Source organism: Lynx rufus, unplaced genomic scaffold (genome assembly GCF_022079265.1).
Source record: "Lynx rufus isolate CCGP_SWC_20201006 ecotype Redwood Valley unplaced genomic scaffold, mLynRuf1.p SCAF_17, whole genome shotgun sequence".
NCBI lineage: Eukaryota > Metazoa > Chordata > Mammalia > Carnivora > Felidae > Lynx > Lynx rufus.
The window spans coordinates 5,257,452-5,398,666 of NW_025814831.1; the positions used below are offsets into that span (position 1 = coordinate 5,257,452).

Below are 141,215 nucleotides of genomic sequence, written 5' to 3' on the forward strand. Positions count from 1 at the left end.
GCCAGAGGGTCCCGGGCCGCTCGAAGGAAATGCTACCCACCTTGGGTGACCCCCCACACTTCAAGTATGGCTTTCCCAAGGCCGAGGAGCGCCCACCAGCTGCATAAACAGCCAAACCGAGGAATGTGGGCCCACAACTCACCAGGGTACTAAATATTTGGATAGGTGACCTGTGGAGCCATGGGATGGGGGGCGCTGGCGGGAGGAGGGACAGGGCAAAGGGTATGTATAGAGAGGACTGACAAGAACAGGAAGGGCAGGGGCCCAGAGTCGCAGGGAAGCAGCAAGTGACCCCAGGGGCGCAGGGGATTGGACGAGTAGCCCTTTTAGAAGTCTGAACTCTGGCCCGGGGGGGGCTCCCCAGAGAACCCCACGGAGGGGGCCCATCAGAAAATGAGGCCAGAATCCCTGCGGTACCCGGGGACAGTGGAGGGGAGGGGCCAGCTGAGGAAAGAGAAGCCACGGCAGGGACACATGTGCCCAGGCCTGCCCTTGTCCCCTCTGGGCAGCTGCCAGCAGCCCCTGCTGGCGGGGGTCACCAGCTCCTGCTGTCCCCGGGAACATCTGCCGGGGACAGGGTCAGGCCCCTGCCAAGCTGGCAGGACTGTCTTTTATTTTATCCTGCTGATCTGAGGGAAAAGAAAATACAACAAGTCAGCCCCAAAGAGACCAGTGAAGATCAAGGGCCTGGAGGACAGAGGGAAGGGGGGCTGGGACCCGAGTCCAAGGGAGAGCTATCCATTCCTTCCCCACGACAGGCAAAATGGGAACGGCAGAGCGCCCTGCCATCATCCTTCTCCCGTGGTTACAGATGGGGACACTGAGGCTGGGCAGCGTTGGCTCCAACTCGAGTCTCAGATGTAGGGAAGAGGGAAACGTCACCCTTCCTGAAGGTCCTCGGTGGCTGCTGAGGCCCAGAGAACACGGGGGGGGGGGGTGCTGGCAGAAGGGGAGCGGGCAGCGCCCACAGGTTTGGGGGCGCGGAGGAGGCCAGCCACTCTGAAGCCCAACTCCAGTGGCAGCTCCCGTGGCTCCCTGCTGGGTCTGCCTGCCAGGCCTCGTGCGGCACGCCCGCCGGGCACAGCCCGCAGCAAGATTTCTGCAGGATAAACGAATGAAACTCACTTCCCTCTCACAGATGAGGAGCCCAAAGCCTGGAAGGTTCTGGTGACTTTGAGGCACACACTGCTCTTTCGTGGCAAAAAAAAAAAAAAAAAAAAAGATGCAAAGTCAAAAGAGAATGAGAGACCACGAATCTCCCTGTCCAAGGGACCAGTCCAGGGCCTGGGTTCGCTCACAGCTCAGCAGGGACGGCGGGACAGCCAGTCCCAAGGGCTCAAACACTGCGGACTGCTCTCTGGGGCTATGTGTTCCTCCGCCCCCCAAGGTCCATCCTGCCACACCTGTGACCCTGGGGCACCAGCCTCAGCCACCACTCCGGGAGGCGGGAGCCCACTCAGGAGAAGCCTGGGAGGAGTCCTAAACACGGAGTCACGCACGGCTGCCCTCCCCAGGCCTCAGTTTCCTTGTCGCCACAATGAGGAATCAGTGTCACCCGTCTCTGGATGAAACAGGGAAACATTCGGCCGTGCCTGGTGACGACAGGCATAATGCAATGTTATTACTCTTTCTCCCCAGGCTCCGGGGGCACCCCCAAGGGGAAGGGCGAGCCCTAAGCTGGGCCCGCCCTTAAGCATGCAGCCCCAGCTAGTGCTACACGCTTGTCCTATCCATGTCGGGATGAAGTCAGACTCCACGCTGGCTCCGGGAGGGTCTGAGGCCTCCGCACAGAGCTTGGAGGAAGGCTGATGGGGGTGATCGAGCTCACTCCAGTTTCACAGACAAGCAAAACCGAACCACAGAATTCTGCCTTGCAAAACCATCAGCCTGCTCAGTGACAGCTGAAGGTTTGTTTTCAATCTCTGCTTCCCTTCTTTGCGAGGAGGCCCCAGTGACCCCCGCCAACCAGACTCAGCTCTGGCCAGTGGCCACAGGGTTTCAAATTTTGAAACGGGTCTTTTGCAAAATGTTCAGTTTCAAGCCCTGGTCTGATTGCCCACATCCTGTCCAAACTTCCTGGGGGAGTGAGATTTATTTAAGAAGGAATAAAATCCCCATGTTCATGTCCTTGAGTGAAAACACGCTCCGTCCCAGGCAATTTCAAGGATTAAGGTTACATATCTCCTAATGAGTCGCAGGCGAAAAGGAAAATGGAATTGGCTGGAGGAGGGGTACAGGCCTCAGTCATGAGGAGGTGTTACTCCCCAATGCCAAGGACCCCGGTTCTCTTCCGGGGATAGGATCTGCCCCCCAGAATGACCTCCCAGTCATTCTTTTGTGTGTTCATTCAGTGTCTCATTCAACCAGCTTTCTGACGGATGGACCCACCACTCTGCACAGGTTCTATGGGGGTGGGGGGTGGTCCGAGACACCCCAGACCGAGCACAGCCGGGCTGGAAAGCCAGACACCTAAATCAAGCACAGGAGACGTTTCTGAATGGAGGTCAAGTTCATGGTCATGCAACAGTTCCAAATGTGGGGTGACTCAACCCACCAGGGGGAGGCAGGCTGTCCAGCTATTGAGCAGTGAGGACAGGGTCAGAACAGGAGCATGTGTAAAGGCACAGAGACGCAGACACAGAGTCTGGGAGGGTCTGCCGGGTGACACATAGGGCCAGGCCAAGGTGGGAGCCAGGGCAAGAGGCCAAGTCACAAAGACCGTGAGTGAGAAGCAAGGAGCTTGGGCTTCCCCCTGGAGCTTCCGAAACTCACAAAAGGGCTTTAGGGAGCATGGGACTCTTTCTCATGCATTCTAGAAAAATCTAGAAAGATTGTATTGACTGCAGCACGGAGAACAAACTGAAGGAAGGGCAAAAAGACCAATCCAGAGGCTGATCCAGGCCAACATGAGGGAAGTCTGGACTTTCGTGGTGCCGGGCACAAGAGAGGTAGCCTCCTGGGTTCTCTGGAGACAGAGGAAGGGGCAGGACCAAAGCTGGAGGCCGAGGGAGAGTGGCATCGGTGAAGGTGACCGGAACAAGGCGTGTGGACTGCAAGGTTCGCTGCAGAACATCACAGTGATGCTCCCCCCACGGTGGTTTCTTGGGCAGCCGTTTGAAGACACTCAGAATGGAATGCGGTGGAGGGAGACAAGGTCAACACATGTTCCAGTGTATCCCCAGTTTGTCATCTGGCAGTACATCGAGAAGAACCACCTGGAAGTTGACGGGGTGGCTCAAACCCTGAGCCTCCGCGGAGCCTTCCTTAACAAGCACGCGGCCCGAGTGACTGCAATGTTTGGCTGGTCGCCTCTGCCCAGGTAATAACCAAAGGGCCGCTGCACAAACCCCAAAGTCCACCCATCCCTCTTTCCTCCAACGATGTCCGAGGACCTGCCCGCAGGGACCCACAGCCATCTGCCAGCTCTGACCGTGGCCATGGCCTTGTCCTTCCAGAGTGTCCCCCGCAAAGCAGAGGGAGCTTGTCATAAGGGCCAGACCAGCCCAGGTGGCAGGTCAGCAAAGCCCACGGCACCCGGGCTTCATAGAGCTCGTCGCGAGGGTGATTAAGTAATTCCACAGTGAAAATTTGTTCGAAATCTATCTCCCACTCAAGACTTGAAGCTCCATGAGGGCAGAGATAGGATATGGCCTGCCTCTTGCTGCTTATACCCAACCTCTGGTGCCACAGAAAGAGCCCAATCTTTTTCTGAATAAATGAAAGAATGGACGAGTAGTTCACCAAACATTTACTGAAGCCTCGACCTTCTGGTGGGTTACCTGACACCAAGGAGTTCATTCCCTTTGGGAGAAACCAGTAGGTCATAACGAACACCATAACAAGGGCTCTGTCGGGGGTGTGGAGGACGGATACGTGAGCACGACAGGACGAATCTGGACCACGGGAGGTGAGGAGCCAGGAAGGAAGACAAGGGGCTATGTGAGTGCAAGGCAGGTGACAGGTGTGTTGGGCATGGCACAAAGCTGAGCAACCACGGAAAGCACAGATTAGAATCAACTAGAAGCTGTTGAACGCTATGAGGTCCAAGCACCTCGTTTACCCAACAATCCTGGGGAATGTGAGAACCTAAGTCCCACGTCCTGCGTCCATACACACTTTCCAGTCACACATTAGATTCTAGACGAAGGCCACTGATGCTCATCCTGCCGCCCGCCCTCAGCATTCAGGGGGCCCGGAGGGGCTGGAGGTTGCCCAGATGGAAGACAGCCAACCCAGAAGACTCAAAATTAGGGTCCCAGATGTCCACTATTAAGAAGGAGACGGGGGTCTACCTGATTCAGTCCGAAGTAGAAAGGCCAATGATTTGAGCTGAAATCCAGTCTTCAGGAAGGAGAAGGCTATATTCCAAGCCAAATGACCGTTACATCGCCAAGTCCAAAGGAAGGACACGAAACCAGGAGTGAGAGATGGAATCCAGGGTCAGGAACAGGCAAGACAGGAGAGGAGGGGGAGTGGTCAGTGTCAGCCATAGAGTGGGTATAAAATTATAACACATAATTGCAGGAGGGAGGAATGATGCAATACAGGGAGGGGGCAGTGGAGGGGGGGCGGTCTTGGGCAAATACCCACAGAGGGCAAAGATGTTGCCAACTTACTTTTCTCGTCATCTGTCCCTGGCAGAACGGCATGTTATGCTGTCTTAAAGGTGCATAGCCTGGACCCATCCCATCCAAACTGGCATTGTTCTAGAACTTCGTCGAACTCGCCATTCTTCTTGGACAGGGGAATCTGCGTATTACGTGGGTGTCATTTGGGAACTTTCTAAAGAAGTGCAATTGAAACCATCAATTACAGCTACTTCGGGTAAGTTTCGAAGCATTTATTCCCTCCCAGGTCCCACAGTATGGGCCTTCTAACATGTTCTTGCTAGACAAGGTTAATTCCCATAACAATTGTTATCTTCGTGGAAGACATGGAGCTGAGGCTCGAGGTCCAGAGGCCCTTCACGTCTAACCCACAACAACCACAAGAGGAACTCGGTTTCCTTGCAAAGGCAAAGAGCAGGCCCACTTGCTGGAGGCATAAAAACAAGACCAGGTTATTTTTGACCTCCTGTCTTGGCAGAGGCAAGGGCAACTTTCGGGAAGACCCAGGGCTCCCACTCCACCATGCCAAGCCAACGTTGCCCAAGGATGGGCCAGTGTCCAGGGCAGTCAGAACTGCCAGTATCCTGTCTGTCTGGCACCGAACACTAGAAGCTGGCCTCAAGGGAGAATCTGGACCTGCGTCGGAGAACGCCGCGGGCCATCTGACACAGCACACCTCCCCGCGGGACGGTTCCCAGACCGTTCTGAGAAGGGCCAGCCTGGTTCCACAAAAGCACATGTATTTTTAGTTATTCATTAATTCGTTCGGCAATAATTGACTGGGCGCCTCCCAGGCTCGGGGCTGGGCAGGCGCTGGGATGCAGAGTGGAATCTGACCCGGTTCCTGGCTCTCGCAGGGCACATGGGCTTAGCGATAACATGTAAACAAATACCCATGATAGAGTAGAATGGGTGCTCCGGTGGAGCATTTACAAAGTGGCGTGAGGTTGGGGTGTGGCTAGCTCTCTCCTGAGTGGTCAGGGAAGGGATCCCAGTGTGACTTCATTCACTCATTGCCTCACACACGGATCACTGACTCACTCACCCATTTACTGACCCATTTGTTTATTCGCTCATTCATTCAGAGCAGTTAAGCTGTTCTTGGACTGCACTCCCATTCATTGACTCGTTTACTCACTCACTAATTCGTTATTTTATTCACTCACTCTACTATATGCATCCCTCCATCCACTGGCTTATTCGTCTGCTCATTAACTTGTCTCATTCATGGACTTATTTATCTATTAATTTGTTAAATTCTCCCACTTTTTCCTTCTTTCATCAATTTGTTCATTTCTTCACTCACTCAGTTTTTGGCTTACTAATCAATTAATGCATTTGGCTCCTCATTCACTCAGTGACTCGCTGGTTCATTCATTCCCTCATCACTAATTAACTCTCAATTCTCTTTGAAACTCAATTCGCAAACTCATTCAGGGACTCACTTACCTATTCTTTCGTCTATTTGTGCACCCATCTTTCACTTGTTGACTCCTTGAGCTACTAGTCTTTCATTCATTCACCCACTGACTTATTTATTCATCACTCATTCTCCTTTTGACATTCTTCCTTACACATCATCTCATCCACTCATTGATTCGATAATTACTTCATCATACATGTACGCACGTATGCATTTGGTTAAGTGGACGTGTCAACTCATTGTCAATTTGTTAACACGTGTGCATACTCAACATTTGCATCAATATGTCTTCCTTTGTTTACTCAAAGACTCCTTCATTCACTAACTCACTGCTTCATCCAGTCATTCACCATTTATGCAATTTGTCATTCCACAAAGGTCTATTACTCGTGCTCTGTGAGCTAGGCATAATGGGCAGTGCAGAGGACAAGGGGGTTACGACCCCTAACTTCACGGAGCTTACAGCCTAGCGAGATTTTCATTGGCCCAAGCGTCATCTCCTTTGTAAAGCATCTGATACTTCAGATTGAGCCAAGGGCCCACCTTCTGTGCTTCTGGAAAGTCCTTGCCCATTATATTGAATTGTTGCATTTATAGGTTGGTCTCTACCTAGTCCCAAAGAGCTACGTGACAGCTGGAACTAGACTGGATTCAGATACAAATGCCACGACCAGCACACAGACTCACATGGATTTGGGTCAAGGTTGAGCTGAAATTAATACCTCACAAGTTATTTTAGCACTGTCTTAGACACTAAGTCCCAAAACATTTTAGAATAGGGAATTCTTGGGGCACCTGGGTGGCTCAGTCGGTTAGGTGTCCGACTTCGGCTCAGGTCATGATCTCACGGTTTGTGGGTTCGGACCCCGAGTCAGGCTCTGTGCTGACAGCTCTGAGCCTGGAGCCTGCTTTGGATTCCGTGTCTCCCTCTCTCTCTGCCCCTCCCCACCTCGTTCTCTGTCTCTCTCTCAAAAATAAACAAGTGTTAAAAAAATTTTTTTTTTTTTTAATTTTTTTTTTCCAACATTTATTTATTTTTGGGACAGAGAGAGACAGAGCATGAACGGGGGAGGGGCAGAGAGAGAGGGAGACACAGAATCGGAAGCAGGCTCCAGGCTCTGAGCCATCAGCCCAGAGCCCGACGCGGGGCTCGAACTCCCGGACCGCGAGATCGTAACCTGGCTGAAGTCGGACGCTTAACCGACTGCGCCACCCAGGCGCCCCTAAAAAAATTTTTTTAATAGGATAGAAATTCCCGCCACCACCTCCACATATATGAGGTGATAAGTATTTGCGAGATAGAGAAAAGAAATAATCTAGGGAAGTAGAAAAAATATCTCAATTATTTCAGTACAACAGGCAGAGTTAGTACCACCTACTACATGCTACTAAAACAAAGATAAAAAAGGTAAATGCTTTAGTTCATAAATGTCAGTGGTGCAAAACTGCAATGACCTTAATCCTTCTTCCAAATCACATTTTCATCACTGGTCCAGGATTCTGCCTCCTTCAATTCAGATTTTCAAACACCAATTTACGAAACAACTACAGCAGCCACAACAGTAACACTAACATCCAGGGACCCAACAAAGTACAAGAATGAAAATAATGAATATTTTAACAACTGTATCTGTCCTCATTATACACAGAGGGGAAGAGTAAATCTTTGCCATTACATAGGTCTCAGAGAAGCAAAATGGGGTTGATCCTAATTCTTGTTTCATAACATTCTAGCATTGGGACACGCTTTGCCACTCTAATTGTCTTTTCATATGGATTTTTCCTTGTTTATTAATTTAGTCAGTTACTCCTTTTCAAAGGAAAAGTCAACAGCACAGAATTTATTTCCAACCAAGAGGGGGGATTTTTTACAAGCAAGTTTCTCTATGGGCTCCTAAAGCAGAGTGCTGAAATAACCGACCCAAGTGAAACAAATCTTTGTGTTGGGAATCCTCACATCATTCGTCAAGAGTGACCGTTGTAATTTCACTAGCATATTTACATTTAATTTGCTTAATTATGGGTTATTTTAATACAATACAATACAATACAATACAATACAATACAGTACAATAAATAAAATGAAATAAAATAAAATAAAATAAATGAAATGAAATGAAATAAAATGAAATAAAATAAAATAAATAAAATGAAATGAAATGAAATAAAAATAAAATAAAATATAAAATAAAATAAAATAAAATAAACAAGGAAAACACAACCAATCCAAGGACAAGACCTTTGACTATGACTAGAATGTGTCTATAATCTTCTTAAGCTGAGAGGGAGCAATCTATTTTTTGAATGGAAATCTGTTTTTGTTTTTGTTTTTTTATTTTTGCAAAATGAATAAAGCACGACCTTGTCAGGACAAATTCTTATCATCAGTCCATACAAGGTCTTCTTTGATTTCATGTTATGGTTGCATGAAGCCATTTATTCTTTTTGAAAATAATATGTCATCATCCATGAACAAAATGACCAAGCCAAGAATAAAAACTTAATCTGCTACTTACCCTAATCTATGCTTTCTTTGGCCACATCAGTAACAGTCAGGATCCTCACCATTAAGTGTAATGACAAAAGCAGCCAATGTGTGGCCATTCTCGGCACAAAGCAGATGTAATAAAGAATAAAATATAGTCATCATTGGTTCATTCTTGGCACTCACTCATTCAGTTAGCCATTTCTTTCATTTCAACTTTTTTTTCCTTCACGAAACAAACACATAGAAACCCACTGCAAATAGACAGCAGAACATCGACAGCAGAACATCCCTCTACCTAGCGGCTTCTTACACAAAGTGGTAACAACCTTAATCTATGGTTTTTTTTTTTTCTTACTTGACAAAAGTATTTCAGAACTGAATACAGAATATTTCCCGTTTTATAACATATCCTCTAAATTGGTCCATGTTTTGACCTAATTTTCTTTACCTTTGAGTATATTTGCTTATTGATACATTCATTTATTCACTAATAATATAAAGTCAAATCCATGAACCTTTCTCAACTAGATTCTTGACCTTTCCTGAGACCACTCCCCAAAAGTCCTACACTAGTTCGCTTTGTGAGTGCTGGACCTCCGTGGTTCAAAAAATGATTGGTCATAATTTTTATTCAGAGGCATTCCATTCACATCATTGGTGCAGGTGCAATCCTTCGGCATTTAACTTTTAGAGATTACACTGAACCATTGTCAGGTGTTACAGAGGCCAACCATGAACCCACCATCCTGCTCAACAACTAGAATATCGACTCTCGAAATGAGTATCCGCCTAGATCTTTATCAAGAGGGAAATGTTTAAATCATCAGTGGGACTAAATAAATTAAAAAAAAATCAGTGGAACAAACATAAAATGAGACTTTGAGTTTTGAAATGAATGAAAAAAGCAAAGTTCTTTACTTGTCCTTCATTTGCGCTAATTTGGATTGATTATCCAAACTGTGGTTCATAACATATTCACATTACTGGCCTATGCACGACTTTCTGGAAGTTATTTACATTTATTTTGGGCCGCCTGGGTGGCTCAGTTGGTTAAGCGTCCGACTCTTGATATTCTGCTCAGGTCATGATCTCACGGTTTGTGAGTTCAAACCCCATGTCCTGTCAGTGCAGAGCCTGTTCGGGATTCTGTCTCTCTGACTCTCTCTCTCTCTCTCTCTCTCTCTCTCTCTCTCTCTCTCTCTCTCTCAAAATAAATAAGTAAACTAAAAAAAGAAAAGGAACTAGGAGTGGCAGGCAGTTTACTCTGGGTCCCATACCTTCAGAGCTAAAAGATTAGAACTCCTTTTTAAAAAGGATGTGTTGTGCTAAATCAGATATATCATGAACCTTGGTTTGTGACACAATCTCATCGCTGGTCCTCATGTGGCTTTCTTTGATTATATTCCATACTATTTATTTATTTATTTATTTATTTATTTATTTACATCCATGTTAGTTAGCGTATAGGGCAATAATGATTTCAGGAGTAAATTCCAACGATCATCCCCTACATATAACACCCAGGGCTCATCCCCACAAGTTATATTCCATACTTTTCAATCATGCAGACAACTCTGAATACCCTATATAGACAACCCCCGTTGTTTGTATAGACAAAAACAAGAATTTGGAGTATTACTCACATTGAAGCATCAAGGTCCTGATCGTTACAGAATGATTATCGGCTTAAGTGTATCCATTCCGTAAAGTAGAAAGTAGATGGAAAAAAAAGGGGGAAATGAATATGAACTATTTTATTTTTTAAGTTTTTATTTCAATTCCGATTAATTAACATACAGTGTAATATTAGTTTCAGGTGTACAATGTATTGATTCAACACCTTCCATACAGGGGTCCAGACATGTATCATTCGTCATCCTTGACTCTTACACCACCAGGCACCATCAATGGCCCAAGCTTGTGAATTATTTTCCTTTATATTTTGTCTATTGACTTATTCATTAATTCACTACTTACTCATGAAGAAATATACATGAATCCAAAAAACCCAGAATAAGAGCCTCGATATCCCTAATAGCTATCTATGGAATCGTTTCCCACAGACGTTAGATCTGTTTCTGAAATCGGTCTCTGTGTTTCACGTATGGACATCTCAACATAATGTTTTGTACCAGTCCCGTGTTTATTACTGGGTCATGTTTGGCCTCTGATTCTATTTCCTACTTCTTAAAAATGCCTTGACCACTCTTAAAAATTGCCCAAACCAAGACAAAAAGTTCGACTGCTACTCACACACAAGGGTCTCCGTTCTCCAAAGACACCACTGAGTTCGGGGCCATGACAGAATGCCAAAATTGGCATGGCCGTGCCCATTCTGAGGAGTATAAGAACAAGTGGAAAATCAAGTTTGAGATCTTCTATCCATTGGTCCTTTGTATTCTGCTTTCATTCCCCCAGGCATTTCATATTTACTCATTTACGGTGTTTTTGCTTACTTGTCTCTTTATTATCCACTCCAGACTATATTAATAGTATTGCTTTCCTTACTACGTCTTCTCATACTTTGGAATACACCTCACTCTTTCATGGTTAATCATTTAAACATCTTGATTGAGCCCTCCATCGATTCTTTTATATTGATACAATCATAATCCATGAGCCATAAAATTAGAAGCAAAAGATTCTTACGTATCTCTCACATAGTATAGAATAGTATAAACTAGATTTCTGTTGTATTAGTGTTGGACCTCAGAGTTCCAGACATGGAATAGTCATCATCCATGACTCATACCGCCACCAGTAGTCATCATTGATCCAGACTTGGCCCTCATTGTAATTTGGGTCTACATGAATTTTATTAATTCATCAAGCCACTAATAATAATAAATACCTGAAGTCATAAAATATGACAGTACGATCCTTAAATATCTGTCTATAGAATTATTACTCACGGAAATACATCTCCTTCATTGGTTTATTTCAGTGTTGCATATAAGGATTAATCAAAACAATGCTTCATATCAACCCCCTATTTATAACGGGGTCATGGTTAATCTTCCAAAATTATACTTCGCATTTTTAAAATGATACAGTGAATGCCTGAATGCCTTAAAAAAAAAGACTGAAACCAAGACAACAACCTTGACTACGACTTACATTGATCTCCATGCTCCTAATGCAGAGATGTAACTATGGAGTTCATGGCCGTGGAAGATGCTTACATCAGCTTGAGGGTATTCATTCTAAGGAGTGCAGAGCAGGGGCGGTAATAAAATAGGTTGAGACATTATCTGCATTGGTTCTTGAATTTTTATTTAGTCAATCATTTGGGCAGTTATTTGGGATAACATTTTACCTTCACGTAAGTAAACAATATCAGTCTTGTCACTGACACAGAACACTGACTATCAGTAACACCACCCGTACCATCCTTAAAATGTAACACCCTTATGCCATTTATTTCCTAGTGAATATCAGTGTTTTGAATATATATCAACAATATTTCTTGCCTTACCATACATTTTTTATAATTGGATAATGCTTAACCTTATTCATCTGTATACATTTTTTATGTGTTTTCTTTTGGTCCAGTTATAATAATAGTTTGAAAATGCATGAACACAAAGATCAAGACAAAATCCTTGCATACTCCTGACATCTGTTTATAGAATTATTTCAAAAAGAGAAAATGGACCATATTTCTTTTGTGTTGGACCTCAGAGTTCCAGACACGTAATATTCATGGTATATGACTCATATGCCACTGGTCGTCATCATTGATCCAAGATTAGCCCACGTCCTCTTCTTTCATTTCTACAATAATTATTAATTCATTAACTCACTAATTGTACTTTTAAACACCATGACTCACAAAACACTGAGAAAGAGCTCTAGTATCCTTAATCTGTATATAGAGTCATTTTCATATATCAGTATATGTCTTTCATTAATATCTTCAGTTTTTCATATATGCCTCCATCGATACAATGCTTCCCATCTATCCTGGGTTTATCACTAGGCTACAGGTGGCCTTGTCTGACTTTATTTCCAACTTTGTTACACAGTGAACACTCTTAAACAAACAAACAAACAAACAAAAAACCCAAACCAAGACAAGAACTTTATTACTCACACTGGTCTCTATGCTCCTAATAAATAGATGCAACCAGGAGCTCAGGACCATGGAAGATGCTTACATCAGTTCAAGCGAGTCCATTCTGAGGAGTACAGATCAGAACAGGTGATACAAAAATTATACCTTCTCTCCATTGTTGCTTGCTTTTCATCTTTAGTTCAGACGGTCATTTATGCGATCATTAATTCAAAGTATATTTCTTTCATTTTCTCTTAAGAAACCACTTTTGAGCTCGCCACAGACCCAGAACATAAACATTGTCTATAACTTATACTGTCTATATTATCCCTAACCCAAGAGGTAACAGTCATAGGCACCTCATGTCTCATTGGACTTCAGGGTTTTCAAGATATATTAATAAGCATTTCTTGTTTGATCACGTATTTTTATAATTAGACACTGCTTCACTTCATTTATCTTTCTTTACTTCTTTCTTTCTTTCTCTCTTTTTTTTTTCAACTCACTTATCCAATTAAAATAATGGAATGGGGGCGCCTGGGTGGCTCAGTCGGTTAAGCATCCGACTTCAGCCCGGGTCACGATCTTGCGGTCCATGAGTTCGAGCCCCGCGTCGGGCTCTGGGCTGATGATGGCTCAGAGCCTGGAGCCTGCTTCCAATTCTGTGTCTCCCTCTCTCTCTGCCCCTCCCCCGTTCATTCTCTGTCCCTCTCTGTCCCAAAAATAAATAAACGTTAAAAAAAAAAAAACTTAAAAAAAAAAAAACTTTAAAATAATGGAATGAAAAACCATGAGCACAGAGACCCCCCCCGCCAAAAAAAAAAAAAAATCTTTGTGTACTCCTGACATCTGCGTGTAGAATCCTTTTCAACAAAAGGAACGGACTAGATTTCTCTTCTATTGGACCTCAGAGTTCCAGACACGTATTCATCACATATGACTCATACGCCACCAGTGGTCATCATCGATCCGTTATTGCCCTTCTTTTTCTTCATTTATTTCTATTTATTCACTAGTCATTACTTCACTAATAATAGTTTCTAATCATTACGATTCACAAAAACCCAAGAAGAGTTTTTATGTCCCAACTCTGTATAGAAAATCATTCTTACATCAATCTCTTTCAGTAATTAACCTCAGTTTTATGTACGTGCAATAATCAATATAAGGCACGACCTCAATATCACACTTATGACTACTCTACAGTCCACTATACAGTTTTCTTAATAATATGGTGACTACTCTTAAACAGACCACCCAAACCAAGAAACTTTGACTATTACTCACACTGGTCTCCATGCTCCTAACACACATATGCAACCATAGAGCTCATGACCATGAAAGATGTTAAATCAGCTCAGGTGTGTCCATTCTAAGGAGTACAGAGCAGAACAGGTGATTAGTTAACAACAAAAGAACAAAAAACAAAACAGATCTTATCTCTACTGACCCTTGAGTTCTGCATTTCAGTTACTCATTGATACATTTATTAATTTTTCATAAATATGTTTTTTCTCTTAACAAGAGGAATCATCTCTACCTTGGATATGATCGAGAACAAGAAAATTGACTCCTACTAAACAGTGTCTACATGATCTTTTTTTTTAATTATTTTTTATGTTTATTTATTTCCGAGACAGAGAGAGACAAAGCATGAGTGGGGGAGGGGCAGAGAAAGAGGGAGATACAGAATCCGAAGCAGGCTCCAGGCTCTGAGCTGTCAGCACAGGGCCCGACGCGGGGCTCGAACTCACAAACCGTGAGATCATGACTGAGCCGAAGTCGGTTGCTCAACCGACTGAGCCACCCAGGCGCCCCAACATGATCTTAAATGAGAGACAACGTTCTTAATCCATCTATTTCTTTATGAACATCAGTGTTTTCAATTTTTATTAATAATATTTTTTGCCTCATTACATATGTTTATAATGGAAAATCACTTCATCCTCTTCTTTACTTATATATTTATATTTGTTTAATGGTTCTATCATGGATTCATTAGTAATAGTAAATCGAAATTTGTGAATCTAAAATAAGAACCTGGTATCTGTATATTCTTGACATCTGTCCAATGGATCATTTCAAACAGGAAACAGACTAGGTACACCACCAGTCATCATTACTGGGCCATTCTAGATCCTCGCTCGCTTCATTTGTTTCACATTTGTCCTCAATTAAATCATTAATTCAGAGACATTATTCAAGAAAACATGAGCACGAGATCCTTGAATATCCTTAATGCTGTTCTATAGAATCCTTTCCCATATACACCATATTTTTTCCATCTCTTTGATTAATCAACAGGAAGAATGTTTCCTATTACATCTATTATTGTGCCTTGGATAACTTTTTTATGATGTTTAATGCTTTTTAACAATGCCGGAAACACTCTTAAACAAATGATTAAAACCAAGCTAAGATCTTTGACTATTACTCACTTTGTTCTCTCTCCTGACAGAGACAACACAATTTTAAGCACGGCAGAAGCTGAAATCAGATCAGTGCGTCCATTCTGAAGAGTACCAAGAAGACACAATGATTTTTACAAAATGAGACACTGTCCCCACCGACCCACAATTTTCATCTTTCATGTCCTTAGTCATTTAAGCGTTTATTAATTTGTGGTAATATTTATTTTCCTCTCAATACAACAAACCTCAAGCTCACAACTGACTCAGGGTGATGCCGACTACTACCTATCACCATGCATGTCACAATTACTCAAATATGTAATACACTTGGCCCATTTATTATCCATTCCAGTGAATATTAATATTCATTTCCCTGACTGTATATTTTAGTAATGAACAATGCTTCATCCTCTTCACCTTTATTCATTTATACATTTGCTAATTTATGCTGCCATTGATTCTTTGGTACAGTTTTATAATTCATGAACACAAAGACCAAGAAAAAGATTATAGCCCTGCCTCTAGACCTCTGCCTATAGTATGACTGGAAATATGGGGAATAGACTAGGTTCCTTTCGGGTTGGCCCTCAGTGTTCCACACTCATTATTCATCATCCATGAGTCATACACCAGCAGTCATCATCACTGGTCCATGATTGGCTGTCTTTCTGTCCACTCTCATCTGCGCTTCTTTATTGACTAATTCATTAATAAAGAAATATGCATACATCACACCAAAAAAGAAGATCCTTCAATATCCCTAACATTTATCAATAATATCATATATAAATAGACTAAATCCTTTTGATTAACTGAACTTAGTGTTTGTTTCTTTAGGGATTGATCATTTTAATGTTTCATATCAATCCAATACTGCACATTGGCATGGTTGGCCTTCTCTGTACCGCTTAAACCAAGAGAAGAATTTTGACTCTTACTCACATTGATCTCCATGCTCCTAACAGGGAGATGCCAACATAAACATGATGACTGTGGGTTAATCCTTAAATCAGCTCAAGGGTGTCCATTCTGAGAGCAAAGAGCAGAGCAGATGACAAAAAATCAAGATGTTTATCCATTGATTCATAGATTATACCATTCATTTATGTAGTCGTTCAGGCATTTACTATGTTAATATATTTCTTCTTAATAAATCAAATGTCAAATGTGAAAGTGACTCACACAACAACTGACTGTAACTTATAATGTTCTATTACCACCTTTGCATCAGAGACAAAACACACTTGACAAAATGGTCCATTTGCTGTCAATTCCAAATCATAATGATGCGATTTTTCTTTGCACATTCCTGATGTCCAGTTTGAAGGGTCGATTCAAATAGAGGTACTGAACTAGATTTCTTTCATATGGGACCTCAGAGTTCCAGACACGTATTCATCATATATGACTCATACGCCATCACTGGTCATCATCGATCCAATATTGTCCCTTATTTTCTTCATTCATTTCTATGGGTTTATTGATTATAGAATTATTTCACTAATAACAATTTTAAATGCTATCATTCATAAAAACACAAGAAGAGTCTTTGGGTCCGTAGTCTATATATAGAACTATTCTCACATCCATATTTCTCATTACCTGTTTTTCTTATATACATCAATCAAAATAATGTTAACTATATCCCATATTTATTACTGTAACTGTATCCCATACTTACACAATTGTATACTTATGTTCTTTAAAAATTCTTTGCACTTTTATACAAATAACCTTAAAGTAGTATACTGAAACCAAGAAAATAACCTCAACCGTTACTCACATTAATTTCCGTCCTATTATAGAGAGGCAACCATAGAACTCTTGACCATGGAAGATGCTAACTCAGCTCAAGTGCATCGTTCTGAGGAATACAGAACAGAGTAATGGTAAAAAAAAAAAAAAAATGAGACCTAATCACCATTGATCCTTGCTTTCTGAGTTTTATTAATTAGGTATTTATTACTTCTTTTTAATGTGTATTTTTACCTTTACAAAGGAAAAACTCAATCTAAATATTGACCCAGAAAAACAAAATTCAGTCTTCCTCATCAGTGTCTATATGATCTTTAGCCATTTGGTCCATTAATTTCTTAATGATTATCAATGGTTTTAAAATTATTAATGATACCTTTTGTCTCACCACATATATTTATAACTGGACCGGGCTTTACTTTCTCCACTTACATTTCTTTAATAGTTCTATCATTATTCCATTAATAATAACGAATCTAAGTCTATGAAATCAGTACAAGAATACAATCTTTGTGTATTCCTGACATCTCTTCATAGAGCCAGTTTCAGCAGAAGAAGGAGAGTGATTATGTCCCACATGAGACCTCAGGGTTCCAGACACATATTTTCATCATCCTTGACTCCTATGCTTCCAGCCATCCTCACTGATCCCTGCCTGAGTCTATTCTTCTTTGTTCATGTCTACATTTGTATCAATTAAATTATGAATTTGTTTATGATAATAAAAATAATACATGTCATCAAAACACAAGAACAGATTCTTGAATATCCCTACCATCAGTTTACAGAATCATTTCCCACAGACTATACTTCTTTCATTAATAGACCTCATTCCTGTACGTTATAAATCAACATAATGTTTTATATCTTATTTATCATAGGTCATCATAAACCTTTAAATTAATTTAATAATTGTCAATAATACCATAAAGACCCTTAAACCAATGACCAAATCCAAGATGACAACGTTGGCCATTACTCACTTTGGTCTCTTTCCTTACACAGAGGCACCATGACTGTTTTGATGACTGCAGATGCTGAAATCGCTTCCAGCACCCAGTCCAAGCAGATTAAAATGTCGAGACTTTCTCTCCATTGATTCACAGGTTCCACTATTTGTTTGCATAGTCACTTGGGCATGTACTAATTTGTGGTAATATTTATTTTTCTCTTAATAAATTCAATCTCAAAGTTCTAACTGACTCTATTAACACTGTCTTGCCATTCTCGCTCAAAACATATACATATTTGATCATTTTATTTTCCATTCCAATTATATTTCCTTATTATATATCTTAACCGTAAATCGTATTCAACCCTCTTTATATTTGCTCATTTACATTTTTATTTATCCTACTATCGATTTTTTTTTCTACTGAAGTACAGATGACACGCAATGTTACTTTAGTTTCAGGTATACAACATAGTGTTTCGATAACTCTCTACAACTCTATATATGTAACACTGTGCTCACCACAATGGGAGATACCACCAGTCACCATCCAATGCCATTACAATACTGTGTACGTTGCCTGTGTTCCCTACACTGTACCTCCTGGGACTTATTCATTCCATAACTGGAAGCCTGTACCTCCCTCTCCCCTTTCCCCTCAACCCCTTCCCTCAGCCCCCTCCCCTCTGGCAACCACCAGTTTGGTCTCTACATTTCCACCATTTATTTTTTATAATAATACTTTTATTTTTTTTTAATTTTTTTTTAACATTTATTTATTTTTGAGACAGAGAGAGAGACAGAGCATGAACAGGGGAGGGGCAGAGAGAGAGGGAGACACAGAATCTGAAACAGGCTCCAGGCTCTGAGCCGTCAGCACAGAGCCCGACGCGGGGCTCGAACTCACGGACCGTGAGATCATGACCTGAGCCGAAGTCGGACACTTAACCGACCAAGCCACCCAGGCGCCCCTATAATAATCCCTCAAAATTTCCGAGTTAATATACTGCTTCCTATTAATATCATTTTTCTTTTTAACATGTTTGGAAATTACTGATCATATTTCACACTTTTTAATAATGCGAAGACATTTTTTTTTAAACCACAAAACCAAGAAAAGAATTCTGACGATTGCTCACGTTTTGTTCTGTGCTCTTCACACACAGATGCATCCATAGGGCTCGTGACTATGGAGGAATGTCTAAATCAGCCGAGTGGGACCATTCTAAGGTGGACAAGACAAAGCAGATGATGATAAAAGATGGAGACCTTGTGTTCATTCATCCCTGTGTCCATCTTTCATTCAGTCATGGAGGCAGGTAGTGATTTGGGATAATGTATGTTTTATATTTTTTCTGAAGTGAATGAACAATATTGATCTTGCCCCTGACAGGAAACTCTTACTTACAAATATCTAATTGTCACAAAATAGATGTGTATGTACCTTTCATAATAGATCTTTGTTTTCAATATGTAGTAATAGCATTTCTTGCCAAGCCACACATTTTATTAATTGGACAAAGTTCCATTACCTTCATCTTTATTTATACATATGCTTATTGATGATTTAATTGAACTAATTATAAAAATAGAAGTGCATGAATGTAAAGGCCAAAAGAACTTGCTTGTGTATTCCTGACATGTGTCTATAGGATCCCTCGAAACAGGGGCAATGGACCAGAATCCATCCGTGTTGGACATCAGAGTTCCAGACACATATTCATCATGGATGACTCATATGCCATCAGTGGTCATCATTGATCCAGTGTTGTCCCTATTCGTTCATTTCTACAGTGTTTCTTGGCTAATTCATTAATTCACTAATTATTTTGAAACCCAGTTATCACCAAAGACAGCCCTGAAGTCCCTATTCTGTACATAGAAATTTTTCCATGTCTATATATCGCTTTCTTTAAATATCCTATGTTTTTACATTTCACATCATTTCAACATTTATACGCAGGGCTACAGCTGACCATCTTTATTCAATATGGCACTTTTCAAAAACACAGTGAACACCCTGCAAAAAAAAAAAAACTCACTGAAAGCCAGACAAGAACTCCGACTCTTACGCACATCGGTCCCTCTGCCACCGGGTCGTGCTACTTGAATCAGGTCAAGTGTGTCCATTCTGAGAAGAACAAAGCATAACTGATTTAAAAAAAAAGTTACATTTTTATTCCCATTGATCCTATATTTCCACATTTTTTTACCCACTCACTTAGGAATTTATAATGATTCCTTGTGTAAATACTTTCATCTTAACAAAATAAACAGCAGCAAACTTAAAATAGATCCACAACAAAAAACTGACTCTTAACTACCTGTGCTAACATGATCCTTGGTCAAACAGGTGACACTCCTAATCCATCTATATTCCTTAATGAGTTTCAGTGTTTTCAATTGTGTTAATAATATCTCATGCCTGCCCACATATGTTCATAGTTGAACAATGCTTCACCCTTTCTTATTTATTATTTGTATTTCTTTCATAGTCCTACAATTTGTCCATTAACAATAATAAATCAAAGGCTATCAGCCAAGTTCCTATATTGGACATAAACCTAACATCTGTCGATAGAATTAAATAAACAGAATACACTACATATTATACTGGACCTCGGAATCCAGACACGTAGTATTCATTGTCCAATGAATGTGTGGCTCATCCACCACCATTCACCATCACTGTTCATGATTAGGCCTCTTTCTTGTTACTCTCATAAACATTTGCTTATGGCTTCACAAAATTCATAAATACACAGAATTGAAAACACATAAATACAAGATCCCTTAACAGCCTTTATCTCTCCAAACTTTTCCAGAGACTAACTCTTTGTTTCAAAAGCTGACCTCAAGATTTACATTAATGGATTCATCAACTTAATGTGCCGTATCAATCTGGTATTTAACACTGGTGTATTTTGCCTTCTTTGACTGTATTTAATATTTGGAATAACACAGGGAATACCCTTAAAGAAACCACCGAAGCTCAAGCATTGACATTACTCACCCTGGTCTCCAACGTTCCTAACAACATAGATGCAACTGGAGACCGCATGCCTCGGAAGAGGCTTACATCGGCTCAAGTGGGTCCATTCTGAGGAGTACAGATCAGAGCAGATAACAATAAAGTGAGGAACTCTTTGCATGGAAAAAACTCACATTTCTTTTCTGTTGGACCTCGGGGTTCCACACACACATCCTTCATCACGCATGACTCCTACCCTGGCAGTTACCATCACTGATCCAAGGAGCACCACTGTCTCTCCATTTAGTTCTATATTGTTTATTGATTAATTCAGTAATTCACTAATTATAATTTTGAAACTGTAGTATTAAAAACAAGGCCTTGCTATCCCTCCTATGTGACTAGAATCATTCTCACAACAAAAGATCTCTGTCATTAACTATCATCAGCTTCTCACGTATGTATTAATCAAAGTAATACTTCATACTAATCCCGTAATCGTTACCAGGATACAGTTCACATGCTTTGATTATATTTCATACCTTTTACCAATACAGTGAATATCCTCAAACAAAACCGAGGAACAAAGATAAGAACTTTGATGATGACTCACGTTGGTCTCCAGACTCCTGTAACAGAGCTGCAACCCTAGATAGAGCTCGTGATCAGGGAAGAATCCTTAAATCTGGCGCCATGTGTCTGTTCTGAGGAGTACGGGGCAGGGCAGATGATAAAAACGTGTGAGACATTCTCTCCAGTGATTGTTGCTTTTCACTTTTCATTTAGTAAAGCACTTAGGCCAGCATTAATTTGGTATAAATACTTTTTTCTCTTCAGAAAACAAACAAGTGTGATTTTACCACTGACCCAGAATCTGAACATTGTCTATGACTTCTACTATCTATGGCATCATTAGTCATTCCGGGAAAGGTCATGTACCATTTACTTCAAATGAGCCCCAGGGTTTTCACAGTGCATTAATAGTATTTCTTGCATAATCACATATTTTTATAATTGGACAATGCATCACTCCATTCATATTAATTGATAGATTTATTTATAGATTCTCTCATTTATCCAATTATAATAATAGCATGAAAATGCATGAACTATAAGACCAAAAATGAGATCCTTGTATATTCCTGACATGTGTCTAGAGGACCCCTTCAAAATACGGGAATGGACTAAATTTCTTCTGTTGGACCTCAGAGTTCCAGACACGCATTTATCATGAACGACTCATATGCCACCAGTGGTCATCATCGATCCAATATTCTCCCTCTTTGCCTTCAATCATTTCTATTTGTCTAATGATTAAATTATTCATTCACTACTAACAATTTCTAAACACTGTGATTCACCAAACCCCAAAGAGAATTATTATATTCTTAATCTGTACATAGATTATTCCCATATCAGTGTATCTCTTTCATTAATTATCCTCAGTTTTCCACAGGTGGGTTAATTAATATAATTTTCATATAGCCCATACTTATCACTGAAATACACTGCCTTCTTTAATTATATTTTGTCCTTTTAAACAGGACAGTGAATTACCGTTGAAAAAAAAACCCACGTAACCAAGAAAAGAACTTCAACTGTAACTCACATGACTCTGCATCCCCCAACTATACAGAGGCAACCACAGAGCTTGTGCCCATGAAGATATGAAATTAGCCCAAATGCACCCATTCTGAGAACAGAGCAGAGCAAGTGATGAAAAAAATTGAGATTGAACTGCCATTGATACTTGCTATTAATTTCCTAGACTCAGGATTTAGATATTTAATTTTTATCATTATATATAAAATATATATTTTAGGGGCTCCTGGGTGGCTCAATTGGTTAAGCATCCAACTTCAGATCAGGTCATGATCTCACAGTTCGTGAGTTCAAGCGCCATGTCGGGCTCTGTGCTGACAGCTCAGAGCTTGGAGCCTGCGTTGGATTCTGTGTCTCCCTCTCTCCCTGCCCTTCCTCCGCTTGTGTGGTGTGTGTGTGTGTGTGTGTGTGTGTGTGTGCACGTGTGTGCCCACACACACATGCGCATCCACACAAGTGTGCTCTCTCTCTCAAAAATCAACATTTAAAAATAAATAAGTAAATGAATAAAATATCTATTTTCAATGTAAATAAGGGGTGCCTGGGTGGCTCAGTCGGTTAAGCCGCCGACTTCGGCTCAGGTCATGATCTCGTGGTCCGTGAGTTCGAGCCCCACGTCAGGCTCTGTGCTGACAGCTCAGAGCCTGGAGCCTGTTTCAGATTCTGTGTCTCTCTCTCTCTGACCCTCCCCCGTTCATGCTCTGTCTCTCTCTGTCTCAAAAATAAACGTTAAAAAAAAAAATTTTTTTTAAATGTAAATAAAATTTTCTATAGTATACATAAATATATACTAAGATGTATATAAATAATAACATACATAACTATATAAATATATAGAATGCATAAATTGTTAAATATTTTCAAATATGGTTAAAAATATTTTCAATATGGTTATATATGTTACATATATAAAGTATAAAATATATAAATACATAAAATAAAATATATGAAAAAATAAAATATATTTTTGCATATTTTGTGTTTTATGTATTTATATATTTATAAAAACTAAATACATTTTATTTTTATGTATAAGATCTATATTTTATTATATATTATATATCACATATCATATATTATATATCTGTCCTAACGTAATGAAAAACTTAACCTTGAGACTGACAATACATTTTGTTGTTTTATATATAAGATCTATATTTTATTATGTACCATATATCCTATATCATATATTATATATCTGTCCTAACATAATGAAAACTTAACCTTGAGACTGACAATGTATTTTATTGTTTTATATATAAGATCTATATTTTATTATGTATCATATATCTATCCCAACATAATGAAAACTTAACCTTAAGACTGACCCAGAACAACACAACTGACTCTTACAAATCAATGCCTGTACGATTCTTAAACAAAGAGGTGATACACCGTGATCTACTTATTCTTCATGGGCATCAATGTTTGCGGGTTTATTAATATTTTTTACCTGACCACATATGTCCAGTTAGGCAAGGTTTCACCCTATTTTTCTTTAATTTTTATTTATACTTACTTAATACTTCTATCATTATTCCATTAATAACATATCTACATCTATGAAATCAATTCCGAAGTAGGATCTTTGTAATGATTTGTATTGACCTTGGTCTCCTTCTATAGAAACCATTTGTCTATAAAATCAATAGCATTTCTTGCCTAAACCCGTATTTTTTAAAATTGGACAATATTTCACCCTCTTTAGATTTACTTTCATATTTATTATTTCATTGATCCAATTATAAAAATAGAAACAAAAACGCATGCACATGAAAACAAAACCAAGATCCTTGTACATTCCTGACACCTGTCTACAGGATCATTTCCCACAGGGGCAATGAAGCAAGTCCTCTTTCTGCTGGACCTTCAGAGTTGCAGACACGCATTCACCATGTAGGACTCACGCGCCACCAGTAGTCATCAGGGATCCAATGCTGTACCTCCCCCCTTCTTTCTTTATTTCTCCATTGTTTATTGACTAATGAATTCATTCACTATAATTTTAAAACTGTGATTCACAAAACCCCAAGAAGGCATTGATATCCCGAATATGTATCTAGAGTCATTTTCACATCAATATGCCTGTTTCATTAATAATCCTAAATTAAATTTATGCATTAGTCAATGTAATCTTATATATAGATATAAAACATTACGTTTTATATATATATATATATAATTAGGTTGATATGAAGCGTTATGTTGACCAATCTATAAATGTAACACTAAGGTCAGCTAGTAAAACAGATTAGTCTCTGTGGAAATATGTGTGTGTGTGTGTGTGTGTGTGTGTGTGTGTGTATGTGTGTATATATGTGTATATATATATATATTCTACAGAGACTAATATACATATATATATAACCTAATTATATATATATACATATATATATATATACACACACACACACACACACACACGTGTGTGTGTGTGTGTGTGTGTGTATATATATATATATAAAACATTGGCATATTTTATCTTCTTTGATAAATTTTTCAATAACACTTTTGGATATTTTGAAGAATACAGTAAATAACCTTAAACGAGCCACTCAAACCCAAGACAAGAACTCTATTACTCACGTGGTCTCCACGCTCCTACAACATAGATGCAACCTGAGGGCTCACGACCTTGGAGGAATGTTACGATCAGCTTGAGTGCATCCATTCTGAGGAGTACGGAACAGAGCAGATGATGAAAAATGAGACATTCTTCCATTTACCCTTGATTTACATCTTTCATTTAGGCAGGCATTTAGGCAATCATTATTTGGAGTCTATTTCATTTTCCTCTTAAGAAAACGAACTATTTTGAACTTCCCACTGACCCAGAACATAAACATTGTTATAATTTGTTCTCCAAAGAGCTTACATTCATGTACCATTTATTTCTCTTTGGACCTCAGTGTTTCAAAATATATTAATAGTATTTCTTGCCTCCCACATATTTTTTAAATTGAACAAGCCTTCTACAATTCAGCGTTTTGAAATATGTATTTCCACATTGATGTTTCGATCATCCAATTGTAATCGTAATTGCATTTCGATCATCCAATGCAAACAATGAAAATGCATGAAGAGAAGGACCACATCTCTTGTGTTGGACCTCAGAGTTCCTCCAGACAGGTATTCATCGCATAAGGCTCATACGCCACCAGTGGTCATCATCGATCCAATGTTGTCCCTCTTTTTCTTCATCCATTTCTGTTTATTGATTGATCAAAACATGACCTCATTAGTAGTTTCTAAATGCTATGATAACCGATACGATAGGAGAGGCTCTGTATCCCCTAACCCACATCAATGTATCTCTTTTATTGATTACCCTCAGTTTTCTACACATGGATTAATCAATGTTTCATATATTCCATATTTATCACTGAGATACGGCTGCCGTTTTAAATTGTCTTTCATACATCTTAACAATAAAGTGAATTACCTTTACAAAAACACCGGGAAATGAGAAAAGAATTTTAACTATTACTCACGTTAGAGGCAACCAGGAGATCGTGGCCATGGAAGATGCTTTAATCAGCTCGGGGATATCCATTCTGAGGACCACAAAGCAGAGCAAGTGACAGAAAAAATTGAGACCTAACTGCCATTGATCCTTGTGCTCCACATTTCATATATTCAGCATTTGTTTTTTTCATTATGTATATATTCTTATCTTACACAAGGAAACACTCAATTTCACTACCAAAAAGAATAAAATTCACCCTTCCTTAACAGAGTATATGTGGCCTCAAAGAGGTGGGACCTTTGTCTATGTATCTCTTAACGGGCATCGCTGTTTTCAGTGGTGACTACTAACATCTCCTGCCTCACCACAAACTTTAATAGGTAGACAAGGCTTCACCCTCTTCTTGGTCCTTACATAGTTGCTTTTCAATAGTCCCGCCATTATTCCGTTACTAATGACAAATCTATGCCCACAAAATAACTATATGAGAATATGATCTTTGTACATTCCAGACATTCCTTCACCGAAGGAATTCCAAAAGGAAAAACAGACTAATTAATTTTCACGTTCGCCCCAGGGTTCCAGGCTCATACATGAGCAGGCATCATCACTGCCTCATGCTTGGTCCTCATCATCGCGGTCGACATGTTTTTATTGATTAATTCATCAAATTATATATCTTTTTTTATATATCTTTTATTATATATCTTGTTAACTAATAACAAGAAAATGAACGCTTAGAGACCACAAAACCTTGAAACAAGATCCTTAAATATCTCTAACTTTTGCCTTTAGAATTATTTCCTACTGACGATATCTTTCACTAATTAACCAAAATGTGTCCTTTATAGACTAATTAATATAAGGCTTCACATAAGCCTCAAATTTACTATCTGACTACGGTTGTGAGCATTGACTTTATATCACACATCTAATCATGCAATGAAAACCTTTTTTAAAAGACCACAAAACCAAGCAAAGAATTTTGACTATTCCATTGTTCTCTGTGCTCGTAACACATAGATGCAACCACAGAGCTCATGACTATGGTGGAATGGCTAAACCAGTCAAGTGGGACCATTCTAAGGAGTACAAGACAGAGCAGACGATAAAAAGATTGAGAATTTATGATCACTGGTCCCCCTGCGTTCCACATTTCATTCACCCAGTCTTTAATAAGCATTAAGTTGGGATAATGTAGATTTTATTTTTCTTAGGAAAATAAACCATATCAATCTTGTAGCTGATAGCATGAACACTGACTGCTACTCAAAGAATAACACCATTATGCCGTATATTCCCTAATAGGCATTTGTTTTCAAAATATATTGATAGCCTTTCTTATTTAACCACATATTTTTGTAATTAGATGATATTTCACCCATTTCTTATTTATTTATTTGTTTGTTTATTCATTTATTTATTTATTATGTCATTGGCCCAATTAAAAAATAGAATGTATGAACATAAAAGACCAAAAACAGGATTATAGATGAGATTTACTTACAAATCATTTATCCAAATATAGTAGTAGTATAAAAATGCGTGAACACAACTAAAAACAAGATCCTCATATATTTCTGACATCTGTGTATAAGATCCCATCAAACAATGGGAACAGACTACATTTCTATTGTGTTGGACGTCAGAGTTCCAGATACGTATTCATCGCAAACGACTCATAACATACGCCACCAGTGGCCATCATCGATCCAACATTGTCCCTTTTTTCCTTCATTCAGCTCTACATTGTTCATGGACCAACTCACAAATTCATTAACAATAATTTAAAATCCTATTAGTCAGAAAACTCAAGAGTGACAATACTCCTCATTTGTATATAGAATCATTCTCTCTTAATTACCTTAAATTTCCTGCATGTAATCATTAACATAATGCTTCATATGAATTCAATATTATCACTAGGCTATGGTTCGCTACTTTTGACTCTACATGGCATACTGACCAGCCTTTAAAAAAAAAAAAAACATAGCTGAAACTGAGACAAGAACTTGACTCACATTGGTCTCTGTGCTTCTAACACACAGACGCCATCAAGAGCTCGCCACCACGAAACAATGCTTAGTCAGCTCAGGTGTGTCCATTCTGAGAAGTACAAAGCACAGTTAATGGTTAAAAAAAAGAAACTTAAGACCTTGTCTCTCCATTGACCCTCGTGTCTCGCATCCCATTTACTCATTTAGGTCTTTATAAATATTTCATGTCATGAATAGATTTTTCTCTTAATAAAAGGAACAACCTCAAACTTGACACTGGCTCAGAAAGACTAGACCCTTACTTGTCTACGAAACTCTGAGCTAAGGAGATAACACCGTTTTTCCACTTACTTCTTAATGAGCATATGTATTTCCAATTTTATGAATACTTCTTGCCTCACCATATATACATAGTTCATAGTTGAATAATCCTTCTCTCTCTCTCTCTCCTTTACCTATTATGTATATTTCTTTAATGGCTCTATCATGAATCTACTAATAATGACAAACCCAAATCTACAAACTCAAAATAAGAACACGATCTTCGTATGTTCCTCACATCTACCTACAGGATCCAACAGAACAGAAGGAGTAGATGATTTCTTACGTTGGCCCTCAGATATCCAGATACATACTTCTCATCACCCATCACTCATCCACTGCCAGTCGCCATCACTGGCCCATCAGAGGCCCACTTTTGCTTCCTTCCTTTCTACACTGGCAGTGATTAAATCATTAATTCTTTGAAAATATTAAAATGGGTATAATTTGCAAAAACCGAAGCATAAGATGCTGGAACACCCTTAACTCCTAATATGGGATTGTTGCCAACATAGGTTCTATTTCTTTCATTAATCAATCTCAATGCTCCGTATTAAATTAATGAACACCATGTTTTATATCGTATTTATCAGTTAGCCATGGCGAGCCTTTTTATTATATTTATCACGTTTGAATAATACCACAAACACAAACAAATGACCCAAACCAAAACGAAATTTTTGACCATTACTCTCCTTGTTCCTAACACAAAAGCAACGTCACGTGATAATCTTGACCGCAGTGGACAATGAATCAGCTCAAGCATCTATTCTGAAGACAACCAGAGAAGATGATGAAAAGGCTTAGACTTTCTCTCCACTGACCCCAACACTCACTCACATAATCATTTAAGTATTTATTAACTTACGGAAATATTTACTTATTTTTCCCTTAAAAATAAACTTCAAATCTGGAACTAATTCAGACAATAACTGACTACTGCATTTTATTGTTTCTATCAACCGTAGTCGAAGACATAATACACTTGGTCCTTTTGTATGTATTCTAATGTATATTAATACTTTTCCCTATATTAATGTTTATTTATTTTTGAAAGCGACAGTGTGAGCAGGGTAGGGACAGAGAGAGAGAGAAAGAGAGGGAGACACAGAATCCAAAGCAGGCTCCAGGCTCTGAGCTGTCAGCACAGAGCCTGATGCAGGGCTCGAACCCATGAACTATGAGATCATGACCTGAGTTGAAGTTGGACACTTAACTGACTGAGCCACCCAGGTGCCCCTCCCTTGCTATATATCTACCAAAGAACAATACTTCAACCTCTTCACCTTTATCCATTTATTCATTTGTTTATTCTACCATTAATAACTTTATTAATTATTAAAATTCATGAACACAAAGACTGACAACAAATCCTTATATATTCCTGACATCTGTATATAGGATCCTTATACGCGTGAGAAACAGACTAGATTACTTTTCTATCAGATCTGAGTTCCAAACACAGAGCAGTCATCAGATATGACTCATATGCCACCAGCTGTCATCGTTGATCTAAGGCTGGCCCTCTTTCTTTCCATTCTCATAAACATTTATTCATTATGCCATTAAGCAAAAAATGCACATGAATTAAAAATATAAGAATATATTCCTTCAACATTCCTAACATCTATCTCTACAGTATTAAAGAGACTAACTCTCATTAACTGACCTCAGTGTTTCATTTACGGATTAGGAAACAAAATGCTTCTTATCAATCTGATACTAACTTCATTAATTAATAAATAAATTCCTGGGGCACCTGAGTGTCTCAGTTGGTCAAGCATTTGACTTCCGCTCGGGTCATGATCTCACAGTTCATGGGTTCGAGCCCCGCCCGCGTCAGACTCTGCTGACAGCTCAGAGCCTAGAGCCTGCTTCAGATTCTGTGTCTCCCTCTCTCTCTGCCTCTACACCCCCCTTGTGCCTTTCTCTCTCAAAAATAAATAAACGTTAACATTAAGTAAGCAATTAATTGTTATATTTGCCTTCTTTGATTATATTTAATACTTATAAATAATATACTGAATAGCCTTAAGCAAACCAAGATAAAAGCTTTGAGTCTTATTCACATTGGTCTGTACGCTTCTACAACATAGACACAACCTAAGGGCTCGTGACCTTGGAAGAACATTACAATCAGCCTGAGTGTGTCCATTCTCAGGCGGGGGGGGGGGGGTACAGAGCAGAGCAGACGATAAAAAAAGAGACATTCTTCCACTGCTCTTTGCTCTACATCTCTCACTTAGGCATTTAGGAAATCATTGGAGTGTATTTATTTCATTGTCTTTTATAAAAATGAACTGCCTCAAACTTCCCACTGACCCAGAATATAAAAACTGTCTATGGGCACCTGGGTGGCTCAGTTAGTTGAGCGTCTGACTTCAGCTTGATCATGATCCTGTGGTGTGTGGGTTCGAGGCCCGCATCCGGCTCTGTGCTGACAGCTCAGAGCCTGGAGCCTGCTTCTGATTCTGTGTCTCCGTCTCTCTCTGCCCCTCCCCTGCTCATGCTCTGTCTCTCTCTCTCTCTCAAAAATAAATAAACATTAAAAAATTTAAAAAAACAACTGTCTATAATTTGTTCTGTCTATATCATCCTATCCAAAGAGGTGACAGTCATATACAATTCATTTCTGTTTAAACTTCAGTGCCTTCAAATTACATTAATGGTATTTCCTGTCTCCTCACATATTTTTAAAATTGGACAATGTTTCTACAATTCACTTTATTCTTTATATATTTCCTCATTGATATTTCATTGACCTAATTATAATAAAGAATGGAAATTCATGAAGAGAGAGACCACATCTCTTTTGTGTTGGACCTCAGAGTTCCAGACACGTATCATTTATCACCCGTGACTCATACACTGGCAGTTATCATCACTGATCCAGAGAAGACTACTTTCTCTTCATTCATTTCTACATTGTCTATTGATTAATTCATTAATTCACTAATTACCATTTAAAACTATATGATTCACAAAACTCCAAGATGGAACTCTTATGCACGATAGGCATAGAATCATGCACACATCAATATCCCTCTCATCAAGTGTCTTGTTTTTCATAAACACTTTAATCAATGTATTGCTTCATTTTAATCCTATAGTTGTCACTGAGACACAGTTGGCTTTCTTTGATGATATTTCGTACTTTGTATTAATACAATGATTACCCTTAAACAAAATACCAGAAACAAGATGATAACTCTGAGTATTACTCACATTGGTCTCCTGTCTCCCCAGTACAGAAATGCAACCCAAGGGCTGTTGATCAGGTGAGAATCCTTAAAGCAGGTCCAGTGGTCTGTCCTGAGGCATATAAAGCAGAGCATATGATAAAACGAGTCAAGACATTCTCTCCCTCTTGCTTTTAATCTCTTATTTAACCAGTTAGTGCTCAGTTATTAATTTGCTCTAAATATTTTTTCTCATAAGAAAATGAACAACTTTGATTTTACCACTGAGCCAGAAGCTGAACATTTGTCTATGACTTGTACTGTCCATGACATCCTTAGCCATACATGTAAGAAGAATCACGTACCACTTACTTCTAATTGAACTTCAGAGTATGTTAATAGTATTTCTTGTATAATCACAGATTTTTAAATTGGACAATGCTTCATCACTTTCATCTTTATTTATGTTTGTTTATTGATTATTTCATTGGTCCAATTATAAAAATTGAAAGGAAATGAATGAAGACCAAGACCAAAAACAAGATCCTTATATATTCCTGACATCTGTCCACACGGGATCTCTGCAAACAATGGGAATAAACTAGGTTTTCTCTTCTGTTGGACCTCAGAGTTCCAGACACGTATTCATCGTGAACGACTCATACGCCACCAGTGGTCATCATCGATCCAATATTGTTCCTCTTTTCCTTCATTCAGTTCTAATTTTTTTATGGCGTAAACCATTAATTCACTAATAATTTTAAATTCTATAATTCACAAAAACTGAGAAAGAACGTATACCTCCCTGAGCTCTACTTTGATAATTCTCACATCAATATCTCTTTAACTGGTTATCCTCAGTCTTCTACGCATGGATTAATCATTATAACAGCTTGCATACCCCACATTTATCACTGAGATACAGTGCCTCCTTTCATTATATCTTAGAGTTTTCAATAATACAATGAATCACCTTAAAAGAAAAACAACACATATGCCGAGAAAATAATTTCAACTGTTACTCACATTAATCCCCATCCTCCCATTATATAGAGGCAACCATAGAGCTCCATAATCGTGGAAGACGTTAAATCAGCTCAAGTGTGTCCATTCTGAAAAGTACTGAGCAGAACAAGAGATAAAAAGGAAGGAGATACTATGTTCATCGGTCCTCGTATTCCATCTTGAATTTAGTCGATTACTAAGCAGTGAATTTTATTGTCTTATAAGCCAATGAACAATATTGATCTAGCTACTAATAAAGAATATGAACATGGGCTATGACTTATCAATAACTGTAGCGTCCTCCAATAACAACTCTTACACCATATATTCCCTTATAGACATCAGCATTTTAAATATACATGAATACCATTCCTTACCTAACCACATATTTTTATAATTGGACAAGATTTCACTGCTTTCATCTTTATTTATTTATGTGTTTGTTTATAGATTATTTCATTGATCCAATTATTAAAATTGAAACAACATGCACGAACATGAGAACCCAAAACAAGACCCTTGTATGTTCTTAATATCTATCTATTCCATCAACTCCAACAGGACAATGGGCCAGATTCCATTTCTGTTGGACCTCAGAGTTCCAGACACGTATTCATCGTAAACGACTCATACGCCACCAGTGGTCATCATCGATCCAGTAGTGTCCCTCTTTCCTTTCATTCAGTTCTATATTGTTTATCGGCTAATTCATTAATTCACTACTAATAACTTTAAAACCCTCATTCACAGGGGCGCCTGGGTGGCGCAGTCGGTTAAGTGTCCGACTTCAGCCAGGTCACGATCTCGCGGTCCGTGAGTTCGAGCCCCGCATCGGGCTCTGGGCTGACGGCTCAGAGCCTGGAGCCTGTTTCCGATTCTGTGTCTCCCTCTCTCTCTGACCCTCCCCAATTCATGCTCTGTCTCTCTCTGTCTCAAAAATAAACATTAAAAAAAATTTTTTTTAAATAAAAAATAAAAATAAAAATCAAATCAGGGCGCCTGGGTGGCGCAGTCGGTTAAGCGTCCGACTTCAGCCAGGTCACGATCTCGCGGTCCGTGAGTTCGAGCCCCGCATCGGGCTCTGGGCTGACGGCTCAGAGCCTGGAGCCTGTTTCCGATTCTGTGTCTCCCTCTCTCTCTGACCCTCCCCAATTCATGCTCTGTCTCTCTCTGTCTCAAAAATAAACATTAAAAAAAAATTTTTTTTAAATAAAAAATAAAAATCAAAATCAAATCAGGGCGCCTGGGTGGCGCAGTCGGTTAAGCGTCCGACTTCAGCCAGGTCACGATCTCGCGGTCCGCGAGTTCGAGCCCCGCGTCGGGCTCTGGGCTGATGGCTCAGAGCCTGGAGCCTGCTTCCGATTCTGTGTCTCCCTCTCCCTCTGCCCCTCCCCCGTTCATGCTCTGTCTCTCTCTGTCCCCAAAAAAATAAACGTTGAAAAAAAAAAAATTAAAACCCTCATTCACAAAAGCCCAAGAAAATCATGATATCCTTAATCTGTAAATAGAATCATCCTCACATCAATATGTATCTTTTTAAAATTAGGCTGTTAGTCATTCATGCATTAATCAATATAATGTTTTCATAAAATTCAGTATTTGTCACTGAGCTATAGTTGGCTTTCTGTGATTCTACTACATAGAACTTTCAAATAATGCACTGAATACACTGGGAAAAAATCACTGAAACTAAGACACGAAATCTGATATTACTCACATGGTTCTCTGTGCTTCTAACACAGAGATGCAACCACAGAGCTCACTGCCATGGAATATTGCTGAAATCAGCTCGCGGTGTGTCCATTTTGAGAAATGAAAAGCAGAGTTGGTGATAAAAAATAAAATAAAACAAAACATTTATTTACATTGGTGCTTGCTTTCCACATTTCATTTACTCAGTCATTCAGATATTTATGAATATTTCATAACATTGTTTTTTTTTTCTTTTAACAACAACAGCACCAAAAATCCTCAAACTTGAGATGGATCAAGAACAATAAAATGGACTCTAAATTGCTCATGTCTAAATGACCCTTGGCCAAAGAAGTGACACTCTCGATCCATTTAATTCTTAATGGGTGTCAGTGTTCACAATTTTTATTAATATTTCTTGCCTAAAAACAGGTCTTCAAAGTTGGACAATGCCTCACGTTTTTGTATTTATCTGCTGTTTCTTTATCTTCAATGGTTCTATTACTGATCTATTTCTAATAATACATCTAAATCTATGAACCCAGTAAAAACATTCTTTGTACTATCCAAGAATCTGTCCTTAGGATCAAATAAACAGAGAGAAAGACTACATATTGACCTGGACCTCATTCAGCGTCCCTAACTCATCTGCCACCAATCATTATCACAGGTACATAAAAGACCCACTTTTTCTTCATTCATTTCAACATTTATACCAGTTACATCATTAACTCATCGATTATAGTAAAATACATCATTAACAAAAACTGAAGAATCAGCAGGTTGAATTCCCTAACTTCTATCTATAGAATAAATGCCAACATAGATTATCTCTCTCTCATCAGTCAATCTCCATGTTACGTATTATCACTTAATCGGTATGTTTCCTATCTGTGTTTACCATTGGGCAACACCTTACTTTTTGATGGTATTTATGAATTTTTAATAACACTGTGAATACCCTAAGGGAAATGACCCAAACCAAGACAAAATCTCTTGCTACTCACCTTGACTTACCCTCCTAAGACCCAGGCCACACAACAATCTTTCTTCATCAGGGCAGAAGCTGAAATCAGCTAGAGCATCCGTTCTGAAGAGTACTGAACAGAGAACATGATAAAAAATGAGACATTCTTCCACTGATCCTTGCTCTACAATCTTCATTTAGTCGGCCACTTGTGAAATCATTCTTGGAGCATATTTATTTCGTTATCTTTCATAAAAGCAAACCACTTCGAACTTCCCACTGACCTACCATGTAAACGTTGCCTATTGTTTGTCCTGTCTGTATCATCCTAGCCAAAAAGGTGACAGTCACATACTGTTTATTTCTCTTTGGACTTCAGCGTTTTCAAATTATACCAATAGTAATTCTTGCCTCCCCACGTATTTTTAAAATAGGGCAAGGTTACTACAACTTATGTTATTTTCTATATATTTCCTCATTGATATTTCATCGATCCCATAATAATAGTGAAAATTCATGAAGAGAAAGACCACATCCCTTGGACCTCAGAGTTCCAGACACGTATCCTTCATCATCCACGACTCATACGCTGGCAGTTATCATCACTGATCCAGAAAAGACCACTTTCTCTTCATTCATTTCTATATTGCTTATTGATCAAGTCATTAATTATCATTTTAAAACTGTTTGATTCACCAAAACTCCAAACAGTCTTTTCCCTATTATTGCCATAATAATGTATCTGGAACCATTCCCACATTATTATATCTGTCATATTTATTATCAGTTTTTCATAAATGCTTTAAATCAGTATAATACTTCATTTTAACCCCATATTTGTCACCAGAACACAGTTCATGCTCTTTGAGTATGTTTCATATTTTTTCATTGCTCCCGTGAATACCCTTAGACGCACCACCCAAACGAGACAAGAATTTTGATTCTACTCACACTGATCTTCCTACTCCTTCCAGAGCAATCCTAGAGCTCCTGATCAGGGAAGGATCCTTACATCAGGTGCAGCATGTCTGTTTCTGAGGAGTTCAAGGCAGAGCAAATCATAAGAAAGGTTGAGACATTATTTCCATTGGTCTTGGCCTTTCCCTCACACGTAGTCAGACATTTGGGCAATCATTAATTTGGTGTATATATATTTTTTCCTTTAAGAAAACAAACCCACTGACCCAGACTATGAGCATTGTCTGTAACGCCTCCTGTCTGCATCACCCTTAGCTCTACAGGTAACAGTCTTGTACAACTTGCTTCTAATCGAACTTCAGGGTTTTCAGAGTCTGATGATAGTATTTCTTGCCTAACCACATATTTTTATTTTTAATCACACATTTTTATAATTAGACAATGCTTCACTTCATTCATCATTTTTATTTAGATATTTCTAGAATATTTATAGAATCTATGTATCGAATTATAGCAATACATATAAACGCACAAACACCAAGACCAAAAACAAGATCTTAGTATATTCCTGACACCTGTCTATTGGATGCCTTCAAATAACGGGGATGTACTAGATTAATTTTCTCTTGGACCTCAGAGTTCCACGTATTCATCGTATACGACTCATACGCCACCAGTGGTCATCATCGATCCAATATTGTCCCTCTTCTCTTTGTGATACTCTCTTTGTATTTTGATTAAATCATTGGTTTGCTAATAACTTAAAATCCTATTATTCACAAAAACTGAAATGAGCCTTTGTGTCCTTAAACTGAACACAGACTTAGTCTCACTTTTCTTTCATCATCAGTTTTCCATACATGCATTAATCAATATATTGTTTTCTAAAATTCAGTATTTATCACAGAGCCACAATTGGCCTTCTGTGATTCTATATGGAATTTTCAAATAATACACTGAACGTGCTGAAAAAGAAATCACTGAAACAAAGACAAGAAATTTGCCCATTACTCACATCCATCTCTGTGCTTCTGACACACAGATGCTGTCACCAAGCTCACCAACCAGGGAGGAATGCCTGATTAGCTTGAATGTGTCCATTCTGAGAAGTACAAACCACAGTGATGACAGAAAAAAAATGACGAAATTTTTATTCCCACTGATTCTTGCTTTCCACATTGAAATTACTCATTTAGGAATTTATAAATCTTTCATAATGTAGATTTTTTTCTCTTAACAAAAAGGAAACCTTCAAACTTGACACTGATCCAGAATAATAAAACTGACTCTTAATTATTCATATCTATATAATCCTTGGCAAAAGAAGAGACACCCTGGAAACATCTATTTCATAATGGGCATCAGTGTTTGCAAATTTTGTTAGTATTTCTTGCTTCACCATGTTACGTTCCTAATGAGACAATAATTTGCCTTTTCTTCTTACTCTATTATTTATATTTCCTTTAGTGGTTCTATCATTGGTCCATTCATAACAACACATCTAAACGTATTCATCCAAAATAAGAACATGATCTTTATACTTCCTAACATCTACCCATACGACCAAGTAAATAGAGAAAACAGAATATTTATTGTATTGAACCTCAGGGTTCCAGACACCTACTATCCAACGTCCATGACCCGTCATCACCACTGGTTCCCTTAGAGGCCACTTTTAGTTTATTCATTTTTATATCTGTATCAATTAAGTCATACCTCCACTGGGAATAATAAAATACACCCACGATTAATAAAAACCAAAGAACATGATACTTGAACATCCCTAACTTCTCCCGATAGAATTATTGCCAAAATAGATACCTCTTTCATTAATAAGTAGCAATGTTACATGTTATCGATTAATCAACGTAATGTCTCAAATCATATTTATCATTGAGCCATGGTTAATTTTTCACTGTATTTATTATGTTTGAGTAACACCACGAAAGCCCTTAAACACATGACCCACACCAAGAAAAGAACTTTGACTATTACTCGCCTTGGGCTCTCTCCTAGAGAAGGGAAACATGGTGACCTTGATCACAAGAGAGGCTGAAATCACCTTGAGCTTCTATTCTGAAAAGTACCGAACAGAAGTGATAAAAAAAAAATTGAGACTTTCTCTCAATTGATCCATATATTTGTTTATTGCTTCTTTCATGGTTCAATTATAATAAGAAGTGAAAATGAATGAAGAGAAAGACCACATTGTTCTTGTATTGGACCACACGTATTACTCGTCACCTGGGACTCAGATACCGGCAGTTACCATCATTGATCCAGAAAAGACCACTTTCTCTTCATTTATTTCTATCCTGTTTATTAATTTATTAATTCTCTAATTATAATTTTTAACCTCTATTATTGACAAACGCCGAAAAGGCTTTGATATCCCTAATATGCTTCTAGAGCCATTTTCACATCATTACATCTCAGTCACGTATCAGTTTTTCATACATGCATTAATCTAGATCATATTTCCCATAAATCTCTTATTTATCAGTAAGGATCAAGATGGCCTTCTCTGATTATATTTCAACGATTTCATGACTAGAATAAATACCCTTAGACAAACAACCCAAATCAACACAGAGAAATTTGTTTACGCTTACACTGGTCTCCAGTCTCTTAAAACAGGTGATGCAACCCTGCAGTTCGAGATCAAGGAAGAATCTTTAAATCAGGTTCCGTGTGTCTCTTCTAAGGACTACAAAGCAAAGCAGGTGATAAAATGGTTGAGACATTCTCTCCATGGAGCTCTGCTTCAACATTCACATAGTTATTTAGGCAATCATCAATTTAGTGTATATATTTAGTCTGCTAAGAAAACAAACAACTTGGATCTTACCACTAGGACAGAATACGAACACTGTCTATATAACTTACACTGTCTACATCATCCTTACCCTAAGAGGCAACAGTCAAATGCCATTTATTTCTAATGAAACTTCAAGGTTTCCATAAAATATTAATAGTATTCCTTGCCTCACCACATATTTTTATAATTGGACAATGCTTCACGCTATTCATTTGTTTATTTATGTATTTATTGATTCTCACATTTATCCAATTATAATAATAAAACAAAAATACGTGAATACCAAGACCAAAAATAAACCCTTTATTTATTCCTGAAATCTGTCCATAGGATGCCTTCAAACAATAGAAATGGCCTACACCAATTTTCTGTTGGACCTCAGAGTTCCAGACACGTATTCATCGCGAACGACTCGTACGCCACCAGTGGTCATCATTGATCCAGTATCGTCCCTTTTTTCCTACATAGATTCGGATTTGTTTATTGATCAAATAATTCACTAACTCACTAATTAGTGAATTCATGAATTCACCAATAATTTTTAGGCAGTACAATTTTAAAAAAGAGACTTGAAGTCTCAAATCTAAATATAGAATTAATCTCACCTCGATACAGCTCTCTCATTAATATCCTCAGCTTTTCCTATGTGCACTAATCAATGTGTTTCGGACATCCCATATTTAACACTGAGATACAGCTGCCTTCCTTAATTATGTTTTACACTTTTTAATAATACAGTGAATAACCCTGAACCCACTTTAGCTGAGAAAAAAACTTCAACTATTACTTACATTACTCTCCATCCTCCCTATTACACAGAGGCGAACGTATGCCCACGGAGCATCACCCCTAGGGAGTTCATTCTGAGGCGTGCAGAACAGAGCAGATGATAAGGAAAACTGGAACATAATCTGGATTGATCCTTGCTTTCTATATTTCATTTACCCAGTATTTAAGTATTTATTATTTTTTCTTTCTATATATTTTCATCTTACAAAAACTCAATCTTTGGTCTGAGGAAGAAGTAAAGCAACTGTCACTTAGGCATGTCTATATAACCGTGCTCAAAGAGATGACCTTTTTATCTATTTATTTAATGGGCATCAGTGTTTTCAACTTTTAGTAATAATATCATCTGCCTCGCCACATGGATTTGTCTTTGGACAATTCTTCACCCTACTCTTCCTTATATGTTTATTTATATCTGCTTGATGGTTTCTATCATTGATCCATTACTAATAACAAATCTGTAGCTATGAAAAATTACAGGAATATGATTTTACTCCTGACATCTCTCTGTGGAGAACAATTTCAACAGAAGGAACAGACCAAATCATTATGTTCTGTGTTGGACCTCAGAGTTTCAGACATATAGTTTCATTGTCCATGACTCCTACGCCACTGGCCATCATTGGTCCACGACTGAGTCGCTTCTTACTTCATTTCTACTTTTTATAAATTAAATAATTACTTCATTGATAATTGTAAAAATAATACATGGTTCACAAAAAGCCAAAAATAAGATCCTTGAATATCCCTAACATCAGTTTACAGAATCATTATCCAAATGGACTGTTAACTCTTGTCTCAATCAACCTCCATCCTGTACATTTTTTATTGATTAACACGGTGTTTCCTACCACATTTATCATGAGGCCATGGATAATTTTTTATTAATTTTGTACTCTTCCATGATACCCTGATTACCCTTAAACAAATGTCCCATTCCAAGATAGCCACTTTGACCATGTTGGCCTTCACCTCTTTCCATACTCAAAGGAAGCATGACAACCTTGATCACAGCAGAAGCTGAAATCAGTTCAAGCATCTGTTCTGAAGAGTGACAAGCAGACAAGATGACAAAAATATCGAGATATTCTCTCCATTGATTCATATATCCCCAACTCCTTGCTCGTACCATTTCGGCATTGAGGACACTGTTGTGATTTTTCCCTTAATAAATCAACTGTTGAAGCCATAACTGACTCAGTAACTATTCCTTTCCATTATCCACATCCTTCTTACTCAGACATAGACACATGAATCTTTTATTTTCCATTCTGACTTACATTAACATTTTACCTATTATATATTTTGGCAATGGACAATGCTTCGCCCTCTTCATATTTATTCGTTTATATGTTATTAATCCTATTTATTTTTTATAATGGTACATTTAAACGTTCATGTACACAAAGGCCAAGAACATGAACTCACTTATGCCTGACATCTCTCTAAAGGATCACTGCAAATGAGGCGGGGGGCGGGGGAGGGAAGGACTGGATTTCTTCTGTACTGGACCTCAGAGTTCCAGACCTGTAGGGTTCATCATCAAAGACTCATATGTCAACACCTGCTGTCATTTATCCAGGTATGTCCCTGATTATCTTCAATCATGTACATAGTTTATTGATTATTTCATCAGTTCACTAATAATAATCAAACAATACGTAGGGAGGGGTCGCAAAAACTCGATATAGGTCCCTTGAATATCTCAAATATTGTCTACAGAATTCTCACTGACAATGTATACCGTTCATTAATTGACCTCAATGTTTCCTACATAGATTAATTAACATAATGCTTCATAGTAACCTCATTCTAATTATTTGCCAATGCCGGCAATCATAAATTATTTTTCATAACTTTTTAATAAGGCAGTGAAAGCCTTTTTGAAAAACCGCAAGACCAAGAAAAGAATTTTGACTATTACTCACGTTGTGATCCATGCTCTTAACACATAGAGGCAAACAGGGCTCATGACTATGGTGGAAAGTCTAATTCAGCCGAGTGCGACCATTCTAAGGGGTACAAGACAGAGCGGATGATAAAAAGATTGAGACCTTGTGTTCATTCATCCCTGTGTTCCAACTTTCAGTCAGTCATTTAGGTAGGTAGCGGTTTGGGACAACATATATTTCATTTTCTATTAAGTAAACAAACCATATCGATCTTGCCCATGCCAAAGAAAATAAACACTATCACTTAACGCTTGCCATCAGCTTTAGCCAAAGAGGTAACACCCTCATAGCGTCTCTTTCCTAATGGATACCAGTTTTTGCAATATAATGAATTACTACTATATTATAGTAATTTTTGCCTCGCCACATATTTTCATAACTGGACAAGGCTTCATATTCTTCATTTAAATCTGTTTACACATTTGTGTATTAATCATTTCATTGATCCAATGATGAAAATTCATGGACATAATGACCAAAACCACGATCTTTATATATTCCTGATCTTTGCCTCTAGACAGCATCAAATGGGGACAATGAACTAGATTTCATCTGTTTTGGACCTCAGAGTTCCAGACACGTATTCATCGTATACGACTCATACGCCACCAGTGGTCATCATCGATCCAATATTGTCCCTGTTTGTCACCATTTGTTTCTACATTATTCATTGATAAATTCATAATTCAGTAATCACAATTTTAAAAATACTTATTCGCAGAAACCCACAAAGAGCCTAGAAATCCCTAGGATCTATTTAGAATCATTCTCATGTCAATATCACTTTCATTAATTATCCTCAATTTTTATTATATTCAGTAATCAATATAATGCTTCATACTAATCCCATTTCTCTCAGTGGGCTATTTGGATTTCATCAGTTATACTCTGCAGTTTTCAATAATGCACTGAACACCCTGAAACAAAGACTGAAACTTTGACTATTACTCACATGGTCTCCATGTTCCTAACACATGAATGCAACCCGAGATCACGTGATCGTGGAAGAATCCTTAAATCTCGACGGGTCCCATTCTAAGGAGTGCAAAGTAGAGCAGAAAACAAAAAATTTCAGGTCCTATCTCCATTGATTCTTCTCTAACGCATTTCATTTATTCATTTGGACGCTCATTAATTTTTCATAATGAGGTATTTGTTTTAGCTAAAGAAAAGCTTCAACTTGACACTGACCAAGAACAATACAAATGCCTCTTATTTGTCAGTGCCTATATAATTCTTAAGTAAAAAAGGCAAAAATGCTTATTCTTTTTATTGCTTAACGAGCAGGAATGTTTTCAGTTTTATTAGCAAGACTTCCGTGTCACCACATATATTCCTAGCTGGACAGTGTTTCACCTTATTTATCTATATTTTACATTTTTACTGGTTTGGTTGTTGGTTTATTTATAATAATCAATTTAAACATATGAATCTAAAATAAGAAGATGCGCTTGGTGGAACGACTGGGTGGCTCAGTCGGTTAAGCGTCCGACTTTGGCTCAGGTCATGATCTCACGGTTCATGGGGTCGAGCCCCATGTTGGGCTCTGTGCTGACAGCAGGCTCCAGCCTGCTTGGGATTCTCCCTCTCTCTCTGCCCCCATCCCCTGCACTCTCTCTCTCTCAAAATAAATAAAATAATCTTTAAAACAAAGAATATGAGCTTTGCATATTTCTACATTGACCCATGGGATCGTTTACAACAGAAAATAGGCTACATCTTATTTTATGTGGACTCAGAGTTACAGACAGGTAACACTCACATGTACAATTCCTACCCCACCAGTCATCACCACTGGTCTATGTTTGGACCTGTTTCTCTTCATTTGTCTCTACACTTGTAATGATTAAATTGCTAATACCTTGATAATAAAAATAAATACGCAATTCATAAAATCACAGAAAAAGACCCTTGCATAAACCTAACTAACTTCTATCTGTAGAATCATATAACACATAGATTATATCTTTCACTAATCAACCTCAGAGTTGCACAGTATCAATGAACGAACATTAATACTTCATATCACATTTGTCATTGGGCCATAGTTAATTTTTTGATGATATTTATTACTTTTTGATAATGCTGTGAATGCTCTTAAATCACCCACACCAAGGTAAGATCTTTGACAATTATTCACCTTGGTGTCTTTTCTAACACAAAGGTAACATAACAGTCTTAATCACCATGGATACTAAAATCAGCTCAATGAATTAACTCTGAAGATATGATTAAATATGAGACAAGCAGACAATGTGATAAAAGATTGAGTTATTGTCTCCATAGTTTCCACCATTCATTTACATAGTCATTTGAGCATGTATTAGTTTTTGGTAATATTTATTTCTTTTTCTCCTTAATAAAATAAACTTCAAACTAATACCTGACTGAGAGACATACTGATTATTATTATTACCTATCACTGTCTAAATCACCCTTAGTCAAATACATAATATACACAGTCTTTTTTTTATCCATTCCTTATACTAATATGTATTTTCCTTAGTATATATTTTATTTTGCTTATGAAAAAAAGGTTCATTGTTCCCATCTTTAGTCATTTATATATGTTTATTTATTCTTCCATTGACACTTTCATAATAATATTTTAAAGCTTCATGAACTCAAGACCAAGAACAAAATCCTTGTACATTCCTGACATCCATCTATAGGTTCCCTTCATAAAGGAGACTGGACCAGATTCCATTTGTGTTGGACCTCAGAGTTCCAGACACATCTCCATAATATATGACTCATATATATCACCCATTGTCACTGGTGGGTCCAGGACTGGCTTTCTTTCTCCATGACCACCTACATTCGTTCATAGTTTAATTCATTAATAAAGAAATATAAATAAATCACATGAAGAAACAAGAATAATATTCTTTAGTATCTCTAACATCCATCTACACAATCATTTCCACTGAGACCTAATTCCTCTCATTAACTCAGTTTAGTGTTTCACATATGTGCTAATCAACAGCGTTTCATATTAATCTGATATTTAACACTGGTATGTCTCACCTTCTTTGATTTTATTAAATAATTTTTTCAAGTATTTATTTAAATTCCACTTAGTTAACATTCAGTATAACTGAATGTAACATTCAGTTTCAGGTGTACAATATAGTGATTCAACACTTCCATACAAGACCCGGTGCTCATCACAGGTGCCCTCCTTAATCCCCATCCACTATTTCACCCAACCCCCGCCCACCTCTCCTCTGCTAACCATCAGTTTGTTCTCTACACTTAAGAGTCTGTTTCTTGGTATGCCTCTCTCTCTCTCTCTCTCTCTCTCTCTCTCTCTCTCACCCCCTCTTCATGTTTGTTTTGTTTCTTAAATTCCACATATGAGTGAGATCATATGGTAACTGTTTTTCTCGGACTGACATTTCGCTTAGCATAACACTCTCTAGCCCCATCAATGTCAATCCAAATGGTGAGATTTCATTCATTTTGTATGATTATATTTAATGCTTTTTAATAATACCGTGAAAATCTCTTTTAAAACAATAGTCTAGCCAAGAAGAACACAGAACGTTACTCACACTGGTCTCCATGCTCCCCAAAACATAGTGCACCCGACCATGGATGATCTTCTATCAGCTGGAACACATCCATTCTGTGGAATACAAAAGAGCAGAAGAACAACAACAACAAAAGGATGAAGACATCCTCTCCCTTGGTCCTTAATTCCACCTTTGTTTATTCAGCCATGGGGTCAATTAGTAAGTTGTGATCATATCTATCTTACGTTCTCTTAAGTGACCAAATAACATCAATATTGCTGCTGACAAAGAGTATGAACATGGACCGCTACTCATACTCAGAAAAAGGGGAAACATCCTGTACCATTTATTTTCATTTGCCATCAATGTTTGCAAAGTATATTCATTGTACTTCATATCTCACCACATATTTTTATAATCAGACCATGCTTTACTCCCATCACCTTTATTTATTTGTAATATGTTTATTGCTATTTTCACTGATCGGATTATATTTGTAGAATAAGAACGAATAAAAGCCAAGACCAAAAACAAGACCCTCGTATATTCTGACATCCGTATAGGCCCATTTCAACAACGTGGAACAGATCTGTTTTTGTTGGACCTCAGAGTTCCAGACACATAGCATTCATCACACATGACTCCTATGCCATCATCAGTCATCATCATTGGTCCAGGACTGGCTTCTTTTTTCTATCTGTTGATTGGTATGTTTACTGATTAACTACCTAATATAGAAATAAACACAAGTCACCAGAATAAAAATCACAAAATCCTTGAATAGCCTTAACATCTATTGATAAGATCATTTCCACTGAGAATGAACTCTTTCATTAACTGAACTCAGTGTTTTCCATATCGGTTAACATCATACTGGTTCACATTAGTGATAATGTGATATGGGTATGTTTGGGCTTCTTGATTACCTTAAACATTTTTTAATAATACAGTAATTTTAAAAAGCCAAAACATTCAATCTAAGAGAAGCACATTGACTACGACTCACATTGTCGTCCAGGCTCCTAAGACGCAGATGCAAAGCACACAGCTACTAAACCTGAAGACGCGTGAATGACCTTGAGTGCGTCCATTCTGAGGAGTACAGAGCAGAGAGGATGATAACACATTACGGCCTCCTCGTCATTGATCCTTGCTTCTGCATTTCACTTCTCAGTGACCTAGGCAATCCCTCATGAAGAGTCTCCTGTACATATTTCATTTTCTCTTAAGAAAATGAACAACTTAGGGCCGCCTGGGTGGCTCAGTCAGTTGAGCAACCAACTGTGGCTCAGGTCATGATCTCACGGTTCGTGAGTTCAAACCCCGTGATGACATCTCAGGGGGCTCCGTGATGACATCTCAGAGCCTGGTGCCTGCTTCGGATTCTGGGTCTCCCTCTCTCTCTGCATCAGGCTCCGTGATGACATCTCAGAGCCTGGAGCCTGCTTTGGATTCTGGGTCTCCCTCTCTCTCTGCCCCTCCCCCGCTCAAGTTCTGTCTCTCTCTGTCTCTGAAATAAACATTAAAAAAAAAAAGAAAGAAAATAAACAACTTAGACCTTGCCCCTGACCCAGAAAATGAACACTGACTATTATTTATTTTGTCTAGATGATCCTTAGCCAAAGACTTAACAGTCATGTAACCATTTATTCCTTGTCGGACTTCACTCTTTCCAAATTTATTAATACTATTTCTTGCCTCACCACATATTTTTATAATTAGAGCATGCTTTGCCGTATGGATCTTTGTCTATCTGTTGCTTATTTTCATTCCTCCAATTATAATAACGGAATGAAAATGCATGAACAAACACAGAGGCCAAAAACAAGATCTTTGCATAGTCCTGACTTCTGCCTGCAGCATTCTGTCAAACAAAGAGAATGCCCAGTTGGACCTCAGAGTTTCAGACACACATTATTCACCATCATCCATGACTCATACGCCACCAGCCGTCATCATCGGTCCAGGATTGGCGGGCTTTCTCTCTGTTCACTTCTAAATTGTTTCCTAAGTCATTCATTCACATACAGTGGATATTCTTAAGCAAACCACCCAAAGCCACACAAGAACTTTGACTATTACTCACATGGGTCTCCACGCTCCTAATGCATACATGCAACCACAGAGCTCGTGGCCATGGACGATGCTCACATCACCCCAAGTGCATCCATTCTGAGGAGTACAGAGCAGAGAAGTTGATGAAGAAACGTAAGCCCTTATCTACACTTACCCTTCCTTTCCACATTTCATTTACTCAATTTTTATGAGTATGTTAATTTTTCATTTATATATACATATATAATGTAATATATATATAATATACATATATAACATACATAGACATATATATATGTTTTTTTTCTACTAACAAAGGGAACAACCTTGAACTTGTAACTGATCCAGAATTTAAAAATTGATTTTTAACTACCTGTGTCTGCGTAATTCTTAGCCAAAGAAGTAATACCCTTGATCCATTCTTCCTTTTTTTTTTTCTTTCAATTTTTTATCTTGAAGAGAGAGAGCATGCTCACGAGCAAGGGAGAGGAGCAGGAGAGAGACAGAGAGAAAGAGAATCCAAGCAGGCTCCAGGCTCTGAGCTGTCAGCACAGAGCCTGACATGGGGCTCGAACTCACAAACTGCAAGATCATGACCTGAGCTGAAGTCGGACACTTAACCGACTGAGCCACCCAGGTGCCCCACAATCCATTTATTTCTTAATGGGCATCAACGTTTTTAATTTTTATTAATAATATGTCCTGCCTCACCACATACGTTCATAATTGGACAGTCCTTCATTCTCTCTCTATTTATATTTCTTAAATGGTTCTAACACTGATCCACTGATGATAATAAATTTAAATCTTTTTTTTTTAATTTTTTTTTCAACGTTTTTTATTTTTATTTTTGGGACAGAGAGAGACAGAGCATGAACGGGGGAGGGGCAGAGAGAGAGGGAGACACAGAATCGGAAACAGGCTCCGGGCTCTGAGCCATCAGCCCAGAGCCCGACGCGGGGCTCGAACCCACGGACCGCGAGATCGTGACCTGGCTGAAGTCGGACGCCTAACCGACTGCGCCACCCAGGCGCCCCTAAATTTAAATCTTTAAATCCAAAATAAGAACATGACCTTTATATATTTCTCACATCTGTCCATAAGATCATTTCCAAAAGAGGGATTGAACTAATTATGTTTTGTGTTGGATCTCAGAGTTTTAGATACTTATTTTTACCATCCATGAACTTGTATACCACCAGCCATCATCCCTGGTCCATGTTTGGGTTTCTTTTCTTTTTTTTTTTCTCTTAATTTGTGTCTATATTTGTTATCCATTGCATCATTAGTTGTCTGACAATAATAAAAAATTAGATGACTTACAAAACAACCTCAAGGGCAAGATGCTTGAATGTCCCTAGCATCTGCCTATACACCCATTTCCCACATGGACTATGTTTCTTCTGTTAATCAATCTCAATGTTGCACATTATCAATCAACATGTTTTATATCCTATTCGTTATTGGACAATAGTCAACTTTTTTACTAATGTAATAATTTTTAATAATACTGTACAAGCCCTTAAACAAATGACCTGAATAAAAACGAGATCTTGGCTGGTACTCACTTTAGTCTCTTCTCTGACACAGAGGCTAGGTGATAATCTTGATCGCGCGTAAACAGAAATCAGCTCCAGCCTCCCTTCTAAAGAGTACGAAGCAAAGAAGGTGCTAGAAAGATTGAGACATCCTATTGATCAGAATTTCCACCATTCATATACAAAGTCATTTAGGTATTTATTAACTTATAATAACATTTATTTACTTTTCTCTTAATATTAATCAAACATAAAACTTACACACGACTCAGTAACCTCTACTTATCACTGCAGATAATAAAATGCTGAGACAATATTCCCATTAATACATACTTTTCTGATTCGTTTTCTTAGTCACTTGGGTATTTATTAGTTTATAGTGTTACTTCCTTCTTTTTCTCTTGGTAAATGAACCACTTGAACTCACCACTAACTCAAAGCAAGAACACATACTATTACATATCATCATCTGTATTCTCTCTACCCAAAATGTAACCCCCTTGATCTCTTTATTAATAAAGTCCAGGGGCGCCTGGGTGGCGCAGTCGGCTAAGCGTCCGACTTCAGCCAGGTCACGATCTCGCGGTCCATGGGTTCGAGCCCCGCGTCGGGCTCTGGGCTGATGGCTCAGAGCCTGGAGCCTGTTTCCGATTCTGTGTCTCCCTCTCTCTCTGCCCCTCGCCCGTTCATGCTCTGTCTCTCTCTGTCCCAAAAATAAATAAACGTTGAAAAAAAAAATTAAAAAAAAAAAAAATAAAGTCCAGTGATTCCAAGCTATATTCATAGTAATTCTTGCCTCACCACGTATTTTCATAGTTGGATATGCCTCACTCTTTTCATCTTTATGCACTGACATATTTTTTCCTCTCATTTATTGATTAAAATAAAAGCAAAATGGCGGCACCTGGGTGGCTCAGTTGGTCGAGTGCCTGACTTAGGCTCAGGTCACGATCTCACCACTCGTGAGTTCAAGCCCCGCACCAGGCTCTGTGCTGACAGCTCAGAGCCTGGAGCCTGCTTGGGATTCTGTGACTCTGTCCCTCTCCGCCCCTCCCCTGCTCTCTCTCTCTCTCTCTCTCAAAAATAAATAAATATTTTTAAAAATTTAATTAAAAAAAAGAAATAAAAGCAAAATCCGCAAAGCACCAAAGACTAAGAACATGATCCTTGACTATTACTGTAATCTATATATAGGCTCACTCCCACAGGTATAAACGCTTCAATCCCTTTTTGCACGGGACCTCGGTACATCATAGATGTGTTGATCGTAAGGTATAGATCAGAATGCATTCCATTCGCATCATTGGTCCATGGTTTGCCTTTTTCGTGTAATTTGCATATTTATATATCTAGACCACTCCCATCAGAACTAAGACACTGACTACTACTTCCATCTCCTATGTGCTTCATCCTCATAACAAAAATAGTTTATGACTTTATCAGTTAAGGAGTGTTTAGGGAGACACTGAGATAGAAATTTAAAGAGTTATAAAAAGGAGTGACATGGATTTGATCTATTTTTAAAATCATCCCAAGTAGGGGAGGTGGGTGGGGGATGGGAGAAAGAGGCGATGGGGATTAAGGAGGGCACGCGTTGTGATGAGCCCAGGATGACGTATGGAGGTGCTGAATCACTATGCTGTACCCCTGAAGCTAATACTACGCTGTACGTTAACTAGCTGGAATTTAATGATTTTTTTTTTCAACGTTTTTATTTATTTTTGGGACAGAGAGAGACAGAGCATGAACGGGGGAGGGGCAGAGAGAGAGGGAGACACAGAATCGGAAACAGGCTCCAGGCTCCGAGCCATCAGCCCAGAGCCTGACGCGGGGCTCGAACTCACGGACCGCGAGATCGTGACCTGGCTGAAGTCGGATGCTTAACCGACTGCGCCACCCAGGCGCCCCAACTAGCTGGAATTTAAATAAAAACTTAAAAAATAAAATAAAATCATCCCAAGTAATACTAAATCAAAGTAATCATAAACTTTAGGGGCACCCGGGTGGCTCAGTTGGTTAACCATCTGATTCTTGATTTCAGATCAGGTTATGATCTCATGGTTCATGAGTTCGAGTCCTGCAGTGGGCTCTGTGCTGACAGCATGGAGCCTGCTTGGGATTCTCTCTTCCTCTCTCTCTCTGCCCCTCCCCCACTCATTCTCCCTCTCTCTCTCTCAAAATAAATAAGTAAACATTTTTTAAAAATTAATCATAAACGTTGGTTCCTCATCATTGGAGTCTACACAGAATGTGTAATCAGTTCAGGTGCATCCGTTTGCAGAGCATAAAGATGATGTTAAAAGAATGAGCTATTTTCTCCATTGAATCATGCTTTCTCCTTTCATTTGCTTGAAGTTTCAGATATTTATTAATTAATGTATCTATTACCTTGCTCCTTGTTTTTCATTATTATTATTATTATTATTATTATCATCATTATCATTATTACTTAGTTTCAAGTGTGGAATTGAGTGATTCAACACCTCCCTACAACACTGGGTGCTCATCGCAGGAGCACTTCTTAATCCCCATCACCTATTTTAGCCACCCCCCCACCACTACCTCCTCCCTGGTAACCACCAGTGTGTTCTCTGTAGTTAAGAGTCTGTTTCTTAGTTTTCCTCTCTTTTTTGTCTTAATAAAATAAACAGCCTGGTACTTACCACTGATCCAAAGCAAGGGCATTAACTATTACATACATCTGACTTAAAGCAGTGATTCTCAAACCGTTGTTTCTAAATGACGCATTATCAGTGTGCGAACATATTTGCAATGCAGATCCTTGGATCCCGCCCCCCCCCAACCTTGAATCCTGCCAAAGCAGAAATGCTGAGGGTGGGACTGGAGATCTATAGTTTAACCACTCTTGCAGGTGATTTTGGTGCTCACTCAAGTGAGTTGTAGTACGCCAACCCAGAGGGGTTAACCTTTAACCTACTGATTTCTTAATATACTGCAATGTTTCCCAATTGTATAAACAAAAATGTCAACCTTGCAACATTTTTCCAAATTAATCCAGCATTAATTACTCTCTTCATCTATTTACCTATCTACCTACCTATCTGTCATCCACTGGTTTTGTTCATTTATTCCCTTAGAATAATGCAATAAATTCCCAGGATTCCATCATTAGATTCTTCCAAATTACTGTCTAGCTATAGATTTATTCTCGCGGATGTAATATACCAAATCTCCTTTTGAAATGAACTTCAATAGTACAGAAGTGACTTAACCACAAGACACATTCAGAATGCATTCCATTCACATCATTGGCCCTTGCTTGGCTCTTTTTTTTTTTTCAATTTTTTATACAAATTCCAATTAGTTAACATATAGTGTAATATTAGTTTCAGGAGTAGAGTTTAGTGATTCATCACTTACATAGAACACCCAATGCTCATCCCATCAGGTGCCCTCCTTAATACCCATCACCCATTTAGCCTATCTCCCCACCCACGTCCCCTCCAGCCACCCTCAGTTTGTTCTCTAGAGTTAAGAGTATGTTTTATAGTTTGCCTCTTTGTTTTTGTCCCCCATGCTCATCTGTCTCATTTCTTAAATTCCACAAATGAATGAGATCATATGGTAATAGTTTTTCATTGATTGACCTATTTCACTTAGCATAGTACACTATAGATCCATCCATGTTGTTGCAAATAGAAAATTTTCATGTTTCCCCTATTTCTCAATTAAAAAATGAAAACAAAAACACCTGCAAGCCAAAGACAGCACAGAACGTGAACATCAACAATTGCACACCTCTGTCCACACATCCCTTCTGATGAGGTGTAAACGCCTTCATAAATTTTTAATGGACTTCTGTTCCTTAGAAATGGATTGGTAATGATGTTAGTTTCATTACATATGCTATAGCTATTCCACATTTGGCCCTATTTTCCCTTCCTTCATTCATACATTTTTAGTTATTATTGCATTGATTAATTTTAAATAAGCAGTCAATATTTGTGAAACTCAAAAGCCCAAGAATAATATTCTTGAATATCTCTAACTACTGCTTACAGGACCATTTATCACAGAAGCAATAGACTAGATTTCTTTTTGCACTGGATTTGCATTGGATCACAAAGTTGTAGATCAGCCTTCTTCAACCTTGTCTCATATGCTACTGGCCCTCAGTATTGGTCCAGATATCACTCTTTTTCTTCACTGAATTATAATTTTGTTAGAGATTAATTCACTAATTCACTAATAAAAAATACCCATGAGATTATTAAAAATAGCTTTAATACCCCTAACTTCGGTACATAAAATCATTTTCTACAGGGAAAATAGTCTAGATCTGCTTTGCTAACTGACCTCAGTATTGAGTATGGATTAGCCAACATGCTCATTTCAAACTCTTTATCATTAGTGCACGGTTGGCATGAACTAATCTGTAACATCTGTCTATAGAATTATTTCCCCGAACAATTCATTTCTTTCATTAACTGACCTCAATGTGTTGTACATGGATTAATAAACACAACGCTTCACGTTAATGGCATTCGGGGGCAATGGTTGGCATTCGCTGATTATATTTCACATTTTTAATACCACAGTGAATACCCTTAAACAAGCCTCCCAAACTGAGAGAACACTGACTCTTACTTCTCTTGATTTCCACTCTCTAACACATAGATGCAGCCATAGAACTTGTGATCATGGAAGATGCTTAAATCAGCTTGAGTGCATCCACTCTGCAGAGAACAGAGCAGATGATAACAAAAAGCTAGACACCTAATTTCCACTGGTCTTTGCATTCCATCTTTCATTTAGTGGGTCATTTCGGGAATCTGCGGTTGGGAGAAATGTTTATTTAATTTCTCCTAATAAAAGAACAATAATGACCTTGCCGCTGACATGGATTATGAACATTGCCAATTACTATTTAACACGACAGCTATACAATCCTTAGCCCAAGAGGCAACACCTCTCTATCATTTACTATTGGTGGATGGGAGTGTGTTTTCAATATATATTAATAGCATTTCTTGTCTCACTACATATTTTTGTAATTGGACAATGCTTCATGACCTTAATCTTTGCTTGTTTATACATTATTGATTATCTCCTTGATCTGATTATAAAAATAGAGAATGCATGAACATAAACCCAAAACATGATCCCTTTAAATTCATGGTATCTGTCTAATGGTATCGCTTCACAAAGGGCACTGGACTAGATTGCCTTTCATTTGGACCTCAGAGTTCCAGACATGTATTCATCGTATAGGACTCATACGCCACCAGTGGTCATCATCCATCCATTATTGTCCCTCTTTTCCTTCATTCAGTTGTACGTTATTTATCGACTAATTCATTAATTCACTAATAATAATTTTAAGACCCTCTTATTCACAAAAACACAAAAAGAGGCTTAATATCTCTAATCCGTCTGTAAGATCATTTTCACTCTCATATAGGAGACAAATAGGATCGATGTATCGCTCTCATTAGTGTTTTTCGTGTATGCATTAATCAATACAATCAACCCCTATTAATCAATAGAACCAATTCCATAGTCGCCCCTACTTGATTACGATTTGTACTTTTTAACGATATATAGTTAACACCTTAAAAAAAAAAAAAAGGACACTAGAAAGACAAACACTTCAACCACTACTCATATTGGTCTCTATGCTCCAAACACACGTATGCAATCAGAAAGCATGTAACCATGGAAGCACCTGTATCAGCGTGAGTGCATCCATTCTGAGGAGTACAGAGCAGAGCAGACGATGAAGGAAACTGGGACCTTATCCCATTGCCTTTTGCGAACCACATTTCATTTACTTAGTCATTCAGGTACCTGTAAAATGTTCATGATGTAGATTCTTGTTCTCTTAACAGAGGAAACAAACTCAAGACTAACCCAGGAAATACAACTGACTCTTACTTATCAGAGTTTCTATGATCCTTAGGCAAAGATTCATTCATTTCTTAGGAGGCATCAGTGTCTTTTTTCATTGTTATTAGTAATATTTCTTGCCTCACCCATGTTGGGCAATGTGTAATATTCTTCTTCTTTCTCTATTTTTTATTTGTTTAATGGTCCCATCATTGATGCACTAGTAATAATAAAATCCAAATCTATGAACCCAAATAAAAACATGATTTTTGTATATTTCTGATATCTGTCTATAGTATCATTTCCAAGAAAGGAACTCAACTAACTATGTTTTGTGTTGGACCTTGGAGCTCCAGACATTCATTGTTCCTAATTAACATGCTACCAGTTGTGATCATTGGTCTATATTGGAATGTCTTTTTCTTCATTCATTTCTACATTTATATTGAATAGGCTATTAATTCATTGATAATAATATAATCAATATATGATTTCCAAACCCAACAAGAAGATATTTGAATATTCTGATCATAGTCCATAGAATCATTTCCCACATGGACTAACTATATCTCTTTGAGTAATACAACTTTAAGGTTGATAGGTTAACATATTCTGTTATTGAAGAATTAATATAGTATTTCATATTATATTTACATGTGGACATCATTAAATTTTTATTATATTTATTCCATTTTAATACTACCATAAATACCTTTAAACAAATGACCCAATGTCTACGGCCATACCACCCTGAACGTGCCCGATCTCATCTGATCTCGGAAGCTAAGCAGGGTCGGGCCTGGTTAGTACTTGGATGGGAAACAAATGACCCAAACGAAGACTAGAACTTTGACCATTACTCACCTTGGTCTCTTGACAATCTTTACCATGACAGAAGCTGAAATCTCCTTGGGGCATCTGTTCTGAAGAGTAGCCAGCAGAGAAAATGATAAAAAGACTGAGACATTCTCCCCACTGATTCATTATTTCTAGCCGTCATATACATGGTCATTTGGGTATTTATTTATTAATGGTAACATTTAGGTTATTTTCATCTTAACAAATTACACATCAGAGTTCTGACTCAGAGAAGTAATGATTACTTATCATAGTCTATATCAGCCTTAGTCAAAGATGCAGTACACTTAATCCATTTAATATCAATTTCAATTCACATTAGTATTATTTCCCATACTATACATTTTAAGAATGAACACTACTTGAGTCTCTTCCTCCTTATTTTAATTTATGCATTTATTCATTCCTTCATAATAAGATTTTGTGAAATTCACGAACCCAAAGACCAAGAACAAGATCTTTGTATAATCTTGACAAGTGTCTATTGAACCACGTCAAACAGAAGGAATGGACATCAGATATGACTCATTCGCCACCAGTGGTCATCAGTGGTCCAGCCTTGACTTTCCCTTTCCTTCCTTCTGTCTTTATTTGTTTATTCCTCGATTCATCAATTCACTGATAACAATAAAATAAATATCTATCTATCACAAATACTGAAGGACAAGAGCCTTAATGTCCCTAATGTCTATCTATAGGATCATTCGCCTCCCTGAATATGCCTCCTTCATTAAATATCTTCACTGATACAAATACCTGTTAATCAACAGAACATTGCATATCAAGTCCATATTTATCCTCAAAGCACTGGCTAGGCCTCTTTGAACATACTTAATACCATTTCACAATGTTACAATGAACACTCTAAACAAACAACCCAAACCAAGAGATAGATTTGACTAGTCCTCACCTTGGTCTACATGCACCAACATAAGGACGACCAGTGGAGCCCCTGTTGACAGCCAAGTGCTTAATCACGTGTGTCCACCTGAGGAATAAAAAGCAGAGCACATAACAAGATTGAGAGACACCCTGTTGATGTGACTATTCTAACTTCACTTAGTCTGTCACTTAGGAATATAGTACATTAGGGTCATATTTATTATTTTCTCTAAACAAACGAGGCAGTATCAAACTTGACACAGACTAAGAATGTTGACTGTGATTTACTGTCTGTATCATTCTTAGCCAAAGAGGTAAGACACTGGAAACACTTACATTTCTTAATAAACTTCAATATTCTCAATAAACGTTAATAATTTTTACAAAGAATAGACATGCTTCGCCCTCTTAATCTCATTTACACTTGCAGATTGATTCTACTCTTAGCCATTTATTACAGTAGAATCAAAAGTCATGAAAATAAACCCATAAAAGGGCCCTTTCCTCCCCCCCCAACATCGGTACATAAGACCGCTTCCCACAGAAGAGACTTTATTTGGTTTTTTAATTGGGCCTCAGAGTTTCAGACACGTAATATTCATCATCCATGACTCATACGCCACCACCTATCATCATTGGTCCAGATCTAAGCTTCTTTTTCTTCATTCTCATGTATGTAACTTCACTAATTCCTTAACCTATTAATGATTATTTTTAAAACCCTGGGATTCACAAAAATCCAATAATAAAAGCAGTGAACATTCTACGTCTGCCTATAGGATCATCATCATCAACACTTCACATATGCATTAGCAAATGTTATAGCCCATATTTATCGGTTCCCGTGTTTAGTGTTTTAAATTATATTTCACACTTTAACAATACAGTGAATACCTTTTTTAAAGAAAAAAACTGCTTGGGGCGCCCGGGTGGCTCAGTCCATTGAGCAACTAACTTCGGCTCAGGTCCTGATCTCACAGTTCATGGGTTCGAGCCCCACGTCGGGCTCTGTGCTGACAGCTCGGAGCCTGGAGCCTGCTTCCGATTCTGTCTCCCTCTTTCTCTTCCCCTCCCCCGCTCGTGCTCTGTCTCTCTCTCAAAAATAGTAAACATTTAAAAAAAATTTTAATAAATAAATAGAAATTAAAAACTGCTTAAACAAATACAAGAACTGTAACCTTTACTCACATTCATCCCCAGGGCCCGGACACACAGGAAATCACAGACCTTTTGACCGTGAAAAATCTGAATCAGCTGGAATGTGTTGATTCTGAGGAGTGTAACCCAGAGCGGACAATTAAAAACTGAAACTTCTCTACTAGTCTTATTTTGCTCATTTCATCTTTCCGGCTGCCTGGGTATTATTTTTTAACAACATGTATACATATGAAATTATAAGCATATATATCACAAAATTAACACCCGCAACCTGAGAATGACCCAGGCTTACAAAATTGAACATTGCTTCTCAGTGTCAGCATCTACCTGCTAACATCTAAGAGCTAACACCTTTGGTCCGTTTATTTCTCAGCCTGCATCTGGTTCCTTGGTTTGTATTAACAGAATTCCTTGCCTCACCAAATATATTCACAGTGGATAAGTCTTCGTCCTCTATTTATTTAGAGATTTTTTTATTGGTTCTGTCACTGATCCATTTAGGTTAATAATGTAGAAATCCATGAATCCAAAATGACAAGAACCATTTCTTTGCATATTCCTAACATCGAACCATAGGATCATCTGAAAAAAGAGGAAATAGGCTAGATTTCCCTTTGTGGTGGACCTCAGACTTCCAGACACGTAGCATTCATCGTGTAGGACTCCTACGCCACCAGCTGTCATCATCGGTCCAGGACTGGTCCACTTTGTCCTTTTCACCTCCATTTGTTCCTATGTTACTTCACCAATCTATTCATAGTAACTAAATAAGCGTCTATGAATCTCAAAAAGCGAGGACAAAAGCCTTCAGTATTTCTATCATTTTTCTTGAGAATCGGTGCCTAATTAAATACACTTCTTCATTAACCATCCTCATTGCAGTAATGGTAGGTTGATCAACATAATGTCTCATACAGCTTCGACTTTGTCACTGGGCCATAGTTGGCCTTTTTTCTTATATTAAAGACTTTGTAAATAATTCCAGTGACACCCTGAACAAACCCTCCAAACCAAGACAAGACATTTGATGATTACGCACGTTGGACTTCATGCTCCCACACAAGAGGCTACCCTGGAGTGCCTAAACATGTTGATGCTTAAATCGGCTCAGGTGTTTTCTTTCTGAGAAGCACAAAGCAAAGTAGGTATAAACAAGACTGAAACACGATGTCCATCGTTCTGCACATTCCACGTCACATCGAGTCAATCATTTGGAAATACACTAGTTTAGAATAATGTTTAGTATTTTTTTATTAAAAAAATGAGTAACCTCCTACTTGCTATAGACCCAGAATGAGAACTTCTCTATCACCGTTCACTAAAGAGGTGAGGCCCATGAGCCGTTCATTCTCCTTAATGGGATTCAGTATATTCAATATATTTGAATAGCTTCTATTGCCTCACCACGTATACTGAGTGCATATGCTCCACGCGCCTCATTTTGACTTATTAATATTTGTACCTTGATTCTTGAGTTGATCCATTGATAGTAAAACAATCAAAATTCAAGAAAACAATCTAAGAAAACAGTCCCTTTATATTCCTAAAATCAGTCCATAGAAGAATTTCAAGCGGAGGTAAGAGACCGTATTTCCTTTCCTGTTGGACCTCAGAGTTCCAGACACGTAGTATTCATCGTCCATGACTCCTACGCCACCAGCCGTCATCACTGGTCCATATTTCAGTCCCTTCCTCTTCATTTTCTGGATGTTATTTCATTAATGGCTGAATTCACTAATATTAATTTTGAAAACCCTAAGATTCACCACAAAAATGAATAAGGGACCTTGAATATTCCATATCTGTCCATAGATTCATCTATCATATTGATATCTCTCATTCATTAGTCTTAGTCTATCATAAATGGGTTCATAAACATAATACTTGGTAATACTTCCATATTTATCATCGGCCATGGCTAGCCTTTTGAATTCTATTCATTGTATTAACAATACAGTAAATACCCCCATTTCTAAAGCCTGTCACATGAAAACATGAGCTTTACTACTCACGTTGGGCTATGCACACCTGGAACACAGGTGCAACCACAGGGACTGTGACCGTGGAAGAATTCTTCGATCAGCCTGAGTATGCCCATCCTGGGGAATACAAAACAGAGTATGTGATATATGAGACCTGATCTGAAACGATTCTTCTTTTCCACATTTCACTCAACCTATCATTTAGATATTTATTAATTTGCTTTCTGTGAACCAAAGGAACAACCTCAGATTCGAGACTGACCTAAAAACTCAAACTGACTCTTACGTACGAGTTTTTATGACCCTTGGTCAAAGAGGTGACACTGTTGATACGTTTATTCCTTAAGGGGCATCGGTGTTTTCAATCTGTAGTAACAATTCTTGCCTTACCACATGCATTTACAGCTGGACGATGCTTCACTCTCTTTTTCTTTATCTATTTGTTTATATTTCACTAGTGGTTCTATTATTGATCCACTTATAATAATAAATCTAAATTGATAAAGACCAGAGTAAGAACATGATCTTTGTATGTTTCTAGCACGTGTCTACAGGAGCACGTCCAAAAGGGGGATCTGACTAATTATGTCTTGTGTTGGACCTTAGTACTCCAGGCACATATCATCCATATGCACGTGCCACCATTTGTCATCAGTGGCTCTGGTTTGGATGTCTTTTTCTTCATTCATGTCTGCATTGCTATCAAATAAATCGTTAAGCCGTTAAGAATAATAAAATAAACACGTGATTCCCAAAATCCAAGAAGATCCTTTCCAATGTCTAAAATCTCCCCAGAGAACCGGGGCGCCTGGGTGGCTCCATCGGTTAAGCATCTGACTTTGGCTCAAGTCACGATCTCACAGTTTGTGAGTTTGAGCCCCGCATCGGGCTCTGTGCTGACAGCTCAGAGCCTGGAGCCAGCTTCGGATTCTGTGTCTTCCTCTCTCTGCCCTCCCTCCCTTGCACACGTGCTCGCTCTCTCTCTCTCTCTTTCTGAAAAATAAATAAAACATTAAAAATTTTTAAAAATAAAATAAAGTCTCTCTGTAGAGTCATTTCCCACATAGACTGATTCTATTTCATTAATTTCATTAACGGGCCTCTATGTTGCACTTCACTAATGAATCAATATCACGTTTTGTATCATATGTCTCACTGGGACATAGTTAACTTCTTCAAATTATGTTCCATACTTTTTAATAATTCAATGTATAACTTTTAACAAATGGCCCAATCTAAGATGACTTCTTTGACCGGTACGCACCTTGGTCTCTCTCCAACACTGAAGCAACATGTCGATCTTGATCAGAGCAGAAGCTAAAATCAGCCTGGGGTCCCATTCTGAATAGTACCAAGTAGAAAAGGCGATAACAAGATTGAGACATCCTTTCCATTGACCCATACTTTCCACCATTCATATAGGTAGTCATTTAGTTATTTATCAACGTATGGTAACATTTCGTTTTCCTTCTATAAAATAAACATCAAATGTCTAAGTTCCTCAGTTTAATAATCGACTTTTCTTATAAAGGTCTCTCTTCTTAATTTAGGTAAAATTAGCTATTTAAAGTTACCAAACCATGAGGCACCTGGGTGGCTCAGTGGTTAAGCATCTGACTCTTGATTTTGGCTCAGGTCAAGATCTCACAGTTCATGAGATTGAGCCCCATGCCATCGGCATGGAACCTGCTCGGGATTCTCTCTCTCCCTCTCTCTGCCCTTCCCTTGCTCACGCTCTCTTTTTCTCTCAAAATAAATAATCTTTAAAAATGATAATAATAATAAAAAATAAAGTTAACAAAACAGCAGCACTTAGTATTTTCACAATATCGTGCAACCACCAACCACCTCTACCTAGTTTCAAAATACTTTCATGACTCCAAAATAAAATACCATATGCGTTAAGCAGTCTCTCCCTACTCCTCTGGGTCCCAGGCCCTGGCAACCACCAATCCTTATTCTCTCCCTGTGGATTCATGTGTTTGGGATATTTCATATAAGTGGAGTCGTGCACGACGTGACCCTCTCTGTCTGCCTTTTATCACTTAGCGTAATGTTTTCAAGGTATATCTGCATCACGGCATTGAAATTGTTTTTTATTTGAGTATAGTTGACACACAACTTTACATTCGTTTCAGGGGCAGAACACGTGATCCAATTTCTTTCTACATCACGCTGTGCTCACCCCAAGTGTAGCTACCGCACAAAACTACTATGGTATCATCGACTATATTCCTTTTATTCCCATGACTCCATAATTAACTATCACTGATCACTGTCTACGTCATCCTTAGTCAAAAATATAAAATAGGGGCTCAGTCGGTGAAGCATCCAATTCTCGATTTCAGCTCAGGTCATGAACTCACGATTCCTGAGATGGAGCCCCAGAGTCGGGCTCTGCACTGACATGGTGAAGCCTGCTTGGGATTCGCTCTCTCCCTCTCTGTCTGCCCCTCCCCAACTCGTGCTTTCTCTCTCTTTGTCTCTCTCTTTCTGTAAATAAATAAATAAATAAATTAATTAATTAAATACACTGAATCCATTTATTATCCATTCTAACTTACAGTAGTATTATTTCTATCACTAAATTCTACTCCTGAAACATATTACACTGTATGTTAACTAGCTAGAATTTAAATAAAAATTTGAGGGCCACCTGGGTGGCTCAGTCGGTTGGGCATCTGACTTTTGAATTCAGCTAAGATCATGATCTCATGATTCATGAGTTCAAGCCCTGCATCAGGCTCCACCTGCCTGGGATTCTCTCTCTGTCCCTCCCCTGCTCACTCATGCGTGCTCTTTCTCTCCCCCTCTCTTCCTCTCTCTCTCTCTCTCCCTCTCTCAAAATAAACAAACATAAATAATAATAAATAAATAAATAAATAAATAAATAAATATTTGAAAAAAAACTACTATTTCTCCCACAACTTGTTTTAATAATGAACAATACTTAACCTTCTTCATCTTTATTCATTCATATATACATTTGTATAAAATGTTTATTTATTATAAAATGTGTATTTTATAATATTTCTAGAAACTCATGAATAAGAACAAAGTCGTTGTATATCCCTGACATCTGTCTACGGGAACACTTTGAGCAGAGGAAACTGACTAGATAGATATTTTTGTGTTGGATGGACCTCAGACTTCCAGACACGTAGCAGTCATCGTATGTGACTCATACGCCACCAGCTGTCATCATGGGTCCACGCTCAGGTCTCCTTTTCTTCATTCTCATTTGCATTTGCTTGATGTCAATTTATTACGCAATTAGTAATAATAAAACGAGTATCTGGGAATCACAAAACTCAAGGACAAGATCCTTAAGTATCCCTAGCATCTGCCTATTGAATCTTTACAGTTATTTGACTAATGATCCTCATTGTGGACAATATTGATTAGTTAACATGTTTCATGACAATGCCATATTTGCCATTGAGCTGTGTTTGGACTTCCTCAAATTTTTAATATGACACTGAATATCCTGTACAAACCACCTAAACTAGAAGGAGAATCTGACTGTCACTCACATTGGTCTCCATCCTCTTACACGCAAGGGGCATCCATGGAGCGTCCGATCACGGCCAAACACCTAAGTGAGTTCAAGTGCATCCATGCTGAGGAATAATACAAAGCAGAACAGAAAACGACGAGACTGAGATACTCTCTATCGACCCACACGTCCTATCTACATTCAGTGAGTCCTTTAGGAATACAGTGAATTGGGATCGTATTTATTATTTATCTTTTAAAAAATGAACAATATCAAGTCTAACACTAACACAGAATAAGAACTTTGGCTGTTCTTCGTGGTCTCTGTATCATTCTTAGCCAAAGAGTAAGACATGTGAACCACTTACGTTTTCTCAATGAACTGCAGCATTTTCTGTGTATGTTAATGGCTTTTATTGCCTCACCATGTATATTGAGAGCAAACTTGCTTCACTCTCTTCATTTCAACTTATTTATACTTGTATACTGATTACCTCTTTGGGCTATTTTGTACAGCAAAATCAAAACTCACAAACACAAAACAAGAAAATTATTCTTTTCTTTTCCTAATATCTGTCTATGATATCATGGCAAAAAGAGGCAAGAGATGATCTTTCTTTTTATTGGACCTCAGAGTTTCAGACACGTAATATTCATCATCCATGACTCATACGCCACCAACTATCATCATTGGTCCAGATCTGGGCCTCCTTCCTCCTCATTCTCATCTGCATAAGGTAACTGACCAATTCATGAATTCACTAATATTAACTCTTAAAACGCCGTGATTCACAAACGCCCAAGGATAAGAGCAATGAATATTCTATATCTGCCTGTAGGATCATCTGCCACATTGATATATCTATTTCGTGAATGATCATCAAAGTTCCATATGTGGACTAATACTTATCACGCAGCAGATAAAACCCGTATTTATCATTCATGATGGCTGGCATTTCTTATTATATTTCACACTTTTAACAATACAGTGAGTACCTGAAAATAAATTCTCAAAGACATGAACTTTAACTCTTACTCACGTTGGCCTCTATGCTCATTAGACAAGACAACCACAGAGCTCGTGACCATGAAAGATGCTTCAACCCAACTTCACGCATGTACCTATTCTGAGGAGTACAGAGCAGAGAAGATGATAAAATAAATTGAGGACTTCTCTAAACAGTCCTGTTTTCCTCATTTCATTTACTCATTCATAAAGGTATTTATTACTTTTCCTAATTTATACACATATAACAAACATAAATATAAATGTAATGTTACGATCCTTAGAAAAAGGGGTAACACCCTTGATCCGTTTATCTCTTAGCCTCTATCAGTTTCTTCAGTTTACATTAATAGTAGTTCCTGCCTCACTGCATATATATCCATGGTTGATAAGACTTCTTCCATGGTTTTATTTAGTTATAGATTTATTTATTCGTTCTATCATTGATCCATTCATTTATATTAATAATACAGAAATTCACGAATCCATGATTACTAGAGCAATAACCTTGTATATTCCTAACATCAATCGTGTTGGACCTCAGACTTCCAGACACGTAGCAGTCATCGTATATGACTCATACGCCACCAGCTGTCATCATTGGTCCACGCTTGGATCTCTTTTTCTTTATTCGCATATACATTTTTTAAAAATTAACTCATCAGTTCACTACGGTAATTAAGTAACTAACTATGAATCACAAAAGCCCAAGGACAAGGGCCTTCGGTATCCCTATCATTTTTCTTTAGAATCATTGCCTCGTTAAAATGCCTCCCATTATTCATCCTCATTGTTGTACAAGTAGATTAATCAACATCATGTTTCATAAATTTCCAATTTCATGACTGGGTCATGACTGGTCTTTTCTCTTATATTGAATACTTGTTTTTAAATATTACAGAGAATCCCCTAAAGAAACCACCCAAAGTGAGATGAAAACATTGACTATTACTCACGTTGGTTTCCATGTTCCTACAGGCATACTATTTAAACCACCTTGGATGTGTCCATTCTAAAAAGTAGAAAGCAGAGTAGATAATAACATGATTGATACATTTTCTCTATTGATCCTTGTGTCTACATTTCATTACCTGGTAATTAAGCTGTATATTAATTTGGGGTAATATGCATTTTACTTTTTATCGAGAAAAACGTTGAGCTTTCCATTAACCCAGAACAAGAATATTGGCCATTGTTTATATTATCTATAACATCGTTATCTAGAGGTAACACCTTGAACTATTTCTCTCTTATTCTTGTCTTACTACATTTTTCATAACTATACAATGCTTCACCCCTTCATCTTCCTTTATATATATTTGTATATTGATCTTTTTGTTGATTCACTTACTACCATAGAATCAAAATTCATGAACATAAGGACCCCCAAACAAGATCTTTGTGAAATCCTAAAATTGTCTATAGGATCATTTCCAACAGAGATAATCAACTAGATTTCTTTTTACGCTGGACCTCAGAGTTCCAGACACGTAATCATCAACCACGAGTCATACGCCACCAGCCATCATCATTGGTCCACTCTTGGCCTTTTTTTCCATTTTTATCTACCTTTGTCTATTAATTAATTCATCAAATAATAAATAATAAAATAAATACCTATAAGTAAAAAAAAGAAAAAAAAACCCTAGACTACAGGCCTTGAATAGTCCTTTATCTGTCCATACAATCATTTACTATATCAATATATGTTCTTGATTAATCACCCTCAAAGTTTCATACGGGGATTAATCAATATAATGCAATGCAATATCAATTCCATATTTATCAATGGACCATGGGTGGCTTTCTTTTATTATATTTCATAACTTTCAAATACAAAGTATATACCCATAAAAACTCACATTTCTATACACCAAACACACAGAGACAAGCAGACGCCTTGTGACCATGGAAGAATCCTTAAATTAGCTCCAGGGCATCCACTCTGAGAAGTGCAAAACACAGAAGGTGATATTAAAAAAAAAAAAAAAAAAAAACCCTTAGACCTTATTTTCTTTGGCTTTGAATTCCACATTTCATTTACTCAACCACTTAGGTATTTCTTAACTTACATATTTTACAATCCTTTCCTTATTCATGTTTATTTGTATTTGATTATTGATTCTTGCACTTCTCTATACTAAAAGAATTAAAATCCATGAATACAAGGAACAAGAACATGATCCTTGTCAGTTACTAACACCTGTCAATATGGTCACTTGCAACAGAGAAGAGAGACTAGATTTCTTATTTTGTTGGACCTCAGAGTTCCCGACACGTAGTATTCATCATCCATGACTCCTACGCCACCAGTGGTCATCATTGGTCCAGAACTGGCCCTCTTTTTCTTCACTCACTTCTACATTTATCAGTGATTATCAATAAATCCATAACTATAAAATATCTATGAATCAAAAACACTTGAAAATAAGACCCCCAAGTATCCCTAACATCTGTCCATAGAATCACTGCCACCTCCTTGAATATATATTTTATCAATCATCTACCATGTTGCAAACACTGGTTAATCAATATAATGTCTCATGTCAATTTCATATTTATCATGGGGCTGGCCTTTTTTTATATATTTAAATATTTTTAATATTACAGTCAACATGCTAAACAAATCAGCAAAAATAAGATGAGAACTTTGTACTCACACTGGTCTCCATCTCCTACATATAGAGCCTGTAACCATGGCAGATGGCTTTCATCACCTTGGTGTGCCCACTCTGAGAAGTACAAAGCAGACAGAACAGAAAAACAAACCAAAAAAAAAAAACAAAAAACTGAGACACAATCTCTCCACCTCTCTATGCAATCCTTGCATTTAACCTCTTATTTAGTGAGTAATTTAGGTGTTAATTATTTGGTGGTAATATGTATTAATATTTCTCTTAAGAAAGTGAATATCGGGGGTGCCTGGGGTGGCTCAGTCAGTTGGGCGGCCGACTTCGGCTCAGGTCATGATCTCACACTCGTGAGTTCAAGCTCCGCGTGGGCTCTGACGGCTCAGAGCCTGGATCCTGCTTCGGATTCTGTGTCTCCCTGTCTCTCTGCCCCTCCCCCACTCACACTCTGTCTCTCAAAAATAAATAAACAAAAAAAAAAAAAAAAGGCGAACGTCAAATTTGCCACTGAGCCAGAACAGGAACAATGATGGTTACTTGTACTTCCTGTATAATCATTAGCCAAAGAAGTAACACCTTTGAACCATGTCTTCTTAAGTAGCTCAGTGTTTTCAACATATGTTAATAGATTCTCTTACTTCATGACACATTTTCATAATTCGCCAATGTTTTACTTATTCATATTTATTTCTATTTGTTTATTGGCTAGTTATAATTTTAATATAGCCAATAATAATAACAGAACCAGAATCCGTGTGCACAGAGGCCAAGAACGTGATCCTTGTATATTCTCAACATCTGCCTATAGGATCATTTCCAAAAGAGGCAGTAGACAGATTTCCCTATGTGTTGGACCTCAGAGTTCCAGACACGTATCATTCATCATGCGTGATTCATACGGCACCAGCCTCATCATCGATCCAAGCTTGGGTCTCTTTTTCTTCATTGCCATCAATGTTTATTAACTAATTTACCAATTCCCTGGTGATAATAAAACAGATACCTATGAATTAAAAAAATAAATAAAAAGAACTAAATGTCCCTTCCATCCACCCTATACAATCAAATGTCCTTCCATCCGCCTATACAATCACTTACCACATCAGTATATTTCTTATATTAATTATTTTCAATGTGTCATACATGGTTTATCAACACATTGTCTCATATAATAGCATATATATACCCAATATCATTGGGCCTCAGTTGGCTTTCTCTGCTCAGACAAAATACATCTTATTACGGCACTTTTTAAAAAGTAACCATTCAAACTAAAACCCCTGTAACCATTACTCACATTAGTGTCTGTGTTCCTGACAATGGAGGCAACCACAGAGAATCAGCTTAACTGCATCCATTCTGAGGAGTACAAAGCAGGAGAAATGATTTTAAAAATTGAGACAGTCTCTCCATTCAGCCTTGCTTTCACACTCCATTCACTCATTCATTTGATTATTATTTTTTCATAATATTTACACATTCTCCCCTTAACAAAATGAACAACCTCACCCATGAGACTGGTCTGTAACAACAAAAGTGACCGTGATTAATCAGTGCCTGTATGATCCCTGCACAGAGATAACACAGTTGGTCCATTAATTCTTAATGGACTTCTGTGATTTCAATTCATATTAATAGTATTCCTTGCTTCACCACATTTTTTTGGAGTTTAACAATGCTTCTTCTTTTTATATTTACTGATTTATATATTTCTTTATGGTTCTATCATTGATCCATTTATAAATATGAAATCAAAACTATGTACATGTAGGAAAAGAACGAAATCCTGTGTACTCCTTACATCTGTCCACGGAATTATTTCCAACAGGAGGAACACATTATATTTCTTATTGGTTGGACCTCAGAGTTTCAGACACGTAATATTCATCATCCGTGATTCATACGCCACCAGTGGTCATCATTGGTCCAGAAGTGGCCCTCTTCTTCTCCACTCGTTTCCACATTTGCTTATTGATTAATTCCTCATTTCATTAATAATTAAGTAAATAACTCTGAATCGCAAAACCTTAAGAATAATAGTCTTAAGTATCTGTAATATCTACCTACAGGATCATTTACCACATTGATGGTATCTCTCATTAATCATTCTGAATTTTGCCATCATCAACACACTGCTCATGGCAATGCCGTATTTACACTAGTCCATGGTTGGCCTTCTTGGACCTTTAAAAACCTCTCAGACCAAGACCAAGATTTGATGATACTCACACTGGTCCCTACGCTCCTAGGCAACAAACAGCTCATGACCATGGAGATGCTCCAACTGGCCTGGCACATCCATTCTGAGAGTACAAAAACAGATGATAAAAAAGACTGAAATATTCTCTCCATCCATTATCCTTATATGCCTCCTTGCATTTAACTTGTCATTTAGATATGTATTAAACCGTGATGCTTTTTTTCTTGAGATAACAAACAACGTTGAACAAGGCCCTGACCAAACAAGAAAATGGGCTATTATTTGCACCATACATATATTAACCTTAGCCAAAGAGATAATACCTTTAGGACGTTTACTTCTTAATGGAATTTAGTGTTTACAATATATAAATATTATTTCTGACGTTGCCATATATTTTCCTAACTGGACAAGGCTTCACTTTCTTGCTTTATTTATAGACTTGTTTGATTCTTTTTGTTGATCCCTTCACAATAATAGAATCAAATTCCATGAACACACAAACTAAGAACAAGAACCTTAAATATTCTTAACATCTGTCCATTGGATCATTTCCAAAAGAAGGTATAGACCAGATTTCGGATCGTGCTGGACCTCAGAGTTCCAGTTACACAGTGTCCATCATCCAGAACTCATACTCCACCAATCATCATCATTGGTCCAGGATTGGCCTTCACTATGTTCAGTCATATGTACATGTCTAAATGATTAATTCATCAATTCCCTAATAATAATAAAATGCCTAAAGGTCATGTAAACTTGAGACAAGATCCTTGGATATCTCTAACATTTCTGTATAGAATTACATCCCCCCGACCTCCCTGATATATATCTTTCACTAGTTGCCCACAATGTTTCCTGTATAGATTAATATGATACTTCATATTAACCCCATTTTACTATTTCACTGTGACCAAACTATGCCTCTGTAAATAAAGGGAGTTTTAAATCAACTGTGACTCAAAATTCAAATTGAATAATACGTTTTCCATTCATTAATTGAATAATCAACTGTGAAAATGAAGAAAATCGTTTTGCTTTCTTCTCCTTAATTGACCACAGATGTGCTGAACTGGCCCACACATGACCTTCATTCATTTTATTAGTATATGTAGCCATTTATTCCCTTTCAATAACGGAGTTAACACCCATGACAAACCACCAAGCCAAAAGCAATTACCTTGACTGTTACTTACATGTTTCTATACTCCATAATTGATTCATCGTTCATCCATTCTGTAGAGTATAAAGCAAATATGAAAATAAAAAGATTCAATTATGTAGATGATAGGTGGACCGATAGATATAGAACAGTCTAGATTCCAATGTTTTAATTGCGTTCAAGTCAACAATAAATGATTAGAAATAAACCTTAGTGCTCATTATGTATTAAAACTCTGAATAGCATATTTATTGCTTGATTGATTCAAGCATTAAATTTAACTGATATAATGAATGCCTTGGAAACCAACACCAGTTAAAAATAATAAGAACCACGACAACCACTCCTGTCTGTTTATACGCCCCCTACTCGGCCAGGCAAGAGCTATATCTTTCTTCTAAACGAATCTTGCTTGGAAAGAACTATATTAATCTGAATCCTAGATTCAGGCACATTCTCAGCAATTGCCCACGCTTGTCCCACCTTTCTGTAGGTATGTATTAACATAGTCACATATGGAGTCACTTATCTTGTGCTGTTTTAAAGAAATTGCACCAAGCCACAAAAAGAAAGTCAATCTAAGCATATTCACCATTCCCAAAATCTAAGAGCGTAAGTCTTATTTTCTTTATCTGGAGAGCAGTTTGGTAGAACTGGATTAATCAGTCTCCTTGTTCCAGAACACATGCTCCTCATGGTCCATGCTTTGTCTTCCTTCAAATAATTGATTAATATATTTACTTGTTCTTTTATTCATTTTTAATAATATCATCAATATTTGTGAATCAACAGAAACAAGACAATATTAACGCCTGTCCATATGCTCCTTAGGCACAGAAAAAAGACCAGATGATTTTTTTCCTGTTTTTTTTTTTTTAATTAAAAACATAGCGAAGATCGTTGGATTAATTGTAACTGGCCATGGGACACATTCTCAACAAAAGTCCATGTGTAAGCCCTCTTTCAATTACGTAGTTATTTAATTGATAATTAATTTTAAGTACATGTTTTGCTCTTCTCTGAGTAAAACAAAAAAACAACAACCCAACCCAGCAAAACAACATGGGTTCTTACATCCATTTATCTAAATTCTCTTTACCCAAAAGGGTCAGCTTTAATCCATTTATTTTACTGGAACGCAGTGCTTCAGAAATTTATTAACATTGATTTTTATATTATATATATTACATTACATACTCTCCTATTTGGACCAGAAATAACCCATTTTGTCTTTATTCATTTATTTGTTTCTTGATTTATTCATGCATTGATTTACTGAAAATACAATACTTAAAAGCCCAAGAGCAAACTCCTGAGTATTTTTAACTCCTAGAATAAACTCATTTCCCATAGAGACCAAAGAGAGGAATCTTCTTGTAATGGACCTCAGAGTTATAGGGTTTAATCAAAATCCTTGATTTCAGACACCCCAGGGTACTCATCATTGATCCATTTTTTTCTTCATTTATACCTTTGTTTATGGATCCATTCATTGATCCATCAACATTGATTCATCAACAGTAATAAAATCAATGTCCATGACTTTAAAAAAAAAACAAAAACAAGAACAAGATCCTTGGATATGACCAAGGTCTATTTACAGACTCTTTTCCCATAAACTAAAAATATCCTTAGTAGTGGCCCTCAGTGAGGTATGCATGGATCAATTAACATCCTTGCGTCTTATTCCAACCGTCTGCCATCTTTCTGTGTACTCCTTCACCAAGGAGCTACCCAATAGCACTCTGCATCAGAATACGAATGTGCTAAATTGCATTCTCTAATATGGTCACTATAAGCCACATGTAGCTACTGGGTACTTGAAATGGGGCTAGTGCAACTGAAGAGCTGAATTTAAGATTCACTGGACTTTAATTATTTTAGATTTAAATAGCCACATGTGGCTAGGGACAACCACGTTCAACAGTGCGGTCGTAGATTTTAGTACTGGATACAAGTTGAAGCCAGATGCAGTGCAAAAATAAGACGGATTATTAATCTACTTTGAAAATGAATAAAATGTCTTCTGTCTTATTTTTAACCCCAATTGTACTGAATCAGGTTAATCATAATCTTTGCTTCATAGCACATTCATATCACTGATTTCTCTATGACTTCATTTAAATAATTCAGTGAACACTAATGAAAAATTCACCCCAATTGACAAGATCTTTTGCCTCTTCTTTACTTTAGTCATTAGGTTCCTTACCCAGAAAGATAACAGCCAAGCTCTTCATCAGTAGAGACTGGTTAAATCAGCCATGGTCTCCATTCTGGAGTCAAGTGTCAATATTCGAAAGAATGAACAGTCCAGATTTAGATTGATTTAAAGGACAACAGTTGTGTGGTACAAAATTACTCAGGAAGCTGATTCACTTCTCACTGTCATCACTGATCCAAGAACATCACTCCTTTTTAATTTGCTGATTTAACTATAAATTTTAAATAATACAATGAACACTGTTGAGTTCATCACATAAAAATAAAAACTATTGCACATATCTGTCTACACACCCCTTATCCATATAGGCAAGAGCCTAGACAATCTTTTTTTTGAAGAACTCAATTTGTGTAGAAATAGATGACATTAAATTTGTGACTCATGGCATATTGTCACCAAGATCTATGCTTTCACCCTACTCATATGTTAATTCAATTGTTCATTGTTTTATTTATTCATTTATGGAATGCCTTGTGGAATAGTTGATCATACATTCAAGTATACTAACACACACACCTATACACACACACACACAAACAAAATGGTAAATCCATGAACAACCCAGAATAGAAATGCTCTTCATGTACAAGTGACTACATGCCCATAACCAAGTTAGGAAGAGAGGATCAGAAGTATAGATAAGGATTATTTTTGCTTCTTACTGGGCCACATTTTGCCCCCTTTTAAAAACTGTGATTAGCATTTAATCCACTCAAATGTAACAATTCATCAATATCTGGAAATTAACTAATATTAGACAGGAAACTTGAATAGCATTGTTTTGTCTCCACATGTCCACTACATTAGCCACAGAACTTTAAACATGAGATCTTTTTCCTTGTTTTTAATAAAACTCAATGAACAGAGGTACATTAATAATAACTCTGTTCCTAAGGCACATTCTAATATGAACTGTGCTCATTCTTCTTCCAATTAAACATTTAATGAATTATTTGTATATGCAATTTTTCCTTTTCTAAATACAAACAACCAACCAGCAGGCAACCACCTGTATCAAACAAAGATGCTGAATCTTGCGTGCATCTGTCTACCCACTCCTTCCAAAAAAGGGGGCAACAGCCCTTACAAATAGATTTCACTGGAATTCAATGCCTCAGAAACGTGTAATAATCCCAGTGTCATTACCTACTCTCATAATTGGCCTATACCCAGGTTTCTTTATATTTACTCATTTATATATTTCTTCATGTATTCACTCATGATTTACTTACAAGAATTCAAGCTATTCCCATAGTGTGTATACCCATGATCAAGGTATTTGAACATTCAGAAATTCTGCTCTAAGCTCATTTCCATAGAGGAAAATATGAGGCCACTTTTAAATAATGGACCTCAGAGTCACAGATGGCTTTAATCAAAGTTTTTGATTCAGACACCCTCCAATCTCATCATTGGTCCAGACTTGGCACTCTTTTTCTTCATTCATTTCTATCTTCATTTTCCCAGGAATTACCAACTCCTGGAACAAGATAGTTGATAGTACTATGATCGGTCTCTAGACCGATTTCCCACAGAGCTTTTAGCCTAGATCTTAGTGTGAACCTTGCTTTGTATCAATACCATCATTAAAAATGTCCCAGGATTGGGCCATGTTTTAATTTGTCCAATTTTAAGCGCAGTGTAATTAACAACAAAAAACCACAATGGTTTTTCTAGAACACACACAATATGCTCCACCTTCTGAGAGCTTCCTTCTTCTAAACAGTTAATATAGCCTGGATCTCTCTCAAAATGGAAACGCTTAAATCAACTGTGTTTAGAAACAATACGGAATAGCAAACAGTTCCAAAAATCAAGTACATGCCTTCCATCTTTAAAAACAAAAAATGCATCTCAGTTGTGCTGAAATGGGTTACTTCTACTCCTTGGCCCAGAACATATTCCCACCATTGGTCCTTACTTGGTGTTCTCAGATTTTATTTTCGTGTATATAGCTTTTTGTTCTATTCAACTACCTTAGTGACCACACATGGACAAACCATACAAACCAAGCACAAACTTTGATTGTTATTTGCCCCTTACCCACAGAAGTAACAGTCAAGAGCTTCTTCATTGGACAATGGCTGAATCCAATGTGGAGTATTCGTTCAGGAGGATAAGATAGATTTTTTTAAAGAATAAAAAGTATAAATTTATATTTTTAAATAAAAATTGGTTCTGCATTAGTAGATGAATCATAAATATTGGTTTGTGCCACATTTTCATCAATACAACAGGATCATCCTTTGCCCTTACTGACTTATTCAATTTTTAGTAGGAATTAATACACTGAAGACCTTTTATAATCTTCTGCCCAACACTAAAAGAACTATAACTATTATGGATATCTGTCTATATAACCTACCAAATAAAAGTAAAAGTCCACAGAGTCATTCAGTGAGAACACGTTAGCAAAATGGGTTGAATTTAAATTCTTCTTTCATGAAACGATCTGACCAATGAGCCGTACTGTACTTTAATTCTCGTGTTTTTCGATTAATCTATGTACTCACTTTTTACATAACTCTAAGGATAATTTAATTAGATACTCTTTTTTTGCCTACAAAAAACACAAAGTGGTAGAGCCATCAACTCCCCAAAACTAAATACTACTACATACAACTTTCTATCTCAGCACTGTCTGCACTGGTAGAACTTGCTGCAGTGATGGAAACATTCTCTATTAGCACTACTCAGTGTGGTAGCCACTGGTCACATAGGGCCTGAAATGTGACTAGCGTTGCTGAGGAACTGAGTTTTTATTTTTCATTAATTTGGATTTAAGTGTTGACAGCAAGATGTACTTTAGAGAGTGGGTTTATATGATCCTTCCCCAAAGAAGGAGGGGCCCGTGGACTTGAAGAGGGTAAAACAGAGTTAGTCATGCTCCTTTATACATTATATATGCTCCTCACTGACCTATGATTTATGTTCTTTTAGATAACAGATGGTGATATAAAATCATTCTTTTACTCACTAATAATAATAGCACCGATGATCGTGAGCCCTAAGGATACTTCCCAAGAAGGCTGAGTGATACTAAATGTATCCATTGGCTTTTCACTCACAGAAATCATCAACGAAACACATTTACTTTTTTTTAAATAAAAATCAATGAACACAATTACTATATTCACCTTCTTGGTGTTCATGCTTAGACCTTTTCTCAACGTTTATTTATTTTTGGGACAGAGAGAGACAGAGCATGAACGGGGGAGGGGCAGAGAGAGAGGGAGACACAGCATCGGAAACAGGCTCCAGGCTCTGAGCCATCAGCCCAGAGCCCGACGCGGGGCTCGAACTCACGGACCGCGAGATCGTGACCTGGCTGAAGTCGGACGCTTAACCGACTGCGCCACCCAGGCGCCCCTTGACCTTTTCTAAGTTTCAACAGTTATTGAATAATGTCTTTTATTTTTTATTATTGATTGTATTAAATTATTGCTTATTAAAACTCATTTTACACTAATGGGTTTATCATGATTTGCTCTATTACAGTTGAATACATGTATTATATTACGTATTGCTGATTGCTATGTAATCATATGAGTTTTTTGTCCCTTTTTAAGATGAGATAGGCCACCAACTCACTGCCACTTCAGAACAACAACACTGATGTTCACAAATATCTATCTATACATTCCCAAAGGAGGAGCAGCCTTATACCATTTTACTTTAACTCAAAATTCCAAAAAGTTATATTAACAGTAATCCTTGGTTCATTAGCTCCTCTCATAATTAAATAAGGTACAACCCATCCCTTCACTTAAACTTTACTCATTCATGCATCGATTAACTTATAATAATACAATCCCTATCTGTGAACAACAACAAAAAAAATCAAGAACACGATTCTTGACTATTTCTAACTTCCTCTATAAGAACATTTCCCATAGATGCAATGGACCTCAGAGTTACAGACTGGGTTTAATCAAAAATTTTATTCAGATGCCCCACGCACACTCATCATTGATCCAGACTTGGTATTCTGTGCCTTCACTTAATATATTGTTCTTGACTTATTCCTTGACTCGTTAATAATATGGTCAACGAGCAAGCGTTAGGAAAATAAGACCAACATCCTTGAAGACATGAAGTCCATGAAAGTTTACTTCCTACAGAGCTACAAGACTAGTTCTCCTTGTGCCATGCACCGCAGCATTGCCAATATGAATCAATCCATTTCTTGGCATCATCCTAATTCCATTAGTCATTGGTCCCTCCTTGGGCCTCTTTCATTTAACATCCATACTTCAAAGATGGTACAGTGAACTGCCATTCTGTACCACAACTAAGGAAAAGGCAACATTTTCCATTTTCCTATGGTTCCCCGCCCTTGCCGGGTTCACAGTCTATAATAATATCAACCAGTGGAGAAGTGTTTGAATCCACCGTGGAACAAAAATGAAATGGGATATTAAAATGTTTTGAAAATTGCTAACATGCCTTTCATCCTTTGTCCTGATGAATTCAGTAATGGCTGGAATGGATTAATCATAATTCTGAATTCATAAACGCATTTTAGTCTTCGGTCAATGCAAGATCACCTTTGAATTGTCCATGTATATGGCCACTTACTCTTTCCAAACATCTCAATGAATACCCATGACTAAGCCCCGCAAGCAATACATGAACATTGATTATTGCTTACACTTATCTCTTCTGTCTTTCCCAAAGAGGTAAAAGGCAAGATCTTCACCATGAGATAATAATCAAATCTGGTAGAGTGTGTTCATTCTGAGGAGTAAAAAGCAAACTTTAAAAAGAATCAGTCTACATTTAACTATCCTAAATGATCAAAAATCAAGTAACCATAAACCTGAGTTTGCATACTTTCCTAAACATTGGAAAGACAGAGCTCTACTTAATATTTACTAATTTGTGGAATTTTTTTTTATTTTAAATAATACAATGACCACCACTGAACCTAGTGGTCAGGTTCAGGAATATCTGAAAATTATCAGGAATATCTGTCTGTACTTGCCACCCATGTAGGTAAGAGCCAAGATCATCTTTTTTGTTGAAATTTATAAATAATCCAGTGAAGAAATGGGCAGAACACATGAGCAGACACTTCTCTAAAGAAGACACCCAGATGGCCAACAGGCACATGAAAAGATGCTCAATGTCACTCCTCATCAGGGAAATACAAATCAAAACCACACTGAGGTATCACCTCATGCCAGTCAGAGTGGCTACAATGAACAAATCAGGAGACCATAGATGCTGGAGAGGATGTGGAGAAACGGGAACCCTCTTGCACTGTTGGTGGGAATGCAAACTGGTGCAGCCGCTCTGGAAAACAGTGTGGAGGTTCCTCAGAAAATTAAAAATAGACCTACCCTATGACCCAGCAATAGCACTGCTAGGAATTTATCCAAGGGATACAGGAGTACTGATGCATAGGGGCACTTGTACCCCAATGTTTATAGCAGCACTCTCAACAATAGCCAAATTATGGAAAGAGCCTAAATGTCCATCAACTGATGAATGGATAAAGAAGATGTGGTTTATGTACACAATGGAATACTACCTGACAATGAGAAAGAATGAAATATGGCCTTTGTCGCAACGTGGATGGAACTGGAGAGTGTGATGCTAAGTGAAATAAGCCATACAGAGAAAGACAGATACCATATGTTTTCACTCTTATGTGGATCCTGAGAAACTTAACAGAAGACCATGGGGGATGGGGAAGAAAAAAAAAAGTTAGAGAGGGAGGGAACCAAACCATAAGAGACTCTTAAAAACTGAGAATAAACTGAGGGTTGATGGGGGGCGGGGCTTGGGAGGGAGGGGAAAGTGGGTGATGGGCATTGAGGAGGGCACTTGTTGGGATGAGCACTGGGTGTTGTATGGAAACAAATTTGACAATAAATTGCATATTTAAAAACTTTATTCCAGAAAAAAAAAAGAAAGAAATTTATTTGTGCAGCACTGGATACCTGGGAGATTCCATTCAGGGCACAATCTCACCAGTGATCCAAATCTGACCCTACTTAATATATTTATTAATTCACTCACTAATTATCCCATGTAATTACTCACGGGATAGTAAGATCATCCCTTCATTTTTCTAAAAGAATCCCCCAAATTAAACAACCATCAAAACAGAAGCAAAATGCTCACTATTTACAAATGCCTACATGCACCAGCAGAAAGGCCTAGAACTCTTTTCCTTCCTATGGATATGAGTTGGGTAAAACATGACACATCATGACCTTTAAATTCAACTGCATGCTTTCCTCTAATGTATTGTTGGCTGACTTAAAAAAAACACTGAGATCTAAATGCATATGCATTTGTTCACTTATAATTATACTTCAATATGTGTCAGCCCACCCACACTGGAGAAGTACCTTGAATAATATTTACATTTGTCCTTATGTCATTACCCGGAAGAATACCGAACTGATTCTTTAGTGTTTGTTTGCTTACACAAAACGGCCTAAGAAGACTGCATTAATCATGAGTGTGGCCGAATGAAACAGTATCACCATGCTCTCTCTCTCTCAATTAGATAGTTTATTCAATCAACTATTTATGTAAATGTATTTTCCTCTCCTTAATAGAATGATCAATTGGCAATGTGCCTCAACACAGAACAAACCATTGACTCTTAGGCACAGTTGACCATATGCCCCTCACCAAAGTGATAAAAGCCTTAACTGCTAATTTATTAGGGCTAAGAATCTCAAAATTGTTGTAATAATGATCCCTGTTTCATTGTGTGCCCTAAAAGTAGTGCATGCATATCCTTCTTATTCTTTATTCATTGATGTATTTCTTTATTCATGGGCTAATTGTATTATAATAATGCAATTCATACCCCAAACCACAAAAGCCCACGAATGAGATGCTGAAGGCTTTTATTTCCCACGAAGAGAATAATAAGGTGTTCCTTTGTAATGGACCTCAGAGTTGCAGATGGGTTTAATCAAAATTCTTGTTTCAGAAACCCCATGACATTCATCACTGGTCCATGCTAGGAAATTTTTTTTTGTTTATTGATTCATTTTCTGATTCACAAATAATAATAACACAATCACAAAATCCCAAAAACAAGATCCTTGAATTTTAGGCTTTTCTCCTGCAGAGCTAATAAACGTAAAGAAAGAAATAATATGAAACTGCTCTGAAAACAAATTAAATAACATTATATTTTCTTCTAAAATTACCTCTGCGGTGCTGATTTAGATTACACATAATTTTGGGTCTATAATACATTCCCATCATTGATCCATACTTGGGAGTGTTTTATTTATTCGTGTGTGTGTGGTGCACAATTATTTGCTTCGAAACTCTTCAGGTGACATCCGGGAACAACCCATCCAAACAAAGAATGTAAACTAAGGGACTTACTTAAATTATTCTTCATGCTCCTGGTTCACTACAATAACTCCTTACTAAATGACTGAGTCAGCTATGCCATTGTTCACTCTGGGTAAGAAAAAGCAGACTAAGGCTACATTCAAAAAAATTTTTAATGGCTGTTCCTCAGGCAGAGCTAGATAGCAATAAACTTTGGCCCCAGCATCCTATTCTTTATTAAACCCGTATGGAATTCTTACTTATAAATAATACGATAAACACGATCGAGTCCAACACCTAGCCCAAGATTAAGAGCTATAACGATTACAAATCTCCACCTGTATCAACGCCTATTAAAGAGACGGTTATCTCATAGATTACTGACTGATGCAAACACTTCCCCTTCTCTTAGCTTAAAAACTCCCCAGCAAACTACAGACACTCAAGACACTGGGTCTTAACTGCAGATACTAGTATGTTCCATATAAAAGAGGATTACCGAGTGAGCCTTGCTGTTTTCCTTCAGAATTGTATCGATATTAACAGCGTTTGCTGCACTCTGTTAATTGTTCCATGAGGAGGCTTTTAGCGTCTCATGTATTCATTTCTTTCTTTACTCATGCATTGATTCACTTGAAATAACATAATCCGTATCCATGAACCACAAAAGCCTGGGGCAAGCTTATTGAATTTTCCTAACTTCCACTATTAGCTAATTTCTACAGAGGAGATTGACTGGTTCTTTTCCTGTAACGGACCTCAAAGCTACACAGAGGACTTCATCAAAGGTGTTGATTCAGGTAACTCCACCGATACTCATCATTGATCTGGGCACAGCTTTCGAGTTCTTCGTTCATTTATGCCTTCTTGCAAGGATTCATTCATAGATTCATGAATCCGAATTACACACTCAATACCCTTTAATGACACAAAACTGAGAACAAAAGCCTTACATACAACCGAGATCTGCTCACCGCCCCCATTCATGGAAAGCGAACGGCCACTCGCTTTTCATAGTGAACCTCTGTTTTGCACACAGGAATTAATCGGGACGCTCCCTTCATATCAGTCCCTTACTTAGGGACTGGTGACCACCTTCTCCTTTCTCCCTTGACTTGCCCATACAGTAAAGTTAGTGTCATCAACACCCACAGACCTGTCATCTTAACCCACAACTGACAAAACTGACATCTGCCATCTTCCGGGGTGCTCCAGCCTCAGAGAGTTAACAGCTAAGATCTTCCCCAGTGAAGGTATGTTTTAGGCAAATGGGACAAGAGCATGAGTTGAGAAGGCAGACTGCTTTGAGAATATGTGAGATGCCCCCCATCACTTCAACAACGGCTCTTAGTTGGGATGAATCAAAGTAATCATAAATTTTAGTTTGTGACACATTCTAGACTTGGGGCTCATGACTGGCACGCCTGAATTTCCTACACTGTTTAACCCTTTATTTTATTGAAATAATTTAGTGGGCTCCCATAAATAAACCCCATCTAAGCCTTAAACGCAAACACTGATATTTACTTACCTCGGTCTTTATGTTTCTCAGTCCCAGAATTCACAGCCATGTCTTCACGATCATAGAACGATTAAATCAGCTGTGTGTTCATTCTATGAACAAAGGAAAAAGGGGGGAGGGAAGCCAATTTGTAAAAACAATGAAGACAGAGTGCGCTTTTTTAAATTGAAATGTGCCAAGAGGAACCGTTAATCAGAAGCCCTACTTCATATCACATTCTTACCAATTTCTCAAGGGTGGTACTCTTACTGAGTTAAGCTTCTACTAGTTGATAGGAATACTATTGAATTCATCGCTCAACACAAAATAAAAACTATTAACAATCAGAGACATCTGACTTTCCTTGCTACCTACATAGGGAAAGCCGCGATCATCTCTTTATTGGACTTGGCTGTGTAGAATTTAACATATTTGTTTCCTGGCACAATCTCCCAGTCCTCCACTACATGCACTTATGGAGATTCATGGATTCACTCACTCACTGGTTTATTTTATTATTCAGGGAATAACAATACCATTTTTCTAACGGAAACTCAGAATGGTCAAACACCAGCCCGGAACCAAATTACCACAACTTGGAAAGGTCCAAATGCACCTTGCAAAAAATGGAAGAGCCTAAAATTGTTCCTAGAATATTTGTCATTGGCAAACTAAGATGAATCGGTATCCTCGTATTAAAACACGCGTTCCTAATTGGTCCATAGTCTGCTGACTTTTAAAAAATAGATCGAGACATAAAATTACACCTTCTTGCTGTTACACAAAATCACGGGTATCTGTGATCAGATCCACTGGACAAGAAGACTGAGCCAAATTTAGGTCACAGTCACCACTGTCAGTAACATACTTGCTTCTTTTTTATTGTTTTAATGAAAATCAGTTTAAAAAAGAGTAATGATGAGTGTTGCCATATAAATCATTCTCATCGCTGGCCTCTGCTTGGCTCTCAATTGTGTGGTTATTATAGAGTCAGTGTGTTGCCATTTCCTTAATAAAAGAATCCCTCCGCAACCCTTGAGCAACCAGCAAACATTGTTGAGTATTATGTGCAAGTAACCATATACTCCTTTCATGACCATTTCTTGGAAGTCGGAGTTTCAGATTTTCATATTACTACTCCATGTTGCATTACTTCCCTTAATAAGCGTATAAATTGTCCTCTTTTTTTCATTCATTGATACATTTTATTTATTTGTGAATCGATTCTATAAAAAAAAAAAATACAATCCAGGGCGCCCGGGTGGCTCTGTCGGTTAAGCATCCAACTTCAGCTCATGTCATGATCTCACGGTTTGTGGGTTTGAGCCCCGCGTCGGGCTCTGTGCTGACAGCCCGGAGCCTGGAGGCTGCTTAGGATTCTGTGTCTCCCTCTCTCTCTGCCCCTCCCCACTTGCACTCTGTTTCTCTCTCTCTCTCTCTCTCTCTCTCTCAAAAGTAAATAAATGTTAAAAATTTTTTTTAAATAATAATAATAATAAAATACAATCCATCTCCAAGAACCACAAAAGGTAACATGTGCTCCTTTCCCGCAGAGGGGAAATAACTACGTGTCTCTTTGTAATGGACCTCAGAGTTGCATATGGGTTTAATCAAAACTCCTGTTTCAGATACCCCATGGTACTCATCATTGGTCCAGGCACGTTTTTCTTCCTTTATATCTTCATTGATTGGTTGATTGATTGATCCATGAATACAACACTATCATAAAGTTCCAGGATAAGATCTTCGCATTAATGGCTCTTTCCCCATAAAGCGAATAGACTAAATCTCCTTTTACAATGGACCTCAGAGAATATGTGTCGTCAATTAATATCCATGCTTCATACCAAATCCACATTCACCACTGGTCCTTCTGTGGCTTTCTTCTATTTAATTGAGCAGCAGGCAGATGTTTATTAGAGTAGAAGATCAGAAAGGAAGAACAGTATGAAAGCTGTCTTTCAGAGAGGGGACACTTGAAAGCGAATGCCCCTAATTTCCCCATGAAGATGGCTCAGTGAAAAGTGATGACACCACACCATCTTTATTCACATCTCAAAACAAAGCATTCTACTTGCTTACAGGTTGCAACACAAAACAGTTATCAGCCGGGACTATCCCAATACAGAAATGGTTAAGTCCTCTGGGGAGGGAAATAAACTGCAATACCAAATACTTCTGAAAATGAATGAAATGACGGTTTTTTTAATCACTTCATTGGTGCCAAATTAGATTAAACATAGTTTTTGATTCATGACATATTCCCATCACCGGCCCATATTTGGAGATTTTTATTACTTTTATAGACATTGATTCTTTTGCTATACCACTAAACACTCATCAACCAAAGTATCCCAACCAAGGATGGGAACAGTGAGTGTTACTTACACTTGTCTCTACATCTGTCTAGCTCTACATACAGAGCTAACTGCCAATATTTTGTTTCTTAGAAAATGAATACATCTGCTGTCTCATGGTCATTCTGTGAAGGAAAAAGTACAATTAATCTAGATTTTTAATGCATGTGAATTAGGTGGAACTAGAATAAACTTGGGCACTTCTTCATTAGTCTAGCATTTTACTTTCACTTTTAAATAAGGTATTAGCCACTGTCAACTACACGACACAGGAATAAGTATATCGAAAGTATCTTTATATCGTAATAGTTTTAAGAGAATACAAGATAACTTTAATGGATGTTGCCTTTGCAGAACTGGTTACATTTAAATCTTTATTTTAGGGGCGCCTGGGTGGCGCAGTCGGTTAAGGTCCGACTTCAGCCAGGTCACAATCTCTCAGTCCGGGAGTTCGAGCCCCGCATCAGGCTCTGGGCTGATGGCTCGGAGCCTGGAGACTGTTTCCGATTCTGTGTCTCCCTCTCTCTCTGCCCCTCCCCCGTTCATGCTCTGTCTCTCTCTGTCCCAAAAATAAATAAACGTTGAAAAAAAAAATTTTAAATCTTTATTTTACATTCTGTGGGATGACTCATGCCTGATCCCATTTTATATGCTCACTTATTTATTCACTTAATCATTTATTTACTTACTTATGGGATGATTTAACCATACACTCATTATATAAAGAAAGTCAAAATGGTAAACCAGAACAGAAATAATCCAGAACAGAAATACTATTCAATGCAATGATATACATGTCCCTTATCAAAGATGGGAGTAGAACAGGAATTTTTTTTCTTTCTACAAACATCAGTAGCGAAAACCCAAATCAATCATTGTTATTGTCTCATAAAACATGCTCCTCATTGATCTGTGCTGTCTCTTATTTTAAATAATTAAGATAGGAGTTTATTCACTTATGCAGTTATAACGACACATCAAAATTTGTGAATGCAAAGACTTAGAAACAAATCCTGAGTGATACTAACATCCATCTATCTGCTTGGTAGTCACAAAAATAATTGACAAGATCATTTTGAGTTTTAATAAAATTTAGTGAACACGATCAGATCAATCCTAATGCTTCTCATATGACACATTGTCGACATGTGTCCATAACTGCTTCTTATTCAATGAGATATATACTTAATCCATTATCCACTTATGTTAATCTTTCCTGTTTCCTAAAAAACAAACAAACGAAAATGACAGCCAGAGCAGTGCTTGGAGGGAAATTTATAACATTGAATGCATATGTCACAAATGAAGACCTAAGTGTGTGTTGATGGATGAATGGATAAAGAAACTATGGAATATAAGTACAATGGAATATTATTCAGCCTTTGAAAGGGAGATCCTGTCATTTGCAACAAAAATGAGCACCTCAAAGGCGTTATGCTAGGTGAAATAAGCCAGGAAAAGAAAGAAAACTGTTGCGTGATTTCACTTATATGAGGAATCTAAAAAAGTTGAATTCACAGAAGCCGAAAGCAGACTGGCAGTTACCAGGAGTGGGGAGGGGGAGGAAAGGGAGATGCTGGTCAAGGGTACAAAGTTGCTATTACGAAAGACGAAAAAGTTCTAGAGATTTAATGTACTGCATCATGACTATAGCTGATAACATCGTATGGTGTACTGGAAAATCTGCTGAGAGAGTAGATTTCAGGTGCTTTTATCACGAAAATAAAAAAGTAAAAAAAAAAGAATAACTGTGAGGAGATGCATGTGTTAGCTTGACGGTAGTAACTATTTCACTAGGTACATGTATATCAATATCAAAACATCATATTGTCCAACTCAAATATACATTATTTCTTTTTTTTTATTTTAGTGAGAGAGAGCATGCAAGTGGAGGAAAGGGGCAAAGGGAGGGAAGAGAAAGAGACACAGAGAGAGAGGGAGAGAGAGAGAGAGAGAGAGAGAGAGAGGGAGAGAGAATCTTAAGCAGTCTCCATGCTCAGCACGGAGCCCAATGTAGAGCTCGATCCCACAACCCTGGGATCATGACCTGAACCAAAATCCACAGTCAGATGCTCAAACTACTGAGCTCCCCAGACACCCCTACAATTTTTACTTAAAGAAAAGAAGAAAGATTTAAAATCAGCAATCTAAGTTCGACAAATCGAATACAAAGAAGAAACAACAATAATTAGAGCAGAAATAGGAATAGGAAATAAGAAATTAACAGAGAAAATCAATGAATCAAAAAAATTGTTCTTTGAAGAGACCAATAAAATTAATAAGCCTCTAGCCACACCAAAAGGAAAGAGAAAGAAAGAAAGAAAGAAAGAAAGAAAGAAAGAAAGAAAGAGAAGGAGGAAGGAAGGAAGGAAGGAAGGAAGGAAGGGGAAGGAAGGAAGGAAAGAAAGAAAGAGAGAGAGAAAGAAAACAAAAGTGAGTGTAAGAGAAGGAGAGGGGACACAACTGAGCAGGGAGAAGGGCAGTCCTTCTTCCCAGGTGACCAGCAAGCACAAAACAGAGAACATGGTGACAAGCACCTACTACTTAAAAGATGTTTGGGGCAGAAATCACTAACTTTTTGTGGGCTTAACTCTAAGTGGTTTTTCCCAGACACTCTAATGGTGTCTGGGAAAAGTAAAGCAGGAACTTTGGGCAAACATCCTAAAGTCAAGTTCTTATCTAAACCAAACTCTGAGGCTCCTGGGTGACTCAGTCAGTTAAGCGTCTTAACTCTTGATTTCAACTCAGGTCATGATCTCACGGTTCATGAGTTAAAGCCCCGCATCGGGCTCTGCGCTGACCACCCAGAGCCTGCTTCAGATTCTCTCTGTCTCTCTCTCTCTCTCTCTGCCTCTCCCTCCCCGCAAATGCTCAAACTCTGAGTGTGAGCAGGATTATCATACTGTAAAATGCCAAGCGGCAACTCAGAAAAACAAAAGATTTTTTTTTCCCTCAAAAGATGTGTTTTTCATCTCATCACATCAATAGATGAGAAAAAGCACATTTGACAAACTATGACACGCCTTCATGATTTAAAAGAAACCTCTCAGCAAACTAGGAATAGAAAGTAATTTCCTCAACTTGACAAACAATAACTACAAATAACCTACAGCTAACATACTTAATGGTAAGAAATTCGAAGGCTTCCCACTGAGATGTAAAGCAAAGGTGTTCCCTCTCAACACTACTTTACAACATTGTACTGGAAGTTGTAACTTGCAGTACAAGAATAAGAATAAAGAAATAAGAGATATACTCTATAAGAATAAGAGTAAGAGAAATAAATAAAAGGTGTATTATTAGTGAAGGAAGAAATGAAACTGTGTTTGTTGACAGATTACATGCTCATCAATGTAGAAAATATATATATATAAGTCTATCATTTTCTTAGATACCAGCAAAGAACAAGCGGGATTTGAAATTAAAAATACAATACGATGCACAGGGGGAAAGTGGGTGATGGGCACTGAGGAGGGCACCTGTTGGGATGAGCACTGGGTGTTGTATGGAAACCAATTTGACAATACAAAATAAAAATAAATAAATAAAAATTAATAAAATAAAATAAAATAAATTTAATAAAATAAAAAATAAATAAAAATTAAATTAAAAAATACAATACTATTTACAATAGTACCAATAAAATTAAATATGCAGTTATAAACCCAACAAAACATATGAAGGAAAACAGCAAAACTCTGATGAAAGTAATCAAAGAGTAACTAAATAAATGGACAGGTATTCCATGTTCATGGATAGGAAGATTCAGTATTATTGAGATGTCAGTTCTTTCCAATGCAATTTATAGATTCAAAACAATCCCAATCTAAAACAATAAAACTCCTAAAAGTTAACAGGAGAAAATCTAGATGACCTCAGCTTTGGTGATGACTTTTCACCAAAGACACAATACAGGAAAGAAATAATTGATGAGCTTGACTTCATTAAAATTAAGAGTTTCTGTTCTGCAAATAAACGGTCAAGATAACAAAATACAAACCGCAGACAGAGAAAAAATATTTATAAAAGATATACCTGATAAATGACTTTTATCCAAAACACACAAAGAACCCTTAAAAAAAAGAGGGGCGCCTCAGAAAAGAGAGGCTCAGTCGGTTAAGCAGCCAACTTCGGCTCAGGTCATGATCTCGCGGTCTGTGAATTCGAGCCCCGCGTCGGGCTCTGTGCTGACAGCTCAGAGCCTGGAGCCTGCTTCGGATTCTGTGTGTGTGTCTCTCCCTCTCTGCCCCTACCCCACTTGCTCTCTCTCCATCTCTCAAAAAAATGAATAAATGTTAAAAAAAAATTAAAAAAAAAAAAAAGAAACAACCTGATTTAAAAATGAGTCAAAGAATGGGAATGCAACCTGGTGCAGCCACTCTGGAAAACAGTATGGAGATTCCTCAAAAAAATAAAAATAAAACTACCCTATGACCCAGCAATTGCACTACTAGGCATTTATCCAAGGGATACAGGTGTGCTGTTTCAAAGGGGCACATGCACCCCCATGTTTATAGCAGCCCTATCGACAATAGCCAGAGTCTGGAAAGAGTCCAAATGTCCACCTATGGATGAATGGATAAAGAAGATGTGGTATGTGTGTGTATATATATATATATATATATATATATATATATATATATACGCACCATGGAGTATTACTCGGCAATCAAAAAGAATGAAATCTGGCCATTTGCAACTATGTGGACGGAACTGGAGGGTATTACGCCAAGTGAAATTAGTCAGAGAAAGACAAAACTCATATGACTTCACTCATATGAGGACTTTAAGAGACAAAACCGATGAACATAAGGGAAGGGAAACAAAAATAATATAAAAACAGGGAGGGGGCCAAAACAGAAGAGACTCATAAATATGGAGAACAAACTTAGGGTTACAGGAGGAGTTGTGGGAGGAGGGATGGGCTAAATGGCTAAGGGGCATTAAGGAATCTACTCCTGAAATCACTGTTTCACTGTATGCTAACTAATTTGGATGTAAATTTTAAAAAAACAAAAAACAAAAACTTAAAAGAAGAAAACAAAAAGATACAAGATTCCAGTTATAACTATTAGGGATACAGTGTACAATTCAAGGACTATACCTAATGCTGTTGTGTAATATGTAGGGAAGTTGTTAAGACTAAATGCTAAGAATTCTCTTCCTAAGAACAAATTTCTTTTCCTTTCCTTTTTTTAATAGTATTTCTGTGAGAAGACAATTGTTAGCTAAACCTACTATAATCATTTCACAATATGTTAATTAAGCCATCAAAAAAAAAAGAAAAAAAATGAGTCAAAGAATGTAACAAACACCTCACTAAAGAAGACACATATGAAAAGATTCGCCACATCCTATGTCATCAGGGAAATGCAAATTAAAACAACAATGAGATTCCACTACCTACCTATTACAATAGGTGTTTGGCATTTCTTTCAAAACTAGACATGTTCTTACCACGTGATCCAGCAATCACACTCCTTGGTATCTACCCAAAGGGGCTGAAAACTAATATCTGCACAAAAACCTGCACGTGAATGTTTACAGCAGCCTTATTCATAATTGCCCAAATTTGGAACCACCCAAAATGGCCTCCCGTAGGTGAATGGAAAAATAAACTGCTATAATCTTCTGACAGAAGATTATCCAGTGCTAAAAAGAAATGAGAAATGAAAAGACACGGAGGAATCTCAAGGGTATATTCTAAAGTGAGGGAAGACAATATGAAAAGGCTACATAGTAGTGATTCTAATCACACGACATTCTGGAAAAGGCAAAACTATGGAGACAGTAGAAAGATCAGAGGTTGCCAGGGTTAGAGAGGACAGAGGGGTGAACAGGCAGAGCCCAGGAGATTTTTAGTGAAATAGTCTGTGTGATACCTTCATGTTGGATTCATGTCATTGCACATTTGTCCAAAGCCACTGAAATTACAACCAAGAGTGAATTCTAGTCAAACTATGGACTTTGGGTGATAATGATGCATCAGTGTAGGTTCATCAATTGTAACAAATGTACCACCATGGTTGGGGATGTCAGTTGATAGTGGGAAGGTTATACACGTGCGGGGGTTTGGGGATTATAGGAAATCTCTGTATGCTCCATCCAATTTTGTCATGAACCTAAAACTGCTCTAAAAAATAGTCTTTTAAACCCAGCAGTAGCACTGCTAGGAATTTACCCAAGGGATACAGGAGTACTGATGCATAGGGGCACTTGTACCCCAATGTTTATAGCAGCACTCTCAACAATAGCCAAATTATGGAAAGAGCCTAAATGTCCATCAACTGATGATTGGATAAAAAAAATTGTGGTTTATATACACAATGGAGTACTACATGGCAATGAGAAAGAATGAAATATGGCCCTTTGGAGCCACGTGGATGGAACTGGAGAGTGTGATGCTAAGTGAAAAGACAGATACCATATGGTTTCACTCTTAGGTGGATCCTGAGAAACTTAACAGAAACCCATGGGGGAGGGGGGAAAAAAAAAGAGGTTAGAGTGGGAGAGAGCCAAAGCATAAGAGACTCTTAAGAACTGAGAACAAACTGAGGGTTGATGGGGGGTGGGAGGAAAGGGAAGGTGGGTGATGGGTATTGAGGAGGGCACCTGTTGGGATGAGCACTGGGTGTTGTATGGAAACCAATCTGACAATAGATTTCATATATTGAAAAAAAATAGTCTTTTAAAAAAGGAGGCCAACACGTGTGCGTGTGCGTGTGTGTGTGCACGCGCACACACGAACACACACACACACACACACACACACACACACAACTAAAACAAAAACAAAAAATCTGCTACCAGAGGACATTTGTCAATGTCCGGAGACATTTTTGATTGCCACAACTGGGAGGGAGGGGTTAATACTGACGTCTAGCACAGCCCATGAGGTTATTCAACATTCTACTACATACGGGACCGCCTTCCCAACAATGAATTATCCAGCCCAAAACATCAGTCATGAAGGGCTGAGAAAATCCTGCTGCACCCTCTTCAAAATAACTGGTTGGGACATGAATGCAATATACATTCACTCACAATATCATCAATAGCTACGAACATGCAAACTGGATTAGAAACTTGTATGGAATTAACAGCTGTTCATATGCTCATTACTCCCAGATACAACCAACCGGATCCTATTTTCTTGCAAACAGCACCTTGAAGACAACGCAGAACAACATAAGGCTGCTTGCCGGTACTTATCTCTCCATGTTCCTGACCCACATAGGTATCAGATTTAATCGATTTATGTTGGAGCTGAGTGCTTCAGAGAATATTAATAATAATATTATACATTCTCATAATTAAGCCACATGTGGCTCTCCTTGTCTTTATTTATAAATTTATTTATTCATTTATCAATTCACTTCTACCAACACAATCCAGACCTATGAACCTTCATAACCTAAGAGCAAACTCCCGAATATTACTAACCTCTACTGTAAGCTGATTTACCATATAGGCATTAACTAGGTCTCTGACCTCAGAGTTACAGGGTTTAATCAAAATCATTGATTCAGACACCCCAGGATACTCATCATTGGTCCAAACTTGGCAACATTTCCTCCATTCATTAATACCTTTGTTTATTGATTCCCTCATTAAGTCACTAATAATAACAAAGGCAAGGACATGAATTTTGACTATAACCTACTACAGTCTCTAGGCTCCTTACCCACAAAGGTAAAAACTAAAATTCTCATTACTGTCGAATAATTCAATCAGCTATAGCATTTTGTTCTGTAGACATTAAAATATACTTTTTGTAAAGAACGAACCAGCATAGACACCTTTTTTTAATGGGCTGGAGTCATGAGGTACTCGATTAATCATAAACTTTAGTTGCTATCACATTCTCATTATTGACTCAAAAAGGACACTATTTTTTATTTACTGACTTATTTACTGTCCATCTGTATACTCCCTAACCACATGATTCGCAGCCTCATTATTCTTTTTTAAGGTTCCGTATTCACACATGGCTAAGAGTATCCCATGAAGCATTGGTCTAAGATTTACCCTACTTTATACATTCACTGATCCACTCATGTTGTTCTCTTAGTTAATTACTCAAAGCATAATTTGATCATCTACTCATTTTTTTAAAAGAAAAAGAGTAAAACCCACCAGTACTCCAGAACTGAAATACCATGTCATGCCATTGCTGATATCCACTTGTCCAAAGTGGGATTAAGTCTAGATTTCTTCCTCTTCATCTAAAATGGTTTAGTCATTATATTGTTTCATGACACCTACTCCTCTGCCTTCTTTTAAATAACCGACCAAACCAGGGCGCCTGGGTGGCTCAGTCGGTTGAGCGTCTGACTTCAGCTCAGGTCATGATCTCGCAGCTCGTGAGTTCAAGCCCCGCGTCGGGCTGTGTGCTGACAGCCCAGAGCCTGGAGCCTGTTTCAGATTCTGTGTCTCCCTCTTCTCTCTGTCCCAACCCACTTGCATTCTGTCTCTCTCAAAAATAAATAAACATTAAGAAAAATTTTTTTTCATAAAAAAATAAAAAATAAGTAAATAACTGACCAATATATGAACTCATTTGTTCATCGACTTTTAACAATGCATTCAAAGTGAATGCAAGCGAAGACGCTGGATAAGAACATTGACTAATACTAGTATCTGTCCCTACGTCACTGTCCACAGATATAACCTGTTAGAGTCTTCTTTATTTTTTTAAATAATACTATATTCTCAGTATTAGTCCTTGCTTGGCTTTCTTTCCATTAGGCACTTATGTAAGCAATTGTTGGTAATGTCGAGGATTTGCTCCTTTTCTTTTTTTTTTTTTATTTTTTTTAATATTTATTTTTGAGACAGAGACAGAGCATGAACAGGGGAGGAGCAGAGAAAGAGGGAGACACAAAATCTAAAGCAGCTCCAGGCTCCGAGCTGTCAGCACAGAGCCCAACGCGGGACCTGAACTCACGAACTGCGAGATCATGACCTGAGCTGAAGTCGGACGCTTAACCGACTGAGCCACCCAGCTGCCCCAGATTTGCTCCTTTTCTAAATAGAACCAACAACCAGCTAGCTACCACCAATCTGAAACAACAGGGACTCTCATGGAATAGGATATCTATCCTTTAAGGACAAATGTAAGATAGACTTGATCGATTTAGATTACGAAATTCAGTGTCTGGGGAAATAATATAATGATACATTTCACAGACATTAAGAACTCAAAGCTCAGGAACCGGATCTTAACTCATCCTAACTTGTGCTGTAAGCCCCTCTCTCACGGAAGAAATAGCTAGATTTCTTTTTCTCAGTGGACCTCAAAGGTACAGAGTTTAATTAAAATCTTTGATTCACACATCTCAGAATCCTCATCATTAATCTACACCGAACATCTTGTTCTTCCTTTATTTACACATTCCTTGTTCCTTCATTCATGGACTCACTCATAACAATATAATCTATTCTCATGCATCAAAAAGCCCAAAAACGACATCCTTGAATATCACTAAGAACCGGCTCTACACCCATTTCCCACAGCGCTAATAAACAAGGGTATTCTTTGCAATATATACGTATGCTGTTTGCATATATAAATTAACCAACATTCTCGCTCCGTATCAGCTTCAATGGTCCACGCCTGGCCCTTTTACATTTAAAGATGATGCAGTGAGTAACCATGGGAACTTTAATCTTTCTCCACATCTAGAGAGACAACAATTTTGTCCATCTTCTTGTGTGTCTCTCCCTCAAGGAATTCATAGCTTAAATCTTTATCAATGGAGAAGTACTTAAATGCATTGCAACGCAAAAATAAAACACAATGTGAAGCAATCCTAAAACTGAATGAAACGTCCAGCATCTTTTTAATTGGGTTTTACTAGTCCTGCATCTGATTCATCCTAAATCTCAATTCGGGTCTGTGCTGGGCTCATTTGGCTTTATTTTTTAATACACTCGTTGATTACTTTGAAAAATCCAAGCAACACTCACAAACCACCCTCCCAACCCAAGAATATAAACTCTGCTACTTACATCAATTTCTTCTGTCCTTACCCCCACAGCTTGCTAAAGCCAAGATCTTTAGCATTAGAGAATGATTACTTCATCTGTGGTGTGTTCGCTTAGTGAAAATGCAGACTTTCAAGAGAAAGAAAGAGTCCATAGTTAGATTTTTTTTTAAATGGAGGCTAGACTTGTAGTATTAGATCAATCATAAACACGGGTCATTTCAGAAAGAATGTCATCATTGCCGATGAATCGCACTCTTATTCATTGACTTATTTAACTTTTCTTTTTAAGCAGTACAATGAACACCAACATGAGAATAAGAACCATTATCTATCATAAATATCTGTCTACATACTCCCTATCCATAAATTTAACAACTCAGTGATTACTTTTAATGGACCTCACTTGTACAAAATTGGATAAATGTAAATCTTTGTTTTATGGCATATTCTCACCAAGGAAGCACACATTTTTCTGATTTATGTCTACTGATTCATTTACTTATTCGTGTATATAATTAGGCATAAAATAAATCAATTATCTTCCCATTTTTCTAAAGAATGTCTTCATGCAAATTTCTATGTACACCTGAAACTAACATTACACTGTTAATGTTAACTAACTGGAATTTAAAAAATATTTCTATGTGTACTTTGTCCAAAATGGAAGGAATTTAGAGTTCTATTTCTTCATCTGGACAACTTTTGCGTATAACGGGAGTAATCATTATCTTTGGTTCACAACACACATTCCTCATTGGCCCTTGCTCAGCCTTCTTTTGAATAATTAATCTACAGGGAAATGCACTCCTTCATTCCCTTATGACAAGATGTCAGTACCAATGAAAACCAAGGCACGGAACAGGAATATTAAGTATCCAGTCTACATGCTCATGGCCGATAGACATAAATGATTACTAAATCATCTTTTGAATTTTTTTAATTAAACTAGTGAATACAGTTATATTAATTGTAACCCTGGTCACATGACATATCCTCAGTATGGGTTCACATTTGGCCCTCTCTCAATAAGACAATATTTAAGCAATTGTTTATTTATGTAAACATTTTTTTTTGTCCTTCTTAATTAAAACCACCAAACAAAGAATCAAGGCAGCAACATGAACTCTTGGGTACATCTGTCCATACTGTCCTTATGGAAGGGCTCAGAGCTTTGATTCATCTATAGAACCTGATGTTTCAAATATACACTAATAATCATTTCTGCTTTATTACATAACTTCATAGCTCGTCCACATATGGCCCTCCTTATCTTCATTCATTTACACATTTCCTTATTCATTCATGAATTCACTTCTCTACAAGTTTATTTTATCCCTCTCTCTCTCTCTTTGATTTTATTATTATTTTTTTTTTGCAATAGTCCACAGATTTCTAGACAGGGATTAACACAATTTCATTTACTTGTTTTTTCTATTTTTTTTTTAATTTCTTAAGTTTTTATTTAAATTCCAGTATAGTTAACATACAGTGTAATATAGTGAATTCAACACTGCCATACAATACCCAGCGCTCATCACAACAAGTGCCCTCCTTAATCCTCATCACCTATTTCCCCTACCCGTCCCTGCCTCCCCTCTGGTAATCATCAGTTTGCTCTCTATAGTTAATTATTGTTTTGCCACTCTCACTCTTTTTTCCCCCCATGCTCATTTTTGTTTCTTAAGTTCCACACATGAGTGAAACCCTATGGCATTTTTCTCTGACCCATTTCGCTTAGCATAGTACACTCTAGCTCCCCCCTGTCCTTGCAAACGGCAAGATTTCATTCATTTTGATGGCTGAGTAATATTCCATTGCAGATCTATACCACATCTTCTTTATCTATTCATCCGTCAATGGACACTTGGGCTGCTTCCATAGTTTGTCTATCATAGATAGAGCTGCTATAAACATCAGAGTGCCTGTCCTCCTTCAAATCTGTATTTTCGTATCCTTTGGGTAAGTACCTAGTAGTGCAATGGCTGGGTCGTAGGGTAGTTCTATTTTTAACTTTTCGCGGACCCTCCGTGCTGTTCTCCAGAGCGGCTGCACCAGTGTGCATTCCCACCGGCAGTGCAGGAGGGTCTCCCTCTCCCCACATCCCACACAATTCTGGACTCAGACTCAACCCCCACCCCAGGACTCACCATTGTCCTAAGCTTTGCACTCTTTTCCTTCAGTCCTTTATCCTTTAGGTTTATTGATATGCTCACTGTTCCAACAATAGAATCAATGCACAGAAATCACTAAAGCTCAAAAATAAGATCCTTAAATATCACTAAGATCTACTGATAAGCTCATTTCCCGTGGAGCTAATACATTACGTCTCTTTTTGCAGTGGTCTTCAGCGTAGGCCATGTGCTCCCTCTCACTGACTCTTGTGAAGGGATGAATGTTAAAATCCGCAGTCGTGTAAGTATCCCTGAAAACGTGTGAAACATCTGCCACCTTTTTAAAGGAGTCATCAGTTGCGCAGAATTGAATTACTCCTCATTATCTCTGGTTCATAATCTAGTCCTGCCATTGGTAATGTACAGCGTTCTTTAATTTTGCACTCCTACATAGCTTTTCATTACTTGAAATACTTCAGTGCACAGCCATGAACAAGTTCCCCTAACCAAGTACATAGACTTTGACTGTTACTCACCTCAGAATTCAATGCTCCTTCCCCACAGAGCCACAGTCTTCACCATTAGATAGGATTAAATCAACCGTGGTGTCTTCATTCTGAGGGAAAAATCAGGCTTTAGAAGTAATGAAAAAAACACACATTTAGGTATGTGTGAAAGATACTAATCGTAGAGTTCTCGATCAAACATAAAACTTGCTTCTTTTCGTTGGCTCAAGAATATCACTACTGTTTACTTACTCCATTCATTTTGAGTTTTTTAAGATTTTATTTTTAAGTCATCTCTCTACCCACCGAGGGCTCGAACTCACAATCCTGAGATCAAGAGACGCCTGTTCTGCCGAATGCGCCAGCCAGGCACCCCTAATTTTAATTTTCAACAATAAAATGAACACCACTGAATCCATCGCTCCACTCACAACTGATAACTATGACTCTTACAAACATATCCGGGTACTTTACATAGCTAAAATCTACATTACCCTTCTCCATGGATCTTTCTTAAACCGATCGGATAAATTTAAATCCTTCTTTCACGGCATATTTTTAACAATGGTCCATGGTTGGCTCTACTTAACTTATTCATCCATTCATTCATTCACTCATTCAATTACTCATGGAATAATTTCACCTGTTGTTCATTATATAAAGGCACAGACAGTACCTTCACCTATGGTGAGCACAGTATAACATCTACAGATGTCAAATCACTATGTTGTGCACCTGAAACTAATGTAACATTGTGTGTTAACTGCACTTTGACTTACAAAAAAAAAAAAAAGAAAAAGAAAAGTGAATTAAAATGGGAAGCATCTGTCTGTACATTATACAAACTGGGAAAAGCCTGGCTTTTTAAAAATATAGATGCAGTAGTATAAAACAGGATAATCAGAGTCCTTCCTCACTGGTGTATGATTTTCACCTTTTAAATAAAATATGAATCTAGGGGCGCCTGGGTGGCGCAGTCGGTTAAGCGTCCGACTTCAGCCAGGTCACGATCTCGCGCTCCGGGAGTTCGAGCCCCGCGTCGGGCTCTGGGCTGATGGCTCAGAGCCTGGAGCCTGTTTCTGATTCTGTGTCTCCCTCTCTCTCTGCCCCTCCCCCGTTCATGCTCCGTCTCTCTCTGTCCCAAAAATAAATAAACGTTGAAAAAAAAATTAAAAAAAAAAATAAAGTAAATAAATAAATAAATAAATAAAATAAATAAAATATGAATCCATTCATTCGGTTATAATAACATATAATATGTCATTATTATAAGTCACTGGACAATGCTTTAAATAATACTAACAGGAGATCATATGCTCAGAGCAAACCATCTTGTCATGGGACCCATTCTCATGAGTGGTCCATAATCTTTTTTTTTTCAATTAGATCTTCAATTATTTACCGATTATTTACCGATGCCAACCTGTTTCCCTTAATAAAATAAATCAGCAACCTGCCATCAATTCATAATGACAACATTCAATCTTGGGCATACTTTCCTATCTGCTCCCTCTGAACAGAATAAAGTCTACTTACTTTCCTAGACCTCATTACTTCAGAAATGTTTCAAAACATAGTCTCATCATTAAACAATGTGTGGCTTTCCTCGTCCTCATTCACTCCTTCATTTCTTTCCTAACCAGGCATCATTTCATGTGTAATTAAAAATATCCCACATCCTAGGAACACAAAACCTAACAACAGGATCCCTACTATTCCCTTCTTGCTTTGTAAACATTTTCACCATAAAGGGAATGGCTACATTTCTTCTCGTAATGACATTAGAGTTACAGAGCTTAATCAAAATCTTTAATCCAGACACCCCAGGGTACTCATCATTGATCCAAACTTGGCATTTTTTTGCCTTCTTCATTCATATCTTCCTTTCTGGATCATTTTTACATGCCTAAATTCTAACACGGTCAATAGCCATGAATCACAAATGCCAAGAATAAGATGAATGGTTTTTACCAAGGTAAGTCTATTTGCATTTGTCCCACGAAGCTAATACGCTTGATGTCTTTTTATTAGTGCACCTCTGGGTTGCACATAGGGATTGACAGCTGTTTCACATCAACATCATATTGATAAGAAGTTTCTGCTCGTCTCTTTATGTATCCTCATTGTAAAGAGGGTGAAATAAACAACTATGAACCATCGTCTTCCCTCACAACTAGAACGTGTAATTTTCTCCATCATCCTACATCCCCCTCCCTCAACAAGTAAATAACCTCGAGCTTTAGCAAGGAAGGGATATACTTCTAAATGTACTTTGGTGCCAAACTAAAATGATATATATTATCATGTGGCCCTGAAAATGACTAATCATGAACAGTTCATAACATATTCATATCCTTGGCCAATGCTTGGTGTTCTTTAATTTTATATATATATAAATGTTTCATAGTTTACATATTATATATATAAATAATACACATTTACATATTTTATAACCAGTTTTATGTTTATATATTTCATTACATATGTATTTATATATACTTATTACATATAAGTATATTTTATATATTTAATATATTTATTATTATGCTATTATTAATATGCTATTTTAAATTTTGTAAAATAAGTCCTTGGAAAATTCATGAACAAACTTGCCAGAGACCAGGGACTGTAACATTTATGTTGGTCTCTACGCTCTTTACCCACAGAGGCAACAACTAAGATCTTCCTCATTAGAGAATTATTCAGTTGGCTGTGGTGCGTTCATGCTGTAAATTAAAAGCCAATTCTAAACAGTCTCTATGAGATGTTTTTAAGTGGACATGAGTTTCACACTGCCAAATTAATAACAAAGCTGGATCATATCACATTCTCATTACTGGTGCAAAGACTCAACTCCCTTCTATTTTATCAGCTTATTTTATTTTCATTCTTTAGCAATGTAGTAAATATCATTGAATCTAAGACTCAACTCAAGAATAAAGCCTGGGTGACTCAGTCAGTTAAGCGCCCAACTCTTGATGTTGGCTCAGGCCATGATCTCACAGTCGTGGGATCGAGCCCCACATCACGGCTAGATGTGGAGCCTGCTTGGGATTTTCTCTCTCTCTCTCTCTCTCTCTCTCTCCCTCCCTCCCTCCCTCTGCCACTCTCCCCAATAAAATAAATAAATATTAAAAAAAGAAAGTTGAGGGGCGCCTCGATGGCTCAGTTGGTTAGGCATCCAACTTCAGCTCAGGTCATGATCTCCCTGTTGGTGGGTTCAAGCCCCGCGTCAGGCTCTGTGCTGACAGCTCAGAGCCTGGAGCCTGCTTCCAATTCTGTATCTCCCTCTCTCTCTGCCCCTCCCCCACTTGCACTCTGTCTCTTGAAAATAAATAAATGTTAAAAGGAAAGGAAAGGAAAGGAAAGGAAAGGAAAGGAAAGGAAAGGAAAGGAAAGGAAAGGAAAGGAAAGGAAATTGAGGCACCTGGGTGGCTCAGTCAGTTAAGCGTCTGACTCTTGGTCTCAGCTCAGGTCATGATCTCACAGTTCATGGGTTCCAGCCCTTCTTTGGGGCTCTGCACTGACAGCACTGAGCCTGCTTGGGATTCTCTCTTTCTGTCTCTGTCTGCCCCTCCCCAACTGTGTTCACACGCTCACTCTCCCTCTTGCTTGCTCGCTCTCTCTCTCTCTCTCAAAATAAATAAACTTAAAAAATAAAACAAAAAATTAAAAAATTAAAATAAGAAAAGAAAATCTTTCTTATAAAAAAAAAGAAAGAAAAAGAATAAGGCTTATAACTTTTACATGGCAGAGAGAGAGAGGGAGAGAGAGAGAATCCCAAGCAGGGTCCACGTTGTGAGCACAGAGCCCGACACGGGGCTCGAACTCACAAACCATGAGATCATGACCTGAGCCAAAGCCAAGAGGTGGACGCTTAACCAACTGAGCCACCCAGGTGACCCTTCCTTCTTCTTAATGAAACCAACCACCAGCAAACTCCCAGCAATCCAGACTTACATGCCCATGTACATATAGTTGTGTGCACTCTTACGCTTCTGGACCTCCCGTGTGTTCTGAAGAGGGCAACAGGTCTTACCCATGTATTCTATTGAAACATGGTGTTAAACAAACATATCACCAGTGATACTTGTTCCATGACACTCACGTGTGATCATGTTTGTCTTCATTCAATGACACATTTATTTATTCGTGCATTCACTGATTCACTTACACCGATACAATCCATACCCAAAAATCACTAAGACCCAAGAACCAGATCCCCAATGGGCTTGAACTTCTGCCCTGGACTCTATTCCCTTAGAGAGAATGACTAGGTCTCTTTTCTTTCCCTTTCTTTCTTTCTTTCTTTCTTTCTTTCTTTCTTTCTTTTTTCTTTCCTTTTTTTGTAAATTCTAGTTCCTCTACAGTTAATACACAGTGTTCTATGGACCTCAGAGTTTAGGGTTTAATCAAAATTCTTGATTCATATACCCCAGAACTACTCATCATTGATCCAAGCTTAACATTCTTTTTCTTCATTTATTTATGTATATATTGTGTATTGACTGTTTATGCATTACTTACTGATTATTTCCTTCATGGCCTCACTGGTTCAAAAAAAAAAAAATTACTTCCTATGAATCACGGAAACCCAGGGACAAGATCTTTGAATATTGCAGAGAGCTGTGTACGAGCTTATTTCCCACAGAGCTACTAAACAAGATCTCTTTTTAATTGGACCTCAGTGCTGCACATACGGATTAATCAATGAACTTGCCATCCATCCCACGCACTTCACTGCTCTCTGCTTGCTCATCTTTCGCTTACGCTCTTCGTATTTTGAAACTAGTGCCCTGAACCTACCATTTGACTCCAGAACTAGAATGCGGACAATACTCTCTAGCGTCCCGGGTGCTCCTTCCTCAAAGACGTAACAACCTAGAGAGCTATCAATAGAGAATGTTCTTAAAACGGGGTGCACGGTCCGTGAGTTCGAGCCCCGCGTCGGGATCTGTGCTGACAGCTCAGAGCCTGGAGCCTGCTTCTGATTCTCTGTCTCCCTCTCTCTCTCTGCCCCTCCCCTGTTCATGCTCTGTCTCTCTCTGTCTCAAAAATAAATAAACGTTAAAAAAAAATTAAAAAAAAAACAAAAAAAAAACGGGGTGCAAAAATAAAACAGAATATTAAAGCAGCTGTGAAAGTCAACGCAAAACCCTCAAACTTTGTTTTCAATGGATCTCAATTATACTGAAGTGGGCTAATCTTTTTTTTTTCTTTAACATGAAATTTACTGTCGTATTGTTTTCCATACAACACCCAGTGCTCTTCCCAACAGGTGCCCTCCTCCATACCCATCACCCGCCCTCCCCTCCCTCCCACCCCCATCAACCCTCAGTTTATTCTCAGTTTTTGAGAGTCTCTTATGTTTTGGCTCCCTCCCTCTCTAACCTTTTTTTTCCCTTCCCCTCCCCCATGGTCTTCTGTTAAGTTTCTCAGGATCCGCATAAGAGTGAAAACATATGGTATCTGTCTTTCTCTGTAGGACTTAATTCACTTAGCATCACACTCTCCAGTTCCATCTGAAGTGGGCTTATCTTTTTTTTTTACATTTCTTTCATTAGTTTTCTTTATTTTGAGAGGCAGAGAAAGAGAGAGAGAGAGAGAGAAAGAGCACGTGTGGGGGAGGGCCAGAGAGAGAGGAGACACAGAATCGGAAGCAGGCTCCAGGCTCTGAGCCGTCAGCCCAGAGCCCGATGCGGGGCCCAAACTCACAAACCGTGAGATCATGACCTGAGCCGAAGTCGGACGCTCAACCGACTGAGCCACCCACGTGCCCCTGAAGTGGGCTACTCTTAATCCATGGTTCATACACATTCCCAGTCGTGTTGCACGTGTGGTGTGCTTTGATTGCATTTATGTGTCCACAGGCCATTGCTCCTTTGAAACAATCCCATGGACCACAGGAATTCCCTCCAAACCAAGAACACAAACTCTGTCACTTACATGAGTCACTTTGCTCCTTATCCATAAAAGTGACAGCCAAGATCTTCATCACGGGATAGTGGATAAATCAGACTGGGTATGCTGACTCTGCAGAGTAACAAGCAGATTTTAGAAAATGGAAGAAGCAGTATGGATTTAGATTTTTTTCAAGACACCTCAGTCCTACTGTAGTAGATTTCTCATAAATCCCTTTTTTACCATATTCTGATTATTAGCCCACAAATGGCCTTCTTACTTCCTGACTTCTTTAAGTTTTTAATGTTTATTTTTTGAGAGAGAGAGACACACACATAAGTGTGAACAGGGGAGGAGCAAAGAGAGAGAGAAAGAGAGAGAGACAGAATCCAAAGCAGCTCCAGGCTCTGCGCTGTCAACACAGAGCCCAACACGGGGCTCGAACCCACGAACTGTGAGATCATGACCTGAGCCTAAGTCAGATGCTTAACCGACTGAGCCCCCCAGGCACCCCTTACTGACCTCTTTAGTTATAATGCATGTAATACAATGACAACTGCTAAACCGACAACCTAGTGGAAGAATTCAGAACGACACCTGTTCCACATTCAGAACTATACCTGTTCCATATTCTGTCTGTTAAACCCCAACCGCATAGGTCCTCGTCTAAACTGTCTTTTTTTATGGTTCTTCCTTGATAAGAATTTTATAAATTTATATCTTCATTTCTTCACATATTTTCATCAATGATCCGTGCCTGGCCTTACTTTATAAATTTATTCTGTTTTTTTATTTATTTACTCATGTAAAAATTTGTTCTCTTTTTTTTTTCAAAAAAATGCAAAATGGTCTAAATATGAAAAGTAATCATCTCTACACCCTTTACCCAAAGTGAGCAGAGCCTCAAAGAAACCCCTTTTACTTATATGGATACTGAAGGGTAGAACAAAAGTAATAATTATCTTCTTGTAATAACGTATTATCCTCACTGATACATGTTTGCCCTCTTTTAAATAATCTCTTCCTTGGCTCACTTATAATAGTATCCTCGATACTCTGTGAAACTACATCTCTGGACATACCTAAATAATACTAACATCTTCCCATAAACTCTATACCCGCAGAAAAACAATTAAATGGGTCATTTTCAAAAATGATACTGATTGAGAATAACTCATCTAACCGTATCTCTCATTGGCCCATGCTCGATCTTCTTTAAGTACATCTGTAATCAATCATTTATTATGTTTCCCTTCCCCCCCGCCTTTTCTTAATAAAATTTGTAATAAAATTAACAACCACCAACCCAGAAGCAATACTGATACCTGCCTACATATTCCTGATGAAACGTGGTAAAAAAAAGTCTTAGACTCTTAACCTACTGGAACTCAGCTCCTCAGAAATGTTTTAATAATAATTTATTTCTCATTAGATACTCTCATAATTGGTAAAGACCTAGCCCTCGTTGTCTTTGTTCATAGATACATTTCTTTACGTACTGAAACAATGAGTCACTAATAAAAAGACCCTTACCCAAGGTGTACAAAGCCACAAGCAAGACACCTGTATTCCTGATTTCTGCCCCGGTTCATGTCCCACCAAGGAAAGAAATTAGGTTTGTTTTTATGATAGACCTCAGAGTTATAGGGTTTAATCAAAATCCTTGGTTCAGACACCCCAGGGTACTCATCATTGGTCTAGGCTTGGGACTTTTTCATTTACTCATTTATACATTTGTTTATTCATCCATCCATTCATTCATTCATTGACTAAAAATCACTTGTTCATATTCATAAATCACAACAAAGCAAGAATAAGATGTAAGAATATTACTAATGTCTGTCTTTTGTCTAATTTCCCCCAGAGCTAATCCCCCAGATCTCTTTCTACAGTGGACTTACTGTCGCACATACAGATCAGTCATTCTTTCTGCAAACCCACATTCATCATAACCCTGCGTGGCCCTCCTTTTCTTTAATTTGTTCAAATTTTAAAATACATAACAAAGAAAACCCAGGAACATCTCATTTTACTTTACCAGTAATTTTCCATCTTTACTTGTGTATCTCTCTCAACATGTTAGAAACCCAAATCTCTGGGGCACCTGGGTGGCTCACTCGGCTGAGCGTCCAACTCTTGAGTTCAGCTCAGGTCATGATCTCACAGTCAGTCGTGAGATAGAGCCCAGCATCGGGCTCTACGCTGACAGTGCAGAGCCTGCTTGGGATTCTCTCTCTCCTCTCTCTCTCTCTCTCTCTCTCTCTCTCTGCCCCTCCCCCGCTCACACACACACGCCTGTGTGCTCTCTCTCTCTCTCAAAATAAATAAACTTTAAAACAGAAGAAAAGAAACTCAAATCTTGATCAATGGTGGAATGTGTAAATCAGGAATGGCAGAATATAAAATGAAATATTACAGAAATGTAAAGTGAATGAAGTGCCTCCTTTCACCTTTCTTTAAAAAGGACCTTGCTTGGGGCGCCTGGGTGGCGCAGTCGGTTAAGCGTCCGACTTCAGCCAGGTCACGATCTCGCGGTCCGTGAGTTCGAGCCCCGCGTCGGGCTCTGGGCTGATGGCTCGGAGCCTGGAGCCTGTTTCCGATTCTGTGTCTCCCTCTCTCTCTGCCCCTCCCCCGTTCATGCTCTGTCTCTCTCTGTCCCAAAAATAAATAAAAAACGTTAAAAAAAAAAAATTAAAAAAAAAAAAGGACCTTGCTTAATACCCATCAATGTTAACAAACGAAAATTTAAGTTAAAAAATAATAAACAAACAAACAAAAAAGGACCTTGTGTGTTCAAAGTTAGATTAATACAAAATTTTGTTTCATGGCACATTTCACAAGGGCTCATTCTTTTTTTTTTTTTTTTTTAAAAAATTTTTTTTTTTCAACGTTTATTTATTTTTGGGACAGAGAGAGACAGAGCATGAACGGGGGAGGGGCAGAGAGAGAGGGATACACAGAATCAGAAACAGGCTCCAGGCTCCGAGCCATCAGCCCAGAGCCTGACGCGGGGCTCGAACTCACGGACCGCGAGATCGTGACCTGGCTGAAGTCGGACGCTTAACCGACTGCGCCACCCAGGCGCCCCCTACAAGGGCTCATTCTTAAGCCTCTTTACGTATTTGTCTATTTGCTTATTTATTATTTAATTTGAGTAGTTATGGATTAACTCATGATTTATCTATCTTTGAGAAGATAATTAACAAGAGTAAATCTATCTGCAGCCCAAAGTGAAATAATATGACATGAATCTATCTGTCAACCTGAAATAAATAGGTTGGAGCCTAGACTTTTTGTTTTTTATATGGACACTGGTAACAAAGACTGTATTTATCCTAACCCTCGCTTTATGAGTTATGTCCATCACTGGTCTATGATTTGTCCCCTTTTAATTAACCGAACGTGTCATAAACATATTCATTCCCTTACAATCCCTAGCTTGGAATCTAAAGAAACTGGTCAAAAACTCTCAATAAAACTAGTATCTGTCCACTTGTTCATTACCTACAGAGGCAACCAACCAGACCTTTGTTGTCATTGAATGCACTCAATAAATAAATTGGATTAATCATAATTCTTATCATGTGACATAATTTCAACATTGGTCATCTTCAATTGTCTTATGTATTTCTCTTCTTTATTTCTTCTTTATTTCTCACATCCCTTTTTAACAGACATCAGTGCTTTCTTTTCTTAATGGACTTCAGTATTTCAAAAACATATTAATAATAATTCTTGGTCCGTGTTACACACTCATCATCGGTCCATACTTGGCCTCTCTTTTCATTCATTTATACATTTATTTAAATGATTTACTCATTGACTCACTTACACAATAATAACATAATCAATACCCACAAGCCTCAAAAGTCTAAGATTAAGACCCTGCAATCTCTCTAACCTCTGATGACAGGCTCATTTCCCACAAAACTGAGACCAGGCATTTATTGCAGTGGATTCCATTGGTGCCCATCTGCATTAACCAACACCTTTGCTCACAATGCTGTGCTCACTCAGCACTTACCATGTTTCAGTCTCTTCTATCTAGTTATTTACTCAGCTATTTGTTCCTTGCAGGTCATTTTCCTTAAAAACAAAAACGAAACACAGCAGGACACCAACAACCCAATACAACAGCACTGATTAGTACACACATCTATTCATATGTTCATTAACCACGGGGATTAACCGATGCACATTGTTTTTACGGTTCCGGTGCCTCATAAAAAATTTTTAAATAATGCTCACTTCAATACATTAATAGTAAGTGTGTGCTTTTCCCTGTTTTTCCCATTTGTCTATTTACTTTCCACTGATCCATTAATTGACCAATAATAAATCAATATCCGTGGGTCAGAAAAACATAAAGGAAAAGATCCTTGACTATTGCTATCATTGTTGCATAGTAGTGCCGGTCAATAAAACATAATGCAAGCCACCCATAAACTTTTCAGTTTTCTAGAATCTATATTTTAGGGGTGCCTGGGTGGCTCAGTCGATTAAGCGACCAACTCCTGATCTTGGCTCAGGTCACGATCTCACAGTTCATGAGTTCGAGCACTGCATCAGGCTGTGCACTAAAGGCACAGAGCGTACTTGGGATTCTGTCTCTCCCTCTCTCTGCCCTTCCCCATCTCTCTCTGTCTCTCTCTATCTCTCTGTCTCTCTCTCTCTCTCAAATAAAAAAATTAAAATAAAATAGTAGAATCTACATCTTTTACATTTTTAAAAGTAAAAAGAAACAGATGAAATCAGTTATAATTGTATGTTTAACCCAAATTTATTTAAACTTAAAATGCTATCATTTCAACATGTAATCTATATGGGTGCCTGGGTGGCTCAGTTGGTTGGGTATCTGACTTCCAACTCAGGTCATGATTTCACAGTTTGTGAGTTTGAGCCCCGCATCGGGTTCTGTGCTGACAGCTCAGAGCCTGGAGCCCGTTTCGGATTCTGTGTCTCCCTCTCTCTCTCTCTGCCCCTCCCCTGTTTGTGTTCTCTCTCTCAAAAACAAAAAAATATTTAAAAATTTAAAAATAAAACGTGTAATCTATATAAACACATTTTAATGAAATGTTTTACATTTTTTGGAGTGCATCTTCTAAATTTGGTATGTATTTTCAAAATAGATCAACATCTCAATTCAGACTAGCCACATTCTAGGTGCTTGGTAGCCACCTGTGGCTAGTGGCCACTCTATTGGATGGCACATGTCCATAGGCTAATTTCCCACAGAAATAATATGCTATATATCTCTCTATAAAGGTCAACAGCAGATGAGTCTATTAACATGCTTTCTACATACCAATCCCACATTCATTACTGGCCTGTTCATACCTCTTTGTTTTAATTCATTTGTATTTCAAAGATAACACAATGAACTATTATGAATCCACCATCGTTCAGAATAGAAAACTGATAATATTTGTCCATCTCTCCATGGGCCATCCTCTCAACCACTTAACGGCATAGAGTTTTTATATCAATAGGGGAATGTTTAAATCAACAGTGGTACAATATTTAATACTGAAACATTAAAATACCAATAACACAAGTAAAGGCGTTAGCATATTTTTAATGGAATTAAGTCGTATTGAATTGGATTCCCCATGATCTTTGGTTCATAGCACACTTATCATTGGTTCATGCATGGCCTCCTGTATTACCAACATATGAAACTATCTGTTTCTTTTAAGTAATACAGTCAACATCCATGAGCAAACCATTCCAACCAAGAGCAAGAACTGTCACTTACATCAGCCTCCAGGCTCCTTACCCACAGAGGCAAGCTGTTTATCATTACAGATGACTAACCAGCTCTAGTGCGTTCTTTCTGTAGAACAGAAACCAAGCATTAAAAAAAATGAAAGGTATTAGATTTAAAACTTTGTAAATCAATGTTAATTGTGAAATCCCAGATTAGCTATAATCCATGGTTTGTACCACATTCTCAATATTGGTCCATGCTTGGCCCTCCTTCTCATCATTGACCCAAAAACAGCACTCTATTTTTAATTGACTTGACCAATTAATGGTTCTCAATGGTTATTCTGGTGAATACCATAGAATTGGTCACCTAAAATAAGAATGATGACCATGACCAAAAATAAATAAACAAAAAACCCCACTAATTCCAAATTTGGTGGACAAAAAAAGAAGGACAAAAAAAAAAAAAAAGAATGATGGCTATTACCAACATCTGTCTTTATTCTTTTTTTCCTATACAGTGACAGCCACAGGTAGGGAGACCTCACATTATTTCCCCGGTAGGGTTCCACACTTCTCTGTCTCCTATTCTCTTCCTTTCCAACAGGGAAGTATGGAGGTGTTTCCAACACAACCTGTTTACCCCATGAGGACAGAGATCCCATCTCTAGAAGTTTCTGCATGAGGAGAGTCACATCCAAACCAGAAGTGAGTCATGATGGTCTGGACTTTGAACTGAAGCACCGACTGCACAGAATCTGAATAATCTTAATTCTGGGATAATGAGAGATTATTGTCATAGGCCCATGTTTGCCATCTCTGGTTTTATTCCTTCATCTGTTCATTTCATTCATTCATTTACTTATTTCTGAACACCCTCAAAAACTTTCCAGCCAAAGATTTAAGAACATCAACTGTTACTTACATTTCTTAATGTACCTTATCCATCCAAATAAGATTCAAAATTCTCATAAATATTGCATGGTTAAATGAACTATGGCATGCCCATTTCGTGCAAGAGAAAGCAACCGTTTAAAAAAGGAACACCCTGGATCATTTTCAATGGCTTTCACCTGTATAGAATTAAAAAAATCAGCCTTAGTTTATGAAACATTATCCTCATTCATCTACATTTGGCCCTTTTTAATTTAAGCCTTTAAAAAATCACAAAACAATACTTATGAATCTTACCCAACAAATAGAAAACTACAAATATCTATGCCTCTACGAGCATCGCTTTCACCAAGTAAACACCCCAAATTTATCCAGGCGGAAGTGTCTATATAAACCATAATGTATGAATTAATAGTAAAATGCTATTAAGTTAGGTAAAATAGCATAGATTTTTTTGTTTTAATGTCCTTCAAATCTGTATGATTATGTAATCATAAATCACAAATCTTGTCTTCATTAGTCCACTCTTAATCCTTTCCTATTTTATTTAGGCATGCATTCATTTATTTTTAATAAATCAATAAACACACATGAACTCACCCCTCAACCCAAGATTAATAAGAAAAGGCAACAATTATATTTATATAAAGAGATATACATGTTGTGTACACATATACACATTTCTACAATTAATGTACATGAATATAACTGTTTCTTTTTACAGATAGCAATGATTTACGTCAAATGAGATCCATCACGTTGGTTCATGACAGTCTCCCCGTTGGTCTATGCTTGGCCATCTTGGATTTCATTTGTGCCTATTCACGTTTAATAATACAGACACATCCATCAGCCAACCACCCAGCTTACAACAACAACACAAACCATCAGTCATGTTGGTTGATCCATGGTTCACTCGCCAGAGAGGTCACAGCCAAGATCTCGATCAACAGAGCGTCAATAGACCCACTCTGGGGCCTCTGTTCTGTGGAACACAAGACAGTTATTAAAAAGGATGAAACAACCCAGGTATTTTTTAATGGTCATCAGGTGAGCAGCACAGGACTAAATCACAGTTTGGTTCATGACACAGGATCACCATTGGCCTAAGCGTAGGTCTCATTGTACACATCTTCTTACTTAACAATTTTATAAGACACATGCAAGACCTAATCAAAAAAAAAAAAAAAGAATGACGCCCATTACGAGTATCTGTCTCTATGCTCTTACCCACAAAGGAACCAGCCCAGATCTTCTTCCTAATGGACTCAGATATGCAGAGTTGAAGTAATAACAATCTTTGATTCCAGGTATAATCGCGTCATTGTTTCCTACTTATCCCTTTTACTGTTTTTAGTTATTTTTTAAAATACAATAAACACATCAGGTCAGCACTAATGCAGAACCAAAACAGCGATCCATACTTATGTTAGTACTTATATACCAATGCTTCTTATCCACAGAGGTAAGAGCTTTGTTTTCGTTTTATGGTTTTAAGTGGTCCACAATTATACCTAAGTGGATTCATCTGAATCCATAATTCATAAAACATCATCTTTGGTGGTTCATTATCAGCCCTCTTTCATTCTGTCATTTCTTTTATTTACTCATCTAATTCATATTTAACTATACAACGAACACACTTGAATCCACCATTTAGCTCAAGACCAATGACTGGTCTATAGGACTATTGATACACTTCCTACCGCCATCCCAACACCTTTGTATTTACTGGGCTTTGTCTCTGTTTTGTTTTGTTTTGTTTTTTAATAACTACCATTGGATAGAACAGATTACTACTCATAACCCTTGTTTAAAAACACATCCTCGTCATTGGCCCATGCTTGGACCTCTTTAATTTTATTTATGCATCATTCATTTTTAACTATTCAGTAAAACCCATTAAGCCCCACCTACAACCATGCACAGTTTCCCTCCCCACAAAGATCTTTCCTCTCTGGTGAAAAATCCCAGTGCGCCCATTCTATGGAACACAAAACCCCATTCAAAGGAAGAAACTAGCCTAGACGTTTCTTGTTTGTTAATGTCAAGTTAGCAGACCTAGATTCATCATAATCTTTTGTCCAGAATACATTCTCACAATTGCCATAGTCAAGGTCTTCATTATGTTATTTATTCTTTTGTTATTTTAATAATAAAATTAATAACCACAAACCACTCCAATCTCTTTTTACGTCCCTCGGTTGTGGAGAATTAATCACGATCCTTGGTTCAGGGTTGCTTCTGGCCATTGCCCCAGGGCGGTTCGTCCCCCTCTCGTTTCACTGATTCTTGAAACCCATAAACAACCACATGACCCCCACCTCCAATGCCCCCACTCTTAGCCCCTTGCTGCCCTCTGCCTTCAATGGTCACTCCCAAGCCTCCTGAGTGCCCTCCCCTCCCCCTTTCATGTATATAAAATTTTATCACATATATGTATTCTTTACAAATATTTTCCATGGGGCAGCGGCTGGCGGGGCCTCTGCAGGCCTCCGTCAAGGGGGACAATTAATACATACGACTGCCTGAAGAGCACACCAGCCAGGGGATGGTAAAAGGACTCAAACCCAGATCCTGGAACGCTGTCTGCCATCTCTGCTTCGCATGACTACGTGCTCACCGTCATAAGGCACCATCACCAATGATGAGAGCATACGTGCCCACATCACGCTACCCGCCTCCAAATCCAGCCTCAACCCCGGACGAGCTGGGCAACATCAGACGAGTTAACTGACCTTCCTATGCCTGTTTCCCCATCTGTGAGATAGTCCCAGCCCTGGTCCCTGAGCAGAAGTAGCCATTATTTTTCACACCAAAGGCAACCAAGTAAACTCCCCCACCCCCACCCTGTCTCTGAGCCCCTCACCCAAATCTTTGTTCCCTCTGTAGCAGCGCCCGAGCTGTGGTGCTAGACAGACAGACAGACCAGGTTCCACCCCAGCAGGCACTCATGAGCTGTGTAACTGCAGAGACGTGACCTGGCCTCTCTGTCTTGTGCCCCGACTTGGGCGATTTGTAGACTGAGGACAGCGGCACCCTCGTGGGTCCAGCGTGAGGGTGCAGAGAGCTACCGACAGTTCCTCAAGCAGCTCCCACCCTGCACACCCCCCTCCCCGACCCACCCACCCACCCCACTGGCCAAACAGCCCCCCCCCCCCGCCCAAATCTGATTAGAGAAACGAATTATCTCGACGCTCAGGCCAAGCCGAGGGTTTCGGGAAGGATGGGCCTCGGGCAGGAAATTGTTGGGATCTGTTCTTTTTTGGACACGGCATCAAAGCTTAAACAAGTGCCCTGGAAAATAGAAATCCATCTAAGGGATGCGCTTTCGAAAACTAAAATTCATTGCATGAAATGGGGCTGCCCTCGGTGGGGGGGGGGGGGTCTCTGCCAGGAGATCCTTGACGTTCAAATTGTTTCCCAGAAACTCCAAAGGCTTCTGCTCTGACCCTTACTGACAATGTAGCCATTTTCCTGCCTACCCTCCCAGACAGGCCTGGTAGGTGCCCAGCACGCTGACCACGGTGCCACTCTTGAGACACAAAAAGTTAAAAATCAATTAAGTTTAAAACCGTACATATGTTACGGATACGTGTGTATCAGGTAATACACACATACCTGTATCCCCTTGGGGACTCTTCTGAGAGAGTCATGGGAAGAGCGCTAGGCTGGGAACCTAGGCTCCTGCCTTTGCCTTCATCACACTGCGCGGCCTCGGCCAATGCCTTTCCCCTCTCTGAGTCTCAGGTGGCAACGACCCACCAGTCTGCCCTCCCTCCCAGGTGGTATGGAAGCGAAAGGCATAAAGTTTAAGTGCAAGTTCCCTCCAAGGAGCAGAGGATCGTTAATGTTGTACCTCCTGTACCCAGCACGTAGTGTCCACAGCATGCCTTAGCATACATTATCTTGTTTGATCCTCACAGCAGTCCTGTGAATTACACATAATAATCATAATTAGCCAATATTGATTGAATGCCTACTCTGCACCAGGCACCATGCTGCCTGCTTTGCATGCATCGCCAGTCTTCTGGGGTGGGTACAATTCAACAGCATCTCTTTTTTTCTCCCCCACCCCCTCCAAAAGTCCTGTGCACACGTTTTGTGCCAGGCACTGGTCTAGGTCCTGGGATATCGCAATGAACCAGACAAAATCTGAGAGCTACTATCCCCTGGGTAGAGACAGAACAGACAACATTAAAAATAAATAAGTACGATATGTGGTATACGAGCCAGTGGTAAGAACGATGAAGAAAAACAAAGCAGGAAAGGGACAGCAAGCAACAAGAAGGACACAAACCCCACCGAGAAGGTGATATCTGCGCAAACATTATTAGTTCCATCTAACACACGAGGGAACTGAGCCTCAGAAAGGTTAAGTGACTTACAAGTGGTCACACAGCAAGGAAGATGCTGAGCCCAAGAGTCTTGTCTTCCCTACTTCTCCCCACTGCCTCATTTTTGTAGTTCTTGCTCTCTGATACCCCACTGTCAGCATACAAGGTGAGTGTGTGAATACGTGTGTGGGTGAGTACAGGGGTTTGTCTGACCTCCCACACAGACAGTCTCAAGCACAGGGCATCTCCAGGGTATACTAACAGCCCTGGGTGAATAAATACACCGTCCTTCTTAGAGAAGGTGCAGTGGTGACAGTTCCCACAGGACTTGCACAGACACTGCGTCAGGTCATGCTAAAATCCTATCATGCACCCATCGTAGCCAGCAAGTAAGCACAGATGCTAACCCCATACCCTGTCACTTAGCCAGTAGGGCATCCAGAGGTACCCTTCCCCCAGGAACACCCCCGTGTGCAGCTGTCCACTGCCTAGGCTTAAGTGGCAAACTTTCTACCCAGAAAGGGGAGGAGGTCTCCCAGTCCTCATGGCCTCCATGAGGTAAGACTCAACAGAACAATTCTTTGTTCCAGCTGGCCACTCTCAAAAGAGCAAATAAAGAAACATTTCTAAAGTGATTATTTTCTCCTCCCCCTGACCAAAAAAAAAAAGAAGAAAAAAAACATATAGAGAAATAAATTTGAGAAGAACATATATAAGACCTTAGGAAACTTGCCCACTGCTTCTAGAAGCCATGAAGTTGAACCAAGACAACTTGATTGCTCATCTTGCCCTCCTCCTCAGCTTCTTTTCAGCTCCCATTCAATCTCTCTGTAATTCTCAATACCTCCAAGGAAATTCCTTCAGGGGACTTTCACCTATTCCGAGGCTTAACATTTCATTAGATGGATCATATCCATTTGGTGTATATATTTCTCATTTCCCTAACTGGAGATAAAGTCTTCTAGTCTTAAATTAATACATGTGTTTCTATTTCACCGACTCCCTCTCCAAAGGCAAACTCACATGCCTCTCTGAGCTATATGCCCCAGCTATCTGCAGAACGCGTAAAATGATCTTAGCAGCCAGAGATATTAAGCATCTCAATAAAAACAGTTACGACAATTATAATTTTAACGATCATGAAATATTTATTGAACACTAACCATATGGGAAACATTGTTTTAAGCACTTTAAATGTTTAAATCATTTAATTCTCAAATACCCATTAATAAGGTTCTGTTGGTATCCCCGTATTACAAGTGAGGAAACTGAGGCACAGAGGTTAAATACTCACAAAACCAGTCAATGTCAGACCTGTGAATTAAGCCTGAGCATCTGGGATATGTATAACAGGACGTAGCCCATAAGCAGATTATCAAAACATATCTGGCTGAATTTGAGCCAGGCCTTCAGGGAGGCTTGCTGATCTGTCTTTCAGCCCTCTGTCTGATTCCCTCTAGGCTGATTCCTTGTATACCTCCAGGCTCTAGAGTCATTTTTACACCTGCTTCCCTTAGCATTCAGTCCTAATAGGAACTACTGGAAATTTGACTGAATTGTACTGCAAGAGGTCAGTGGTGTGTTTGACCTTTATATGTGTGATAGTCACAAGTAGGACAAACTAGAGAAGGTGTTACTTGAGAAATAAATTTAGAGTCTGGGGGATAAGAGGTCCAGCTCCCTGATAGACCAGGAGGGTGAGTTGAACAAGGGTTAACCCCAAGGAGTGAAATTTTTTTTCAGGCACGGTCTTAGAGAAAAAGAAATGGGAAGAGGGTAGGAGTTTAGAAGGAAAAAGCAGACTAAGGTCCAAATCCTGGTTCCCTACGCGATTTGGGGCAAGTCACTTATCATTCCTAAACCTCAATTTTCTTGTATCTTAATTGAGGATGGTAATTGCTATCATGGAGGGTCACTGTGATGATTTAGGGGAGATAAAATTACGCCAAGTGGCTACCAAAGGACTGGGCATGTGGTTGGGCTCAGGGCTTAGTCATCCCGAGCCAGCAGAAGAAGGCTGCCTGCTGTTTCTCATCATAGTGTGAAAACCGCTGAGACTGAGAGTCACTGCTGAGAAGCTCCAGCACCACAGCCAGGGCCTGGTGTCTGGGAGCTGGCAGGAGACCTGTTGTCCCAGAGCCACCTGAGCCAGTCAGTGCACTCAGAGGCAGAACAAAAGGCAGGAGCTTCACCAGCAAGCTCCACTCAGAGGAAACATCTCTTCAGAGACCAAGAAAGCCTTTGATCTTGGTGAGAAACTGACTACTCTCTCTTCCTCATCCATCTTTCCACCCTCCGTACGTGAATTTGTTCACCCATCTCGCCAGCAGGCATCAGCCTCCACACCACCTCTCCACCTGCTGATGCCTCACGGAGGCAGGCCTCCATCCATCAGACCCCCCCAACCCTCCTTCCACCTCTCCATTATGTACAGGAATCAGACAAACCTGGATTGGAATCCTGGGTCTTGCTTCCTAGCAGAATTTGGACAAGTCACTAACCTCTCAAAGTCCTCTCACCTGTGAAATAAAGGGAAAATCTGCTACAGCTGGGGTGACGATTTAAAGACAGAGTGGACATACCAATGCCTGGCCTGAGCAAACGTTCATCCCCTCTGTTTCTGCAAGTGGGCCAGGATCTATACAAGAGAAAAAACCGCTACATCTCGCAAGACATACAGAGAAGTGCATTTTATTTTTATATTTTGAATCTCCAGTGTTTTACTGGTGTGCAGTCCCCCGGGACATCCAGAGATGGGCGGTGACCAGAGCAGTTCGGGGTCCTGGTCCCTCCTGGACACGCAGCAGAAAGTGCCACCTAGTGGACTGGCAACCAGTGGGGTCCCTGGTAGGTCCCTGGTAGGGTTGCTGTCTGCTGTTGGGTGGAATTCTGAGCCAGCCGGAGGTCCCAGTCCCCAGACTGCGCTGCCCTCGTTCGGACGCGGTTCACCCACAGCACTCGGGGGGTCCGGACTGCTGGGACCCTTTTGCTTTGTGGATGATAGCTAGCTCTCTTTTGCCTACCCTGGCCCAACTCCCCTTTAAATGTTTCCAGAATCGGGCTCTGTGCTGACAGGTCAGAGCCTGGAGGCTGCTTCGGCTTCTGTGTCTCCCTCTCTCTCTGCCCCTCCCCTGCTTGCACTCTGTGTGTGTGTGTGTGTGTGTGTGTGTGTATGCGCACGCCTCTCTCTCTCAAAAATAAATAAATAAATAAATAAATAAATAGTTTCCAGGAAAAGAAAAAAAAGAATATTCTAGCACCTCCTATTTGCTGAGTGTCTGTCACCCATCAGAAACAGGGCTGGAGGCTTCATGTGCATGGTCTCTAATCCTCACCCTTAGGGAGACCCAGAAGTTGCCCCATTTTCAGTGAGAAAACAGATTTACTGAGGTTGGGTTATTCACTTAAGGTGAGGGTTACACAGTCAAACCCCTGGGTTTGTGGCTGCACTCACCTTTTGTAAGCCCAGCGCCCCCCCTGAAAATGCAGGAAAGATTTTGGACACTGCTTCGAACGCGCCAACTGCAAGAGAAATTTATGAAATTTATGAGTCAACTGGGGATATTTGAAGGCTGAATAGATGTTGGATGACATTAAAGAAAGGCTGTTAATTTTTTAACTGTGAAAGTGGCATTGTGGCTATGACAGAAAAGAGTCCTTCTTTTTTAGAGATATGCACTGAAATGTGCTCGGAGGAAACAATATGGTGTCTGGAGTTTCCTTCAAAATAGTCTGGGGTGGGGGTTGGAAGAGGACAGTACAAGGCTCAGACCAAACAAGAGGGGCTGACAGCTGTTGGCACCTGGGTGGCAGCAATGTGAAAACTGTGTACATTGTAATAAAAATAGGTATTCCTTCCTCTGTTTTTGTGTTGCTTCAAAGTTTACGGAATAGAAGGTTTTAAAGACCAACAGGTAAAAATACAGAGCGGGGGGGAGGGGGCAAGAAAAGGGAAGCCATTTAAAAAAGCAAAGGGGCCCAGGGTCCAACCTCAACGTTGGGGGGTATTAGGGAGCTGATTCATAGGAACAAATGCCTCCAAAGTGGAAAGGGTAGGGCCACCTGGGTAGCTCGGTCAGTTGAGCATCTGACTTCGGCTCAGGTCGTGATCTCACGGTTTGTGGGTTCGAGCCCCGCATCGGACTCTGTGCCGACAGCTCAGAGCCTGGAGCCTGCTTTGGATTCTTCGTCTCCCTCTCTCTCTCTCTTTCTCTCTCTCTCTCTGCCTCCTCCTCTCTCTCTCTGTCTCTCTCAAAAATAAACATTAAAAAAAAATTTTTTTTTAAGTGGAAAGGGTACAAGAAAGGGGCCAGGGCTGGTGGGAGCAAGCCGTTCTGAGTTGGGCGGATTAAGGAGAAAGGACTAGGGTGCAAGGACGCTAAGGAACAAGATGCCCAGCAGCCACCCCCAGGCCCTCCTGCCTCCCTCAGACCCCACCCCCGTGCTCCCCCCAGGCCCTCCAGGCCCCTCACAGACCCTCTTGCCTCCCTCAGACTCCCCATGTTCCCCTCAGACCCTCCTGCCCCCCAGGGGTGTCCTGTCAACCTCTTAACTGGCTCTAAAGGGACCTGACGGCACCCCCCTCCTCCAGGGCCGAGGAGTCCTGAGGAGTCCACCTGAGGAGTCCTTCCTGAGCCCAGCTTGGCTGGTAAGGATTCAGCTCTCTAGCTTTCAAATGCCTTTTTTTTTTTCTGGCTTTATTTTTAAGTTGGTTTTTTGGAAGGAAAAGAGTTAGTGCTTTTGCCCTCAAACTGTGTACCAAGCTGCTTTCACTGTCCTGAACCCCTTTCTCCCCCCTCTCTCAGCGTCCCCCTTCTCCATCAGTCATATCTCCCACCGCAAACCGACAAACACTAGACCCCAGGTCCAACCAATTTCCCCAGACCCTAGGGACCAGCACAGGCCCCTCCACCTCTCCCCCAGTTCTGGCCGGTCCACAGCGGCCAGACTCTCTGCGCAGGGCGGTGGGGGGGGGGGCCTTCCTGGACACCTCGCCCCCCTGGAAACGCTCCCTCCCTCACCCCTCATTCCCCATTTTGGAAAGTCTGCCGGCCACCCAGCGGACAGTTCCTCCCACCGGACCCTCAGGCAGCCTGCTGCATTGCAGCACAGCCCTCAGTGAGGGAGGGGTACAGCCTGCAGCCACCCCGAGCCAGAGCCTGTCACCCCCTCCCAGCTGTCCCGGGGCAGGGACTGGCCCCCTCTCCCCGCCCGCATTTAAAAGCGCAGCTACAAAAGCAAAAGCACCAGCCCCTACTGACTGTCTCCCCCTCCTCACTTTCCGGGCTCAAAAATGTGGCCCAGGCAGCCCCCTTGTGGCACTTGGGGGCGCCACAGACTCTTGGCTGGTGTCTGAAGAATTCAGACTGTCTGATTCCACTGCACCGTGAGTTGGCACAAATCTTAAGTGGCCCAAGTCCTACCCGATGCAGACCTGGCTCACCGCCTCTCTGAGTCGGGGGCACAGCTCTCCTCCCTCCTTCGCTCCCTCCACATCGCGCCCTCCTCGCTCCCTCCTCCCTCGGCCCTCCCTCCCCGGAGCCAGAGCTCTCCTGTTGAATACTGCTCCGAAGCAGACAGGTGTCTGAGGACTGGAACGGTGGTGGGGGGTGCAGGGAGGATGTGGGAACAGGGGCTTTTCTCACAGTGACGTTTGGTTTCCATCACCATCTCACGTTTGGGGAAACTGAGGAGCAGGGGGGCTAGTAGTCCCTGTGCCTGTCAGAAAAGGGGCTGGAGACCCTCCCTCCGAGAGTGGGTCCCAGCTTAGAACAGCTCCCTGAGGTGAGGGGCTGCCCTGATGACTCCCCTTCTCCCCCCCCCCCACCCCCCGCTCTCAGCCATCACGCCCTCATCCCCTCCAAAGCCAGTCCTTCCCAGGAGGAAGCCCTAAGTGCTCTCCCCCCACCACCACCCTCCCCCCCCCCCCATGAACTCCATCCTCTCTAACGCACCGTCCACATAAACAAGCCCCAGCCCCCTCCGTCTCTATCTGCAATCTGCTTGGAGGTGGGCAGGGCCCTCTCCGCATCAGGTTAATAATGCCATTTTCATAAGCCTCTGCCCATAGGTGCTCCCACCTAATTTTGAATCTGCCCTTCAAACGGATTGGGCCACAGAGGAGCTGGGATCTCAAGCACCGCTGGGAGGTGCTTATAACTAATCAATCTATCCCCTGCCCACCCACGCCCCCCCAGCACTCAGCACTGCCTTGCTGAACAGTCTTCGGCAGCAGGGTGTGGTGGGGAGCTTCCGACAGCCTGGGGTTCCATCCTAGCCCGACCTCACACCAGCTGAGAGACGGTGAGTATGGGATTTCACAAGTCCCTGCCTCAGTTTCCTCATCAACTGAATGGGGATTATGAGGCTGGTGCTCAGAGTTTTCACTGGGGTGAGTCCTAGGCAGACAGCCCGGCCCCTAGGCAGGGCTCCAAGAAACCTCCACTGTTATCATCCCCCCCTTGATCACTTGATGCATGGTGACTTACTCCCTGTGTCTCTCCCCCACCAGGCTGAGTTTCCAGGACAGGAAGCTGACCGGCACAGCTTGGTGGCCAGCCTCCCCCTCGGGTCTGGGCCTGAGAAGGTAGGTACGCCGTGGTGGTTTGGAGAATGGGTGCATGGGTGGAAGGTCGTTTCCCACAGTCTGTGGGATGCCCAGACCCCACTGGGTTTCTGGCTCCCGGAGACCCCCCACCACTGCCTAAGCTAGCCCTTCTATGCAGCGGCAGGGAAAAGTGTTCCCTCCTGCCTCACCCTGGGGCCCCTGGTGCAGTCACATACAACGCGAATTCTCGATGCAAGAAATGCAGAAAATGCAATAAATGCGGTTTCTGCCGCCTGCTGCATCTACTGTGAGCTCACAGGCCAGGGGCTGCCTCTGGCTGACATGTTTCGTGCGGTTGAGCCCACAGAGGGGTCTCCGGCAGGCGAGCTTCCCGTCTGTCCTCGGGGCAGGGTCTCCCGAAAGGCCAGACGGTTTTCCTCCTCGCGCGCCACTTGTTACATGTGCGCCTCCCTCCCTGGGTCCCGCTGTCTACTCTGTAAGCGTTCGTGAAGTGTCTGATGTGTGCGAGGCCACTCTTATCTCATTCCGTCTCACGGGGAGGGAGCCCCGCTCTTATCTACTTTTCAGGGAAAAGCCGAGGCTCTGAAAAGCAGAGGGAATCGCGTGGTCTCACAGCTAGGAAGCGGGGAGTCCGGCTCGGGCTGGTGTGTCTGTCTCGGGAGCCCCCCAGCCCCACCGCGGCCGCCTGCTGCCGCTGCTGCTGCCGCTGCTGCGGGCTGACCAGGGCCGGCCAGCCGCCAGCGGCTCCTGCAGAAAAGGCAGGGGGTTGCATAGAGAGCGTTCTCCCTGGCAACTAGCAAAGGGGCCATAAAAAACGGAGGGCTCAGACGCCGCTTCACAGAGAGATCCGAGCAGCTGGACTTGGGAGGGGAGACCCGCGCCCTCCCCTGGGCTCTCGGCAGAACAGCAGGGCAAAGGGGCTCCGTCCCAGACCCAAGCGGGGCAGGGGCAGAGGCGCCCGGGACAGGTGTAGACGGCTGTGATCGGGACGGGGACGGGGACCCCAAATCTGATCCCTCGGCGGGTGGGGGGCTTGCTAGTCAGCCCGGAGACGAGAAGGCTGAAGTGAGCTTGCCGCCTTGCAAAGAGCCGAGGGCAGAGGGGGCCAGGGGGCTGTGGCGGAGCGGCGGAGGCAGAGGCAGAAGCAGGGGAGGGCTCGGCAAAGCAGCTCGGTGTGCGAGCCCTGAGCGGGCTGCTCAGGGAGAGAGGGAGCTCCCTGTTACGGGAGGCATCCGAGCAGAGAGAGGCAGGCCGGTACTTGGCCGGGAGGCTGCAGCAAGGCTCCCTGCCCGGGCTGGCAGCCCGCACGTCTAGGCCTCTGAGAAGCTCCTAGAGAGCTAAGTCCCGAGCGGGGCTGGCTGCAGAGGAGGCAGGCTGGGGTCAGAGCAAGGATGCACAGACTTTCCCATGTACCTTGCCCTGAGCTGAATGGCAAAGGCACCGAGATGGCTGGTGGAGCGCTTCTGTCACAATGAGGCAGTGAGGGAGAGGAGCAGAGAATGGGGGTGAGTGCTCGGGGCCAGCGGGGGCGGCGGGGGCGGAGGAGGTGGGGGGCTGTCTTGCAGCCAACTCCCCATCTGGGGGGGGGGGAGCGGGGGGGGGGGGCCGGGCCGAGCCACCTGGAGTGGCCAAGTGCCCGCCCCAGCTCCCAGGCCCAGAAAGGCTGGCCTGGGTCCTCTCTGGGGCAACAGGCTGGTGCAGCGGGTGGGGGGAGCCTTCCTGCGGGGGAAGTAGGAGGAGGGGGGTCTGGTGAGTGGAGAGGCCGCCCGGTCATGGGAAAAGCAGGGCCCTTTTCTGGAGGCTGGGCCGCAGCCACGGATTCAGCCGGCTGCTGGACCATGACTTGGATGCTCTGGGGACTCGTGAAAGCCCCCTCGCCCGGTGACGGGGCCCAGGGGCCTGCATGTTGATGAATGCGGCCCACGGCGCATCGGGCGCTGGCTCTCCGGGCCCATTCACGGAGGCTCGGTTCCCAGGAACTTTGGGCGGATGGGGCCTTTATCAGGGGACCCCTCCCCAGACGAGGCTCTGTTCTGCAGTTTCTAAAGGAGTTTTCTTGTCTTTGTTTCCAGTGCAGGCACTCAGCGCGCGTGCACGTGTGTGTGTGCGTGTGTGCGTGCGTGCGTGTGTGTGTGTGTGTGTGTGACAGGCTGGCAGAGGGGCCAGCCGGGTTCCTTGTCTGTGAAATGGCCAGGCTGCCCTAGCTCACCCTCGAGGCAGGGACACGCTTCCACGGGACAGTAGGATTCGGGGAGGGCAGAGACGCCCGGGACCCAGGGACGGAGCTCCTGTCACTGCAGCCTAATTGTCCCGCTCCGGATAATCCAATCCAGCCGGGGCACTGTCGGGGTCCCAACAGCTGCTCTGACCCGCCGTGGGGGGGCAGCAGCGCGTTGCTGGTGGAGAGCGCAGGCTGGCTCCCCACAGACAGACAGACTGCCCCCCGCAGCCCCCCTTAGGAGCTGCGAGCTGGCTCTTGGGGAAACTGCTTGTCAGAGCCTGGGGGTTTTGTTGTTATTTTGTCACTGCTCTCGCTTTTTTAATCTATTAAAGGATTGCTTTGAAACTGTCATTCGAAAATGTGGGGTAAAATGGTATTTGCGTATGCGTAACTGTCTCTGCGGCACTACATGGGGGAGGGGAGGTAATGCGGGGTGCGGAACAGAAGTCACGCACATGAGAAATTTGGCAAATAAAGGTTTCTGGTCAGGGGTCGCGGGTGGTGCAAGGAAAGAGCTCAGAATTGCACTGGTGTGGGTCTGAAAAGTCACCTGACCCCAATCCCTAACCAGGCAAAGGCCACAGGGCAGCAAACCTTTTAGCCCCCCCATGCTGCAGGGGCTGCAGGGGCGCAGGCAGGCTGGGGAAGGGGCTCCTGCTGAGAGGGAGGCACTATTCCCCTCCCCATTAAAGCTCCAGACACAAAGAGGCGGGCTCCCCTGCCTCTGTCCCTGTCCCTGCCCTTGCGTCCCTGCCCCCTGCCTGAGGGGGTGGGGGGGGGGCTTCAGCATGAAGCAGGGGCTACGGGGCAGAGGGGTAGCGGGCAGAGGGCAGAGGGCAGAGAGGGTAGAGGGGCAGAGACTTAAGCAGCTCCACAAACAGCCCTGGGGGAGCTACTGCAGAGCAAATAAACCAAACGTTCTGGAGAGAGGAGTCTTTGTGCCCCACAGCAGCCGAGGAAGTTCACTTTTGTGCAAAAGGCAACACACGAGCCCGTGCTTGCACTAGGTAAGGCTGCCCTACGCACAAAAACCTCCTTCAGGCTGGGCCCGGCCCAGGGAGCGTTTTCTGTGAAATTCAGGAGAAGTCCGGTTTAGCCAGAAGTTTTTCCAGGAATTATTAACCTCTGGAGACTATAACCACTGTTCCTTCCGAGCCGCCCTTGCCAAAGTCTATAAAATACAAGCCTAAAAAATCTGCCTGAAGAGCAGTCTGACGTTTTATATATATTTATAAAAAAAATAAAATAAAATAAACTATTGCCAAACTTTTCAGGAGAACCCAATTAAAGCCGGCGGGGGCAGCCCTTCCCCGGCCCCGGGGTGTTGAGAGAGAAAGGCCGGTGTTTCCCTTGGGTGGGGGGTGGGGTCTGCTCTGGGGCCTTTATTCCCTGCTCATACTCTTCCAGCCTTTTTATTTTCCTCTGCGGGTCTCCGGGAGGGAAGGTGAAGCCTTTCAGACGGGCCGAGATGGGAAAAGCTCCTGTTTTCCAGCGGCTACTGCGCTGAGTGATTTATTTCTGCTATTGTCTCACTATGCCTATCGCTACGCGGTGTGTACGTATGCTTTTCCGATCAGGAAACTGAGGCACAGGAATTCTTGGGGCCTTGCCAAGGACATGCACGCCATGTCCGTTCTGTAGCTGGGTTTGTGCTCAAGATGGCCGGCTTCTCAGGGTGGCTCCCACCCACCACCCTGGGGGGGGGAGAAAAAGAGGACCAAAACCTTGAGCAGCTCGGGGGACATCTGTCCCTCTCACAGGCAGGTGAGGCCCTCTGACCCCAGGGTGATGTGGATCTGGCATCCCGGTCCCTCTGCCCCAAAACCTGTGCTCCTCGAACACAACCCTGTCCCTGGAACCCTCACCATCCCCCCAGCCGGTGGCTCTGCTGTCACATATGAAGACTTACCTCCTTCTTAGGTTCTGGGACCAGGCCCCTTTTCCTCTCGCAAGGAGAAGGTCATAAAAGACGCAATCAACCATTGCCAGGCCGTGATTATGTCCCCCAAACCCATCACCAGCACACTCGCCCGGGAGATGCTATCATCCCTCACTCACGGACCACGACCCAGGGTTCTGGGGTCCTCGTGGCAGGCATGGAGGGAACCTGGTGTTGCACCCCAGAGGGCAGGACAGAGCAGTCTGGGGCAGTGGGGGGAGGCCTGGGCTCCCAGGCGTGTGTTTGTGGTCTGAAGGCATTCATAGCACTCACCCAGTGTGCAGTCCTCAGGAGAAAATGGGAGGTCTTTTCAGTCAGGGGAAGTCAGATCCAGGCAACACAGGGGGCCGAGGGCACTGGACAGGGACAAAGGAAAGGGGGGGATTAACATGTGGCTGGTCATGAATTCTAGAAAAATGCAAAACCTTCTCCTGAACTAGGAAAACATGTCAATGAGGCATTGCCCTTTGGGGGACTGTACTTTGCTGAACTTTTGAAGGAGGTGTTAGGGGCAGTTCACCGTGGGGTGCATTTCAAAGCCTGGTCCTAAGGGCTCAAGAGAAGCTGGTTGAAAGGTCACGGCCAAAGCCCCCAAGTGTAAAAGGCAGGGCCCACACAGACAGGAGCAGTAGCTCAGGCCCGCAGTGTGCCTGCAGGGGTGGGGGTGGACAAGGGGTGAGGGGAGAGGCTGGGAAGCTCCCACCCAGACCCCGAAGGGTCCTACGTGCCAGGCTGAGGCTTTTGGATCACATCCCAGAAGTTCCAGGAAGTCAGAGGGAGGATTTAAAAGCAAGACAGTGACAAGGTCAAAATGGCATTTAAGAAAGATCACACAGTGAAAATAAACTTTGCAAACCATTTAACCCAGCTACCCCACCTCCAAGAAACGGGGATAAAGGAACGGCCACGGATGTGTTTACAGACCGAGCTATAAAAAAGCTCGTTGCAGGGCTGTTAGCAATAACAAAACGGGAATGGCTCAGGTCCTTTTCAGTGGGCATCGGTTGAGCAAAATTGTATGAATTAAAACTTCGGTTCATGACGCGCTCATTCGTTTGTGCAAGGATCACTTTTATTTTATGGATTCACTTTTATTTATTTGCATAAATAATAGAACAAACACCCATGAGCCTGTGACCCACCCCCACCCCCACCCAAACGACCAGGACTTTGACCAAAGCTTCTATCCGGACATATTCTCCCCCACCCCCCCTCCCCCGCTGCCCCCCAGCACGTTTACAGCTGGGATTTTGAACAATAGGAGAGGGTCTAATCAACAATGGTGCTTACATACCCCGGAATATTAAACAGCTCTTAAAAAGAATGTAACAGCGGAGACCTATTGTCTTTTAATGGACCTCAGTATTTTGCGCAGAACTGGATTAATCATGATTCTTTGTTCATAAACACTTCGTCATCATTGGTCCAGGCTTGGCCCTCTTTTATTTTGCTAATTTATGCATCCATATATTCATTTGTGATAATGTCATAAACACTTGTGAGCTGATCCTCAGATCCCGAGCTCAGAAATTACTGACACCTGCCGCCACGCTCCATCCCCACGGGGTAAGGACCTGGGGCTTTCAGGGCAGCGGTGAGGGGGTTAAAGCAACCCGGGTGCACGCAGATTAGTAGGGGTAAGGACCTGGGGCTTTCAGGGCAGCGGTGAGGGGGTTAAAGCAACCCGGGTGCACGCAGATTACAGGGTACTAAGGTGTGTTCTAAGGAACGCTGTGTCGATCTTTATTATCTCCAAGCGGATGCCTGTGTGGAGACAAATGCTAAGCTACGCAGAAGGAAACGGACACTATGATGTAGTTTGCGTAAAAAATAAACAAAATCATCTATTTCAGAGATCTATTTATATACGTACATAAGTGCTCAGAAAAATATCTGGAGCCGTGCACCTGAAACTGATAACAGCGGTCGGGGGGGGGGGGGGGCGGGCGGAGCTGGGCTTGGGCCTGGGCCTGGGCCGGGGGGGGGGGGGTACAGATGGCTTTAGCTTTTATGTGCAGTATTTAGTTTTTAGTAATGAGTGTATTCATTATCAGTGCATTTCTTGCATAATTAAAATAAACATTTTGTGTGGGGTTTGTTGTTTTTTTTTTTGGGGGGGGGTTTCCATTTGTTTGTTTGTGGGGCTTGGGTGGGGGAGGGGTTGTTTTCCTTTTTTACAAAAACAAAATGAGCATTTTGGCTGAAGGCCCAGGATCAGGCACTTACCCCCAAAACAAGCTCTGCACACATGGCGGGGGGGGGATTTATTTTATCCCAAAGATCATTCCGTTTTCGATTTTATATGTTCTCAAGCTGGAGCCCCGGGGCCTCCCGATGGCGTGTCAGTGACATGAGGCCAGCAGGTATGTGCCCGCCGGCTGTGATTTCGCCACCCACAGGCCCCAGATCCTTCCAGAGCCGCCCAGCGGCTGTCTGCAGTGCACCCATCGGGGAGGACTTTCCTTTTCGGTCTTTAAGAGGCCCCAAAAGTTAATGCCCTGGCCGGTGTTCTCGGGGATTAGCTAACCGGAATGAGAATTCCAGGAGAATTCGACACGAGATAGGCCTGGCGGAGGGGGGACGGGCGGGCCTCCGGGGAGCGGCGGCCCCTCGGCTCACATGCGTCAACAGCCGCGCAGCCGGGGCCTGGCCGTGTCCTCTGACAGCGAGATTCCCGTGCAGAACCCACAGCTGCCATGGTCACCCCCCAGCTCTAATCAAGAGGGAGCGAGGCCCAAGGGCACGGGTATTTATTTCTAACCCATCTGCCCCCCTTCTTGTCCTGGGTAGCACATGGCAGCGAGGCCTCCCGTCAGAATGCCCTCTCCCCAAGACACCTCGGCTCCTGCTTGCTCGCTAAGCCTCAGACTCAACTCCCCAGGCCCCTCCACAGCTGTCTCGGCTGTCAGAATCCCCGAGCAGGCTCGGGGGCTGAGTGTGCGGCAAAACCCATCCTGGTCTCGTCCGCAGATGGAGGGGCCGAGGCTCAGAGGCCTCCCCGCCCAGAACACAAAACTAAGCCAACTTTAAATCCCATCAGTCTGAGCCCTCTGTCCGGTTTCAGCCTGGCCCCCAACTGCACAGAGCCACTAACCCACCCATCGGTGAGAGTCTTCTCGCTAACACAGACAGGGACCTTCTAGAACTTTCCTCCCCCCTGCCAGGCAGAGATCTATTTTCAACCATGACTTTGTGCGGAAGAAATGTGAGCACAGGTTAACCAGCCGTCTGCCAGCTCCTTAATCGCCTTTCCTGCACGCGAGGCCCTGCTGTTTATTACATAGTATTTTCTTTGGGCCTGGGTTTGGTCCCGGTGAATACCTGGGGGGATCTGTCATCGTTCTTCAGATATGAAGTATCTTACGATAAATAAAAATAAAATGTGGTACCCAGGTTGACATCACCTGCATCCACCTCGGGGCCAGGGTAATTCAACACGAAGACATTCACTCCTCCAGGAGGCTACATAAATCCAGGCAATGCCAGTACACGTCATACAGCTGACTCAGGAAAAGGCTCTCCGGATCCCAACACTGACCCCGACCGTCCCTACTCCCCTGGTCTTCCCTCTGGGTTCGATGAAAACGAGAAGGGCTTTCAAAGAGGCCGGGGACAGATGCCCCTCAAGTAAGAGTTCTTTCTATCTGTGTCGAGTGCCTACTATGTGCCAAGCGTTTTCTATTTTTATTTCACCTGAGGTGTCAAGGCAACACTTGAAGATGGCTGTCCCCATCCTACAGAAGGAGAGGGGGATTCACCGTCACTTGACCAAGGGCACCCAAGGGAGCCGGCCCTGTCTGGCCCCCAGCAGGCCCCCCGAGCCCCCATCAGAGATGGCCCGCTTGTCGGCACCCCTGTGTATCATGGTCAGAGATTTTAACACCTCCCTCGATTTCATGTAACAGAGTAACAGCATTATTCTGCGTTTCTCATCGTATTCCCATATTAACGCGATGTGACCCTGTACTCCTCACTGCCTCTACCTCCCCAGAGTCTTCTATAAAGACAGGGCGCACATACCTGGTCTGCTGTGGGGTCAGCGCAGGAGGGTCCCATTCCCCTCCGGGCAGGTGTGGTATCCCGAGGGTGCAGGGGCCAGGGCTGGGCCGCACCCTGGCCTCTGGAATCCACTGACTCACTGCCCATCCAGGGGGCAGTGAGCCTCAACTGCAAAATAAAAGGCTCAGGTTAGTTCCATTCTGAGGGGTCCACACATTTGCAAACTGTCCAAATTTACAACTCAGAAAAAATAAATGCATTTTTCAGACCTTTCGATTCGATCCTGGGCCAGGCATCTGCTCCCTTTCTGGGGGAAAAGCTGTCTCACCTCCAGCCACCTGGGAGGGGGGAAAAGAGACTGCTCACAGAGTTCAGCCCGCCTCTCGGAGCCCCCCTCTCGGAGATGCCGCCTCGGGCCTCACCTGCTGCCTGCAGCCCTACTGTGTGCCAAGGGAGGGTGGGATGGCATAGCAGGCACACACTGGCACCAGGGGCAGGACAGAACGCCACGGGGGCCCCCATGGGCGGGGCCCCAGGGGAGGGAAGGGCCAGCAGCCTGGGCAGATGCTACTTACAAGAGTCTTTCTCGGGGTCACACAAGGGACCCAGACCCCAGACTCACATCAACTCTCATGTGCATTTGCCGAGAGCCAACTGGGGGCCTGACAAGAACAGGGGTCTTGCCAAGAGCTCGGGAGTCCAGGGGGAGAGCTGAGCACGAGCACCAGCGTGGACTCGGTGGCTTGTGTGTCCACGGGAGGTGCGACCTCAGGCAGACCCAGCTGGAGAATGAGGTCAGGCCTGTGAACGATTCGAGATTTGCCCCCGAGCCTCGGGTTCCTCTTCTGGAAAACGGGGACAATAGAAGTAACACCTTCACAGGCTGTCTGGCACATAGTGAGTACTCAAGACGTAGGATGGACGTACCCGCACGTAGGAATGGGACACAGGCCTGGGAGAGAAGCAGGAAGGCAGGCTGTGGGGCGGGCTGGGGTTAGAACAGGGAAACGTGCACGCCCGTCCCAAGGCCTGGACTTTCACGATTAAAGAAATAAATGTATCCGATTACTTTGTAGAAAGAAGACAGATTCCAGTCGACAAGGCGACAGGATCAGAGCTGCTGAACAAGTGCATCAAAGGTAAGACTTGTGATGGAGGTACCATGCTGACCTCCCCCCGGCGGGGGGGGGGGGGGGCTTGTTCGTGGGGTGGGGGGCGCTGTGCTGGGCAATACATGGGACAGGGGTTTGGCCGGCCGGCACTCAGGAACAAAGGTCAAAGGGATCGTTTGTCTGCAGGAAAAAAAACATGACACGGGGGACTAGGTACCTCGCTCAAACACCCGAGTGGCTATAATTAGTAGGTCCAAGGCCAGCTGTCCTGTCCCTCTGCCGACAACCAAATTAGCCAAAATGAGTTGGCAACGACCACGTGACCTTTTCAGGGCGATGGGGGCAGACACCGAGGCCCCCTCTGGTCTGGCCTCCCGTCGGGTCACGAGGCTGAGCATACGGATACCATGGAACGAAAACAGGCTCTCTGGCCGAGGTTCCCTCGGGGTCCCCAAGCGGCCACTGTCCACCCCCGACCCAGGGCACGCGTTCCTGCTTTCTCCTTCCACGGTGGAAACGGGAACACCTGACTCTGCACACCGTCTCTTCCTTCCTGAAACTGGGCTCTCTCAGTGCGGGGCAACGGGAACTCTGTCCCGGGCCAGGCGGCGTGGATGGGGCCCGACACAGAGCAGACGCCGGGGAAACATCAGTTTCGATAAATGAATTCTAACTGCCCCCGTCTGGATGGCACTCGCCTCCACCTGTGCACAGCCCACCCCTCGCTAGCTTCCCTCATCAGCCGGCTGCTGCCGGGACGCTCCGCGGTCTCGCTCCCGATGCCACGGCCACTGCTAATTAGAGCTCCGGGGCAAGTCACTTCGGCCCTGGGGCTCCGGCACACTCGCTTGCCTCACGGCGTGAGTGTGGAAATTAAAGCTGGCCCAGGCGTGAAAATGTCCTCTGAGGGCTGACCGTCCAATTACAACAGGTGTCCCAAGAGTCCTCGTGATAATCCCAGGCCTTTCCTTGTCGGGAGTGTCTCCCAGCTTACAAGGGGCCCATCTCCCCCGGGGAAGGAGTCTGCCTCCCACTCTGGCCGTACTTCCACTTGCATCAAGGCCAAGCCCCCCTCATCTCCCTCCAAGTCCACACCCCCCTTCTCCAAGAACCCTCTGCCCCGAGGCCTGCAGCTCCTGGCCCGTCCACACCAGGCACAGAGGGACCCAAAGAGATTCCACTGAAACCACCCCGCTCCTCCAGCTCCAAGGTCAGACAGGATATACCACAGACAGGACCAGCCAGGCTGTGCTCCCAGGCACGACTTGCATGCGGGGACCTCTCTTTAAATGAGATAGTATGAGGATCCCCAATTTCTAACCCTATCTTTACATAGTAATGAGGACCCCCAGCTTCCGGAATTGACTCAGGGGGGGGTCGCTGAGCTCCACCTGCTCAGCCAACCCCCTCTTCTTACCGCTGCTCCCCAGGTCACCCCTCAGGCACCTCCCGGGACCCCCGAGCTACAGGAACAGAGTGAGAACACCCCCTGCCCAAGCCCTCCTTGCAGTTCTGGGTAAACTGAGGGCCCAGGAAGAGAAGGTCACGCTCAAAGTGAGCGTGGGTCCCAGGCGGGCAGCTGGCACCAGCTCCTTCCTCTGCCCGCTTGCCTTGAAAGGCAAGCGTGGCCTGGGGAGCAGCTGATTGGTCTGGCCCGGTTGGGCAGCCGAAGGAAGAAGGACACTCTCATGGGTGACCCCTCTCCCGGTCCCTCCCAGGATTATTCTGGGCAGAGTGATCCAGCTAGCTGCCCCCTGGAGCTGCCAGTCAAGCGAGGAGGCAGCGGGGAGGAGGGAGGGCTGACAGGGAATCGGCCACAGGCCTACTGCTAAGTCGGGGGCGCCGCCCCTCGCCTCGAAGGGGACCCACACACAGCGGTCTGGGGCCGGAGAAGCCCTGGGGCGGCCCCCGGCTCTGCAGTAACTCCGTGTCTGTCCCGAGTCACGGCCACCCCCCTCCCAGAGACCGTTTTCCCAGTGACCTCTGAGGCCCAGTGCCCAGGTGAAGAGAGGGCAGAAAAACCAAGGAGCCCCGGCCCTGGCGTGACAAGGGCACATCTTGACCTCGACGGTAGTTTAACACAGTAATCACCACCAACCTGCAGCCCTGCTGGTGTCCCTGCGTGCCCACCCCCCGTCGTGATGCTCAGCAGGTCTAGGGCAATGGAGAGAGTAAACGGGGGAGGGGGGCGTTTGTTTCAAGGGGACCTAGCCCTCAAGACGTGGTGGCTGTGTCCCTCAAACCCAAGTGGCTCCGAGGACAGCCTGGGGGCGGGCCAAGACAGGCCAGGATCCTCACCCGGCCCCAGCCCTAACAACCATTCTGACAACCCAGAAGGCCAAGGCTACGGGGGTCGGTGCTGGTGTCTGAGAGGGAGGAAAGAAAGGGGAGCACCTGTCAGAGGACCCCCCCCCCCGCCATGGTCCCTCGTTTCCCCTCTGCCCTCCCGTCTCCTCTTTCTAGGCTCTCCACCTTCCTCCTCAGCAACTCGGGCTGCACACCCCCCCTCCCTGTCCTCACCTCTCCCCCGATCCCCGCCCCAGGCTCAACTCTGCTCCTAAATACCCCACATCTCCTCTTCCAAGCTCTATTTTTAAAATCAGATTTCCTTTACTGTACAAGTGAGCTGACACGAGGAGGTATTCGCGGAGGGATTGGCCCCCCCCGCCACCACCCCCCCCACACCCAACCCTTCATAGACTCACGCTGGCGGCCTTGACCCAATGGGCCACTTGCTCAGCAGCAAGCAGGGAGCTGACCTGGCCGAGAAGGCTCTCGGCACTGAAGGTGGTGAGGCCGGGGTGTCTGTCTGTGAGTGTCGGGGGGAAGAGGGTCTGACTCAAAGACCTCAAGGGTGCTTCTGACCCAGACCAGGTGCACTAAATCCTGAGTTTTATTTATTTTTCATTCTTTTTTTTTTTTTGCTAAGGTGGGAATTGCCAGATCAGTAGATAGATATTTCTTCAAGAAATTGTCTTGAGGTCTGAGACCTCAGCATTTATCGAGCTACATTTGTCAGACCAACACTATTACCTCTGGAGAGCCCAGAGAAGAGGTAGGGCAGCCTCTGGACTCTCCAACTATAGCAGATGGACATTTGGAGGGCAGGAGTCAGAAGGAAGCCCGTAGCCACCTTAGAAAGTCAGACGTGGTGGGGGGGTGGGGGGGGGGCAGAGGCACCTGCGCTTTGCAAAACAATGCTCCAACAATGCTCCAACAATGCCCAAAGTCCTCCCCAAGGGACAGGCAGCTGAGCCCAGCAGAGCCTCGAAAGAGACACTCGCCAGCAGTAGAGGGAGATCCCTGATCTTGGCCCCCCCAGGACCCTGCACTCACCTCCAGTGCGACATCTGACATGAGGGTGTGGTCCTCTTCTCCTTGCTAGGGACGTTCTGCAAGGCAAGATTGTTTCCAATTCTTCCCGTCTCAGGGAGCGCACACAGTGCCTGGCCCAGAAAAAAGAATCGGGACATGTTGCTGTAATGAATTAATGAAATGTAGACAGAGGGACTAGCTTAACAACATAAAAAGAGCCAGGACTCTAAAATTAAGATGGGTTTAGAGGCAGGAAGGAAGAAACCCGGTCTTTGAGGAGTAAAGTGTGAAAGGAGCAAAGAACTGCATCTAGAAATCGGGGAGGGTGAAAATTGTTGCTTTCGTGCAAAGGAACTGAAGCTTTATTTTCTAAGCACTTGAAGAGCAAGTGTAAAGATTTTCTTAATGCAACAAATATCTGGTCCAATTTTCGTTTCATGCTCAGGCATTTGGATTTTATGCCTTAGACATGAAATTCGCAAGGTTTTACAAACACCGCGACTGAAGATACTGAGATGTTGATACATGTTGTTAGTGATGAAAATAGAGGAAAAGATTTTAAGCGGGATTCTAGGAATAGATGTGGCGTTGGGGGGAGGGGGGGGTCTTTATTTTGAGGAGTGACTAGAACCAGTTTCTATATCATGCTAAGGAGTCTGGATTCTTGCCAAAGGGTCTTAAGAAATGTGATGGTGAGATTTTTGCTTGTGGAAGATAAATCTGCAGGAAAAAAACGTGAAAAAATGTATTTTAAGGCTAACAGCTTTGGACTTTATAACACAGGGAACATTGAAAACCTGTAAATACAAAAGCAACAGCCACGAATTTAAGTATCCTGCAAAAACCTTTGCACTTTCTATCTCGAGGGGTGCCAATGTCTGGTTTTCAGAGGTTTGACGGATGTCAACACCAAAACTGAAACACTCCAATCGTAAGAGTTATATGATCAACGCTGGGATCACGCAAAGAAATTTGAAATTTATTTTGAGGCTCTAACTTGACTGGAGTTCTGTCCATGCCTAGAAATTTGGTTTTAGCCAATGAAAAGTTCTAAGAGAGTGACACGGTAAGAGTTTTCTGTGGTTGATAAATACTATGCAGAGAAATTACAAAATAAAATTCACATTTTGTGCTAAGAATTTGGACTTTTATCCCATAATTTCACAATTAAGAGACACTGTTAAGCTTTTAAGAAGGAATTACAGGATCAAATTTTATATGCCGTGCTAGGAAGTGTGAACTTTATTTTAAGGGATGACAAGATCGAATTTTTATATCATGCTAATAAGTTTGGATTTAAGCCAGTGAAGGGTTCACAGGAATGACGGGATGAGATTTGGGTTTCTTTTATAGACCAGTCTGCAGATAAATTACATGGTAAAATGTTGCATTTTATGTTAAGTAGTTGGGACGTTATGTTACGGGCAATGCAGAAACCTTGGAACGTCTTAAATTGGGAGTTACATGATCAAACTTATGCATTTTGGCGGAGCTACAGGACTGGGTTTTTATGGTAAAGATAATATGATCAGATTTTTATAACATGCCAAGGAGATGTGATTTTATGTGAGAGCATTTCATCTTGGGGAGGGATATGATCTCATTTTTGAACCCTCATGCAGAGGCGGCTGGATTTTAGCCAGTAAAGGGTTTTAAGGAGTGACTGATGAGAGTTTCGTCTGCGGGGGAATTAGCTGGTCAAATGTATTTTATGCTAAGGTGTCTGGATTTGATGAACCAGATAAAGAGCACGCATCGGCAGCTCAGAGAAGGTACCCCTCGGCCCAAGTGCGCCCTGTCTGCACTTTATGCTGAACCAACCGGATCATTTATAGCAAGTTAGTATAGAGGCGGGGCAGGTCTTAGGCAGAGGTTCTATGACTGAGTTTACATACCGCGCTGAGGAGCTTGGACCTATTTTGAGGAACGACGGGAATACATATTTGTGCTGTGCTAAGGAATTTGGATTTGGGCCATTCAGAGATTTTAAGAGAGTGACATGGTAAGATTTCTGTGTTTGATAAGAGTAGTCTGCAGACATCGGAGAGCAAATTTTGCTAAGGAGTTTAGATCTTATCTCATAGGTGATCAAGCGATCTTATAAGGCATTAAGCATAAATTACAAGACCAAATTCGTGCACCTTGCAAGGAAGTGCGACCTTTTACTTTGAGGAGTGACACGGTCAACTTTTTATATAATGCTTAGAGGCTTGGAATTAAGCCAATAAACTTCAAAACTAAGTTTAAGAAGTGGCCTGCCTGGAAAGATTTGGGGATTTATATCCATCAGTTTGCAGATACATTACACGGTAAAACTTTTTATTTTATGCTAAGTGATTGGAACTTGATATCAGAAGCAACGAAAAGAAACTTTCGTAAGTTTGAATAGAGCAGTTACGGGACAACTTTTATGTATCCTGACAAAAGTTTGACCTTTGATGCTAAGGCATATGAAGATCAGGTTTTTGTAACATGCCAAGGGTATTAGATTTTACACTGAAAACAAGAAAGGTGAATGATTTAATCAGTTATATCCTCAAATCTGTAAATATGTTAAGACGTATGGACGTACAATAAAAGGGGCAGAATCTAAGGGCACCTGAGTGGCTCAGTCGGTTAAGTGTCTGACTTTGGCTCAGGTCACCATCTCACCGTTCGTGAGTTCAAGCCCCGCCTCAGGCTCCGTGCTGACAGCTTGGAGCCTGGAGGCTGCTTGGGATTCTGTGTCTCCCTCTCTCTCTGCCCCGCCCTCCTTGTGTTCGGTCTCTCTCTCAAAAATAAGTAAACGTAAAAAAAAAATTTTTTTTAAGGGTATAATCTAGTTTTTAAATTATCTGGCTAAGGAGTTTACATTTTAACCAATATAGGGTCTTAAAGATTTTAAGAGACATACTGAGATTTTATATTTAAAATTTTAAACAGTAAAGAGTCTTTAAAGTTTTAAGAGCGATACAGATTTTATATTTGAAATTTTTAATTTTAGCCAATTTAAATTTTTCAATTTTAAGATTTAACTTTAAGCCAACTTAAATTTTTAAGTTTTTAAAAATTTTTTTTTAATGTTTATTCATTTTTGACAGAGAAGAGAGAGAGAGACTGAGTGTGAGTGGGGGAGGGGCAGAGAGAGAGGGAGACACAGAATCCCAAGCAGGCTCCAGGCTCTGAGATGTCAGCACAGTGCCCGACATGGGGGGCTCGAACCCACAAACTGTGAGATCGTGACCTGAGCCGAATCAGACGCTCAACCAACTGAGCCACCCAGGTGCCCCTATTTTATTTTTTAGAGAAAGAGAGAGAGAGAGACAGAGTATGAGCAGGGGAGGGTCAGAGAGAGAGGGAGACACGGGATCCGAAGCAGGCTCCAGGCTCTGAGATGTCAGCACAGAGCCGGACACAGCCCTCGAACCCATGAATGGTGAGATCATGACCTGAGCCATGTCAGACACCCAACTGACTGAGCCACCCAGGTGCCCCTAAAATTTTGATTTAAAGTTTAGCCAATAAAATGTTTTTAAAGTTTTAAGACCTATACAGGTTTCATGTTTAAAATTTTAAATTTTTGCCAATTTAAATTTTTCAATTTTAAATTTTATCCAATAAAGAGTTTTAAGGGTTTTAAGAGAGATAGATATCATTTTAAATTTTAATTTAAAATTTTAGCCAACACATTTTAAATGTTAGCCAATAAAGGGTTTCAACAGTTTTAAGACATGCACAGATTTTATATCTGAAATTTTAAATTTTAGCCAACTCAAATTTTTCCATTTTAAAATTTAAATTTCAGCCAATTCAAATTTTCAAGTTTTAAGTTTTGGCCAATAAAGGGTTTTAAGAGACGTAAGGGGATTTTGATTTCTAATAGATGAGTCTGCAGATGAATTAGTCAAATTGTATATTTCAATCAGAACTTTACATTAGGAACTTGGAATCGTACTATTATAGCAAATGCCTTATAGGACTTCAACGAGGACAAATGAGTTAATGTAGGTACTGTGCTATGTGTATATTGTGGCATTGGTGATGGTGACGATGGCGATGGTGACAATGGTGATGGTGATGATGGTGAAGGTGACGATGGCGATGGTGATGATGGTGATGGTGGCGATGGTGGCGATGGCGACAAGGGCGATGGTGATGGTGGTGATGGTGACAATAGCGATGGTGCCGATGGCAATGGTGACGGTGGCGATGGTGACAATGGCAATGGTGACAATGGTGATGGTGACGATGGCGATGGTGACGATGGCGATGGTGACAATGGTGATGGTGACGATGGCAACAATGGCGATGGTGATGGTGGCGATGGTGACAATGGCGATGGTTATGATGGTGACGGTGAAGATGGCAATGGTGACGCGATGATGACGATGGTGATTATACATAACTGGTGCATCATGGTAAAAAATGTAATCTCTACCTTGAGGAATGACATGTGCAGAATTTATTATTCTAAGGCCTTTACATTTTATTTTATTTTATTTTATTTTATTTTATTTAAAAATTTTTTTTTAACGTTTATTTATTTTTGAGACAGAGAGAGACAGAGCATGAACGGGGGAGGGGCAGAGAGAGAGAGGGAGGCACAGAATCGGAAGCAGGCTCCAGGCTCTGAGCCCTCAGCCCAGAGCCCGACGCGGGGCTCGAACTCACAGACCGCGAGATCGTGACCTGAGCCGAAGTCGGCCGCTTAACCGACTGAGCCACCCAGGCGCCCCGAAGGCCTTTACATTTTAGCCAAGAAATGATTTTGGTGAATTTCTGTGTCAGGAATTTTTACGCTAAAAGGTTTGGATTTCATATTGTGAACAGTAAATAAACAACAAAACCTTTTAATCAGAGGCTCTGCAGGATTGAATTTAACAGTCACGCTAACAAGAATGTACTTAATTTTGAGAAACAGCAGATCAGAATCGCATATCTTGTAGGGAAGTTTGGATTTTAGCCAATGAGGGAATGCTTTTTTTTTTTCCTAATAGATGGGCCCCGTGGCTAAGAAGGAAACTGACAAGTAACAAAAGGTGTTAAATGTAGACAGAGCGGTAACCACAGAACTAATCTTTCGGATAACCAGAATTCAATTTGCTCTCCCAGCGGAGAAGAAATGTGCAAATAACCCCAAACCAAAACATCGCTTTAAATTCAGCCTCAGCCCACTAAAACCACCCATGACTCAACTTTCAAAATTCCCTTCCAAGACAATTAGAGGTCAGAGACACCTCATGCCCTTCCCTGTCCCACCCCTTACTCACTACCCCAGCTCTACTAGAGACACTGAGGTGGGGGAGAAACCAGCCTGCCTGGTAAGACCGGAGGGGCATGTACACATGTCTGCACACGCAGAATTGATCCCTGAACTCCCCCAAAGAGAGGCTGATCTTGGGAAAGTGGCAGTTTTAGGAGGGGCGGGGACCGGATCTGCAGATCTCCCTGACAGCTCAGAGATGCGGACATTGGAAACTGAACAAAGAGTAAGAGAAATCAGCCAAACATCTGGGTTAGAACCCAGTCACACGCGTGCAAGTCTCGGGCGCACAGTAGGGTTTTTGTAGACGTGTACGGGGGAAAAATGAAAGCCAACTTGTCTCTATCTGCCCTTCCCCCAGCACCAGCCCAATATCTACTGTGAATCTGAGGGAGGAAGTGAGAGCTATTTTTGGCTGCTGACCCAACTGATGGGATTGGGGCCAACCTGCCCATTTCCACCCCCCCCCCCGCTTCCCCTGACCTTGTTAAACAGTTGGCATCAGCTAGCTAGAGATTCCCACCTCACAACCAGGGGGGGCCGGGCTTGCTCCGGGATGGCACTGACATATGACCTCTGTGACTTCTGGGTGACCAGAGAAGGGAGGGAGGGTTGACCAGGCACGTATGCCAGGGGCAGATGAAGCGGCCAGCGCATCCTGCCAGGTTGTCTGCCTGCCACGGCGGCCGCTCTGGGCCTACTGCTTCACGGAATTTATGGGCTGTGAATTTCTCACAGCCGTGGGGGGGAAGCAGGCGGGCCAGATAGGCCCAGTAAGCCTAGGAGAATAGGGAGAAGGTCCGGGGCGGACAGATATTCTCTCCTGGGGCTCCCTAAGTTGGGCATGGGAGGCTCTCCCCAGTTTCTCTCTGTTCTGATGAGCCGGGCCTCTGACTTGGCCCAGAGAACCTAACCTTGACCCCGTGAGTCCCTAAACAGCTGCCTTTACTCCCCCCACCCCCCACCCCCCACGCCTCCCACTCCCAGGTTCTGATCGCTGCGGTCCCAGTCGCTGACCGGACGCGTCACAACCTTACCAGTCTTCAGAGAACACTCCTTTCCATCCGACGAAATGATAGAACCCTCTGAAGACTCATTTGAGACGATGATGGAGCGTAAGAATCCATCATCAAAACAAATGGAGTCCTCCGAGGGCTCATCCAACACCACCGTGGAGACATCAGGCAGCGGCTCGAGGGAGGCGGAGGGGCCGGCCAGGGGCCCGGCCCAAGAAATCAAAGAGCTGCCCATTGATCTCCGCCAAGACATGGAGGGGCCATCCAGTGGCCCACGTAGGGAAATAAAGGATCCACCCAATGACCTACTCCAAGACCTGGAGGAGTCACGCAATGGTTCACGTCAGGAAGTGGGGGATCCGTCCAGCGAGGCACCTGGCGGGATGGAAGGAGCATCAGACGACCCATGGGGAGCCCAAGACGAAGGAGCCGACGACACTGACCTGGCCAGCGCGAGAGAGGAGGGGCCCCTCGAGGAGGATCCCGAGACTTCGGAGTTCATGGCCACGGTGAGATCCATCATCTCGCTGTACCTCCGCATGCAAGACCTCAGAGAGCAACAAAGAGTGGCGGAGGAGATCTTGATGAAAGGCATCCACGCAGGCCACCTGCCCGTCCCGTCCCGCTTCTCTGGCGATCGCAGGGAATACCACGAGTTCATCGTGCTCTGCCAGCTGATCCTGCAGAGCTACCCGAGAATGTTCTGCAACGACCGGCTGCGGGTGGGGTACGTCATCTGCCACCTCTCGGGCCTGGCCTTAGAGTGGGCCACAGCGCTGGTGCAAGAAGGCAGCCCCCTGATCGACGACTTCCCGGCCTTCCTAGAGGCCATGTCAGGTATGTTCGAGTACCGACAGGCACTGCGTGTGGCGGAAGACGCCATGTTCAACATCAGGCAGGGGACTCGCACCGCCACGGAGTACATCAACGAGTTCCAGGGCCTGGTACCCACCTTGGGCTGGTCGGATGAAGTCCTGCAAGCCCACCTGTGCCAGGGGCTCAACGAGGAGATCCGGCATTACCTGTTCAGGGTCCCTCAGCCGGATTCGCTGCACAGCCTGATTGTGCTCGTCCTGCAGATCGAAGAGAAGCTGGCAGAGAGGAGGGCAATGCTCAGGCTGCCCCCAGAGGCCCGCCCGCGGAACCTGACCTGGGTCGACTCACCTGCCCCAGAGAGGTGGATGGTGAGCAGCTGGCTGTCCCGTGACCGCCGCCCCGTCATCAGCCGCGACCATCTCTTCATGCTGCTCCTGATCAGAGTGAACCCCTACCACAGTGTCGCGGTTCAGGCCCTGGTGGACTCGGGGGCAGGCGGCAACTACATGGATGAGAGGTTTGCCCAAGAGCACTACGTCGAGCTCTACGAGAAGCCCTATCCGCAGATGGTCCAAAGCGTGGACGGCTCGCTGGTCGGCAACGAACCTGTCTGGCTGCACACGGAGCCCCTGGTGTGCATTCACCAGAACCACCAGGAGCCCATCGAATTCGACATCGTTCCGTCCCCCAACTTCTCCGTGATACTAGGCGTCAACTGGCTCAGGACCCACAGCCCCGAAGTCGACTGGATCAAAGGCCGCTGCACCTTCCACTCTCCCTACTGTCTGCAGAAGTGCTTCCGCCCGCCCCCGCCATGCATCGCGCTGGAAAGACAGGCCATAAGCCTGCTGCCCGGACTGCCGCCCCTGTACTCCGACCTGGCCGACGTGTTTAACCCGAAGGAAGCAGATGATGAGACTTCCGACCAGCCAAGCTCAGACGGATCCGATGATCTTTCTGAATCAGAGCCCTCTGAGCTTCAGCAGGCTGGAGACAGTGATCACAGCGAGACCTTTTACGAATGTCCTTCCATCGCGCCGTGGGAACCTGTGGGTGCCAGGGTGCGAGAAAGCGCCAGGCCGCGGGATGAATACTGGGACCCGCAGGACATGCTGACCAACAGACAGGACTACGTACAGATGATCCCAGAACTGTTCGACCAGTTACACGGAGCGACATGGTTCACAAAGCTGGAGCTGCGGGGCACCATCGTGGAGGAAAGCGCGAGCATTCGCCAAGCGGAAGATGTATGGAGAACGGCGTTTGGTTTCGAGCCTCAAGAGACAGAGAGTTACCAGCCCTTCCCGCTATCCTCAGACCCTACCATCCCGCAGGACGTGGTCCACTTTATCCTAAAGGACATGCTAGGCTACTTCGTGCTCTCCTACGGGCAGGACGTCCTGATCTACTCCATGAGCCAGGAGGAGCACTTCCAGCACGTGCGACAAGTCCTGGTCCGTTTCCGCCACCACCGCGTCTACTGCTCCCTGGACAGAAGCCAGTTCCACCGACACACCGTCGAGTTCCTGGGGTTCGTCATAACCCCCAAAGGGGTGAAGCTAAACAAGAGGATTGTGACCACCGTGACAGGCTACCCCACCCCTGGCTCTAAGAAGTCCCTGCAACACCTGATCGAATTCATCTTCCCCTACCGGCACTTTGTGGAGCGCTTCACCACCATCGCGGAGCCGCTGGCCCGGCAGCTGCTGACCAGCGACGCGTTCTCCTGGGGGGACGAGGAGCAGGAGGCCTTCGAGTGCCTGAAGCGGGCTTTCCGCAAGGCGCCCCTCCTGCACCACCCCAAGCCGCAGAACCCCTTCTACTTGGAAACGGGAGCCACCAAGACGGCTCTGCACGCCTCCCTCGTCCAAATAGACGACCAAACCGGCAAGAGGGTCTCCTGCGCCTTCTACTCGCGCAACATCTCGGCTATCGAAGTGGCCTACTCTCAACTGGAGATGAAGATCCTTCCAATAAGGGCTGCCTTCACGGTATGGTGCCGCTACCTGGAGAACACCGAGGAGCCCATCATGATCCTTCTCAACACAGAGGATCTAGCCTCTCTGAATAATGACAGGCTCACCGTACTTCTCCCCGGCCATTGGGTCTTCTTCTTCTCACACTTCCACTTCGACGTCATGGAGCGCCCCGAGCAAGTCGGGGGCCGGCCTCTGCCGCCCGCGAGAAACCTCAACCGACGGCCTTTCCGGCGCAACACCGCCGCCCGGGCAAGGCCGCCGTTCGCGACGGGGGGCGCCCCCCGGGGGCAGTCGCTAGACTCCGGGGAGGAGGAGGAGGAGGAGGAGGAGGAGGAGAACGAAGACGCACCTAAGCAGGACGCGCCGACCGGGCGGAACCTGCAGCAAGAGTTCCTGGCCCTGATACCCATCGACCAAATCCTCAACAGCTTCCTCGCCCACTTCAGCGTGGCCCAGATCAGGGCGGTCCTTCTGCACTT

General features: G+C 41.3%; 50 non-coding genes and 5 pseudogenes across 50 annotated transcripts; all 55 read right to left on the reverse strand.

Moving 5' to 3' along the window:
* Nucleotides 1-11,220: 11,220 nt before the first annotated feature.
* Nucleotides 11,221-11,296, reverse strand: LOC124512650 (small nucleolar RNA SNORD113/SNORD114 family). Its single transcript, XR_006962174.1, has one exon. It is a non-coding gene; the product is annotated as a small nucleolar RNA SNORD113/SNORD114 family (small nucleolar RNA).
* An 892-nt stretch (nt 11,297-12,188) lies between these two features.
* On the reverse strand, nt 12,189-12,263 carry LOC124512654 (small nucleolar RNA SNORD113/SNORD114 family). The gene has a single exon (XR_006962178.1). It is a non-coding gene; the product is annotated as a small nucleolar RNA SNORD113/SNORD114 family (small nucleolar RNA).
* Nucleotides 12,264-13,472: 1,209 nt separating this feature from the next.
* LOC124512655 (small nucleolar RNA SNORD113/SNORD114 family) lies at nt 13,473-13,544 on the reverse strand. The gene has a single exon (XR_006962179.1). It is a non-coding gene; the product is annotated as a small nucleolar RNA SNORD113/SNORD114 family (small nucleolar RNA).
* A 2,019-nt stretch (nt 13,545-15,563) lies between these two features.
* LOC124512677 (small nucleolar RNA SNORD113/SNORD114 family) lies at nt 15,564-15,636 on the reverse strand. The gene has a single exon (XR_006962199.1). It is a non-coding gene; the product is annotated as a small nucleolar RNA SNORD113/SNORD114 family (small nucleolar RNA).
* A 715-nt stretch (nt 15,637-16,351) lies between these two features.
* On the reverse strand, nt 16,352-16,423 carry LOC124512659 (small nucleolar RNA SNORD113/SNORD114 family). Its single transcript, XR_006962183.1, has one exon. It is a non-coding gene; the product is annotated as a small nucleolar RNA SNORD113/SNORD114 family (small nucleolar RNA).
* An 893-nt stretch (nt 16,424-17,316) lies between these two features.
* On the reverse strand, nt 17,317-17,390 carry LOC124512690 (small nucleolar RNA SNORD113/SNORD114 family). Its single transcript, XR_006962211.1, has one exon. It is a non-coding gene; the product is annotated as a small nucleolar RNA SNORD113/SNORD114 family (small nucleolar RNA).
* A 1,993-nt stretch (nt 17,391-19,383) lies between these two features.
* LOC124512652 (small nucleolar RNA SNORD113/SNORD114 family) lies at nt 19,384-19,455 on the reverse strand. The gene has a single exon (XR_006962176.1). It is a non-coding gene; the product is annotated as a small nucleolar RNA SNORD113/SNORD114 family (small nucleolar RNA).
* A 1,412-nt stretch (nt 19,456-20,867) lies between these two features.
* Nucleotides 20,868-20,942, reverse strand: LOC124512689 (small nucleolar RNA SNORD113/SNORD114 family). The gene has a single exon (XR_006962210.1). It is a non-coding gene; the product is annotated as a small nucleolar RNA SNORD113/SNORD114 family (small nucleolar RNA).
* A 917-nt stretch (nt 20,943-21,859) lies between these two features.
* Nucleotides 21,860-21,931, reverse strand: LOC124512661 (small nucleolar RNA SNORD113/SNORD114 family). The gene has a single exon (XR_006962185.1). It is a non-coding gene; the product is annotated as a small nucleolar RNA SNORD113/SNORD114 family (small nucleolar RNA).
* Nucleotides 21,932-24,124: 2,193 nt separating this feature from the next.
* On the reverse strand, nt 24,125-24,197 carry LOC124512673 (small nucleolar RNA SNORD113/SNORD114 family). The gene has a single exon (XR_006962196.1). It is a non-coding gene; the product is annotated as a small nucleolar RNA SNORD113/SNORD114 family (small nucleolar RNA).
* Nucleotides 24,198-25,366: 1,169 nt separating this feature from the next.
* Nucleotides 25,367-25,441, reverse strand: LOC124512671 (small nucleolar RNA SNORD113/SNORD114 family). Its single transcript, XR_006962194.1, has one exon. It is a non-coding gene; the product is annotated as a small nucleolar RNA SNORD113/SNORD114 family (small nucleolar RNA).
* Nucleotides 25,442-27,367: 1,926 nt separating this feature from the next.
* LOC124512678 (small nucleolar RNA SNORD113/SNORD114 family) lies at nt 27,368-27,444 on the reverse strand. The gene has a single exon (XR_006962200.1). It is a non-coding gene; the product is annotated as a small nucleolar RNA SNORD113/SNORD114 family (small nucleolar RNA).
* An 890-nt stretch (nt 27,445-28,334) lies between these two features.
* LOC124512691 (small nucleolar RNA SNORD113/SNORD114 family) lies at nt 28,335-28,409 on the reverse strand. The gene has a single exon (XR_006962212.1). It is a non-coding gene; the product is annotated as a small nucleolar RNA SNORD113/SNORD114 family (small nucleolar RNA).
* A 1,080-nt stretch (nt 28,410-29,489) lies between these two features.
* Nucleotides 29,490-29,562, reverse strand: LOC124512674 (small nucleolar RNA SNORD113/SNORD114 family). The gene has a single exon (XR_006962197.1). It is a non-coding gene; the product is annotated as a small nucleolar RNA SNORD113/SNORD114 family (small nucleolar RNA).
* A 1,302-nt stretch (nt 29,563-30,864) lies between these two features.
* LOC124512672 (small nucleolar RNA SNORD113/SNORD114 family) lies at nt 30,865-30,939 on the reverse strand. The gene has a single exon (XR_006962195.1). It is a non-coding gene; the product is annotated as a small nucleolar RNA SNORD113/SNORD114 family (small nucleolar RNA).
* Nucleotides 30,940-31,844: 905 nt separating this feature from the next.
* Nucleotides 31,845-31,916, reverse strand: LOC124512648 (small nucleolar RNA SNORD113/SNORD114 family). Its single transcript, XR_006962172.1, has one exon. It is a non-coding gene; the product is annotated as a small nucleolar RNA SNORD113/SNORD114 family (small nucleolar RNA).
* A 901-nt stretch (nt 31,917-32,817) lies between these two features.
* LOC124512649 (small nucleolar RNA SNORD113/SNORD114 family) lies at nt 32,818-32,889 on the reverse strand. Its single transcript, XR_006962173.1, has one exon. It is a non-coding gene; the product is annotated as a small nucleolar RNA SNORD113/SNORD114 family (small nucleolar RNA).
* A 2,539-nt stretch (nt 32,890-35,428) lies between these two features.
* LOC124512667 (small nucleolar RNA SNORD113/SNORD114 family) lies at nt 35,429-35,503 on the reverse strand. The gene has a single exon (XR_006962190.1). It is a non-coding gene; the product is annotated as a small nucleolar RNA SNORD113/SNORD114 family (small nucleolar RNA).
* Nucleotides 35,504-36,434: 931 nt separating this feature from the next.
* On the reverse strand, nt 36,435-36,502 carry LOC124512666 (uncharacterized; annotated as a pseudogene).
* A 903-nt stretch (nt 36,503-37,405) lies between these two features.
* LOC124512700 (uncharacterized) lies at nt 37,406-37,469 on the reverse strand (annotated as a pseudogene).
* A 558-nt stretch (nt 37,470-38,027) lies between these two features.
* Nucleotides 38,028-38,090, reverse strand: LOC124512701 (uncharacterized; annotated as a pseudogene).
* Nucleotides 38,091-38,997: 907 nt separating this feature from the next.
* On the reverse strand, nt 38,998-39,069 carry LOC124512658 (small nucleolar RNA SNORD113/SNORD114 family). Its single transcript, XR_006962182.1, has one exon. It is a non-coding gene; the product is annotated as a small nucleolar RNA SNORD113/SNORD114 family (small nucleolar RNA).
* Nucleotides 39,070-39,974: 905 nt separating this feature from the next.
* On the reverse strand, nt 39,975-40,045 carry LOC124512676 (uncharacterized; annotated as a pseudogene).
* An 876-nt stretch (nt 40,046-40,921) lies between these two features.
* On the reverse strand, nt 40,922-40,996 carry LOC124512681 (small nucleolar RNA SNORD113/SNORD114 family). The gene has a single exon (XR_006962203.1). It is a non-coding gene; the product is annotated as a small nucleolar RNA SNORD113/SNORD114 family (small nucleolar RNA).
* Nucleotides 40,997-41,924: 928 nt separating this feature from the next.
* On the reverse strand, nt 41,925-41,996 carry LOC124512756 (small nucleolar RNA SNORD113/SNORD114 family). Its single transcript, XR_006962261.1, has one exon. It is a non-coding gene; the product is annotated as a small nucleolar RNA SNORD113/SNORD114 family (small nucleolar RNA).
* Nucleotides 41,997-43,096: 1,100 nt separating this feature from the next.
* Nucleotides 43,097-43,169, reverse strand: LOC124512694 (small nucleolar RNA SNORD113/SNORD114 family). The gene has a single exon (XR_006962215.1). It is a non-coding gene; the product is annotated as a small nucleolar RNA SNORD113/SNORD114 family (small nucleolar RNA).
* A 910-nt stretch (nt 43,170-44,079) lies between these two features.
* On the reverse strand, nt 44,080-44,154 carry LOC124512692 (small nucleolar RNA SNORD113/SNORD114 family). Its single transcript, XR_006962213.1, has one exon. It is a non-coding gene; the product is annotated as a small nucleolar RNA SNORD113/SNORD114 family (small nucleolar RNA).
* A 1,326-nt stretch (nt 44,155-45,480) lies between these two features.
* LOC124512668 (small nucleolar RNA SNORD113/SNORD114 family) lies at nt 45,481-45,558 on the reverse strand. The gene has a single exon (XR_006962191.1). It is a non-coding gene; the product is annotated as a small nucleolar RNA SNORD113/SNORD114 family (small nucleolar RNA).
* Nucleotides 45,559-46,770: 1,212 nt separating this feature from the next.
* Nucleotides 46,771-46,848, reverse strand: LOC124512663 (small nucleolar RNA SNORD113/SNORD114 family). Its single transcript, XR_006962187.1, has one exon. It is a non-coding gene; the product is annotated as a small nucleolar RNA SNORD113/SNORD114 family (small nucleolar RNA).
* A 1,233-nt stretch (nt 46,849-48,081) lies between these two features.
* Nucleotides 48,082-48,156, reverse strand: LOC124512695 (small nucleolar RNA SNORD113/SNORD114 family). The gene has a single exon (XR_006962216.1). It is a non-coding gene; the product is annotated as a small nucleolar RNA SNORD113/SNORD114 family (small nucleolar RNA).
* A 5,513-nt stretch (nt 48,157-53,669) lies between these two features.
* On the reverse strand, nt 53,670-53,741 carry LOC124512657 (small nucleolar RNA SNORD113/SNORD114 family). The gene has a single exon (XR_006962181.1). It is a non-coding gene; the product is annotated as a small nucleolar RNA SNORD113/SNORD114 family (small nucleolar RNA).
* Nucleotides 53,742-54,659: 918 nt separating this feature from the next.
* On the reverse strand, nt 54,660-54,727 carry LOC124512698 (uncharacterized; annotated as a pseudogene).
* A 937-nt stretch (nt 54,728-55,664) lies between these two features.
* LOC124512693 (small nucleolar RNA SNORD113/SNORD114 family) lies at nt 55,665-55,736 on the reverse strand. Its single transcript, XR_006962214.1, has one exon. It is a non-coding gene; the product is annotated as a small nucleolar RNA SNORD113/SNORD114 family (small nucleolar RNA).
* Nucleotides 55,737-56,630: 894 nt separating this feature from the next.
* On the reverse strand, nt 56,631-56,705 carry LOC124512662 (small nucleolar RNA SNORD113/SNORD114 family). Its single transcript, XR_006962186.1, has one exon. It is a non-coding gene; the product is annotated as a small nucleolar RNA SNORD113/SNORD114 family (small nucleolar RNA).
* A 1,134-nt stretch (nt 56,706-57,839) lies between these two features.
* On the reverse strand, nt 57,840-57,914 carry LOC124512660 (small nucleolar RNA SNORD113/SNORD114 family). The gene has a single exon (XR_006962184.1). It is a non-coding gene; the product is annotated as a small nucleolar RNA SNORD113/SNORD114 family (small nucleolar RNA).
* Nucleotides 57,915-58,822: 908 nt separating this feature from the next.
* LOC124512651 (small nucleolar RNA SNORD113/SNORD114 family) lies at nt 58,823-58,897 on the reverse strand. The gene has a single exon (XR_006962175.1). It is a non-coding gene; the product is annotated as a small nucleolar RNA SNORD113/SNORD114 family (small nucleolar RNA).
* Nucleotides 58,898-62,339: 3,442 nt separating this feature from the next.
* On the reverse strand, nt 62,340-62,414 carry LOC124512656 (small nucleolar RNA SNORD113/SNORD114 family). Its single transcript, XR_006962180.1, has one exon. It is a non-coding gene; the product is annotated as a small nucleolar RNA SNORD113/SNORD114 family (small nucleolar RNA).
* A 906-nt stretch (nt 62,415-63,320) lies between these two features.
* On the reverse strand, nt 63,321-63,395 carry LOC124512754 (small nucleolar RNA SNORD113/SNORD114 family). The gene has a single exon (XR_006962259.1). It is a non-coding gene; the product is annotated as a small nucleolar RNA SNORD113/SNORD114 family (small nucleolar RNA).
* Nucleotides 63,396-64,236: 841 nt separating this feature from the next.
* LOC124512753 (small nucleolar RNA SNORD113/SNORD114 family) lies at nt 64,237-64,311 on the reverse strand. The gene has a single exon (XR_006962258.1). It is a non-coding gene; the product is annotated as a small nucleolar RNA SNORD113/SNORD114 family (small nucleolar RNA).
* An 859-nt stretch (nt 64,312-65,170) lies between these two features.
* LOC124512665 (small nucleolar RNA SNORD113/SNORD114 family) lies at nt 65,171-65,242 on the reverse strand. The gene has a single exon (XR_006962189.1). It is a non-coding gene; the product is annotated as a small nucleolar RNA SNORD113/SNORD114 family (small nucleolar RNA).
* Nucleotides 65,243-65,958: 716 nt separating this feature from the next.
* LOC124512755 (small nucleolar RNA SNORD113/SNORD114 family) lies at nt 65,959-66,033 on the reverse strand. The gene has a single exon (XR_006962260.1). It is a non-coding gene; the product is annotated as a small nucleolar RNA SNORD113/SNORD114 family (small nucleolar RNA).
* Nucleotides 66,034-67,182: 1,149 nt separating this feature from the next.
* LOC124512670 (small nucleolar RNA SNORD113/SNORD114 family) lies at nt 67,183-67,256 on the reverse strand. Its single transcript, XR_006962193.1, has one exon. It is a non-coding gene; the product is annotated as a small nucleolar RNA SNORD113/SNORD114 family (small nucleolar RNA).
* A 931-nt stretch (nt 67,257-68,187) lies between these two features.
* Nucleotides 68,188-68,262, reverse strand: LOC124512752 (small nucleolar RNA SNORD113/SNORD114 family). The gene has a single exon (XR_006962257.1). It is a non-coding gene; the product is annotated as a small nucleolar RNA SNORD113/SNORD114 family (small nucleolar RNA).
* Nucleotides 68,263-69,121: 859 nt separating this feature from the next.
* On the reverse strand, nt 69,122-69,196 carry LOC124512669 (small nucleolar RNA SNORD113/SNORD114 family). The gene has a single exon (XR_006962192.1). It is a non-coding gene; the product is annotated as a small nucleolar RNA SNORD113/SNORD114 family (small nucleolar RNA).
* Nucleotides 69,197-71,074: 1,878 nt separating this feature from the next.
* On the reverse strand, nt 71,075-71,147 carry LOC124512682 (small nucleolar RNA SNORD113/SNORD114 family). The gene has a single exon (XR_006962204.1). It is a non-coding gene; the product is annotated as a small nucleolar RNA SNORD113/SNORD114 family (small nucleolar RNA).
* A 2,115-nt stretch (nt 71,148-73,262) lies between these two features.
* On the reverse strand, nt 73,263-73,336 carry LOC124512679 (small nucleolar RNA SNORD113/SNORD114 family). Its single transcript, XR_006962201.1, has one exon. It is a non-coding gene; the product is annotated as a small nucleolar RNA SNORD113/SNORD114 family (small nucleolar RNA).
* Nucleotides 73,337-75,817: 2,481 nt separating this feature from the next.
* Nucleotides 75,818-75,893, reverse strand: LOC124512687 (small nucleolar RNA SNORD113/SNORD114 family). Its single transcript, XR_006962208.1, has one exon. It is a non-coding gene; the product is annotated as a small nucleolar RNA SNORD113/SNORD114 family (small nucleolar RNA).
* A 2,931-nt stretch (nt 75,894-78,824) lies between these two features.
* Nucleotides 78,825-78,899, reverse strand: LOC124512680 (small nucleolar RNA SNORD113/SNORD114 family). The gene has a single exon (XR_006962202.1). It is a non-coding gene; the product is annotated as a small nucleolar RNA SNORD113/SNORD114 family (small nucleolar RNA).
* Nucleotides 78,900-82,309: 3,410 nt separating this feature from the next.
* On the reverse strand, nt 82,310-82,384 carry LOC124512684 (small nucleolar RNA SNORD113/SNORD114 family). Its single transcript, XR_006962206.1, has one exon. It is a non-coding gene; the product is annotated as a small nucleolar RNA SNORD113/SNORD114 family (small nucleolar RNA).
* Nucleotides 82,385-90,570: 8,186 nt separating this feature from the next.
* LOC124512683 (small nucleolar RNA SNORD113/SNORD114 family) lies at nt 90,571-90,642 on the reverse strand. Its single transcript, XR_006962205.1, has one exon. It is a non-coding gene; the product is annotated as a small nucleolar RNA SNORD113/SNORD114 family (small nucleolar RNA).
* A 1,732-nt stretch (nt 90,643-92,374) lies between these two features.
* Nucleotides 92,375-92,446, reverse strand: LOC124512699 (small nucleolar RNA SNORD113/SNORD114 family). The gene has a single exon (XR_006962218.1). It is a non-coding gene; the product is annotated as a small nucleolar RNA SNORD113/SNORD114 family (small nucleolar RNA).
* Nucleotides 92,447-97,465: 5,019 nt separating this feature from the next.
* Nucleotides 97,466-97,537, reverse strand: LOC124512696 (small nucleolar RNA SNORD113/SNORD114 family). The gene has a single exon (XR_006962217.1). It is a non-coding gene; the product is annotated as a small nucleolar RNA SNORD113/SNORD114 family (small nucleolar RNA).
* Nucleotides 97,538-100,078: 2,541 nt separating this feature from the next.
* On the reverse strand, nt 100,079-100,150 carry LOC124512685 (small nucleolar RNA SNORD113/SNORD114 family). The gene has a single exon (XR_006962207.1). It is a non-coding gene; the product is annotated as a small nucleolar RNA SNORD113/SNORD114 family (small nucleolar RNA).
* Nucleotides 100,151-103,220: 3,070 nt separating this feature from the next.
* LOC124512688 (small nucleolar RNA SNORD113/SNORD114 family) lies at nt 103,221-103,292 on the reverse strand. The gene has a single exon (XR_006962209.1). It is a non-coding gene; the product is annotated as a small nucleolar RNA SNORD113/SNORD114 family (small nucleolar RNA).
* A 21,316-nt stretch (nt 103,293-124,608) lies between these two features.
* On the reverse strand, nt 124,609-124,685 carry LOC124512716 (small nucleolar RNA SNORD112). Its single transcript, XR_006962231.1, has one exon. It is a non-coding gene; the product is annotated as a small nucleolar RNA SNORD112 (small nucleolar RNA).
* Between the last annotated feature and the right edge of the window lie 16,530 nt (nt 124,686-141,215).